Here is a 144,179-nt window from a genome sequence, read left to right on the forward strand (position 1 = left end):
TTATGAGAAAAGAATATGCACTTGGGAACCATATAGGCTGAGCTAACTTAATGCTGTGGTGGATAAACAAAACATATTTGAATAGTTCCTAGTATAATGTTCAGTTTTTAAAAAAGTACTCAATTAACCTTAATTCCTTTTTCTGCTTCTTTTCTTTTGAAGTGTCACTTTTTTGCCCTTAATTGTGCTCTGTATTTTAGATGTCTTCCAATTGTCAAAAGTCTTATCTATCCTTCTTACCCAACTCACCTTTCACCTTCTTAACTAAGCCTCCTAATATCACTATTAAAGAATTTGAATTTTTTAGTTCTTTGAGAGTAGTAACAATATCTTCTGTCAGAGTTTCTAAAAGAGTAAGTGGCTTGAACACAATGAAAAAGTAAATTCCTTTGAATGAACTATTTGAAACTGGAATGTGAATTTGGGTGTGAGGTCAAGAATACTGGCATGCATAAGGATCCAACTTGTGCTGCGTAGAAATCAAATAGGCTGTATCAAAAGTAAACCAAGATGCAGCTGGAAGCCATTATCCTAAGCAAATTAATACAGGAATAGAAAACCAAATACCACATGCTCTCACTGATAAGTGGGAGCTAAGTATTGAGTACACATGGACATAAAGATGGGGATGATAGAAACTGGGACTACAGGGGAGAGATAAAAAGGGGAAATGGGCTGGAAAACTACTTATTAGCTAATTGAGTACTATGCTCACTACCAGTGTACCGGGATCATCTGTATTCCAAATTTCAGCATCACAAAACATTCCCATGTAACAAACCTGCACATATACCCTTAATCTAAAATAAAAGTTGAATTTTTTTTTATTTTACTTTAAGTTGTGGAATACACGTGTAGAATGTGGAGGCTTGTTACATAGGTATACATGTGTCATGGTGGTTTGCTGCACCTATTGATCTGTACTTTAAGTTCCCTCCCCTCGTCCCCCCACCCCCCAACAGGCCCTGGTGTTTGTTGTTCTCCTCCCTGTGTCCATGTGTTCTCATTGTTCAAATTCCACTTAAGCAAGCATGCAGTGTTTGCTTTTCTCTTCCTGTGTTAGTTTGCTGAGGATGATGGCTTCCAACTTCATCCATATCCTGGCAAAGAGCATATTCTCACTCCTTTTTATGGCTTCATAGTATTCCATGGTATACTATGGAATGTACCACATTTTCTTTATCCAGTCTATCACTGATGGGCATTTGAGTTTTTTTTTTTTTTAAAGTAAACCAAGGTTCTAATATTGGGGGGCAAGCACATAATAAAAGCACAAACTTTTAACTATTAAGTGGGAGTCTCAACATGAACCTTTAGCCTTAGAGAGCAAAACCAGTGCAGGGAAATTTTCTTAAACATGAATAGCACATTGTTCATATACTATGACTCTGTTTTTTCTACTAAACCTTTCTATTGCTCTGCAGCTAGAAGGTACTTATTTAGACTTTATGTAAATAATATTATTTCTACCTACTGAACTCTTGCTAGAATGGCCTGCTAGCATTTGTAGTTCTATATTCACATAATTATGGTACTTGTACATTCCAGTTTGCATGACAAATAAATTCTACAGTTTTCTTAGCAGGGACTTCTATGATAAGGGGGGAAAATGCCTAAGGATGTGATTGAAATAACTACATTGCAGAAATAACTAAAAATAAGACCACCAAAACTATGAACATTGATTCTATACAGGAAATAAATTATTCTGGAACAAAAATAAATTTTCAGAAATATGTACAATGAATATCAGGGTAATAATAAATACCAGAAAAATCAAAATGCAATTATGTAAAATGTTATTTTGGCACTGAAAGATTAAGTAACAGCTATATTATGAGAAGGATTGGATTTGCAAAGAGTGAAATGTAGGGAAGATTTCAAAAGTAGTAGGATATTCAAAGGTTAACAATTGTTGCATGTAGGAGTAAGGGAGATGAATAAATTAAAATCATTTCAAGTATCCATGCAACCACTGAAATGATTCATTTTATTATTTGTCAATTTACAAGAATGTTGGTTGTAAAATACACAAGCAAGCCAAAAATTAAAAAATGTCAAATTTTTGAAAGCATGTAGACCCATTGTTAACAGTGTTTTGAGATTTTCTGTGTTTGTTTTTCTTTGTTTGGTTTGGTTTTAGGCAGTTATAACCATTTGATAGTTTCAGGTTCCTTTCAACAAAAAGATAAGCATAAATGGGACCTTTTTTCAACTTTTCTTTATGGTGCAATAATTATTTTATTGTCCATTTTTCACAATTTGCAAACAAGATTAGAGTACAATAAATAACTTGGAACATATATGACTATATATATATATATGTCTGTATATATTTGCAAAGTATACCTATAGTTTTAGAAATAAAATTACTGAAATAAAAGGTAAAAACATTTTACATATTTATATATTTCACAAAATTTCTCTAAAAATTATTAGAATATAGAATACTAGAGTATTATACACCTACTAGAGCAGTGGCCTTCTGCTCATATTTTCAATAACGCAATCAATATTTTTTAAATGTTGATTTTAAGTGTTGTTAAAACGTTCCAATGGAAGCACTTTTTCCTCTCTCTCCAGTACAGCAAAAGTGAAAGGATTATTTCTATAACAAGGCCAACAAGAGAGAAGACATACATGCAAATGTAAATCCCAACTAAGAAAACAGCTCAAACTCTCACAGAAGGTTTATAGTGAAAAACGTAGTCCACATAATAATTAAAATAATATTCTGTTATGCATAAATTCTTTGTAGGTTTTCTCCAACTAGTCCAAAGATGAACTTTTCCTCACTTTAGAGAAAAATTGTGCTGAATCAGAAAATAATTTCCAACTCAAATATTAGTCTTATTAAAAATATAACAAATTATCTGATGTCTGTGATAGTAAAAATTAAGACTGTCTTCTGAGTATAGACTAAGTTTTTTTGTGCCTTTCTTAATATGTTTAAATTTAGAATCCACTGACTACTGTACATTAATTTGCCAATTTAAACTTTCCAGTTTTTTCAAACAAAATATCATATTATATGATATCAGGATTGAAGTAAGGACTCTAGGGATGTTGTATTTTCTTTAAATTTAATATAAAGGAGTGAACTAGAAATATAATTATATTCAACTTACAAAATTAAATTTAAGACCACCGCTTACCTGAGTCCTTCAAACACTCATTTAATCGATATGTGTTTTTAACGCTAACAGTTACATGCTTACTCAGAGAGCTTAATTAAGAAATACAATGATGAAATTAGCAAAGGTACTAAAAGAGGCCATCTGGACATTTAGTCTTTCAGCCCATAGACTATCTGTATTTATTTTATGTTTTTAAAATTCATCTAGGAACAATTTAGAGAACCAATATAGCAATGCCAGATGTACTTTGCAAGATGATTAGGAAGCAGATGGTTTTATGATCACATTTGTGTTTTAAAAGGTGTTATTCTATTATATAAGGTTCACATTCACAACACATGCTTCTTGTTTAATATCGTGGATGGTGTCATCCCATCAGAGCTTCTCACACATTTCTCTTCCTTGCATCTGTTCAGTAAGTATGCAGACTGATTCTCTTAGCAAGGTGTATAAATTATCTCATACATTGTTGGAAGAATGGTATATTACGCAGTCCTAATTTTCTTATTGACATGATAACATCAGTAAAACTTATACTATAGGCAACCGTGGAAAATCAACACAGATGCCTAAAAGCCAACTTGAGTTGTGTCCAGTTAGATTTGATGTGACACTTCACTTTTACTTAACTAAGCTCAAAGGTACAACATACTCTGAAAGTAAGTCTGTATTAAGAGACTATAACTGTGATTTTTCTTGGCTTACTCAATTACTAATAAAAATATTAGGCTTTAGTTAACCATGATAGAGAATAAATGTGATTATAGTAACAGACGTGCCCTAGTGAAGAAAGCAATTAAGCATTATGCCTTTTGCTCATGCAGTAAATTTTGATTTTCTCACTTTTTTAAGATATAGTTAAATGTAAGAAAAGCATTTCAGAAAAAGCTTGCATTGGCTATAAACTCAGTCTGTGTCCTGACATCCTGTCACTGTTCCCTGCCTGACTTGTGTAAGTAGCCTAATTTTGGATCTGAATGATCCAGTGGGAATGATCCTATTACCTAAACTGACTAGATTAGTGCTACTGTGAGAAGATAATCTCATTCATTCAATTAGCATTTATTTACCACCTGCTAAATGGTCCTAGGCTACTCACTGGGAATGCAGATATATGTAGATCATTGCACATGCCCTCAAGGGGATCATAGTCCAATGGTAAAGTAGGCATGCAAGTAATCATATGTATATGTACATATTCAGAAACATGTATTTCAGAGAGGATAACATATTGCACATGCATATTCTATAATTACACAAGTATTATATACAATAATTGTTTTAATATAATAATCATATTTAAAATATACAAATAATCATATATCAGAGAGATTACTATTATTGTAATATTGTATTATTGTAATAATATTACAATAATAGTAATTATATTATTATTTATAAAAACTTCAGTTAATGACATTCATTCTGAAGTATTAAAGGGGAAGTTTATGGACATCTGAGATGTCCTAAAATGTACCTTTAAAATGTACCTAAAATAAGATGGATTAATGGTGGAGAGATAGATAGATGATAGATAGATAGATAGATAGATAGATAGATAGATAGATAGATAGATAGGTACACAGATAGATAAATAGATAATGTTGTAAAGCAAATATAGTAAAATGTTAATGATAGAATCCAGGTCGTGGGTTACACGTATTTACTCTCAACTTTTCGGTATGTTTGAAAATTTTTTTCATAATAAAATGCTAGAAAGGAAAAGAAAGTAGGATGGCTGAGAGTGATCAGATGTTTGAGAGTTAAAATATGGTAAATGGAATCAAGAAAAAGTTTGCTGAATGTATTAGTCCATTTTCACGCTGCTGATAAAGACATACTTAAGACTGGGAAGAAACAGAGGTTTAATGGACTTACAGTTCCACATGGGGGAGGCATCACAATCATGGCAGAAGGCAAGTCATGTCTTACATGGATGGCAGCAGGCAAAGAGAGAGAGTTTGTGCAAAGAAACTCCCATTTTTAAAACCATGAGATTTCATGAGACCCATTCACTGTCATGAGACTAGCATGGGAAAGACCCACCCCCATAATTCAAACATCTCCCACTGTGTCCCTCCCACAACACATGGGAATTACCGGATTTACAAGATGAGATTTTGGTGGGGACACAGAGCCAAATAATATCACTTGCTTTGGCAAAGTCTCTTAGCTCCTTTAGCGCATTTGCCCTTGCCTCATGGTATTCTAAATTCCTTCTTTTATCTGGTCCTGCACTCTATTTATACAGTTTGTCGAAGCAAGAAGATTAACATTTCCGTGTGTATTCTAGGACTTCTGAATTCTGCTTTGACCAGAGGCCTTTTTTTTTTTTCTTTCCGTGTGTGTGCATGTGTGTGGGTGTGTGTGTGTTTAATACTTTCTGTAGCCTTTATCTGTGTTCTTTGATTTTTGGCCTTTTGACTAGGGAAGGGAAGACACTCTCAGCGTCCAGGTGTAAGTGCTACATGGGATGTGAAAAGGAGGCAGACATTCTTTTTATTTTTATGTAAATGTGATGCTTCATAATATTATCTCACCAAACTGCATTGAGTGTTTTTGAGTAGATAGGTAATTGTCTGGAAAGAAAAGTGACAAGTTGGTAGGCAAATCAGCAGAAACTTTTTAAAAAGATGGTTACTATTACCTTTCTGTACAGGAGGCTAACCTGTAGTCTATACTCTGGACAGGAGAATATATTTTTAGTTGTCCCAGTTTTTTAAAAAAATCAGTAATTCTCTTAATATATCACATAAGGAGAACAGGTAGTAGAAAAAACTATCAATCATAGTTAGAGAATTATCAGTCTAGAATAATATATAATAAAATAGAGAACTTGAGAGTCCTGCAATCAATATTTCAATGGATTAAAAAAATGAAACCAACTGGAAGTAAAATATAGAAGGCGACAATAGAGTTTAGTGGCCCAGGAGAAAATTCAATGTGTGCTGAATCCTCAAGGACGTATTGGTGTTTCATTGTACTAGATTTGGTCTCAAACAGAATAAGCAGAAATGGAAAGTAGGAAATATCTTGAATTACCCTTGACTAATATTTCTTTTTGATTAATTAGAAGATAATGATGGTAAGTAGTAATTTGCCATTTCCTCACATTGGGAATTGGACAGAGAAAGCATATCTTCAATTTGTCAAAAAAAAAAAAAATCAGAAGTAAATTTATGAAACCTTTGGGGTAGGGAGTGCTGCTGTCCCTTTTGTCTTGTGGAATTGAGGTAGTCGATGTAGAGATCTATCTACCACCCTAGTTTTACAGGTGATGATCCTGAAGTTCAAGATGACGTGACTCTCCCAGGGCCACAGCAGTAATAAATTTTCATATTGGCACTAGACACAGAAGCATTCTGATTCATAGTCTGTGGCTCTTAAATCTCTAAAAATTTTCTTGGCAGCATCTAGCTATTCATCAAATTTTAGCCTCCTCAGTCTTGGAAAGGTATCAGCACGTCAATGTAGAATTATTTTCAGATCTTTGTAACATTGAGTCAAAAAACCAGTTTAACTCAGAGTCCCTTTAAAATTATCTAAATTCAGCATTTTTATGAGGATTCATTTAATCCATTGCTCAGCATGCTTTTGTGTACATACTGACGTAGCTTTTTATTCATCTTAGTGACTATTAATAGTAGTTTTGAATATTAAGAAAATCTGACTTTGCTATTTTTTATTAATAATATTCTCAATTTAACCAAGTACTCAATATCAGCATGCACAAAATGCACGTCCCTGTTAATAGCATAGATATTCAGCTAGATGCTGGGAATAAGATGGTGAGCAAAATCAGACACGGTTCCAACTAATACTGGGCTTAGAGTTTAGTGGGGAGACAGACATTTAACAAGCACAGTAGTGGTCACATAATTTTAAAAATTACAGAAAATAACATGCCCAATAAAAGCACATGATAAAGACCTTCAACAAATATGTATTGAATGAATTATTGGACACTGACCACATATGGGAAATGGTAGACTGATTTGAAGTGAGATGGTAATTTTAAGATGCATCAAATTGTTAAGGGCTTTGAAAGGCAGGATAGGACTTTAGACCTTGTACAATAAAATGTATGGATAAAGAGAGTCATTGAAGCTTATAAAAGAAAAAACAAAATGATCCTCTTATGTTTTGGGAAGAAAGGTTTTGATATGAGTGAGAGAATGGCATTGTAGGGTGTAAAACAAGAAACAAGCAGATCAGTTTGCTGGCAATTTTAACAGTTTAGGTAAGAGATAATGAGAGACTGAACAAAGGTAGTGAGATAGAGAATGAGGAATGAATTTAAAAGACATTTCATGGATACTTATGACAGAAACTGGTGACAAATAATCCTTTGAGGTGTCAGGGATAAGATAAATGAGATATTAAAATTCATCCAATGTTTCTGGTTTAAATGACTAAGATTACATCAGTAAATAAGACAGAACGAAGAATAAGTTTTGTAAATAAAGTTGAGGAAGAAAAACAGCCACTCCTGATATTGGAGAACTGATCTACAACTCACAGTCAGGCTTCAGTGTCGTTACAAGTTGGTTTGATGCTCAAAACTAGGCCATAGTGTTCTGCTCTTGAACATAAACAGTCTCACAGAATATCAACATCAAATGAGGTTACTCTGAGACCATGACTAAGTGAAACTAAAAAAATGGTCATTGCTCAACCACAAAATACCAAATATTCCTTTCCCCAAATAAAATGTGACTGTTTTTATAAACCAATTTCAATTTTATCTTCACTGTAGTCAGCCCTCCTCTATACATAAGATTTATTGAGATATTCATGGATTTTCCTTCTGCTTTCTGAAAGCACCCAATTTAGATCTAACTCCTGCTTCATCAGATCCTCTCCAAAATTACTCAAGCAAACCCATAATTCTATAAATGCTTTCAAACACCTTCTTACCGAGACCCTGTGTTTCCCTATAGTGTGCATTCTCCCTCATTGAAACAAGTAATAAATCTAACTCATTTAACTACAGCTGTGCTTCTGGTGGTCTTTGGCTGAAGGTCATTGCATGGCAATAGGCCTAATATTAGACAATGTCATCTTGAAGTGTTTCTTGGGATATAAGATACTACTGGAAATACAGTTGCTATGTTGTGTCATTCATTTTCTTTTGGTTCATTAAGTTCTTAGAGATACACTTTTCTGAGGAAAATCATTCTGGAGGAACCTAAAAAGGGACCAAAAAATTCAGAATTGCTTAAGAATCTACTATCAGTGTCTTCTGATAAATTCTGTGTATCCAAAAAGAAAGCAACCATGTAAAAGGTTAACTTAGATAAAAGTAATGTAAATGTCTTTGTGTGTATTAACATGCTATAAAAGGTACCATTCAAGGCAAAAAATAAATAGGAGGAGAAGAGGTAATTTTTATAAAAAAATGGAGCAGTGAGGCCTGCTTTTTGTTAAAAAGATTTTCTAAGGTTTGTCATAAATATTGCCATTTGTGCAATTACAGTATGACATTATATGGTAACTGGTCATACATAACAATCTACTGCATAAATAGAATGACTTGGATTAATCCGGTATGTTTTGTAGCATATATACAGTTAAAACCCAGCATGAAAGGTTAAATAGGAAATATTGCCCAATATTGCTTACAAGTAAAATGCTCCATTGTGATGAGATTATTTGGTTTAATATCATATTACTCTCTGATACCTTTTAAACTTTTTGGGAACAGGTATAATTTGTAGAAGAATCTTGATTCAGTTTAAGTGTAGGTTTTTAAAACTATTAATGTCCTTTTTATATTTTTATAAAAATGTACAAGGAAATTACTTTTGAAGAAAATGAGCTTCTATTTAAATGTTGAAATATTTGTATGCTGTGAGTTTAAGAAGCCTTTAATTACCTGTAAGTTTTAGAGAACCATCTGCTTTCCATGATTGTAAAAAAGAAAAAACTATGAAAACATCATTTTAAAGGCTCCCTACAGATTATATTGATTGTCAAGTATATTTAATAAAGTATTAATCAAATGCAAAAAGTAGAGACATTCCTACATATTGGTGTGTCACAGCATTCCCTAATAACATTATTGTCTTTGTTTTTAAGCCCAGACTTCTGCAGATATTATCCTGTCCCACAGCCCAGCCCTTAGTATTTCGTTGCACTATACAGTTGGTTGTTACAGACATAAACATAGATCAGGGGTTTTCAACCTTAGCACTATTGACATTTGGGCTGGATAATTTTTTGTCGAATCAATAGTGTCCATGTGGCTAGGTCAGGTATGAAAAAGTCTGATGTGAAGCAACCACTACCTGATGAGGCTTATAGCTTAGACAGTGATACATGTTGGGAGGCAAGAGAGGAAGCAGTAACTGACTCAGCCAACACAGTCAAGTCTTGTCAATCAATGGCAAAGGGCTGGGATGATGATCTCATACTAAAGCGCTCTGAAACCCAGCTTAGTGCCTAAGAGGTCACTGGTGACATTAACAAGTAGACTTTCAGTAGAGTGGTAACAAGTAGTTACCAAAGTTCAGTGAGCACACTGAGGAATCTCTGTAAAATAATGAAGCAGAGATATCATGCTTGACTATGAATTGGGCAAAATAACAGAGCTTCTCTCTCTTACTCTTCTTCTTACTAGAGAAACAGCATTTGATTTCTTCAAGCAGAGGCTAGGTGACCTGCTAATTTTACCTCTCCAGGCTATATATCTTGCCTCTCTCTTGGTCTTGATGGAGAAGTGGCCCAACAAATTTGCTACAAATCCTTTATTCCCTGATGGACAGATTAAAAATGTTTTCTCTGAACAGGCTTACATTGTAAACCTTAAGTAAAACTATTTAGAGTTGAATTTCCAAATAAACAAGTTATTTGGGAATAATATACAAGGATTAAAATTGCAATTCAACGCACACAATCCAGAGTAGCTTTAGATGTGTCTGAAAAACGAAAAGAAAGGCTGGAATTTTATTGAGAAAAAGAGAAAAGGTATGTACATTGTTTTGAAAGAAAGTTCATTGGCACTGGCAGTGTTGAGCTGAATGAGCATAGGAACTTCTGAGCTCTGAGTAGTAAGTGGCAGCAGTTACTACAAAAGATGTAATCTTCAAGTGATGTTTTTTTCTGTTGAATTGCAAAAATACTTCCTGGAACAGGGACTTGGGTGTCTTTCCTCATGGCTTCCCAATTCCATTTTAGTTGGGTATGACATGAATGTCTCCATTTTGAATAAACAACTTTCACAATATCATTCACTTTACTCTCGTTCAAACTTCTATCTTTATGTTTAAGTATAATGCAGCAAAATTTCCTTTAGAGATTATTCAATAATTTACAGATCCATAAATTTCCAGGTATTCTGAAACCTACTTCTATCAGTCTACTAAGATTCATGTATTTTGTGTTTTGCCTTAAAACACCTTACTTCAGTTTTTCAAATGTTTAATAACTTAAGAAAACTATCATTTTTTAGGAGGGATGTGTGTAGAAAATATATTTAAGAAATTAAAAAGGTTTTAATTTCTAGGCATAACAATGTTTTTGGAGACTTTAGGGGTTTATGAAAGATCATTTGGAAGCTTTATTCTATTTGTGAAATAGTGTGTCTTCTACTACCTTACTTTTATCTAACTAATTTCCTCCAGTGGAAACTTTTTCTTCCTATTATTCAGCTTCCTATTAAAGTGCCTTCCTTCCTTGAAAATGAAACTCAAATTCCACCTCTTGTAGTAAGCATTCTCGTCAAACTGCTTACTCACTGCCCTATTATACTCCAATAGTGCCTCACACTCTTACTACAGTACTTAATGTAGTCTATCTTGGTATTAGAATCAATTGAGTTAGTACTCTAAGTCCACGGTGGACATGGACAATGTCTTCATCATTTTTGTATCTCCTATTGAACCTAGTACAATGCTTTGTAAAACAGATACTCAAAAATGTTTATTAAAATGAATCAAAGCCAATCACGATGTTGAAAAGAATCTGAACTGGGTTTTAATAAGGTTTTCTGAACTTTAAATTATTACAGGCTTTGTTACAATAATCTTGAGCCTATCTTGGGCTAATTGGCAAATAATTAAAAGAAGTAAATTGTATATGTGAAGGAAAGTATAGTTTATAAATTGTATTACCTCATTAATTATTGATATTAATAAGTAATTAGATGAATGGGAATTAATGACATGGTGGCTACCAACTATTAATGTAATTTATACATTCATATCATAGAGCTGTTATAAAACCGCTACCAGTGATTTTATGTCAAAAGACTTGGACTGTCTCCTTATTACCTCTATGACCTTAGGTATATTTTTATTCATAAAATATGAATCCCTCACATGTACCATGCCTATCTCACAAAGTTACTGTTAAGATCAAATGAAATAATAAAAATAACAGTAAGTTATTTAGAGGTAAATATTCATCAAGAACTCTATACTGTGCTTTCATTTAAATATCACAACAATCCTGTGAGATAGATTTTCACTCCTATTTTCACAAATAAAGAAGCCTTGGCACAGAGCGCTTACATAGTTTCCCCAAGATCATATAGTTATTAAGAGGTAGAATTAGAATTTAATATCAGATAGTCTGATTCCAGAGCCAAAGTTCTTAGCCCAAATGTTAAATTGCTAAGTAAGTATTAGCTCTATCACTTTGAATTTTATAAAACTTGGAGTCATGACATTAACTACTTACTGAAAATTTTTAAGATATAAAATTTCTAGAATAAAACTTTCTTAGATTTCCTAGAGACATAAAGTAACAAATCTAATCAAAATGCTCCATAAAAATTAAAATGCAATTTATGCCAGAAATATATTAGAAGGTTGATTTAGTAAAGCTGTTAACTTAGTGACTTGTCAATTATCTGCCTCTTATACAGTAGCTGGTTACACTCTTTAGTTTGTCATATATTTTTTAAAAACAGAATCTTAAATGAATCCATTAGTGTTTCACTTAGACACTTTATTGTTTAGTGACTTAAAATCAAAATTTGAAATCTTAAGGTGTTAATCCTAACCATTAAATAAATATAAGACCTGGTATATCCATCTATTTTCTTTCTAATTCAGAAAATGCTATGCATACCATATTTAGATTGCTTTCCTCAACATCTGCAATTTGGATTACAATGTGCAATTTGGAGAACAACACTGCCACCCAGGGGATAGAGGATTGAAAGTGCAAAGTCAAAATAAAATTTGAGAGCAGTGGTACTGGATTGTGGATGAAACACTCAGTTGTGTTGCAATCTGTTGTGAGGTGAATTACTAACAATAGTTCAAATCCCAAAGATTGTAAACAACATGGTATAAAAAAGATAAGATTCTAAATAATAACTTCTCTTTTTTCTATTCATTTAAGTAAAAGAGAAAAATATAGAGTTACATCTACTTTCTTAATAATGGCCCATAACTTTCTAACAGCTGCGATACAATTAGAACACATATGGGGAAAATGCCTTAAAAAGAAAAACAACATATCAAAGCAATTAAGGCCCCTAGTAAAATAGAAAAAAAAAACCTGGATTTGATTAAATTATTCACCATGAAAAACATCAAATATCATTCTAAGTTGTGAAATTTTAAAGCTCTTCCTATTAAAGTCAGGAAAAAGTAAAGGGTACTCACTATCACTGTTATTACTTACACGGTTATTACATTTGTTTGGAAATTCTAATAAATATAATCATTCAAAACAAAATAATTGCTATAAATACTGAAAGAGGTAATTATCTTTCTAATAATATGACTACAAACTTAAAAATCCTTCTCACTTCCAAAAAAATACTTGAAAAAGTGACTGGAAAACATATACAAAAAAAATCATGATTTATAGTTTGTATCTATATTGGTAACCAGCTAAAGTATATGGAAATGAGAGAATATATTCCTTTCACAATTGCAACAACAACTATGAGACTACATTTTAAATTTTATTTGGTTTAAAAGTTAATAACACATGGTACAAAATTTATAAGGTACAAAAGGAAACATGGTAGAAAGATTTTACCTGTTTATCCAGCTCCTCACTTCCCCTGTAAAGAACAAAGATACTACACAAACAATTGTGGTTTATGTGTGTATGTGTATACATATCTTTCTTTCTAAAACACACAAACAATAGCATACTATTGTGTAGTGATACTTGATTTATTCATTGCACAATATATCATGAAAAGCCTTTCATTCCAATAAAGAGCTGATTATTCTTTTTAATGGATTATTAATCAGTTACATATTGATGGACAAGTTCCCTCCAATCTTCTATTATTACAAACACTTATATACTGAATAGCTTTTTACATGCATCAGTAATTTGTACCAGTGTAATGTTACCATATTTTTCTAGAAGTGTAATTGCTAGTCCAAGGGTAAACATATTTATTTAACAGTTTTATTGAGCTTTAATTGACACACAGCTGCATATATATAAAGTATACATTTGATAACTTTTGACATGTGTATCTACTGTGATAGCATCACGAAAATCAAGATAATGAACATATCAATTACCCTCCAAAACTTCCTCATGACCATTTTAATTTTTTTTCTGGCATCTTTCTATCCCTCCTCTCTCACTTCAGCAGGCAACCATTGATCTATTTTTGTAACTATACATTAGTTTGCATTTCCTAGAATTTTATATAAAAGAACTAATATAGTATGTACTCTTTTTGTCTTGATTCTGCCACTCAGCATAATTATTTTGAAATTCATCCATGTTGTAGTGTGTGTCATTGCTTTCTTTTACTGGATGATGTTAGTGTGTGTGCGTGTGTGTGTGTATGTGTGTGTGGGTATTTTATTCATTTGCCTGTCGAATAAAGTTTTGTATTGTTTTTATCATTTGGCTATTAAAAGTATAACTTCTCTGAATATTTAAGCACAAGACTCTGTATGGACACGTAGTTCCATTTCTCTATTAATCTAGATGAGAAGGCCTAGATCATATACTAGAAACTTCTTTTAAAACTCTGTCTATAAATTGTACTACGTTACATTCCCACTAATGATGTTTGAGAGTTCCAGGTACTCCGCATCCTACTTGGTATAATCAGACTTTTTATTTTAGCCATTCTAGTAGGTAGGTAATGAAATCACATTGTGGTTTTAATTCGCATTTCCCTGATGTCTAATGATGCTGAACATATTTTCATGTGCTTATTTGCTATTCGCATATCTTTCAAGAGTGAAATATCTGTTCAAATCTTCTGCCTGTTTTCTTAACTTTTGTTTTTGGAGAGCTCTTTACATAGTCAAGGTTAAAGTCCTTTATAAAATACGTAATTTTCAAAACTTTTCTCTCCATGTGTGGTTTCTCTTTTGACTATCCTCCCAGTGTCTTTTGAAGAGTAGAAGTTCTGTTGTTGATTCAGTCCAATTTTTAAATGTATTTTTATGTGGATTCTGCTTTTTGTCTAATATCCTGGAAATTTTTGCCTAACCCAAGGTCACAATATTTTTTTCAATTGAAAATATTTTTTTCTTAATTTTTTGTATTGTTAATTTTTATGGATACATAGTAGGTGTATATATTTATGGGGTACATGAGATATCTTGATGCAGGTATACAATGTGTAATAATCACATCAGGGTAAATGGGGTATTCATCACCTCCAGTATTTATTTCTCTGTTTTATGAATGTTCCAATAATACTCTTTTAGTTAGTTTTAAATGCACAATAAATTATTCTTGACTGTAGTCATATACTAGATCATATTCATTCTATATACCTATATTTTTGTACCCATTAACCACCCCACTTCCCCCATCCACTACACTTCTCAGCCTCTGGTAACCATCATTCTATTCTCTATCTTCCTGAGTTCAATTGTTTTAATTTTTAGCTCCCACAAATAAGTGAGGACATGTGAAGTTTGTTTTTTTCTATGCCTGGCTTATTTCACTTAACATCATGTCCTACAGTTCCTTCCATGTTACTGCAAATAACAGGATCTCATTTTTATGACTGAATGTATTTCATTGCATGTATGCATCACAATTTCTTTATCCATTTATCTGTTGATGAACATTAGGTTGATTCCAAATCTTGGCTATTATGAATAGTGCTGCAATAAATATGGAAGTGCAGGCATCTCTCTGATAGTCTGATTTCCTTCATTTTGGGTATATACCTAGCAGTGGAATTGCTGTAACATATGGTAGTTCTATTGTTAGTTTTTTGAGGAATCTCCACATTGTTCTCCATAGTGGATGTACTAATTTACATTCCCACCAATAGTGTAACAGAGGTTTCCTTTTCTTCACATTCTCACTAGCATTTGTTATTGTCTGTCTTCTGGATAAAAGTCATTGTAACTGGAATGAGAAGACATCTCATTGTAGTTTTCATTTGCTTTTCTCTGACGATCAAGATATTGAGAATCTTCTTATACCTGTTTGCCATTTTTATGTCTTTGAGAAATATCTATTAGATATTTTGCTCATTTTTAAATCAGATTATTAGATTTTTTTCTACTAAGTTGTCAGGACTCCTTATATAGTCTGGTTATTAACCCTTTGTCAGATGAATAGTTCCCAAATATTTTCTCCCATTCTGTGAGTTTTCTCTTCACTATGTTGATTGTTTCCTTTGTTGTGTGGAAGCGTTTTAACTTGACGTGATCCCATTTGTCCACTTTTGCTTTGGTTGACTGTGCTTGTAGACTATTACTCAATAAATCTTCATTCAGACCAATGTCCTGGAGAGCTTCCCCAAAGTTTTCTTTAAATAGCTTTATAGATTCAGGTCTTAGATTTAAGTCTTTAATCCATTTTTATTTGATTTTTATATATGGTGAGAGATGAGGGTCTAGTTTCATTCTTCTGCATATGAATATCCTGTTTCCTAGCAGCACTTATTCAAGAAAATGTCCTTTTCCCAATGCATGTGCTTGGCACCTTTGTAAAAATTGAGTTCACTGTAAATGTGTGGATTTACTTCTGGGTTCTCTACTCTGTTCCATTGGTCTGTGTGTCTGTTTCTGTGCCAGTACCATGTTATTTTGGTTTCTATCACTCTGTAGAATAATTTGAAGCCAGATAATATGATTCCTCCAGTTTTAGTCTTTTTGCTTAGGCTAGCTATGGCTATTCTGGGTCTTTTGTGGTTCCGTATAAATTTTAGGATATTTTGTCTATATCGGTGAAAAACGTCATTGATATTTTGGTAGGATTGCATTGGATCTGTAGGTTGCTTTGGGTAGTAAGGACATTTAAAAAATATTGATACTTCCAATTCATAAACATGGAATATCTTTCCATTTTTGTGTGTGTCCTCTTCAATTTCTTGCATCATAGTTTTTCTTGCATTGTAGTTTTCATTGTAGAGATCTGAGATCTTTCACTTCTTTAAGTTTATACCTAGGTAATTAATTTTATTTGTAGCTATTATACGTGGGATTACTTTCTTGATTTTTCACATGGTTCACTGAACACAGAAATGCTACTGATTTTTGTATACTGATTTTGCATCCTGCAACTTTAATCAATTTATCAGTTCTAATCGCTTTTTGGTGGAGATGTTGTTTTTCCAAATATAAGATCATATAATCTGCAAAACCAGGATAATTTTACTTCCTTTCCAATTTAGATGTTCTTTATTTCCTTCTCTTGTCTGATTGCTCTGGCTAAGACTTTCAGTACTATGTTTAATAACAGTGGTTAAAGTGAGCATCCTTGTCTTGTTCTAGATCTTAGCAGAAAATCTTTCAGGTTTTCACCAATCATTATGATATTGGCTGTTTCTGTCACGTGGCTTTTATTATGTTCAGATATGTTCTTTGTATACTCTGTTAAGTTTTTATTGTGAAGGAATGCTAAACTTATCAAATGTTTCCTCAGCATCGGTTAAAATTATCATATTTTTGTCATTTATTCTGTTGATATGATGTGTCATATCAATTGATTTGCATATGATGAACCATCCTTGCATCCCTGGGATAAATCTCACTTTGTCATGATGAATGATTTTTTAATGTGTTGTTGAATTCAGTTTGCTAGTATTTTGTTGAGAATTTTTGCATCAATGTTGATAGAGATATTCTGTAGTTTGCTTTTCTAGATGTGTCTTTAGCTTTGGTATTAGGGTAATACTGGCTTCATAGAATGATTTTGGAAGTATTCTCTTCTTTGTTTTTCAGGATAATTTGAGTAGGGCTGTTCTTAGTTCTTCTTTAAGTGCACAGTAAAATTCAGCAGTGAAGCCATCAAGCCCCAGGCTTTTCTTTGCTGGAAAACTTTTTATTAAGGCTTCTATCTTATCACTTGTTATTGGTTTATTCAGGTTTTGGATTTCTTCATGGTTCAATCTTGGTACATTGTATGTGTCTAGGAATTTATCCTTTCTTCTAAGTTTTCCAATTTGTTAGCATGTAGTTGCTTACAGTACAAAGTTTTTGTCCTATGATTTCTTGAAGTTCTATAGGTTTTACATTTGGATATAAACTCAACCATTTTGAGTTGTTTTTCTAGATGGTGTTACATGTGGGTGAAAGTGGTGTGTGTGCACGTGTGTGTGTTCCATATAGATATCCAATTATTCAGGCACAATTTGTTAAGAAAACTAACTTTTCCTCACAGAATTGCCTTTGAAACTCTCAAAAATCATGTGTTCATACATGTGTGAGTAAGCTTTTCAATTTTATTGTTTGCTAAACATCCATGGTTAGTTGTAATCTATAATAGTATGACTAAAACTTAAGAAAAGTGCAAAATGAGAATAATGGTAGTAATCCAGCTTGTTAGATAAGAAAGAGATTACTTTGATGTAGTCATGGAAGAATTCTCAAGGAAAGTGGGTGTTGCGAACTGAATTGTTTCCCCCGCCCTTCAAATTCATATGTTGAAGACCTAACCCTGAGTATGATGCTATTCAGAGATAAAATCTTTAGGGATGTAATAAGTTTAAATAAGGCCATAATGCTAGGACTCCAATAGGATTGGTGCCACTATAAGAAGAGGAAAACACCAGAAAGCTCTCTCTCCACATGTGTACAGCAGAAAGGTCACATGGGGTTGTGGCCACAAAAAGGTGGCTATTTGCAAGCAAAGAAGAGAACTTGTACCAGAAACTAATCCTGATGGTACTTTGATCTTGGACTTCAAGCATCCTAAATAAATCTGTGTTGTGTAAGCTATCCAGATTGTGGTATTTTATTTTGGCACCCCAAACTGACTAACACAGTGGGATCTAAGAAACTCTTGAGGAACCTGACATTGAAAAACTTGAGTCTCTATGGAATGTGTTTGTGGACCCTTAGTTCCACTAATTGGAACACTGTAATAAAAAGAAAAAAAGGTCTCAAACTAGTTACTTTTAATTATAATAGCTTTGTCATTTCATACATCTGACAGCATTGAATTGATCCAGGTCAGCCCTCCATGAATAAAACAGTGAGACAGTTTGCTTCTTAGAGAAACTTTCAACCTAATTAACACAAATACATTATTATTACTGGAGAAACTGGGCATTGCTTAATGAAAGCCAGTTAGTAGAACTACCTTTGTTATCAAACAAAATAATTTTTGAGACTGTAGGAAGTCTCAAAAAAGAGGCAGGAAGATTGAGTTGGAGGTGATATACCTGGAACAAATGATTTCACATTAATATTGTGAAAATGGAACAATACTAATCTCTTTAAAAACAAGAGTATCTAAGGTTGTTGAGAGCTTTTAATATAAAAGAATAACCAGTACACAAATTATTTCAAATTAAAGTAGACTGTCATAAATAGTATAGTATGCCCCACTGGTAGACTATCATAAATACTATAAATATGACCCACTGGTGAGCAAAATTAAACTTATCTCTGGGGCTGTGGAAATAATTCTTAAAAGAGATGGATGGAATTTGACCTGGTCTTGAGAAGTAGCACTTGAGAAAGCAGATGCAGCAGAGGAAGCCTCATAGCTAATGGAGACAGCATGGGCTAAGGAGGAAAACAACTAAGCAAGTGCTGATCCTGAGGAGACTGGTGGTTTAAGAACTGAGATTTTAGGGATCAAAAGAAGTGGTCAAGAGAAAAGGCTGCAAAGCTTTTTAGAGTTACAGGAAAATTTTGTATTAATAATACATTTTCTGAAGCATTATGGGATCATAACTCCTTTCTCCCAAATTTAAAGACAGATTTTCCATAAAGCTCTCTATTTTTCTTGATTATTTGACATTCCTCCCTATGTATTTATATGCAAAGTACACTACTCACCTGGAGATGAAAAAGCTCCTACACTGCAGGAGTTCAGCTTTAATGACAGAAAGTAGACAAAGTAAACAATTACAATTCAGTGTACGATTTAGTAATGGCAAAACTACCTTCATGTAACACTGGTCAAACAAGAAGTCAGCTGTTAAATCCATTTGTGTCCAAATAATGCACCAAACTAAAAGAATACCTATTTCATTTACCAAGTCAGAGCTATTCTAAGTGGAGTTCAGTTTTATGAGTTAACAGCATGGGGTCTGGACAAGGCTGGTTTCTTGGGCAAAGGCTTAGAAGTGGGCCTTGGTTAACTGTGCTTTGGGAACATCTTAAAACTATTAGTAATTTCATTTTGGAATTTGAGTTTTGTAAGTGAAGTCCAGCGGGATAATGGAACATGTGCCAAGGCCTTGTTGTCTCAGGTCATGTGTGGTCCTATCTCCCACAGCCTCCCCAGGTGGACTCTCTGGTTTCCTGCTCTCTTGTCTCCACCCAGCAACTGCTGCCACCTTGTTCCAGTGCATACACCCCTACCTGAGTCTTGGGGCAGGGGTCTCAGGCACCTTTGAGGGTCTGCCCTAACAACCTAATGTCTCTGTGCTTTAGGGAGCATCTCATTAAATAATAAATTTTAAAACACCATGAAGAGTCAAGAGACACTATAGAAGAAACTGGTTATTTTATTTGTTTTGTTTTGCGACGAAGTTTCACTCTTGTTGCCCAGTCTGGAATGGTCTTGGCTCACTGGGACCTCCGCCTCCCGAGTTCAAGTGATTATCCTGCCTCAGCCTCCCAAGTAGCTGGGATCACAAGCATGCGTCACCACGCTCAGTTAATTTTGCATTTTTAGTAGAGACGGGGTTTTGTTTCTGGAATTGGTTCCTTCCGGTGGGTTCTTGGTCTCACCAACTTCAAGAATGAAGCCGCGGACCCTCGCAGTGAGTGTTACAGTTCTTAAAGATGGTGTGTCCGGAGTTTGTTTCTTCAGATGTTCAGATGTGTCCGGAGTTTCTTCCTTCTGGTGGGTTGGTGGTCTTGCTGACTTCAGGAGTGAAGCCACAGACCTTTGCAGTGAGTGTTACAGCTCTTAAAGGTGGCACATCCCGAGTTGTTCATTCCTCCCGGTGGGTTCGTGGTCTCGCTGGCTTTCATGAGTGAAGCTGCAGACCTTCCCCGTAAATGTTAACAGCTCATAAAGGCAGTGCGGACCCAAAGAGTGACCAGCAGCAAGATTTATTGTGAAGAGCAAAACAACAAAGCTTCACCAGAACAGGTTACCCCACTGGTGGCTGGGGTGGCCTGCTTTTATTCCCTTATTTGGCACCACCCACATCCTGCTGATTGGTCCATTTTACAGAGTGCTGATTGGTGTTTACAATCCGTTAGCTAGACACAGAGTGCTGACTGGTGCATTCACAATCCTTTAGCTAGACACAAAAGTTCTCCAAGTCCCCACCCAATTAGCTAGACACAGAGGGCTGATTGGTGTGTTTACAATCCTTTAGCTAGACACAAAAGTTCTCCAAGTCCCCACCCAATTAGCTAGACACAGAGCACTGATTGGTGTGTTTACAAACCTTTAGCTAGACAGAGTGCTGACTGGTGTGTTCACAAACCTTTGGCTAGACCCAGAGCACTGATTGGTGCATTTACAATCCTTTAGCTAGACAGAAAAGTTCTCCAAGTCCTCAACCGACCCAGAAGCTCAGCTAGCTTCACCTCTCAGTTTCTCCATGTTAGTCAGGCTGGTCTCCAATTCCCGACCTCAGGTGATCCGCCCGCCTCGGCCTCCCAAAGTGCTGCGATTACAGGCATGAGCCACTGTCCCCTGCTGGAAGAAACGTTTTTCCTGTATTTTAAATGAAGGGGCCTGGATTTTCATTTTGCACTGCACCCCACATATTATGTAGCTGGACTTGAAGTCCTATAGCAGTGGACAGTACCAGGCAAGTGACTCTGGGCAAGGCACTGGGTGCCTCTGAAGTCACTTTACACATCTGTAAAATAATTGTTCAGAGCAGAGTTGGGTGGCTCACTCCTGTAGTACTAGCTATTTGGAAGGCTGAGGTGACAGGATGGCTTGCATCCAGGAGTTTGAGGCTGCAGTGAGCTATAAATGTGCCACTGCACACCAGCCTGGATGACAGACAGACCAGGTCTCTAACAAAATAATAATAATTATAATAGAATAATAATATCTATCTTGTTGGATTTCTGTGGAGATTTTGAGCTAATTTATGTAAAGCTCTTGGATCAGCATTTGACACATTTTAATGGTCAATACTAGAAAGTGTTGACAATTATACATTACCTAATTCAAACACATTCCCTTACGTGTCCTATGCCCGCCGGCTAATATTTCTAAACAGCCATTCCCACAGGCAGTACCAAATGTGTATCCTGGTTTTTCTTCAAACGTTCATTCCTTAAATTTAAACCCTTCTATAGTGTGCAGGAAAAAATGTTCGCACCTCAGCTATAATGTGAGGTTGGAACAAAAAGCTGTGAGGATTTAAAAAGGCGTGTTTGTTAGAAAAGCAAAACATATTCACAAACACTAGATTTAAAAAAATGGAAGCAAAAAATCGTTCATTCAAGTGCTTGACCATTTCACAAGAGCTCTTTCACAGCCGCTCAGCGCCCCCCTCGCCATTACGAGAGAAAAACCAAGGCCGGTACAATGCGGGCGCAGTGTACTAAGGGGACACACACATACAGTGTACTAAGGGGACACACACACACACATACACACACACCCCCCCACATCTTGAAAACCTGTACGTTCCACCGCTACCAGCCCGCCTCTGGTTTCCATAGGAACGCGCAATTCCGTTGCGTCGCCCTTTGCGCCGGAAGTTGCTCTATATCAGTTCCGGTTTTCCCCTCCAAGCGTCAACGTTTCCTTTTCCCAGGCGGCAGCTAGAGCAGACGGCGGATGAATTGTGGACAGAAGAGGCTTCCGTTGAGGGGCGTGGCGACGCAGCCGCAGTCTGGGAGACTCAGTTCACGTGCAGGCAGCGGCGGATCATATTCCGTAATCTACCATGGCTCAGCCGGGAACTCTGAACCTCAATAACGAGGTGAGCGCCGAGGAACCTATGGGGCTGACATTGAGGGTCCTCAAAACCAGGTCTTTTGAGACGCGTGGTCGGAGGCGGGCAAAGAGGGTGCGGCTGGAGGAACTTTCGTGGTGGGCCCAGGGGAGTTTCCCACAACTTGGAGTTTGGCAACCGGTAATTTCCCTTTTCGGTCTCTAGGTGACTAAAGTGACAGACATGTGTCAGGCCCCACGAATTTATGTGTATGGGACTTTGGGAAGACCCTTTAGCCTGGATATTCAACATTTTCGTCTGTAAAGCGGAACTCAAGATAGTTCGTCCCAGGGTTGTGAGATTAACTGAGATACGTGAAGTATTTGCAAGTGCCTGACCCTTAAACTTTCAGTACACATTACCTGCTCCTTATTGCCTGTCGAAAATGAAAGAGAGAAATTAAGAGCTGTAGCTTCTAAGAAATTGCTGATCTTGAATGAGACTGTATGCTCAGTACTTCGTTTCCTCTTCCAGTTAGTGTCTTACTCCTTTGCTTCGATTTACAGCGGAACTTCAATAAAGAACTGTTCATACTTGCTATCCCCAATTCTTTTTTCTGCTTCTTCAGTCCATTCTCATCAGACATTTGTTCTCACCACCGTCTCTTCCCTAATGTGCTAAGGTCAACAAAATACTATTCCTACCACTTACCCGCCTCTGGTTTCTGCTTCTATTCAACAAAGTAATGTCATCCGAAGTCTTAAAGTAAGCTGGAAACGTAAGGATCGAGTAAGGAACTCACAGTGACATACAGAAAGGAAATTCTTTATCCCGTGTATGAGCAGGTCACTGTTTAGAGTACACATAGTAATGTAAGAGATATTTCATATTTTCTAGTAACAAGGCGGGAAAATGAAGTGGGTAATATTTGTACTTGGTCTTTAAGGATCTTCCCCAGGAATCACTTAATCAGTGACTCAGGAAAGGGGAAGAAGTCATTCCAGGCAGAGAAACTGGTATAAGCAGGAAAGGGTTAGTAGCAGAAGAAACCGTGGGTAATATAGGGATAGGTAACTTCACTGATGGGAACTTGTGAGATGAAGAAGGAAATAAAACTGAAATATATTCCCTACTGCCAGATTCACGAGTCTGGATTTCAGTTGAAAGTGGAGTACAAGATATGCTGAAGAGGGAAGCTGCAAGCAGTTACTATTTACTCATAAACATACATTAAGCTTATGCTTTCTGCCAGAAAGCATTTGGTGGGCTATTTTCCATTAGGTTACCTGTGATGTATGAAAGATCGGAGTAATGTCCTTGGGATTTCAACCCCAGGGAGCTTCATATCAAATTTTGTAATGACTTTGATGATGGAAATGACAGGGGATAAGCCATTTAAGACTGTTTTTCCACTTAGCTAACTTCTGTTCTTCTTCAAAACAGTTAAAATTTGACCTTTAGGAAACCTTCATTAACTCACCTCGGTCTGGGTTAGGTGTCTATTCTTTGTGCAGCCAGATTGCTTTCTCCTCTGGAAACACTTATGTAACTGTTTCTGTCTTCCTGTGTTTATGTGTCTGTCACGTGTAACACATATGTTTACTAGGTAATTAAATGAATTTATGAAAGCAGGAACTATACACATCCATCACTGAAGTCTAGTGTGTTCTAATGTGAAGGGGATAAAAAGATCAGAAAAAAAGTGGAGATGATGGAGGATATTATAATTTAAAATTAGTGGGGGGAAAAACCACAAAAGGAAAGATAGTTATAGATTTATCTACATTAAAAAATTGAATAACATACCAAAGAAAAGAAAAAGGACAACCAACTAGAAAAAAAAATATGCAGCAAATATGACAAAGGACTAATGCCTTTAATAGGAAATACCTCATAGAAATTAAAAGAAACCATCTCAGAAAATAGGCAGAAGTGAATTAACAACTTCTTAAGGAGGAAGTGTATCTGAAAAATAATTTGAATTTGCTTTCAATCTTTTCACTTCTTTTCCATCACCACTAGAATCCTAGTACAGCTGCTGTACTAGCTTCCCAGCTACTTACATGGACTCTTCTCAAACTTTAATCTTTTATATATATATATATATATATACACACTTTAGGTTCTGGGGTACATGTGCAGAACATGCAGGTTTGTTACATAGGTATACATGCGCCATGGTGGTTTACTGCACCCATCAACCTGTCATCTACATTAGATATTTATCCTAATGCTATTCCTTCCCCTCCCCCCCCCCCGCCCACTGCCACAGGCCCTGTTGTGTGATGTTCCCTTCCCTGTGTCCATGTGTTCTCATTGTTCAACTCCAACTTATGAGTGAGAACATGCGGTGTTTGGTTTTCTTTTCTTGTGTTGCTTTGCAGAGAATGATGGTTTCCAGCTTCATCCATGTCCCTGCAAAGGACATGAACTCATACTTTTTTATGGCTGCATTGTATTCCATGGTGTGTATGTGCCACATTTTCATTATCCAGTCTATCATTGATAGCCATTTGGGTTGGTTCAAAGTCTTTGCTATTGTAAACAGTGGCACAAAAAACATATGTGCACACGTGCCTTTATAGCAGAATGATTTATAATCCTTTGGGTATATAGCCAGTAATGGGATGCTGGGTCAAATGGTGTTTCTATTGCTAGATCCTTGAGGAATCACCACACTGCCTTCCACTATGGTTGAACTAATTTACACTTCCACCAACAGTGTAAAAGTGTTCCTATTTCTTCACATCCTCTCCAGCATCTGTTGTTTCCTGACTTTTCAATGATTGCCATTCTAACTGGCATGAGATGGTATCTCATTGTGGTTTGGATTTGCATTTCTCTAATGACCAGTGATGATGAGCATTTTTTCATATATTCGTCGACTGCGCAAATGACTTCTTTTGAGAAATGTCTGTTCATATCCTTTGTCCACTTTTTGATGGGGTTGTTTTTTTCTTGTAAATTTGTTTAAGTTCTTTGTAGATTCTGGATATTAGCCCTTTGTCAAAGGGGTAGATTGCAAGAATTTTCTCCCATTCTGTAGGTTGCCTGTTCACTCTGATGGTAATTTCTTTTGCTGTGCAGAAGCTCTTTAGTTTAATTAGATCCCATTTGTCATTTTTGGCTTTTGTTGCCATTGCTTTTGGTGTTTTAGTCATGAAGTCTTTGTCCATGCCTGTGTCCTGAATGGTATTGCCTAGGTTTTCTTCTAGGGTTTTTATGGTTTTAGGTCTGACGTTTAAATCTTTAATCCATTTTGAGTTAATTTTTGTAGAAGGTGTAAGGAAGGGGTCCAGTTTCAGTTTTCTGCATATGGCTAGCCAGTTTTCCCAACAACATTTATTAAATAGGGAATCCTTTCCCCATTGCTTGTTTTTGTCAGGTTTGTCAAAGATCAGATGTTTGTAGATGTGTGGTATTGTTTCTGAGGCCTCTGTTCTGTTCCATTGGTGTATATATCTGTTTTGGTACCAGTACCATGCTGTTTTGATTACTGTAGCTTTGTATTATAGTTTGATGTCAGGTAGCACGATGCCTCCAGCTTTGTCCCTTTTGCTTAGGACTGCCTTGGCTATGCAGGCTCTTTTTTGATTCCATATGAAATTTAAATTAGTTTTTTCCAATTCTGTGAAGAAAGTCCATGGTAGCTTGATGGGAATAGCATTGAATCTATAATTACTTTGGGCAGTATGGCCGTTTTCACAATATTGATTCTTCTTATGAGCATGGAATGTTTTTCCATTTGTGTGTGTCCTCTCTTATTTCCCTGAGCAGTGGTTTGTAGTTCTTGAAGAGGTCCTTCACATCCCTTTAAGTTGTATTTATAGATATTTTTTTCTCTTTGTAGCAATTATGAATGGGAGTTCACTCATGATTTGGCTCCCCATTTGTTATTGGTGTATAGGAATGCTTGTGATTTTTGCACATTGATTTTGTATCCTGAGACTTTGCTGAAGTTGCTTATAAGCGTAAGGAGATTTTGGGCTGAGATGATGGGGTTTTCTAAATATACAATCATGTCATCTGCAAACAGGGACAATTTGACTTCCTTTCTTCCTATGTGAATACCCTTTATTTCTTTCTCTTGCCTGATTGCCCTGGCCAGAACTTCCAATACTATGTTGTAAAGAGATTAAGATTAAAGTTTGTTGTTATTCTTGCGAAGTAAAGTAAAAATGTATCTTTACTCTTCTAAAAAATAAACCATCACTTTTTACTCTATCTTGATGATTATTTGTTGCATATTCTTGGTACTTAGAAGAGAGAATTTTTAATTGCTTTTTATAGCAGCTTCCCTAATCTCCAGCACAGTACCTTGTCTATAGGTAAATTTAAGAAGTAAATATATATTGGGCAGATGAAAGCATGGATAGCATAACTGTCAACTAATGTTCAAATGAGAGGGAAAATCTCCTAAATGCTGACTTTTTTCTCCCTTTCCATTAGAACTAGAGGAGAAATGCACAATTGAAAACCAGTGCCGTAGAATTTAGTGAGTAAAGAATTTGCAAAACTAGAGCTAGATTTTCTCAAGTCATCTGTTTTCTAAAATTTAGACAGCAGTGATATGTAAAAATCAGAATTAGGAGGTGTAGCAATCTGATAGAGTGCTTTAATTTCATAGGAAGGCCAAATCCTATGTATACAACTGACATTATTTTATTCTTTTTTTCTTTTTTTTTTTTTTTTTGGGTTGGAGTCTCCCTCTGTTCCCCTGGCTGGAGTGCAGTGGCGCAGTCTCGGCTCACTGCAAGTTCCGCCTCCCAGGTTCACACCATTCTCCTGCCTCAGCCTCCCGAATAGATGGGACTACAGGTGCCTGCCATCACTCCTGGCTAATATATATATATATATATATATATATATATATATATTTTGTATTTTTAGTAGAGACGGGATTTCACCGTGTTAGCCAAGATGGCCTCAATCTTCTGACCTCGGCCTCGCAAAGTGCTGGGACTACAGGCATGAGCCACCGCACCTGGCCTATTTTATTCATTGATAGCAAATTACCAGTAAGCCCATTAGAAAATTGGTTTTCATTTCTTGTAAGACAGTAAAGGTAGAAACTAAAGTGCCAAAGAACAAAATGAGTTTCCTCCACATATTGTAAAACATAAGAATGTCCGGAACCATGTTTGTATGTGCTTATGAAGTTACAAAACTCCGATGTCATGATTAGGTGCAGAGTATTTTTTAACAATTTTTTTCTGAAATATTAAATTAGGGCCTATCTGTAAGAAAAGAACCAATTTGTGTTTAGTTATTAAACTATTCTGGAAAGTTTTGCTAGGTGGCAGCATGTGCCCAATAATGGTTAAATTGTAGATAATCACTAAGCACTCGATATTTTTAAAAATTTTTGCTCATCAGAAATAAAAAGTAAAATCAACAATAAGTTATCATCCATATGACATAATTAGGATCCTTTTTATAAAACAATAATTTTGGCCAGGTGCAGTGCCTCACTCTGTAATCCCAGCACTTTGGGAGGCTGAGGCTGGCGGATCACTTGAGCTCACGAGTTTGAGACCAGCCTGGGTGACGTGGTGAAAACTCGTCTCTACAAAAAATACAGAAAAATTAACCAAACATCGTAGTACATACTTGTAGTCCCAGCTACTTGGGAGGCTGATGTGGGAAGATGGCTTGAGCTCGGGATGGGGCGGAAGTTGCGATGAGCCGAGATCACACAACTGTTCTCCAGCCTGGGCAATAGAGCCAGACCTTGTCTCGAAAAAAGACAAGAAACCCAATAGTTTTGTTAACTATGAATTACTTCAAACGTATGGAAAATAATGTAATGAATCTTATAATCTGCTTCCTCTGTTTAGGAAATGTCAGTGTTTTGCTATATCTTAATGTTTAATTCCACCAATCTTCTTTTCTACCTCAGCTGTAATTACTCCTCTTGGTGTGTGTTTTTCTCTTGATATTTTTCACAATTTTTGTAACATAAGTATCTATACCCAGTGTATAGTATTGTGTTGTGTACTTTTAAACTGTATATTGTTTTACAAATTATAAATTATAGTAGTCTCCCCTTATCCATGGGGGTTATGTTCAAAGACCCCCAGTGTATGCTTAAAACCTCAGATAGTACCAGACTGTCTTCATTATTATTATTATTTTCTGTACTGTAATGGGCAGGTAACAGATACAGCAGGAATACACTGGATGTATGATTTACATCCCGTGTGGGATGGAGTAGTACAGTGAGAGATTTCATCATGCTGCTCAGAGTGGTACACAATTTAAAATTTATGAGTTATTTATATTTGGAATTTTGGCTAACCGCAGGTAATTGAAACTGCTGACGACAAAATTGTTGGTAAGGGGGGACTTCTGTATTTTATTCACCAAATGTTACTTTTCAAGTTTTATCCATGTAATACCTACAGATCTTTTGCATTGATTTAGAATACTACATTGCTATATGCTTTATTTATATACATTATCTTCTCTCTCATGCTACATTTTGTTAAAGTGCTGCCATGAATAATCTTGTGTATAGCCTTTTCCTGTTGTTGAGAAGGTGTCTTCGGAATATATTCCTAGAAGTAGGACTTTTGTTAAAGCACAGCAAGGTTTCCTCCAAAGAAGTAAACCAGTTTGCATTTCTACCAGCAGTGTATTTGTCTGTTTCCTCACAACCTCATACACAGAATGTGTTGTCATAGTTCTTTTGTATTTCCTAACCTGATAAGTAATTAATGAATAACAGAAGTTTTAACGTGTTCTTAGAAACACAGATATAGTTAGATTTTTCTGAACACTGCAAGTTCCCCTGGAAGAATACTAGCTCTTGGAATAACTATTTTCTAATAACTATAGATTTTTATTACAGGCTAACTCAAAAGCATGGTAAAGTTGGTGAATTATCAGAGGCTAACTAGTTGGCCAGCTAACACATAGCCAGCCAAAAGTCAATTCAGGTAGCATTTAATTTTGTCTTTGGACCAAAGTCTGCTGTCTGCTTTGTATATCAGAAACTTCCTATCATTGTCACCACAGAAATAGAGCTCATTCTCTAAAAAGCAAATTCATATTAAACATAAATGTATAAGAGATTCTGTGAATGAGAAAGGTAGCTTATTTTTAAAAATCTGATATACATAGTAATGCTCACATTGTAAAATACATTCTTTTCCTGTATACGCTGACCATCAGCTGCTTGGTATGTAGAAATGCAGAAAAGGGTTTTAGTTGCATGATTCATGTTGAGCTATGATGCATCTGTTCCCATAATTGAGTTATTCCAGAACAGATTAGATTTCTCAAGTCTCTGAGCTGGGGAACCCTTTCTTTGGAATTTCCTTGAGTTGGACACTGCCAACTTTTGCCTCTCTGTGGTTTCCTTTCCTGTGTTTATGTTGACTCTTCTGAGTCATCTCACATGGTCTTTTCCCAAATAGCTATATTAGACTTCCATTGTATTTATAGTATTTTTATATTGTCTATGCAAGAGATGCCCTATGTTTAGATTTTGCCAGGTTACCTTTAAAGGCCTCTGTATGCCTAATTTATAGGTGGTACTTCACTGTCAGTACATATATATTCACTGTGTATGTAAGTCTTAACTCTTTTTCTTTAGATCTTATAGATTGTCTTAAATGCGTTCTCTTGCTGTTTGGAAGCCCCTTGGCTTGGCTTCGTTAGTCTTGTTGGTGATGGCTTCAGATCTTCACTTCAATTTCTGTCTTCATACCCCTTCTACTTCTCTTTCATTTGCTTTCTTCTGTGTCAGCATATTTTATTTACATTTCTAAGCCTCTGTTTTCTCTGTGCTCACACTATTGCTCTGTTCTTTCCCTCCTAAACAATAATCATACTGTTTTTACAATTCTAACAATGATAGTTCTTGCTTTTGGTTAGAGTTTTGCCAAAGTGTACTGCCATTAAGCAGTGCACTTGGACTTCTGGCAGTATTGGTGTATTAGGTCTGTTCATTGCCTTCTGAGTTGTCTGTCAACCAACTTTATAACTCCTGGGTGACAAATGAATTGGCAGCCTTTTAAATCCTAACTTAAAGGCTATATTTGTCATCAGTTTTGCAAAAATCTAAGTGTTTGGGGAAACCTAAGTCTTAAATATATGAGGTATTCTTTTTGGTTTTAGAGTTCCCTTATCCATTAATACAAATATAGTATTTCTTAAATTAGAATTTTAAAATTGGAGACAAGCTTTCTTATGATTGGACTGCAACCAAGGACCAACTCTGCCCTCTGCAGTTTATTAGTTAAGTTTGGTTAACAGTGGTTAGCAAATGGTATATTATCATCTCATGCACCTGCAAAGTTAAGCAATTAGAAACATTTGTTAATATATTTTAATGTGTAGTTCATCACTTGCTATTAGTTTATTTTTTATGGATAACTTTTACAAATGTATCATGACACCATATAATTCTGTTTATGCAATGTGGCAGTTCTTTTTTTTTTTCCTTAAACCTTGTCTATGTGCCTTTTCATTTATGCAAAGTATGTTTTTTTTCTAAATGGGTCTAATTTTGAAACAAATTCCTAAGAGGTTAACTTATCTAGGGGGAAAGAAGCCTGATTACTGTGCATTTTTAAAATATATTATGCATTTGAAACAGTGAATAGACTGTGTATTGTTATATTTCTGTTCATTTATTTAACCAATATTTATTGGACATATACTGTGTGCCATGCACTATGTTAGGTGTTGAGATGCAGTGTTGGATAAAACCAGATACTTGACCTTCACAGAATTTATAACCTACTGGGGAAAGACACATTAAAAATAATCAGATTAAAAGTAAAGTAAAAGTTACCAAGTAAAGGTACTTGTGACCCTCTCAGGGAGGCCAGAAGAGACTCTTCATAGAAATGACAGTTGGTCCAAAATCAGGATGAATAGATGTTAACAAGCTGACATGGGAAGAAAGAACATTCTGACCAGTGGAAATGGTAGGTGTAAAGGCTTTGTAGTAGAAGTGAGCATGGTGAGGACAGGGGACTGAAAGGCCAGTGTGGTTCTTCTGAGAACAATTGGAGACCGTTAAAAAGAGTTACGTAAAGGTGTGACATTGGATATATACTTTAAAAAATTTTATTCTGATGGCATTGTGGATAACTGATTGGAGAGAGGCAAGAATAGGTGCGGAGAAACCAGTTAACAGTATCTCAGCCACGATTGTGAAAAGGTCAAGGTAGGGGAAAAAGTGGTACAATTTGAAAGATAGTTAGGATTTAAGATTAATAGGACTTGGAGATTCATTGTGAAGGATTAAGAGAGCTACCTCTAATGACCCTTAGGTTTATAACTAAAATAATTGTTCCATTCCCTGAAATATGAAACTCCCCTCCCCAACAAAAGAAGGGAAGGGTCTTATTGGAGGTGAAGAACATGAGTTTAAGTGTGAATTTGAGGTGATTTTGAGCACACTCAGAAAGAAATGTCAAGCAGAAAGTTGCACATTTGGGCTTGAAGCTAAAAGGAGTGATCTCAGCTCAAGGTAAAATTTTTGACTCCTCTTTGTTTAGGTGACAAATATGCACACATAACATCTCCCAGAGCTAAACAATGTATTGTGAAAAGAAACACTGGCTTGGGACTGCCCCTTCAACTCTTAACATTTTATGAGTGGGTAGAGGTGGATGAATTTTCAAAGAAGATCAAAATAGAGTGAGTAGAAAGGAAAGAAGAAAACTGTCTTGGAAAACCAAGGGAAGAATGTTTGAAGAAAGAGAAAGTGGTCAAAAATGTCGAATTTCCATTGGATTTCAGGGGCTTTTTTGGAAATCATTGATGCCCTTAGTGACATCTTTTAGTAGACTTCATGAGGATGAAAATCAAACTGGATTTGTGTGGCATGCAGAAATAGAGATACTGAGTTTGGATGTCTCTTTCTAAAAGCTTAATTCTCCACATAACTAAAGAGGGGGTGGTCCTAGTGAACTATGTAATGAGGATGTTTATTTAGTCTCTAATGAAAATGACTCAAGCATGTTTAAAAATCAGTGAGAAACAAATGTGTTAAAAGGAAGAGAATGACAATGCTATGGTAAAGGGATAATCCGTAGTAGAGGTTCTAGGAAGGCAGAAGAGAATGGGCTCTAAAAGACAGTTAAAAGATTAACTTCAGATATGTGTAGTGGTATATCTTGTATTGTAACTTTATTTGTAAAGGAAGATGGGTCATGGAAGTACATTTGCATTCATGGTAGTAGAAAAATGATGGTCCCCAACTGATAATTATTTTCTCCATGCGATTGAAAGAAAGAAGGGAGGATGGAGACTAGAGGATTCAGGACAGTAGGCAAAAGTTTAAAACAGGCATTGTAGAGTGAATTGAACAGAAAAATATAGGATGGCTAGAAAGAATGGGGGTCCACTTGAGGTTAATTATGATGAATTTATAGTAGACAGAATGTTACAAGTATTTGCTATTGGCATACAACAATGAAGAACTCAGAGTGTTTTTTTCATTCAAGACTATGGTTTCTTAACCAGAGGGATAGGAGTTTAAGAAATTGGCAAGTGTTTATCATGTATCTAAACTGCGTAAAAAGAGGAACATGTAAAGGATTGGTGGTCCTAATGAAGTCAAAGATGGTTGTGGTGGGTGGAGTTGAGCAAGCAAGCTGATAGAGGTTGTGATCACAGTGTGGAATATTTGAATTAATGGTTTTAGAAATTGAATATTATGAATGAAGACAAGGTTGACAGTGTAGCCATGGAAGTGGATGGCTGAGATAGAATAGATTAGGTCTTTAGAAAATAAGTAAAGAAGTGAAGATATAATTATCAAATGGGCTATTCAACTGGACATGTAAGTTACACAGAATGATGGCAGAACTTAGGGTATAAAGAAGTTGTAAGTTGGTTGCTAATATCTTCAGTGAATAAGGGAGTGAATGATGTGAAGGGTAAGAGAAGATATTATTAATTAAATGGAAGAGCCTTAAAGACACAGAATGATGTTGATAATGTTATTTTGGCAAGAAGAATTTGAGGAATTTTGTGTGCCAGGCACTCTTGCAGGACAAAGAAAACACTATATAAATATTACAAGACTCCTATTTTCTAGGAGCTTGCTGTCTATAGAAAAAGACAGCCACGTGAGCCATTAGTAACAATGCAGTGAGGTAGATGCTTTAATGACAGAATCTGTATAGTGGGGGCCGCAGGGATGGAGTGGTTATCTCTAACTGAGGAAGTCATTGAAGGTTTCACTGGAAGGACTATATCGGAACTGAATTCTATGTAGTCCCTAAAGTGAAGAAGGGGAAGAAGGACATTCCAGGAGTAATTTTTAAGATGTATGCCTCCTAACTGTGATAGACAAAACATAAACTCCGTGATTACATGCCATTGCACTGAAAGCTATTATGATGTGTATTTTTTTTTATAACTAGAATTTCCATTTCTTGGTCTATAGCTCTGTTTTTTGTTCTTAGAGTTAAACATTGTTCTCTAGTAGGTTGATTTAAAGTATGTATTTGTATATGTGTGGCGGGGGGAGCATTTATGTTGACATGCACATATGCTTGCACACAATGCCCTTGTGTTTGTGGAGCTGCTTTTAAAATTATACTTGAAATAATTTATTACTAAAAATAATGAAAGGTTTGTTTTTATAAATAAATAAAATAAATTGCTAATTAAAATAGTCATTCAACAAATTAAATTCCTACCCTTATGAGTGAGGCTTTGTTTTAAATGGTGAGAATACAAAGATGAATATGACAGGTTCCGATTTCAGGGAACTCACTGTTTATTGTGTTCCAAGCCCAGCAAGATATAAGTGTAACATTAAAATACTTATCTCGGGTAATACCATGACTTTTTAAAAAATTATAACTTGTTTTTCTTAAGCCCTTAGACACATTTTTAGACTGCTGATTTATTTCTTCACTATTTATGGAAGAGGTTTGATTACATCAAGCTATGAATATAGTTAGACAAAAAAGGTAAAGTGGTAGACTAAGTCTACAATATTAAGACTCAGAATAAAGTGTGTTTGTTCCTGAAGTAAGTGTGTTTCTTCTAATTATGACTTTATTCTTCAAAGGTTGTGAAGATGAGAAAAGAAGTGAAGAGAATTCGAGTTTTGGTTATCCGAAAACTTGTCAGGAGTGTTGGCAGACTGAAGTCAAAAAAGTTAGTCATTTAAAGTCATGAACTTGTGACTAAAAAAATGTCAAAAGTTGTTTTTATTTGATGCTTTAAAATGTTTAGGGTGGGATATAGAGAAGTAATCAAATATCTTACTCATACAGCATTTTTGTTTCATATGTGGAGATGATGTGAGATAGAATGTGCTGTGTCAGCATGCCCTTCTATGGTTTGGACATCATTGCTCAAGATACAGGATGAATTTTTCTGCTGCTTTTGCAAAACTCTCTTTTGGTCTTTTCAGAATAAAATTCCCTTGGGCTTATCTGTTTTATGTTATTAGAAGTTATTTTAAGATGCTGATACAGCTTAACAAATCTAGTAATACCTTAACAATCAGTTTTGAAGATTTTATATCACATTTTTTCTTGAATTGCTAAGCAATTTGAAATCTTCAGTACCTTGTGAAAGTGTTTATTAGAACATTGTGTTCCATGTAATTTTTTGGAAAAATACAATATTTTGTATTTTCAGTATCACTAGTGTTAGTGAAAAAGTATTTTATTTATAGTTCTTCTTATAATGTAAGCATGAATACTTAGCCTTCAAATATGTTTTGTTCCTGATTAATTTCCTGCTCTTTCATAAATATGTCAGAATATAGCCCTTCTTTATTTTTTTCTTAAATTCCAGAGAGCAAATTTTCATTAGATAAAATTGTAGCCAAATTCTAATTGTAACTTATGAAATTTATATTACGTTAAATATACTATTGATTGATTTAAAAAGTGTTGTTAAGGAACTAGAGAAGGCAAACTGTCAGCAATGATAGTCATTAATACAATGCCAAGACAGTACTTATTTTTGCCAGTTACTGACATATGGGTTTGTTTAGTAAATTGAGGTTTCCTTTGGGAGTGGGGAAAATGGGCAGTGTAGGATAGTGGCATGTTTGTTGTTTAGAGATTTATTACACTTTTCTAAAAAGAAATGAAGTGATTATCCATTACAGTATGAGTCTAAAAATTAATGCTTTGCCTGGCTACATATTGTAATGTATTTTTTGCAGGGGTACTGAAGATGCACTGTTAAAAAACCAAAGACGGGCGCAACGATTGCTTGAAGAGATCCATGCCATGAAGGTAAGGACTTCTGTGGGTGTGAATGTGCGTATGTTTCTGAGTATCCTGTTATCCTGCGTTTTGTTTGTGTGTGGTATTGCTTACTTGAATATGCTTGAGAGTTGCCTAAGATATCTTGTATCAGTCTATTTGGTGAAAATGTAGTACATTTAGAAAATTGTAATGTTTAACCTTGCATTTTTCTATGTTTTTGACTGAATTTGTTAAAGTGCTAGGCTAATTTGAGTCAAAATTGTGCCAAACTAAAGTCATCTATGTTTAATAATGCCTCATGCCTCAGGTTTTTAATTTTTACTGTAACTTTAACATGAAGCCAGTTCGAGAATTAAAGTCTTCACGCTATTTGGGAATGTGGATGGTGATATTGGTGGCTGACATCATGCTTTCCTTGTTGCCAACTCAATAAATTTTATGTATTGGTATCTGCATTTTATTCAGTTCTGTAGTAACTTCAAGTAAAATTAGTGTTAGGCCAACATGATCCCATATTTTTGTTTTTTTTCAGTCAGACTCTTCACTAGCATAATTTTTAGGTCTTCTCGCTGCTCTTACTTTGAGGAAACTTTCATTTACCAAATGACATGACATTAAATGTCTGGGAGACTGTTTTACTGTAGAACTTAAAAACAACATTTGGTCCCAGCAATTTTCTTAATTGCAGGGTCATTTTGCATGCATGTTTGCCTATTATATTTTGGTATAACTTTCAAGTTTTGAATTAGGTAAAAGAGAAAGAAAACTCTCTAACAATATTTTAATTGAGTTAGGTTATCAAAGCTTCTCACCCTTTCTTCCTTTTAAAGGGATACTAAAGTGTTTAATAGGACAAAGTTATCCCAGTTAATCTGAATAAAAACATCTAGGAAACGACTCTTTGATATGAAGTATATTTGTTTCTTGTGTTCTTCCCTCCCTTCACTACACACTCTTGTAAAATTCATGGAATCCATCTGATAAAACTTTTCTTTCTCAAAGTTATAATCCCCTTTGTATCTAGTCATTCAAGAAGAAAAAGTATTCTGTATTTGACTGTCAGTGATGATTTGTGTCTCTGTGGTTTGCAGATTATTTAGTCTTTTTCATATACCTTTTTTTAATGATAGTCCTATGAGAAATAAAATTTTTAGAGATTTTGCCTTGAGAATAGCAATAAAATAGGAAGTTACAATTTATCTCTTTCACTTTCTCTTAACCAAGGTTCTTACTAAATTACATTGCCTACCTAAATTTTTCCCTGTAATTTCTTCTGAATAGTCATTTTTGTAGTCTTAAATTATTCAGAGGCTTTGAGCTACTATATAATTGCTGATTTTATTTTACCATGGAAAGCATGTTGTGTGTGTGTGTGTATGCATGTATATATATACACATACACACACAATGTATAGTTGGCTACTCTGACTTTAACTTCTTTTGTAATGCTGTTTAAAAACTGGAATAAACTGGAATTTAAATATTTATATATATATGTAAAATATATATATGCACACACTACATTCTTTCCATGGTTTATTATATATAATAACTTGTATGCAGTGTACGAAGAGTTTGAGAACAAAAGATACTCAATCTTTAGAATACTTCCCTGTTGTAAATTTCAGTGATACATTTGGTTAAGTTAATTAGAAAGAAAAGTTGTCCTTTTTGATCTAAATGTAAAGCCTGTTTTCTTTTTTTTGTTTGTTTTGAATCTCATCAGCAAAGGGAAATCTGATTCAGTGATAAAGTTTGTAGTTTACAAGATTACCACATCACTACCGTGGTTTGGTTTGGTTTGGTTTGGTTTGGTTTGGTTTGTGTTCTATTTTTCACTGTGATTATGCAATGGAATGGTTGCATCATAGAAAGCCAGATTCATAGCCTATGTATTCCTTGAATTCATAAAATTCATAGTATGTATATGTCTTGAATTTGTAGCAGGAATTAGGGCATACTGGGTTGGCTACTGTGACTTCAACTTCTTTTGTAATGCTTTTTAAAAACTGGAATAAATTTAAATATAAAGTGAATACTAGAAAGACTATATATTTGCTGTTCTTAGATGTCAAATTTTATTCCTTATTTATGGTTCCTTTACAAATTTTTTTGTCTTTTCTAAACAAAGCAAATACATACAGCATTTTTCTTAATTAATAGGTCATTTGTAATTGTCTTAGGAAGTGGTTATTACCTACTTGAGAGTATCAAATAAATGGTGACAAAACAAACTCTCAGTCTTAATTAAATTTGGAGAAAAGACCTCTGCTTATTTATTTTTCCAGAGAAATTTTTTCCTTGGCTCAGATACTGCTTCATTTTTATAGTCTTATTGATGACATACTGTCCTATTCTTGCTTTCTATAATAATAGGGTATTTTGTTGCAGGATGACTTCTTTGTGAAGAAATCCTAAGTATTTTTAGAAATCAGAGTTTGCTTTTTCTGCCCAACCAAGAAAAAAATTGACTTGATCTTTATCCTTTAAAATCATAGGTTCTAATTTTATAGACTATGGTGTATGAAACCCAAGTCTTTGCTGCCTTTTCTAATAGTGTCTATACTTTTAACGTTGATATTAGTAGAAATATTGGCTTCTAAAACAGTTTCTTTTTCTTTGAAAGTTAGTTAAATTAGCTATCAACATTTAAAGATCAATAAGTTACTTAGCTGGAAAAGGAAATGGTAAAATTCAAACATATACTGAAATTACTCAAAATGTGCAACAAATCTCTTACTCGATGATGAAAGTAACAACTAGCTTTTACTGAGCATTTACTATGCGCCAGGCAGTATATGATGTGTTTTATATTTACTGTCTCACTAGGTAGATACCATTTTTATCCCTGTCTTACAGAATAGGAAACTCAAGCTTAGAGAAATTAAGCAACTTATAACTGATTATAAAGCTAATTATGTTATCCACTGTAGTATACTCCTTCAGTAAGATGAGAACATCCTGTAATATAGCTAGACACTTTCCTAGATATTGGAGGAGATAATTTAATAAACATGAAACTTGCCATCTAGGAAAAAAAAGACCCAAAGATGTGCAACATGTCTTCAGATCCTTTAATTCCTCACAGGTAAATATACACAGTAGCCTATATCTGTATTTCTTTTTTTTTTTTATTTGAGACGGAGTCTGTCTCTGTTGCCCAGGCTGGAGTGTGGTGTCCCCATCTCTGCTCACTGCAACCTCCGCCTTCTGGGTTCAAATGATTCTCCTGCTACAGCCTCCTGAGTAGCTGGGACTACAGGTGCCTGCCACCATGCCTGGCTAACTTGTATTTTTAGTAGAGACAAGGTTTTGCCATGTTGACCAGGCCGGTCTCAAACGCCTGACCTCGGGTGATCCGCCTGCATCAGCCTCCCAAAGTGCTGGGATTACAGGCGTGAGCAACCACTCCTGGCCTATCTGTATTCTTTTTTAACCTCTTCCTCTCTAAGGCTGTTACTTCTTCCTATCCTGAATATTCTTAATATGAGAATTTATGTGTTCTTCTTTGAGACCTTGTTCTGCCTGCTACCTCTTCTCCTCTAGTTTAAAACTCTCTCCTTTTGTTTTATTCTTCCCCTAGTTTTATATTCTGAAATCTATTATTAAAACCAACCTTTGAGCTTGTAATCAGTAGTTAGGATCACTTTGTCTCAGGCTTCTGCACAGCTTGATCCTAAGTGGTTGTCATTAGGAGATCACAAATAAAAAAAAATAGTATAGGTTATAATCTGTAAAGGCATAAAAGTTAAGTGAAATGATATATCATCAAAATAATATAATTATCATATCATTTGAACCTCATCACAACTCTAGGGAGAATCCCATTTCAGAGGACATGTTCAGAAGTATTCTAGGCTGCGTATACCCCTTAGATTGGAGGTTTATCGTTGTATGTATTCATATACTCTTTAGAATTTTGTGATGTTTCTGGTTATATATGCTTTTTAAAAAGTTATTGAGTTTTTTTCTATAGTTTCACATACTGTGGTTTTGGTAAATTTTTTTCCTATGAATGCCTAAACAAGTTCCTTCATAGGGTAAAAGATACCTTATTGAAGCCTGTAAGTACACTGTACTGTGCTAATTAGCTATGTCAACTTGACATTTTGTTCGTTTATTCTATGAAAGTAATCATATTAAAAGTATCATTAATCTTATACTATAATTATTTCTGACAATTTTATTTATGAGCTAATATGTTATCAAATCAGACTCAATGTGTTAGAGCTCTTACCTAGAATCAGCTTTACTAATAATTGTAAAGATGCAAATAGTCAAAGGGGACAGGTGAAGCAAGGAGAGAGATCTGGGACTCTATGTAATTCCATAGGCCCTTCCTTTCCACATCAGACGTGTACTTTCTAGCGCAGAGTCTCCAAATGAGGAAGTCTGGTTATTACCTCATATCAGAGAGCATTTACATTTGGAAACTTCTCCATGTAATATCCTCAGGTTATATAGCTTACATGATATTCTCCAGTGTGCCAGGCTTCATAAACCCGTAAATTCTGGGTTTGTTTGTTTTAAGCATCCTTAACAAGGGACAGCCTACTAAGATCATTCTTCAGATAAGGACCCTCCTCCTAACAAAAACTCATTATCCTATCTACCAGAGGGACTGCTTACCATCATGTTAACACGAAGACTAAACTGCGTCACTTCCCTTTCCTAGAGTTTCCTCCTGTTAAAGGAAATGAATAGATCCCAAGATAGCTACTTTAATTCTCCCCTCCCTGATATGTAATAATCTTCCTTTTAGCTTTTCTTTTGTGTTTCATGATGTATAATACTGTATTTATACTTTAACTTCCAACTTTTTGGAAAATACTTCAAACCTATAGAAAATTGTAATACTGCAATATGATAATAATAGTGCATTGTATCACATGCATTTTTGTACCTTTACTATCAGTGCTGAATTTTCTGGCACTTGATTTAAGTGCCATATGCCAGATTTCTCCATTGTAAAGGTATCTTTTCGGTTTGCTGTTACTAAGTAATCTGTGAAATGATACTGTGAGACTGTGTGAATATCCTGTAGTCTTTCACCCAGTGATTAATGTTCTATGGCAACATCTGTTAAAATATTTTTATTGTTTCTATTTCTCTTCTGCAATAATTTATTTCTCTGATAATATTTTCATTCTTTGAGAGGAATTTTTTTTGAACACCATCAAGGATGGTGATAATAGCTATTTTTGTTTATGGAGAAGAAAAATGTTCTTTTTCCTTTCCTGTTCATATGCTGGGTAATTTTGGACTGTACCCTGGCCATTATGAAGTTGCAGAGATTCTGGATTTGGTTATTTTTCTCGAATAAGTGGCTGTTTTAATGAATTTTCTTGGCTAGATTTTAACTTTAAACTATGTTTCTTAGACAGCAGTTCCAGTTTCAGATTAGATCTTTTGTCTTTCAGCAAGATGCTTTAAATCTACTACTTATCTGAACGCTTAAGATATTTAGAGATTTTTTCTCTCTCTCCCTTCTGGGCTTACCCTGCTCTCTCAGCAGATAAAGTATCCTGGATTCATTTTTTCAGGGGTAGCTCTGCCACTGTTTCTAAATCCTGCTGATTGCAGTTGGCCTTAGGCTAAACCTTGAAGAAATGGTAACTACTTGTGCTGTACAGCTTTCCATCTTCTTTCCTCCAAGTAAGCTTGGTGGACCGTCCATTAGAGTCTGTCTGTTTCCATTTACTTTCTAATATCTTCAGATAGGCAGATAGGGCTTTTGGGTAGCATGTCCAGGTGTTACGGTTGTTTTCAGGATTGGGGGTATGGGGATGATTAATCATGTTATCTTATTCTGAGGGCCTCAAGACACACTACAGTTTTGATTTTAGGAAGATGAAGAAGAATAAGTAAAAGAGACTGAAAAAGTGTAGCCAGTGAAGGAGAAAAAGAACCAAGAGTATTGAAGAAACTCTTTCAAGAAGGGAATGATGAATTAGGTGTTTTTGAAATGAGCACATTTAAAAACACGTTCAAATCATAATAGACTTCCTGCCTCTGGTGTCGCCTTCAGATCATGTTCTGCACTCTAACCAGTGACCTTTCTAAAATGCATATCTAATTGGACTTCTTCCCTGCATGATATACAAGACCCTTTGTGGTCTGTACTCTAGCTACCCTTCTGTTGCTTCTCTATCTTCCACTTACCCTGTACCTTTTTTTTTTACCAGCTAAACTGAATCCCAAACTTAGCAGTTTCATGCCCCATTGCCTACATCTGAGTTTTTAAACATAGCACATCTCTCCCACCTGAACAAACACTTCCTCTTCCTTCAACACCAAATTCTTATGTTATTAGCTCTAGGAAACTTTCCCTGGCACTTCTGGAACTCTAACCCCAGAAGAATTACTTACCTACTCTGTACAGGCCCTTTTACTTCGTGTATTTGTGCTATCATATGGTATAGCAGTCTGCTTTCATGCCATTCCTGCTGCTTAGAGAGAACTTCTTAAGAAAATGGGTTATTTTACTCAATTAATTGTTCCTAACACCTAGTAATGTGTCTGATACATAGTGAATGCTGCTTGACCAGCTGACGGAGTGATTTCTACTGCAAATTTTTTTTTTTTTTACATGTTGGCACGTTTACAATGTTGAGGTTGTTCTGAGTCTCTAAAGATAAATGGAATACTATGGAACTGTTATTAAGAAAAATCTGTAATCAGAGGCTTTTCTTTTTGCTTGTTAAGTATCAGAAACAGGAGGCAAAAGGTTCTTCATTTTATACAGTCACCTTAGCCAATACCCTAAGACCATATAACTTCCAATTTAATTGTTTAAAAGGTAGAACTTTTGTTTCTAAAAGGAGAGCAAGAAAGATGTCCTGGTTTGTTAGCCTTCTGTACTTAACTGTGACCTTTGAAATTATAAACAGGAAATCATAGCACTATTTTAGAAGATCGGTATATAATGCTCTCCTCACACTCATGAAACAGCATTCAGTAACAGATCATCATACTGAAATCCCAGTTTGCTTTCTGACATGTGGTTTCTACAGCTTTAAGTTACTATTTTGTATAGGTCATATTCCTGAAATTCTTACTGTTGCATTTTTAATATATAGGGGTCATGATTTTCATTGTAGACCATGTTTATGTAAAGTCTGTGATTGCCTTAAAATATTCTTGTCTTCTAAATAAGAACATATGTGAAAAATAACAGTAGTATATATCGTCTGTTTTTGAACTTGCTTGCTTCTGTTTGAACACAAAGAACAAGTTGCAGGCCTTTGTTGGCAAAAGAGATGAAAATGCTATTACTATTTACTGAGTCATAGTATACAACTAAGTTTTAAATAAGGAACTGATTCTGGAATTCTTTACCTAGATAAGCCTACTTCAGAGGCTACTGAGTGTATAAACAAGATTCAGCAGTATGAAGGAAGAAAGCAGTATAATATGGCTTTTTAAAAAAATATTTCCCATTTATTTTTGTTTTGTTTTGATTGGATTTTTTGTTTTGTAATTCTGGAAATTTGAACCTAAACCTTAGCCAAACATTTCCTAATAACTGTGAAAGTATCCAAAGCATTTTTAAATTATTAATTCAAAAATTTTGGACAACCAATACTACTATCATGATTCCAGTCTGAAATAATATGGTGCTTGAGAAAAGAGTTAAATATTACAACATATTTTGTTGGAAACACATAATAGGAGACAAAGCGCCCTAGAGAAAAGCAGCAATAGGATCAGTAAGTAACTGGTCTTACAAAATGGGATGTTCTTTTTGTTTTTTTAACTAGATATCACCTCAATTTGGGGTTAAATGGAGACAAATTATATGCAAACAGTAAGCTTTTCTTCACAAGGCCATCCATTTTGTTAGAAGGAAATGTCCAGAATGAAAAAGGTTGTTCAACTTATTTCTTAGAATACAGAAGTGTTCTATGTAGAATCTTCAGCCTGATGTAATTGCTGGGTGTCATTTTCTCTGTCTGCCTCTTTGAACCTGATAGAAGTGAGTCATTTTATATGCCAAGAATAATTTTGATGTTTTTATTTGGTATAAAAAATGTGATCATGTTTAATCACTTACATTAAACAAGCTGTTTTGCCTGATTTTCTAAAAAGTATTTTACTGTGAGAGATAGGACTGTATGGTAAAACAGAAGTTTTGGGAGCTTCATTTGACTACATTATTTGCTAATGTTTATGTTGAATTAATATTTTTTGATAAGATGCAGATCATTCTACAATTGAATTATACAAGTTGTTTAAGCTTTTGTTGACTGACACAATTATTTTTATATATTGATGAAAATAATTTATAGGTGAAAAATGCATTAAGCTTAGTTTTTAGAATATGAAGATTCAACTTTTGACATGAAATTCAACTTGGAATTAAAGTGAGACAGTACTATTTGTAGACATTTAGTAATTCTTTAACTGGCTGCCAGCAAAAACCTGACACTAGTAAAATTTCTTAGTAGTAAACTTACTTTGTTTTATTATATTGTTCTCCTGTTCAAGACCCTAAATTAGCTTCCTATTGTCTGCCAGACGGGATCTAATTTTTCATGAGTATTAAGAGCATTTTCATCAGTTGACCCCTGTCATCATGCACAACTGTATTAACCTCATTTCTATGTACATACTACAGTCAACATTATATTCCCTATACATTACGCATTCTTGTTTTTTAAGTTTCTACAGTTTTGCCTGATAACAAGGCAGGATTTTCCACCACATCACACATACTTCTGCAAAATCAGACTATCATTTTCACAGCTTTCACCAACCTCTAAAGTAGTGATTTTATTGGGAAAGATGGAGGATGTATGCATAAGGCTTCATGCCTTAGGGCATATGTCATAATGGATGGGGGTTTTGTGTGATTGGAGAAAGCTCCTCTAGTAATTTGGTTATATTTTTATTGTTCCCACCAACTGCGCTAAACAGAAATTACCCCACTTACTTAAAATTACCCTGCTTACTTCATCCTCATACACACAGTGCTTCGGTAATCAGTTTTTAGAAATCTATTATTAACACATCTTTCTTTTTGTTACTATGACAGGTTATTGGCATGTTATTTCAAACGTGAAACTGTTTGGATTGCCTTTTTACACAGTGTTCTGCACATAGAAGGCTTTCTGTGAAGTTTCTGTGACATGTTTCAAATATAAATGGGCACATCTATAAAAAGATGTGTAAGAGGTTATAGCAGTATATAATTTTTGTTTCACTTATTTGCTGTGGTGAGTAAATAAAATATACAACATCAACATTCCTAGCCATGGTACACTTTAATTTTTAAGAATTTGAATTTCTATAGTCTTTTAATCCATATAAATGGCATAAATGAAATGTTATTTAAGATGACCATTGCCTTCAACACGATTATGAAAAGTTACACTAAAACTTTTCATAATGACAGAGGGATCCAGAACAGAGATATTTTCCAGACCAGCTATACCACACAATCCGTTATCATTGTACAGATTGCATTGTGACTTTAGACCAGAAGCTAAAGTGGCTGTCTTTATTTCAGTTAGCACTGTAGGATTCAAAAAACAAAAGTTTTACTTAATATTTTTTAGTCTGGTACTTTGCCAGAAAAGTTCAAATACTTACTTATAATCTCATCTCAGAACCATCCTCATGACCAAAACATTTTATTTTGGCTCAACAAAAATATATTATGTCTATACTTTGTGTGCGCCATGTTTGGCTAGTTTACAAAAATATAGAAATTAATATGGTGCCTGCCTTTGAGAAGCTTAAAGTCTAATTAGAAAAATGGAGAGAGCTTCACTGTGATGTGTTGAAAGATGCTGATAGACGTATTTGAGGAGGGACACTTAGCACTGCTTGAAGATTCAAGGAAGTCTTTCTGTAACAGGAAGCTGAGTCTTAAAACTTGAGTGAAACTTTAGAAATTGTGGGGTGAAAAACTTAAATTTGTATTGCTTCATTATTTTGTTTTGGTATTGGGTTTTGTTTTTCTTTTTTACATTGTAAAGGAAGTATCTGTAGAATCAAGAAATACAAAGCTTTTAGATTATTAGTTTCTATTCATGAAGTCTGTGTAAGGGAAGATAGTGATTTAAACTCATCTCAACATGATCAAGAGTAAAGATTAACTGCTGTATTTTTTTAATCTAGGTAATAGAAAATAATAAACCTGAATGAAGGACATAGTTATTAAATACACTCTGCCATGGTTCCTGCACAGTGGCAGTGTTTACTGACCTGTCTGGTTTATGTTATATCTAATACTGTGATAACTGAGATATTTAGTGTAACAATTTATAATACCTAACAAGTAAAAATAACTTCAGTATCCATTCTTTCAACAAGCACTTATTGAGCATTTACCAAATGCGGTGTGCTTTTCTAGACACTTATGGTATACCTGAGAAGAGTAGACAAAGGTTTCCGATCTTTTGTAATTTATTTTTGTGGGGAGTTGGGGGATTATGGTAGACAACATAATAAATAAGTTAATTGTGTAGCATGTTAGTAGATTATATACTGTGGAAGAAATAGAGCAGAGTGGGAAGGATTAGGAATGATGATGTGAAGTAGACACTTGGTTATGTAAGTCTGGAGTTCAGAGAAATTATCTTGGCTACAGATGGAGATTTTGGGGAGATGTCCACATATATATGATATTTAAAATAATGAAACTGGATGAAATCACTGAGGTATTATTAGATAATAGTAAAAGGAAGAGTACCAAGGACAGAGTCCTGGTCCATTCTTAAGTTAGAGAGAAGAGAAAGAACTAGCAAAGGAGACAAAGAAAAATTAACCAAGAATATGGGTCTGACGTAAGTCAAATGAAGATAGAGTATCAAGAAGAAAGGAAGAATTAACAAAAATTGATAGGCCAAGAAAGGGACAGTGCTGCTGATATGTTGAGTAAGAGGAGTACTGAGACTTATTCATTAGATTTAGCAGCTTGGAGATCATCACGGGCTTAAAATAATGGGATTGATGTAACTGGGATAAAAGCCAATGAAGTGAGTTGGAGAGAAAATAAAGAGCATTTGGAGATGGCAAGTGTTGACAAGTGTTATAATTAGGGTGATCATATAACCAGATTTCCCTGGGATTGTCTTGGTGTTCATTCACCATGTGCCTTATTTTATTCTCAAATGGGCTGTAGTCTGAACAACAAATATATGATCAGTGTGGTTGTGATTCATTGCTGTCAGTATGCTTTTTGACACCCAAATTTAGCCAGTGGTAGCCCCTTTAAGCCAGCCTACGTAACTTGTTTGAGACCCTAATTTGAACTCCTTTTGTCCTTTTCCGGCATAAGAAATTATCACAGGGTTTATACTTTTTCTGCCTCATATCTGTAATCAGCCATTTCTCTAAGAAGTCCTGCTTCATTGTTAGTGGTATTTAAAAACCAAAACTCAACACATGGATAGTTTTTGATTGGAAGGAAAGGGAGTGAGAAAGTTAGGTAGCCAGTTAGAAGGCATTCTAAAGACAAAATTTTAAAAAGCAAAAATATTACAAAGATATTGAGGTAGAAAATTTAGTCAGGTGATTCTATGTAGAATTGAATGTTAAGCATGGAAGTGTGTTATAAAATTAGAGCAGTTAGATCAGAAAGATACATTGAGACCAAGTACTGAAAAGATTTAAATACCAAACTGAAAGTTTGACTTCATTCTGTATTCCGGATGGTGATGTAATGGCCCTTGGAGTTACTCATCCTGGAGTCTGGAAGAACAATTAGGCTATTATAATCCACACAATCCATAAAGAAGTCTTGAACCTAGGAGTGGGATAATGGTAATACAATGGAGGGAACAGATACAACTGACAGTACCAAAGAGAAAGCAGAAACGGTGATAGGAGCATAACAGAAGCATATAGTAAAGGGACTCCCAATATCTCATGACACTGAGTTGTCTAATCCTAGCGGCAGAAGATTGAGATGCAATTTGTTTCCATAGAGAACAAAGGAATAGGTGTAAGAAGAAGGTAGTGATATTTTATTTGGGAAAAAAAGTCTATTGGCAATATGATGATAGAGTATAACTTTATTGAAGTTTCATCTAGAACTGTATGTAAAAAGCAGAACAGTATTTAGGAAATAAAGTTTTTGTTGTCACTGAAAGGTAGTCATAATGAAATTCTCAACTATAGAAAAGTATGAAGATTTTGATGTCTCTCACTCTCTCACAAGTTATTTCAGATTCTTTATTTCAGAGAAATGACTCATTTTCAAATAGACCAAAAATCTAGAACTCAGACTTTTCTTGGCACCTTCTAATTTTTTGTATTGGGGATTAATCCCTTATAACCTAAATATACTATTCCAATTTTGATCACACTTTGGAAAATACAAATGTGTTTTGTATTTTATTAAGTTAAAAGCCTGACTCTGATAAGATTCTCTTGAAATTAAAAATGTCAACATGATTATTGCCTCCAAGTTGCTTTTTGTATTTACCCAATCTCCTTTCCCACAGCACAATACAGAATAGTTTGGTTACAAATGTTTACTTTCCCTACTTAACCAGAGGCAACACTACACTGCTTATACGGTTATGAGTCACTATATTAGATTGTTCAAACAAAGTCCCTGGAAAGAAGAAAGACAAGGTTGTAGCCAAATAACCAAAATTGGGATTACCTAATTTTGACTTAGTTTGATATTTTATGTAAAAGCAAAAAGTGACATCTAGCACTGTGTGGAATAAGAGAACTAGAATAATTCTGATGGATCTGGTTATTAGGGGATGATGTCTTTAATGTTGAAAACATGAATAATATTAGTTTAACATAATTACGAAGGAATTAAAACAATTTTTAATTGATCATCACTGACAACAGAATATAGCCGAAAAGCAGAAGAGTATTTGCAGTTATATTCAATTTAGAGAAAAATCTAAATTCAAGAGAACTATATTTATCTGAAAAAAAAAAAAAAGACATTGGAATTTGTTTGTTTGCTTGTTTGTTTGAGACGGAGTATAGCTCTGTCGCCAGGCTGGGTTGCAGTTGCATGATCTCGGCTCACTGCAACCTCCGCCTCCCGGGTTCAAGCGATTCTCCTGCCTCAGTCTCCTGAGTAGCTGGGATTACAGGCACCTGCTGCCACACCCAGCTAATTTTTGTATTTTTTTTTTTTTTTTAGTAGAGACAGGGTTTCACCACATTGTCCACGATGGTCTCGATCTCCTGACCTCATGATCCGCCCACCTCGGCCTCCCAAAGTGCTGGGGTTACAGGTGTGAGCCACTGCACCCTGCCTGGAATTAGTTTTAGATGAAGGAAAGCTAAGTGATGCTGTCTGGTTAATCATCTTACTTAGCATTAACAATATGCACTAGGAAGAACATGGTGTAACAGTATCATATAAGCACAAACTAGTTTCTTTCACAATTTTAAGTGCTGTTAACCAGGATTAAGTGTGGTGCGTGAGGGACTACGTGATCTTTAAACACTGAGTACATATAAAATGTCCTTGGAATAGGTATATAACTTCTGTCTAAAATGTCTATTACTGGGTCTGGAAATGGATCTTAGTTTTCCATTTGGCATGAAACCTTTCCTCAGAAAGAACAAGGTTGTATCTGGGATCTGCCTGGCTTGTTACCTAATGTAGTTTCTCAACCATTCACAATTATAAATCTGTATATTTCAGTGAGTCTTTAAGTAGTGGTTTACCTTCTCCCATTATAAGTAAAACCAGAGTAATGTAGAAATGAGCAGTAAGTACTCTTCTTTGCAACACTCTAGTAGTCCTCTTGGCTGATTTTTTTTTTTCCCCTAGTAGTTGCTCTCTTTCAACTTTGTTTCTCTAAAGAAAAAGCCTAGATTGGCAACTGAAAATTTTTTGGCAAATCTTGGATTTGACTTTTTGCTAATAAGAGACTTAACTGATTTTTTTTTTCTCACTAAGAAATAGACTTAAAACGGAGCTGCCATTCAACCCAGGAATACCACTACTGGGTGTATACCCAAAAAAAGTAAGTCATTCTACCAAAGACACATGGACACCTATGTTCACAGCTGCACTACTTACAATAGCAAAGACATGGAATCAGTGCAGGTGCCCATCAGTGGTAGATTGAATAAAGAAAATGGTCCATATATACTATGGAATACTGTGCAGCCATTAAAAAAAAAAAAAAAAGGGAAATTGTGTCCTTTGCAGCAACATGAATGGAGCTGCAGGCTGTATTCTTAAGCAAATTAACAGAGGAAGAGAAAAGCAAATACTGCATGTTCTCACTTATAAGTGGGAGCTAATCATTGAGTACCCATTGGCTTAAATATGGGAACAATAGACACTGTGGACTACACAGTGGGGAGAAAGCTGGGTTTAAAAACTACCAATGGGGTAGTGTCCTCACTCCCAGCACGAACGGGATCTGCACTCCAAACCTCAGCATCACACAATATTCCCATGTAACAAATCTGTACATGTACCCTTATATCTAAAATGAAAGTTGGGGAAAAAAGGAAATAGACATTTAAAATGTTTCTACACTGGTCCAGTTCTGTTCAACATGTGTCATTGTGCTTGAGTCTGACAGTCAAAGCGAATAAGACACCATTCTTACCCTTGAAGAACTTACACTCTAGGCTCTTCATTCCATTTTTATGTCAAGAATATGGAGAACAAAGGTTATTATAAGCATAAGTTGTTTGTTTTATGTATGTCCTCAATGCATTTTTTTTTTTTTTGACTACATGTCTTATTGCCCAACCATGTTCTCACTTGAAGCAGAATTGTTCTCAGCAAGCTGGTTAGAATATACGTACACTTCTGAATAGTTAGCCAGAAAGCTGTAGTGATTCTTTAGTGCCTAAGCCTCTACATACCATTTGTCTTTCAGAGTTTGCTACTTTTTTGCCAAATTAGGGCTTACTTGCTTTCCAGTGCACGTGTAGAAAACAATTTATAATGAAGAGAGTTGATGTATTGTCAGGTAAGGGACCCCAGCCTCAAATCCAGGGACGTTGTCCATCTTCCCAGGCATTCTTTGTAAATAATTAATTACTTCAGATCTTGAAAACTCAATTCTTCATGTCTCCTCCAGTTTTAATTACTGATCTTCTAGATTCTACTGAGTTTTGCTATGACTGGCTTCCATAATCAATTTGATAAGTAATTTATATGTTCTTAAAACATAAGTATTTTGTGACCAAATTATAATGTATTATTGACACTGTTAAATTCAGTCCTACAGTGATAAAAAAAAAAAGTTTTTTAAAATTCTCCCTTAAAAAATGGATATTCTGAGTTAAAATATATGTAAATCTAGGTTTCAGAGCAGTTAGAGAAATAATTTGCTAGTCCTCACAATTTAGTATGAACTTCCCAAGCAGACTTCACAGCAGACTCTTAGGAGGATTCAGAAAAGCTATGTGTGAAATTTTCTCTAATCTTTTAGTAGGAACACTAATATTTAAGGTGCTATCTGTGCAATTGTAATAGTACATCAAAAGGAGTCTTACTCTGAAAGTCAGTACCTGATTTCTTCTGAATAAGAATAACTTCATAATATATCATTTATTGCAGTTTTGTGTGTCTTAAAAAAGTCTTAGTTTCTCATTGTTTACTTAAAAGAGTACCTGACAATTCCAGTTATAGCACAGCTTTCCTATCCATCCATATTTGCTAAACACAATTTTTACATTTTATGTGAACCATGTTTTAGGAGATAGTATTCCCTTTTAATGACACAAAGAGCTGTATTTAAAACTAAGGTAATAAACGAGTTGATCCAAAATACTGAAGTATAAATGGTATAAGACAAAAAGTTTAAGCCATCCAAATACATCTATATTTTGCTTAGTTTTAAGGTAAATATTTAATTATTATTTATGGCATATAGTGTTTGTCCAAATAATACGGTATAATGAATTATTTTGTAATACAAAGATTGGTAGGAGATAGAAAATACCTTAATTTCCTAGTGCCTCTGTATCAAATTATGACAAATTTAGTGGCATAAAACAACACAAATGTATTGTCGTACAGTGCTGAAGGTTAGAAGTCCTAACGGTAACAGGGCTGTATTATTTCTGTAGGCTTTCAGTGGGGCTATATTCTCTTTGTAGTCTCTAGGGGAGAAATTTTCCTGCCTTTTCAGCTTCTATAGGCCACCTGCATTCCCTGACTCATGGCGTCTTTCTCCATCTTCAAGGCAAGCAGCATAGCATCTTCTCTTCCCTCTCTCTCTTCCCCCTCCACCTCCCCCATTTCCCACACTTATGTTTTTGTTTGTTTGTTTGTTTTCTCTGCATCTCCTTCTCTTTGACCTTTCTGCTACCCTCTTGTAAGGAAGATTGTGATTACATTTGACTTACCTGGATAATCCAGGATAATAACCCCATCTTAAAAATTCTTAATTACATCAGCAAAGTCCTTTCTGCCATGTGAAATAATGTATTCATAGGCTCTGGGGATTAGGACATGGACGTCTTCCAGGAGCTATTCAGCCTAGCACACGGTGTGTAATTAATCACTACTTAGGTTCTAAAAGTAGAGGTTATTGTAATCATGCTTTGTGTTTGTGTATCATGCTACTAGAGCTACAAATGGTTTTCCCTTTCTCAGTCAAATAATATCTTTTCCACTTATTAGCCCATTTTAGGGGTATTGTATTCCTAAACGACTCCCTGTAGTTTTTATTACATGGATTTTTTAATGTCTTAAGTTTAATATCTACCATGTATCTGGGGCTTTGGGTTTCTGGGGAAAAAAAAGTAAAACAGTGAATGAGCTTTTTAAAAATTTTGATACTCTGGCTCCTGCTATTGCTATGAGTAATAAACTGCCATTTGTCTCTGACCCAGAGCCTTGTGTCTTCTACCAACATCTGTCATACAGTATGTATTTGACTAACTTGTTAGCTTTCAAATCTTGACATTGGGTATTGCTAATAATTACTCCAACAAATTAACAGCCTTAGTGGCAAACGTATTTCTTTAAATATACCCAACCTGAGTAAATTCCTATCAACTTCACTTTCTGTATGTCTTTTAAATATATTTTGTTTATTTTGAACCTTCACATCATTCTGCCTGAAATATTTCTGAAAGACCACAAAAGTTGCCAAAATTACTCGCTTGGGTTGCTCAGTGCCTCACATTTATTAAAAAACATATGTATATATTCCCTTCTGCTGAAAGGGTTATAATAACACTTAGCTCATATAAATCATGCTTCATTTTAAAACCTGTGTTTCTCATACCTAGAAGATTCTGATGGTCTTGGTTAAAGGATCATATGACATCACCACAAACTGTGAAATATAAACTCGTTTTTTGTTAGTTTTTCGTGAATGCTTTTAAACATGGTAGAGATTTTTTAAATTTATCATAGAGGCAGTAGACCAGAAAGATGATGATCTAATAAAGATACTAGTTAAGATCAGTCTTTCTACCACCTAGTTATAGGACCTTGGACAAATCACATGATTTGAGTCTTACTTTTCACTTGTTAAATGAGGAATTGACAGAGGTAATTTCGGTTACTTTTAGTTGAGTAATTTAATTCACTTACTATCATTATTTTTATTTACCAATGCAGTTGTTTTAAGGCTAATAACCACTTTAAATGCTTTTCGTAAATTTTGGTACGTAGTATTTTCTTGTTGTTACAAAGTCTGACGTATCTGTTTATATTTCCCCTTTCTCAAGACTTGTTTAGTTGAGGTGGTTTTATTTATTTATTGTTTTAATTCCAGATGGAAAGGCCTTTTAAAATTTTTCCTTTGTTGATTAGTTGATTTTCTTTCATTTCTACTTTTTCATTGTGATCAGATAATGTTGCTTATAGTATTTTACTTGATGGAGCTTACTGTTGCTATACTTTCTTTGACTTAATGATAATTTTTATCAATATTCCATGTGTACTTGAGAAGAAGATACAATTGTTTTTAAGATCTTGTAATTTTATTTCCCTATTTTCTTTCTTGACTGGAAGTTGTGTGTCAGAGTCTTGAGCTAATAAATAGTATTTCTATTTCCTTTATTTCGTGAAGTTTCTGCTTTATGTAATAGTTGTGTTTTATTTGACGCATAGTCATAAATGTTATCTTCTGTCTTAATTTTGTTTTCTTTGCCTCAGCTTTGTCTGAAACACAGTCTCAGCACCTGCTTTCTAATTTTTCCTGTTTGCCTGCTATATCTTTGAGCCTTTTTAAATACTGTGTTCTTTGTCTTTATTATATACAGTATAGAGTTAGGTTTTGCTTTGTGATTCAGTTTGACAATATTTTTCTTCTAATAGGTACATTATACTAATTCACATTCCGTTATATTCCTGATGTTTCCTTTCAACTCTGTCATATTTTATATTCTAATTACTGAATATTCTATGTTGTATTTACCGTTTATTTCTCTACTTAATGTGTCTTCTTTGTCAAAGATTTTTTAAAAATTATTTTGGTATTTAGAAAAGTCTGTATTTTCTTTCCATGGATGACGTATTTATATCTCATATTGCCTATACTTTTCCATTTTCTTATGTATCTTTTATTTTCTACTCTGTTCATTTTGAACAGTATCCTTCAACTCCTGTTTACCCGACCTAGATGGTAGTCAGTAATCTTATTCTTTCCCCATCTCCTCTACTTTTTCTAGTTGTAGTTTTTCTTGCTTAATCAAAACATATAAAGCCTACCTACTGTTCTTTCTCCTATACCCCCACACTTATTTTAGTCATAGCTCTACAAATAGATACAGTACTCAACATCAATTATTTTATCAAAGTTATCTTTTGCTGGCTTCTAGAAGATTCCTCAGAAGAGGCACATATATATAATATTTCCTGAATTCTTGCAGTTCAAAACTGTTTTTCTATACATTAGATATTTGAAGAGCTGCTTGACTGGGTATAAAATCCTAAGGTTAGAGTTGTTTGTATGGAGTTCCTTGAAAATACTGCATCTTACTTGCCTTGTATGTTGTTCTCAGAAAGATTTGCTCTTAAAGTCATTTTGCTGTGGCTATTTTAGTAGCATGATAATATCTTACTGTGGTGGGAGTTAATTCGTTTCTCAAAATTAAGATGTTATTTAATATTAAGTTTCTTAAGACATAGAAAGGAACTTAATAATAGTGATTAATTTAAAGATAGATACGTAACTAAAATTTGTTTTATTCTTTCACAGGAATTGAAACCTGATATAGTAACTAAATCTGCTCTTGGTGATGATATCAACTTTGAAAAAATCTGCAAAAAGGTATATCTGCAGTGGATTATATTTGTCTTATGAAGTTTCTCATTTATATTTCTTACTTTGTTCTTGAAGAGAAAACTTACCAAGAAGCCATGCTATTAGTTTGTAATTACTTTTCCTAAATGAACTCCATTACTGCCACCAAAAAAAAATTTTTATGCTAATTTATAAATTTTGTTTTGCTGTAATATCATACCTTCGAGGTCCTTAAAGGTATGTTGAACTTAATATGACATTTCATACATTATATAAAAATCAGTCTGTTGATCATACTACTTAGAACTAAGATTCTTTATTATTTTTCCAAGTATTTTTTATGAATATCTCATTTAATCTGTACATTTGCCCTTTGAAAGATGTTTTTTCACCCTCTTTATACAAATGAGGAAACTGGAACCCAAAAAGAATTAAATGAGGTAATTAAGAACACACCACTCTTAGGTGATATCATCATTATATTTTTCTACATCTTCCGCTCTTTGGATTTTCCACTCCTGCTTCTTCCTTAGTAATTCCCTTTTATAATTTGTACCCACGTTGTTCCACTTGAGAACAGATTTTGTATTGATTGATTTTTCTATATTGTGTTTGTTTTTACTTTCATTGATTTTTGTTCCACTCTATATTCTTTCCATCTTCTTGATTTATGTTTTTTTTTTCTGGTTTCTTAAAGTGGAAGCTTAAATTACTGGTTTTAGACCTTTTCTGATAAAAGCATTTAATACTATTCATTTATCTGTAAGCAATACTTTAGCTGCATTTCATAAATTTTAATAGGCTGTTTTGTTGTCTTAGTTTAAAATGTTTTAAATTTCCCTTGAACCCTCTTTGACTCATGGTTTAATTTGAAATGTGTTGCCTAATTTCCGAACGGGTTTTCCGGTATCTTTTTGCTATTTTTTGTTTATTTAGTTCTTTTATGATCCGTGAACATACATTTTGTGATTTCTATTCCTTTGAATGTTGTACTTTTGTTATAGTCCAGAGTATAGCATATCTTGGTAAATATTTCATGTGCACTTGAAGACAGCATATATTCTGTTGGGGTATCTGTAAATGTTAAGTCAAATTGGCTGATGGTATTCAGATTATCCATATTTTTGCTGTTTCTTTCTGCCTACTTTGTTAAGAGGTGTGTTGGAACCTCCAACTATGAATATCAGTTTGCCTATTTGATCTTTCAATCTTGTCACTCTTTGCCTTAAGCATTTTGAAACGTGTGTTAGGTATGTAAACTTTTAGGATTTATGCTCTTGGGGCACTGATCCTTTATCATTACGTAATGGCCCTCCTTAACCCTGATAATGTTTATTGTGCTAAAGTCCATCTTGTCCGAAGTTTATATCACTGCTTTAGCTTTCTTTTGGTTAGTGTTTACATTCAGTATCTTTCTCCGTCATTTTACTTTTAAGCTGCATATGTCTGTGTACTTAAGGTGATTTTTTTTTAAATCAATAGCATATGTTTGGATCATGCTTTTTATCCAATCTGATAATCTCTCTTTTAAGTGGTATCTTTAGGCCATATCTCTTCAATGTGATTATTGATGTGGTTGGATTAAAATCTACCAGTTAGCAGTTGTTTTCTATTTGCTTCATATCTTTTTGCTTTGTTTTTCTTCTTTTTTTGATCTCCTGTTAGTTAATTGAGCATCTTATCTCTTCCGTTGACCTATTTATTACATGTACATTTTTATTATTGTTTTTTAGTGTTCACTCTACAGTTTATAATATACACTTTAATTAACCAAAATCTGCTTTCACATAATTTTATGCTGCTTTATATGCAGTATAATGATCTAAGAACAGTAAATGCCAATTACTTTATGCCTTCTATTGTGCCATTGTTGTTAAACATTTTACATATGCTATAAGCATATAATAGATTTTCCTATTTTTGCTTTGAACATTTGAACCATTCAGTTTAGAAATAATTAAACATAAGAGTAAATCATTTTTTTACTTTCATTTATTCAGTTTTGATTGCTCTTTATTTCCTTGTTTAAATCCAGGTTTTCTGCTGGTGTATTTGTTTTTCCTGAAGACTCAAAATATCTTGAAGAGTAGGTCTAGTTTCTACAATTTTTTGGCAAGAAAGTTTCTGTTTGTCCTTTATTTTAAAAAATATTTTTACTAAGTATAGAATTCTGTGTTGATAGTTCTTGTCTTTCTGCACTTTGTCATCTAGCTTCTTTAATTTTGTACATGTCTGCCATAATTCTTATCTTTGATCCTCTGTATATAATGCCCCACCTCGTCTCACTCCAAACTGAGTATAAGATGTTCAGTCTAACTGGTTCAATGTGAATTTGCTATTTGTCCATCCTTTTTTTTTTTTTTTTTGGCTCTTTCTGGTTCTCTAACTCTCCAGATAGGAACCAGAAATTCACAAGTCTCAACATCTGAATTTTAGAAGAAAAGAAACCAGAAATCTAAATTTTGCATTAATTTTTATGATAAATTATAAGACTACCAAATTTTGGGTTGTCTAGAGTGTAACCTTGAGCTGTCTGTTCCCAGAGGATACATTATCATTCTTTCTGCCTTCAGGGGACTTGAATAGAAAAAATTGACATACACTGACTCTGGATGTCATGTTTTTCATCAATAAAATACTTCAGTGAGATCACCATTAAAGGTCCCTCCTCCAAGCTCTTAAGTTTTTCTCTTATTTTAAACCTCCATAAAGTTTTGCTTTTGTGAATCACTATTCTCAAAAAGTGATGGGATAATTCAAATGTAATAAATCAGAGCATACTTTATAATATACTATGATAATTATATAAAAGTTTCTAATCATAACTACTTGAGTAAAATGAATAAAAGTTTGTGTAATGTTAAGATCTCTCAAACTGTTGGAAATTTTGCTATAACAGGTTGGTATCTAAATACTCATTCAGTGGATGTTTATGTGCAAATCAGCATGCTAGATGATTTAGGGCCATGATTTCAAAACTTTTATTTCTCTCAGAACCTTTTGTTAAAAATTTTACCCCACACTAAGTGTTGTATATTAAATACATGAAAACAGCTGCTGTAGGGATTGGGGCTGGCAGTTAAGAAGCCAAGTCATCCTTTGGTATCTTAAAAACATTGCTAAGGACACTACAAGAAAAGATAAGAGATAATCTTAACCACAGAGTTTATTTCTAAAGGAGAGTTTATACTTGTAACTAACTATAAGATGTGTGTAAGAAAAAGATTTGAAAATACTCATTCTTATATTACAGATTGATTTGTCTTTAAATTTGAATTATTTATTAAATACAACATATATTCAGTGCTATAGTTTTCACTAAAGTGTGTTAGATACAATCACATTTAATTTTTAATATTTGCAACTCTAGTGGAGGAGTTTTGATCGGGAGAGAATTACAACCCCATTGTATAAAGTAGAAACTAGAGCTCATGGAGATTAGTTTGTCCAGATCAGTACAATCAGCTGGTTAACTGAACAAGAACGTAAATCTGTGTCTTCTGAAGGTTTCATTAACATAACAAGCTTTTGATCTGGATTTCATTCTAATTCATTCTTCTGTATAATCTGATGTTTCATCATTAATTATGACAAATACTGGATTTTCCTATGTTTACTTTTCTTCAGGATTGCTGTGGAATCCATGTAATGGGCTTACTCTTTGAATTTTTAAATATAGTACAACTTCAGAAACTAAATTCTTACCAAAGACTTTTGTTTGAGGTCCTGATTAGATTTAGATTTAGCATTATGTATTGTGAAAGGATATTTGGAACAGATACTGCATAGTTTTTACTTTTCTTCCTCTCCATCATACCTAAGGAAGAATCATCAATCCACTGGCATCATTAATAGTTCATGGCAGTAATTATTAATAGTACTCATAGAGATGTAAGAAATTGTTGAATATTAGAGTCTCAAAGTGTTGAGAATATTTTTCAGGGAAAATCCAAAGATTAAAAAGTTATTTGAACTGTATGATGTTAAGGTTTTTTCCCAGCCTTAAGAAAAAAAGCACTGATGCTACATTTATGTAGCATCATTTCTCTACAATTAATTGATATTAGTCATTTTAAATTTTAAGGCATTTTATGGCAAGAAAAGCTGTCCTTGTCAGAAAAGCAACACAAAAGTTATGAGTGCAATTTTGCAGTATTTTTATTCCGTGTAATTCATTCATAAAGAGAAGAAAGGCTTAGCATGGCGGCTCAGCCTGTAGTCCCAGTGCTTTGCTCCCAAAGGAGGCCAAAACAGGTGGATCACTTAAGCCCAGGAGTTCAGGACTAGCCTGGGCAACTTGGTGAAACCCCATCTCTACAAAAAAAAATCCAAAAAATAAGCTGGGCGTGGTGACACACAACTGTAGTCTTAACTACTCAGGAGGCTACATTGGGAGAATCACATGAGCCTGGGAGGTCGAGGCTGTAGTGAGCTGTGGTCATGCCACTGTACTCCAGCATGGGTGAAAGAGTGAGACTGTGTCTCAGAAAAAAAAAAAAGAGAGAGAGAAGAAAAATGTTAACCCTAAAATGGTTTTAAATTTGTGCTCAGGTCTTACTGAGACAAAATAATGACATGTTGAACAGAATAGTGCTAATTAAATAAAAATATGGCACAATATATTTGTTTTTAATTTTGTTGAGATGTCAAAATATATAATAATTTTTTTTTGCCATATATGTCTTTAGCATACTGATTTCCTTTCCTTTGGATATATACTCATACCCAGTAATGGGATTGCTGAATCTTATGGTAGTTCTATTTTTTATTTTGTTTTAGAACCTCCATACTGTTCCTCATAATGGTGGTATTAATTTACATTGCCATCCAACAATGTACAAGGGTTCCCTTTTCTCCACATTCTCTCCATCACTTGTTATCTTCAGGCTTTTTTGTAATGGCCATTCTTATGGGTTAGAGGTGATATCTCATTATGGTTTTAATTTGCATTTCCTTAATGATTAGTGATATTGAACATTTTTATGTATCTATTGGCCATTTGAATGTGTCCTTTTGGGAAATGTTTGTTTAGGTCCTTTGCCCATTTTTAATTGAGTTATTTACTTGCTAGTGAGTTTCTTTTTGTTTGTTTATTTTTATTTTTATGTTTTATTTGAGACAGGGTCTCGCTGTGTCACCCACACTGGAGTGCAGTGGCAGGATCTCAGCTCACTGCCACCTCCACCTCCCGAATTCAAGCGATCCTCCCACCTCAGCCTCCCAAGGTGGGAGGTGCCAGCCTAGAGGCTGGTGTTCTAGTGCTGGTGTAGCAAGTGTAGCTGGGATTACAGTCATGCGCCACCACACCCGGCTAATTTGCTAGTGAGTTTCTTGGGTTCCTTTAGTATTGTGGATATTAGACTCTTACCAGATATATAGTTTGCGTATATTTTATGTTTTCATAGCAGTTTTATAATTTCCAGCCTTACATTTTAGCCTTTAATCCATTTTGAGTTGAGGTTTGTGTATGGTGTGACATAGTGGTCTAATTTTTTTTTTTTTTTCATGTGGATATCCAGTTGTCCTAATACTGTTTATTGAAGAGACTGTCTTTTCCTTATTGTATGTTCTTGGAAGCTTTGACGAAAATCAGTTGGCCGTAAATGCGTGGATTTATTTCTGGTGTCTCTATTCTGTTCTTTTGGTCAGTATCATTGGTGTTTCTGTGGTTATCAGTTGTAATATTTCCTCTTTCGTTTTTCATTTTATTTATTTGAGTCTTCTCATTTTTTTAGTCTAGCTATATAGGTTTGTAGTTTTATATCTTCAGGAAACCATCTCTGGTTTTGTTGATCACTCTTGTTTTTCTCATGTCTCTTTCATCTGTTTCTGCTCTAATCTTTATTATTTATTTTCTTCTGCTCACTTGGGTTTAGTTTGTTCTTATTTTTCTAATTCTTTGAAGTGTAACTTTAAGTTATTTATTTGAGATCTTTTTGATGTAGGCATTTATTGTTATGAACTTCTCTCTTAGAACTGTTTTTGCTGTGTCCCGTAAGTTTTGGTATGTTGTGTTTGCATTTTCATTTGTCTCAAGATACTTTTTAATTTTCCCTTCAATTTCTTCTTTGACTTATTAGTTGTACAGGAACATGTTATTTAATTTTCATGTACGAGTGAATTTTTCAAAAATTCCTTCTGTTACTGATTTTTAGTTTTATATCATTGTGGTCAGAAAAGATACCTGGTATGTTTTCTGTTTTCTTAAATGTGTTGGGCCTAATTTTGTGGCCCAGCATATCATCTGTTTGGGAGAATGTTCCTTGTGTTCTTGAGAAGAAGTTTTCTGTTGCTGTTGGATGAAATGTTCTGTAGATGTCTATTAGGTCTGTACAGTCTAAGGTGTACTATTCGCCTGATGTTTCCTTATTGATTTTCTGCCTCGATGACCTGTGCATTGCTGAAAGTGGAGTATTGAAATCCTCTGTTATTATTGTATTACAATCGGTCTCTCCCTTCAGCTCTGTTAATATTTGCTTTATATATTTGGGTCCTGATACGGGGTGCTTATATATTTACAACTGTTATATCTGTCTGATGAATTGACCTCTTTGTTTATATAATGACCCTTGTCTCATCATACAGTTTTTGATTTTGTCTTTTTTAACTAAGTATAATTACTCCTACTCTTTGCATGGAATATCCTTGCTTCGTTTCTTCACTTTTAGTCTATGTGTCCTTACAGATAAAGTAAGTCTCTTATAGGCAGCATATAGTTGGGTCTTATTTTTTGTTTGTTTGTTTTTTGTTTTTTAAATTCATTCAGCCACTATGTGTTATGATTGGAGAATTTAATCTTTTGACATTCAAAGTAATTATTTCTGCATATGGATTTACTACTGCCATTTTGCTAATTGTTTTCTGGCTGTTTTGTAGCTCCTTTGTTCCTTTCTTTCTCTCTTGCTGTGTTTCTCATTTAGTGATTTTCACTAGTGGCTACTTTGATCATATTTTAAAACTCTATACTTTTATTCCTCCTTCCGCTGCGTTTTGGTGTTATAATTTACATGTGTATTCTTTAACAAACTATTGTAGCTAACAATATTTTAATAGTTTTGTCCTCTCATCTTTATATTAAAGATACAAGTGATTTGCACACCCCCATTTAGAGTATTAGTAGATTCTAAATTTGACTATGTACTTATTTTAGCAGTGAGTTTTATCATATATTTTAGTGTTAAAAGTAGTGTTCTTTTCTTTCAACTCAAAAAACTCCCGTTATCATTTCTTCTTGTAAGACAGGTCTGGTGGTAATGAGCTCTCTCAGCTTTCGTCTGAGAAAGTTTTTATTTCTCTTCTTTTCTGAAAGACAACTTTGCCAAGTACAGTATTCTTCACTGGCAGTTTTTTTTTTTGTTTGTTTGTTTGTTTTTCCATCAACACTTTGAATAAATCATCCCACTCTCTCCTGGCTTATCAGGTAGGCCTTTACTGAGAAATTTGCTGCTAGTCTTATTTCAACTCTCTTACATGTTATTTGCTTCTTTTCTCTTGCTACTTTCAAGATGCTCTCTTTGTCCTTGATTTTTGACCATTTGATTATGTGCCTGAGTGTAGTCTTCTTTGGATTGAATCTGATTGGAGACCTTTGACCGTCCTGTACCTAGATATTTATGTCTTTCCTCACATTTGAAATTTTTTCTGATGTTATTTCTTTATGTAAGCATTCTACCCCTTTGTTTTTCTCTTCCCCTTCACAAACTCCTGTAATTCAAACATTTGTTCTTTTGATGCTGTTCCATAAATCTCATAAATTTAATTCATTCATTTTCATTCTTTTTTTCTAATTTCTCCTCTGACTATATATTTTCACATAACCTATCTTCAGGTTCACAGATTCTTCTGTTTGATCAGTTCTGCTGTTGATGTTCTCCATTAAATTTTTATTTCAGTGTATTTTTCACCTCCAGAATTTAAATTTTTCAAATAGTAATTTTAGTCATTCTGTTAATTTTCTCATTTTGGTATTTTATTGTTTTCTTTATATTACTTATTTGTTTCTGTATATATTTTGAAGTTCTGTAAGCTTTCTGAAAATAATTATTTGAATTCTTTGTCATTCTGTTCTAGATCTTCATTTATTTGGGGTCAGCTACTAGGATATTATTCTGTTATTTTTGTAGTGTTGTATCTCTTAGGTTTTTTCTGTCTCTTGTTGCCTTATGTTGATTTTTGCCTATTTACAGAAGTAGGGACTTATTCTAGTATTTGCATACTCGCTTTGTCTGGGAGAACCCTTCTCCAGTCAGCACATCCAGAGATTTTGGGCAGGGTGTCTGGTGTGATTTGAGGGCAGGTTTGCTGCTGGATCCTTGGGCAAGCCGGCCTGGTGACCAGGTCACCATGTGGGCTGGCCTGGCATCTGGGTTCATGTGATAGGGCCTGAAGACTGGATCAATAAGGGCTGGGCTGAAGACATAGTCTACACGGGTGGTCTTGGGGCCTCAGTCCTTGGCATTCAGCCTGGAACTGTGAATGCTGAGGTGGACCTGGACCCTGGGTCTACTGGAGTAGGCCTGGACTCTGGATCCTCTGGAGCCTGGAACCATGGGGGCTGGCTGGGTATCAAGGCCAGCATGGAGCATAGGTCCACAGGGCTAGTCTAAACTTAATATTGCTGGTGCTGGCGTGGTGCCTGGAATCACTGGGACTGGTCTGGATCCTGGGGCCATGGGGACCAGCCTGGATCCTCTGTCTGTTGGTGCCAGCCTTAGAAGCTAATGTGCAAGTGCTGGTTTAGAGTCTAGGTCGACAAAAGCTGGCCTGTATCCTACATCCTCGGGGCAGGCCTGGGACCTGTGTAGACAGGAGTGGTCCTGCACCCTGGGTCTGTGTTGGCTGGTCCAGTGGGAGTCTTCTGGGACAGACCTGGACCCTGGGTCTGCTGGAGAATGGGGCATCAGAGGCCAACCTGGAGAGTGGGGCCTTGGGACTCAGCCTGGCACTGGGCAGGTCTGGAGCCTCTGTCTGCACGTGCCTGCCTGGTGTTTGTGTCCAAGGGTGCCAACCTGGTCATGGGGCAGGTCTGAAACCTGGGGCCACAGGGGCAGACTTAGTGCTGCATAGGTCTGTATCCTCAGTCACAGGGCCTGGCCTGGTGCTTGGGTGGGCTTGAAGCCTGGAGTTACAAGAACCACCTCGGTACTGAGGTCAGTATATATCCTGAAGTGACTGAGGCAGACCTGGACCCTGGGGTTTGTAGGATCCTGCCTGGTGCCAAGGCAGGCGTGGAGGCTTTGTCTGAATGTACCAGCCTGGAGCCTGGGATCTGACAGGTCTGACAGAGGGTGACCTAAATGCTGAGACCACAAGTGCTAGCCTGATACTGGGCTGCCCTGAAACCTAGGGCTGGCCCAAAGCCTGGGACTGTGGGGATCATCCTCTGCTGAGGGCAGTTCTGAACCTGGGGCCACTGATATTGGCCTGTCTTGGGACAACCGAGAGACACAATTTGCTGTGTAGGCCTAGAGCCTGGGACTGCGGCATTCAACCTAGCACTGGGGTGAGCCTGGAGTCTCAGTCGTTGGTTACCAGCGTGGAGTCTGGGCCGGTGACGGCCTTCCTGGTGCTGGTTTTACTGGAGTAGGTTGTGTTTTGGGTTCCCAGGCAAAGTATAGTGCTCACCTCTCCCTCCCATCACCACATGGAAAGTATTTCTCACCATGGTTTGCTGCCTGGGGTTGGGGAAGGGGTGATTTGAGTAGTGTAAAACTGTTCTTCCTACTGTTTCCAATGTCTTTTTGTTGTTGTTGTTGTTTTTCTTTTTTTCTTATTTCTGTGCTATACCTAGGTGCTGTAATCTCTCATCTGTTTTCGTTAGCTCTTATAAAGGTATTTTTTTGTGTAGATAGTCATTCAAATTGATGTTTCTGTGTAGGTATGAGCCCTAGAAAGTCCTGTTCTGCCATCTTACTGACATCCATCCCTATGAACATTGTTACACATTTCTTTTGGGGAATATACCTGAAAGTGGAGTTACTTGGTTATGGAACATGGCATATTTCAGAAACTAGGACCAAAAATAAAATATTATAACAAAATATGCTCCTTTCACCTTTATTTTCTTATTGCTTATGAAATGACATGAGTTTTGGGAGCTCTGGCCAGGAACCAAGATAAACACCAAATATATATTTCTTTATTCTATAACAGTATCACACGTATGTTCAATTTAGGAGATACGCTGGTTTTCCAAAGTAAATGTACTAATGTATACTCCCACCTTCAGTATATGAGAGTTCTAGTTAAGATTGTATTGCTAGTCTTTTTCATTTTAGATATCCTAGTGCATGTATAATACCTAAATTTAATTTGCATTTTTCCATTGACATGTCATCATTTTGTTTGGTCATATGCATATCCACTTTTGTATAGTGCCTGGTTTTATCTTTTTTTAAATATTTAATTGGTTTGTTTTCTTAATGATTTATACGAGTTCTTCAGATATTTTGGAGTGAACTCTTTGTCAGGTTGGAAATAGCTGCCTTTATTATTTGGCTTCCTTTTACTTTGTTAATAGTGTCTTTTGATGTATACAGTTTCCTCATTTTAATTAGTCTCTTCCATTATAATAATATTTTCTCTTTCCCCCTTTTCATGTTTTCTGCCTACTTTTATTTGGCATTTTCTTACTATATTTTATATCTATGATCTTTTAAGTTCTTTTTGAAACTGAGAGGTGGAAAATAAACAGATGAAGATGTGATATTTTAAAACTCACAGGAAGTATTCCATTCTTCAGATGGGTGGAAGGATAGATTCATGCATAGTTCTTGGTAAGTTTTCTGAGTAGGGTGGCCAGAAATGGTTAAAATGACTGTCCTGTGTATGTGCATCTTTTTATAGTATGTAGATGAGCATGGTCCTGAAAGGATTACCTTACCGATTTCTTGCCTATCTACTATTCTTGCGAGCAAGTCGAGTTGAGGAAAGTGGTTCATGTTCTGCGATAATGGCAAGGATAATTCCCATAATCTCTCAAGGGAAAATATTCTGGGCCAGGTTTGTCTTTGGAATTTTTGCTTTCTATATGTCCTGAATCTTTTCCATTTTTCTTTTAGAAACTAGTGCCATAGTGGAACATCCCATCCTGGTCTGTTCAGTTGTTCTATGCTTCTTTTCTGGCACTCAACTCCATCCTCCCCTTTAACCTTCCCTTCCCAGTAACTCTGCCACCAGTACCAAACTGTAAGATCCAAAGACCCATAAAATAGTGGTAAGTATAAGCACTGTTTGATTCAGTTGTGTCACATCACTACTGAAAATTCGTTTTATTTTTTTCATTTCTACACTTTTAATTTTCTCAAGCATTCATTTCCTTCTGTCATATTATTAACTCCCTATGGCTTTCCAGTGTTAAAAGGGCAAGTTACAGAGAGGTTCATTTTTGGCCTCTGCTTGCCTAGAATTTGTTATAATTACATGGAGTTCTGCATAGTTTTCCTTTTTGTTCTTGTTGTTTTGTCCTATTTTTATGTGTTTGTTCTTCCTTAGTTGACTATAGGACATATACGTATGGTGCTCTGGGACTAAATACCTTTAGAAATTGATCCACTCCTGGAAATAGGAACCAAGGAAGAGTGTAATTGGTATTTAATGTAAGTTTTAACTGAAGATAAACATCACTATCACTTAAAAAGCAGACCCAGTGGCTTAGGAGAAGTAGAACAGTGATTATATCCTCTCCCTTTTCATGCAGAAAAGAAATAATAGCTGCAGATACCCCTACTACAAAGCTATTACTTCCTCCAGTTGATTAATGAATGATTAGCTTGAATGATTAAATGACTGGCTTTTTTTTTTTTTTTTTTTTTTTTTTTTGAGACGGAGTCTCGCTTTGTCGCCCAGGCTGGAGTGCAGTGGCCGGATCTCAGCTCACTGCAAGCTCCGCCTCCCAGGTTTTACGCCATTCTCCTGCCTCAGCCTCCCGAGTAGCTGGGACTACAGGCGCCCGCCACCTCGCCCGGCTAGTTTTTTGTATTTTTTTTTTTTAGTAGAGACGGGGTTTCACCATATTAGCCAGGATGGTCTCGATTTCCTGACCTCGTGATCCGCCCGTCTCGGCCTCCCGAAGTGCTGGGATTACAGGCTTGAGCCACCGCGCCCGGCCATGACTGGCTTTATCACTTACGCTTATGTTCATTCCCTCACAGTAATGTTCACATATAACATTTTGTGTGTATGTATATGTGTGTATCAAATTCCCATAAAACTTTATTTAATTTTCACGAAAAATCTATTTATATATGACCAGTTTTCAGTGTTTTTATTAAATGTCTTCAAACGCAGGAACACACAGTAGACAGAATATTGGAGAGTATTTTTTTCATCACCACCTAAATATCCATGTTTAGTTAGCCACATTACTCGTGATCCAGCCAAATGGACTGTTTGCTATTATTTTTCTAAATGTTTTTGATAAATACAAATATTAATATGTGGGTTTATATCATCAGATAAAAATCTATAATTGAAATTAAGTCCATCTGATATTCAGAGTACTGCTACTAGCATTCTACCTCCACCAGTTTATTTATAGTCAGTTTGTTTTAGGTAGTATTTCACAGAAGAGATCTTTTTCATTTTGGGGTTGTTTACATTCTGAGATACATCCAAATACTTTTCTGTTTATAATAAATACCCATATACCCAAATAAAAAATTTCCATTAAAAGGTAAGGTGTTTTCCCTTTTTTATTTAATGTATTTGAAATGGAAGAAACTGGAGGTATGTTTCTGAAAACCACAGTTTCCGAAGAATTTTCCATGGCAAACATTACATCAGTTTTAAATAAGGAAAGCTGTGGTTTCCTTCATACCTCCTGATATTGGGAAGACTTTTTCATGCAGGTGTAAAAACTGTTTTTTCATTGAGATTACTTAGTAGCCTTTTAAGTTTCAAAATAAATTTATTTAAGATACATCAGTGTATTTCTATTCCCTTTATAAATCTCCATTTTCTATCTCATCTATGAAGCCTATCACATTCTGCCTTGTATTAGTTGTTTGTGCATTTGTCTTAGCCTTTTAAATTAGAGCAACATTGTGAGCTTCAAAAGACGATCTCTGTGTCCTCATGTGAAAGATAGTGTCTTCACATAATAGTAAGCGTTTAGTAAATACAAAGAGGGAAGAAGTTAAGTGAGGAAGGAAGATGGGCAAGAGAGAAATGAGGAGGGAAAGAGTCTGTTCTACTCATTCTTGTGAGTTTCTGCACTTAACCCAGTGCAATAAGCAAGAAATGCAAATATTATCCCAGTGCAATAAGCAAGATGCATATATTATCTCAGTGCAACAGAGACCCAAAACCCTGCCAAAGTAATAAACCTGAGCCCATCTGTTTCATCAACTTTTTGTTTTAATGCTTATATTTCATTTCTTTTCAAAAACACATGAAGGGAGCTTTACGCAATTTATAGTGTAAAAAACATTTGGAGTTGGGTCATGAAACGTGAAAGTTATCTCAGAGTTGAAAAGAAAATTTGTTGAGAATACTAGACTGAATTCCGAAAACAGATTTTGAGTTCTAGCTTGTTCCTAATTGGGTAGGTAATCTTGAAATCAAGCCTAGAAGGTTAGTCTCATTGATTGATAAAATCTTTGGTCCATTTCTCCTTTAGATCTTGTTGAAATTTGAATTTTAAAAGTTAAATGTGGGATTTTCTAAGAATAAAATTCTTAAGAATAAAATTAAAGATTTAAAATGTAAAGCTAAAAATATTAAATTTGACTTTCTCTTAGGAAGAATAAAAATACTTAAATAATTGCCATAATTTACTAAATTGGTATGTCAAAGACTTTCTTTAAAACCAGTATTTTTAAGTACATGTGTAATTTTATTAGTCTTTTAAGAATGGAAAACTAAGTTTAGTATTTATAAAACATATAACTAATGTGTATGTTATTAAGATTTTCATTTGCACTTTTTTTTCTTTTTTTTTTTTTTTTTTTGAGACGGAGTCTCCTCTGTCACCCAGGCTGGAGTGCAGTGGCCGGATCTCAGCTCACTGCAAGCTCCGCCTCCCGGGTTCCGGCCATTCTCCTGCCTCAGCCTCCCGAGTAGCTGGGACTACAGGCGCCCGCCACCTCGCCCGGCTAGTTTTTTTTTTTTTTTTGTATTTTTTAGTAGAGACGGGGTTTCACCGTATTAGCCAGGATGGTCTCGATCTCCTGATCTCGTGATCCGCCCGTCTCGGCCTCCCAAAGTGCTGGGATTACAGGCTTGAGCCACCGCGCCCGGCCAGAATATTTTTTCTACTCCCATAATTGCAAGCAACTGACATTTGCAAATTACATGTCATCAAGATGAAATACAAATTAGTTAAAAATAGCTGGCAACTAAATATAAGGAATATTGAAGGACCAGATATATACGAAGGAGATATATGTCTCTCCTACAATACACTCTGATGTTTAGGAATGCCTTGATTAAATAATTTTTAATTCAGTGAAAGCCTCAATTCTAATTATTATGATTTCTTATAGTGTTATAATAACAGTATTCTAATTAGTACTTGAGCATAACTTGTGCCTTTTTCTTTGAGACTGACAATTCAGATACACTTCTAGGGAGTGATTGTTAATATCCTCATTATAAGTTGTGAACTCACACTCTGCAAAGATTCTTGTTTAGCAAAAGTTAGAGGTTTCTAGGAGTTTCTGCATTTCAACTAGTGTTACCTTCTCCCTAGCTTTGTGACCTTAGGTTACTTACCACCTCTGACTCTTGTTGCTTCTCATTTCTGTAATAAAGAGCTCTTCCAGATCAAACGTCCTGATGTTGCATTTTAGTCCCTCTTCAGAGTTGTTATGGCATCTGATAAAAATGACAAAGCTCATCTTCCCAGTGTTTAGATTTTTTTTGCCTCAAAACTTCACTGTGTCATGCACTCACTATGTCTGTATTGTAATTTTTAAATATGTTTTGTTAAGTATTATTAACTCTAACATTTTACCTATTTCAATATAACAAGTAGTTCATTCTCTAAGATGTTTGGCCATGGTATTGGATAGGCAACTTTATCAAAATTTCATTTATAAAAATTAGAAGCACTGAGTACATTTTGAACTGTATATACACCATAAGATTATGGTACAGAGTAGGTACAGCACATACTTCACAGACATTTTTGTTAAAAAATTCTCAATAAAATAAACAAGAACTTGAGAAACCGTTTATTTTCAACCCATTGTTCTTAAACAGAATGGTATTTCTACCCGTGAAGCGATGTTTCTCTTAGCCATTGTTGAGGACATGGATACTTCCACATAGTATAAACTGGATTTTGTATTTATGGTTATTCAGAACTTTCCCAGAGGCAAAAAGTGTATTCTCTGGTATGGTGCGATTATAGGAAATCAAATGCCCACATGTCATCCTTTTCATGAATAAGCCACATTCTCATCAAATATTAGCCGAAGCATAAAGCATCAGAATATGTTTTATATTTTCCTTAAAAATAACTACCCTTATCAACAAAGTCCTTATTAATAGAAAAATATATTTGGTGTAGAGGTTATTTTCATAATCTAAAACTCAGAAGTCATGAAAGTTTGACTCATGAAAATTTTAAATTTCTCACCCAGAAAATTGTCCAAAAAAAAAGATTTTAAAAAATACTAACATTGCAAATACGTGTGAAAGGACACAGCTAATTTTCTAAATCTATGAAGATTACTTATGATGAACAAACCAGCAGAAAAAGAACAAAGCAAGATTTATGAACAGATGTTTGTAGAAAAGTACATACTAGTGGTCTACTAACATAATGAATAAAAAATAATGTTATAATGACTTACTGTTTTTAGTTTACATTACAGAGTTTTTAGATTACAGAAAACAAAAAGTCTGCTAACATTCTGCATGGGAAAACCACATAGAAAAACATACTTTAATATATTGCTAATGGAAGTGAAATTTGGTAGAGCTCACTTGTATGTGGAATCTAAAAACGTCAAACTCGTGGAAATAGAGAGTAGAATGGTCGTTACCAGAGGCTGGGGGCAGGAGTAGTACAAACTGGAAAAGGGAGAATTGGTCAACAGATAGAAGGTTACAGTTAGAAAGAAGAACCAAATTTTGGTGCTCTGTCGCACAGCAAGGTGACTACACTTAAGAATATATTTCAAAATAGCCCAAAGAGAGGATTTTAAATGTTCTCATCACAAAGAAATGATAAATGTTTAAAGTGATAGATATGCTGATTACTCTGATGTGATCATTCTACAATGTATACATGTGTCAATATCACTTTGTACCCCATAAGTACAGAAAATTATTGTCAATTAAAATAAAACAACATATCCTAGAGTTTTATAGCAATATTTATATATTTATAACATTTTATCAGCTGATAGCATTAACTATTATTCTTCAAAAACACAAATTGCATATAATTACAGAACGTAAAGCTGTAGTATACATAATTCTACATAACTACTCATTTTATATCCCTACATACCCTGTAGACCCAGACTTTTATGTTCTCCTTTGGCTCACTGCTGTTATATGTGGCTGCAGAGCTGCAATTTGACAACTACAATGTGAGTGACTATCCTGGGATTATGCAACACTGTGGCCTTTTTCGAATCAGTCTCATTTTTTATTAACTTGATATTCTTCCACAAATAAGTGCTCCACAAAGATTGCAACATAAAAACACAGTTATAGAAGAAGACATTAGAAAAAAAAAAATCTAAAAAAATCTTCATTGATGAGATTTGTACATAATTATAGAATTGTAAATCTTTTTCTAGAGTCTTTCAGAAAAAAATGAAATTCCCTGAAATCAGATTACTAAATCAGAGTTAGCCTGGGATATCTTCCAGGGCAGAGAAACAGCTTTGCTAAATAAAATTAATGATAAAATGATTCTTAGCAAAATAGCATTTACCCCCAGAGTCAACACTAGATATGCAAGTGTTACCACTGCTCTTCTAAAACTTGTTATAACTAAGATGGGAAGGTATAACTAACTCTGGAAAGAAATACCCAGTTCTGCAAAGATTTCAGTAAGTTGTCAAAGCAGGGATTTGGAAACAGCAGTATACTACACAATTTTTTCTTTCTTCCTGATTTTTTAGTTCTGCCCCACCAAGGATTGTATTTGCCTGTAATTTAGAGCAGGCATCATACTTTTTCTATAAAGAACCTGAAATGAATGCCTTTGTAAGACACACAGCTTCTGTCACAACTACTTTGCTTTGCCATTGTGTCATTAGTGTAGACATAGGCAGTATACATATGAATGTGATTGACTTTGTTCCCATAAAACTTTATTAAATAAAAGAAGTTCCAGCGGCAGGCTGGAACAGCCCCCATGGGCCAGTTTGCCAATTCCTGGTTTTGAAAATCGAATACTTCTACAAGAATTTTTTTATAAAAATGGCAGTACTCTGTTATTCCTTTCCTGCTTCAATTGCAGTTAGTTCATACAGAGTTTACCCCTACAGCAACATGTTTATGTACTGTATTAGCTTTTTCATTTTAAGCACTAGCTGTTAACTTTATGTTGTGGTAGGTAAGGATTTAGATCTCTTTTCTCCCTCAGGCTCTAAGTCATATATCCCCTCCATCCTCCTCATATACTTATCTCCTGATATCCCTCCTTATCCCCTCCATCCTCCTTATATACTTGAATCAGATTAGATGAACATTTAGTGATTATGTTATTGTTACTGTGAGTCATGTACTGAGTTATTATTACTTTTCTTTTTCTGCATAATATTTCTGTTTTCTACCATTTGTGATAGGTTTATTTTGTTAGTTTTCTGTCTTATCTCTAGTGTAACACCAGTCTCTCCATCTGCTATTGACATGTCCTCTCCAGATATTCAACACACCAAGTATCCCTAACCTAAGTCTCTTGTCACCATCATACTGGAAAATTCCTTTTGCCTGATCTTCTGTTTCTTGTCTCCTATGCCATTCTTATTACTTGTATCCTTCCTCGTTTTAGGGGAGCCAGTAGCTTCTTGGGCAGAAGTGTACACGGGATATAAATTTTTTTGAAATAACTTTGCATGTGTGGAAGTATTTTTCTTCTTCCCTAGGTTGGAAATTCTTTTCCTTCATAATTTTAGAAGCATTAGCTGCTCTATAGTTTGAGTTCAAGAATTAAAGTCTGAAACCATTGTGATCTTGTACATCTTTCCTTTTTAGTTTATTATTTGGTGACTTGTTTTACTATCTGAAATCTTCTAGGTCCCAATATACTGATGTGACTATTTTCATATATTGTTTTCAGTCTTCTTAGCCTGAAAATCATGTTTTCCATTGGGGTTTCTATATTCTAGCTTTTAATGCTCAAGCAAGCATGTTTGACCTATGCCTTCAGCAGCCCAGGTTGTCACTAAGTGACTCAAGATACTAGCAATAGGCTTCCTTCCTAAATTCTCTTCTGTCTGTCTTTCCTGTATCAGGAAAATCAAAAGCAGGTTGAAGAAACGGGTTCACTTTGTGCTGTACTTAAATGAATGGTCCATAAGTAGACGACATTTCTTGGAAAAGGTTGAACAGAAGCTGTGTCTAATAGTCGGAATAGAGGTGTATCAGTTTCCTAAGGCTGCCATAAGAAAGTATCACAAATTGAGTGGTTTAAAACTACGTAAATTGGCCAGATGCGGTGGCTCACGCCTGTAATCCCAGCACTTTGGGAGGCTGAGGCGGGCGGATCACAAGGTCAGGAGTCCAACACCAGCCTGGCCAACGTGGTGAAACCCCATCTCTACTAAAAATACAAAAATTAGCCGAGCGTGTTGGTGGGTGCCTGTAATCCCAGCTACTTGGGAGTTGGGATATAAAGAGACAGGAGAATAGCTTGAACCTGGGAGGCGGAGGTTGCAGTGTGCCGAGATCATGCTACTGCAACTCCAGCCTGGGCAACAGAGTGAGACTCCCTCTCAACAACAACAACAAAAAAAGGTAAATTTATTTTCTCACAGTTGATGAGGGTGAAAGCTTGAAATTAAGGTGTCAGTGAGGCCTCACTTTGTCTGAAAGCTCCAGAGGGGAAACCTTCCTGCTTCTTTCAGCTACTGGTGGCTGATGCCAGGATAACTCCAATCTTTGCCTTAGTGTTCACGTAGTCTTTACTGTGTCTCTCTGTGCCCCTATATCTAAATATTCTTCTCCTTATAAGGAAACCAGACATACTGGGCTTAGGACCACCCTGAGCCACTGTGATTCCATCATAATTTAATCTGCAAAGACTTTGTTTCCAAATAAGCTCACATTCTGAGTTTCCTGGTGGATGTGAATTTTGAGGGGACACTATTCAACCTAGTACACAAGATAATTAAATAGCAGGTGGTCCTGGCACAGGATTTGCACCAGGTGTAATTTAAATATTCTTTGAGTGACATTACTCAGATGAATCCTCCAAACAGAATAGCTTGCATACTGCCATCATCTTGTTTTTATTTCGGTATTCGTACATTTATAATTCTGGGTTGGAAACACCTTATATTTGACTATTCACAATGAAGGGTAAATTTAGGATAAAGACATTTGAAACTGGTTGTTTTACTTTCACACACTAGTGAAATTTATTCACTAGCTTTATTAATATATATTGGGTGCCTACCACTCACTATTCTAGGCATTGAATCTTTAGCAATGAGGCAAACAAAGTCTCTGCCTCATAGATATGAAAACATCTACACTGCCATGCAGTGGTAAGTGATGTGAAGTAAATAGTGATGGGAAGTGTTGTGCTAGTTGAGATGACATTTAAGCAGAGACCTGAATACAGTGAGATGATCACCCGTGTATATATTTGGGAGTAGAGTATTCCAGGTAGAGAAGAGATTGCAATGGTATGGCCTAAGCATCAGAAGGCAATAAAGCTTAAAGAAGAACAGATATGGAAATAGCATGATTTGATTACATTTTTAAAATCCGCCATGGCTGCTATGTGGAAAACTGACTGTTTAGAGAGCAGATTGCAAAGGAGCGTGCCCAGGTATAAGTTTAATTATGTCGGTCCAGGTGAGAGGTGTTGGTGATTTAGTCAAAGGTAGTAAGAATAGAAATGATGAGAAGCGACTGGTTTTGGATATATTTTACATTTGGAACCACAGAGTGTCTTGTGAGTTTTGAGGGAAAGAGAAATATTGGGAAAGAATCCTTACAGTTTTAGGCCTGAGCAACCAGAAAAATGGAAATTACATACAATCAGATGGAAAAGCTACAGGAGAAGCAGATTAGCGAGGAAAAAACAGAATTCCGTTTTGACAATGTGAAATAGATGTCAAGTTAGGTGGTTTGATGTATCAGCTTAGAGCTCAGTTGGAGCTGGAGGTCGAAATTTAGATTTGTCAGCCTTCATATGGCATCTCAAGTCATTAGCCGGCATTGTGATTTTTCCAAATGTATAAATATATTAATATTGTATATAATGTCCCCATTCAGTCATCATCAAATATTTATAACGTGTTTTCTATGATCAAGTTATTGTTCTAGGCCCTGAGAACGTGTCAGTGATAGTAGACATTTAAAATAGAAATATGGAGCATTAGATAATTTCTGGGTCTCTGTTAAATGGGACTTCAAGTATTACAGTAGTCTCACCCAGTTTAGCACTAATATGTTATTTGATTCTTTGATATTTAGTCATCTTAATTAGATCATTTAAGCTCTTTGATAGTAAAAACTATGTTTTTTTTTTTTAATGTTACACATGGTGCTTATCACAATTCTGGGAACATTAAGTATCCAAAGAATATTTATTAATGAGTAAGTGATAATTTTAATTATTCAAAGGCAGTAATATTTTTGTCAGGATGATCTTTGTCTTTAGCATGGCTCAATTATACAGATAACTTATCTAAGGAGACTATTAACTAGTTCTATTCTCAACTCTAATTTTAAAGACTATGATAGATTTTATTTTATTCACTTTCAATGGTGTCATTTTTATTTTATTTCCATACATTTATTATATTTTTAAATTTGCAGCCAGATTCTACTGCAACTGAAAGAGCAATTGCCAGACTAGCAGTACATCCTCTTCTGAAGAAAAAGATAGATGTGCTAAAAGGTATGAATTAAATGACTTTTAAGCCATGTACTTAATGCCTTTGTAGACTTTGGATAATGGTGATTCACTTATTTTAACTCTTGAGGTTCTGTTATAAATGTAAGTTTCTTTCAAATATTTACCAATGTGGAAGGTGTCTGAAAATACAGAAAGTGTGATCTCTGAAGAAAAACCAAATCTGTATTGTTTAATAAATTCTAATATATGAACATATGATATGTAATATATATCTTTCTATATATAATATATACAAGATAAAGTTGAATAGTTTTTTAAAAATATTTACATAACTCATTACTTTTGGTTTTCCCACTTAGGAACATAATTTTTTATATATTTATTATAAAATATATATATATTTTTTTTTTTTTTTTTTTTTTTTTTGAGACGGAGTCTCGCTGTGTCTCCCAGGCTGGAGTGCAGTGGCGTGATCTCAGCTCACTGCAAGCTCCGCCTCCCGGGTTCACGCCATTCTCCCGCCTCAGCCTCCCAAGTAGCTGAGACTACAGGCGCCCGCCACCACGCCCGGCTAGTTTTTTTTGTATTTTTAGTAGAGACGGGGTTTCACCATGTTAGCCAGGATAGTCTCGATCTCCTGACCTCGTGATCCACCCGCCTCGGCCTCCCAAAGTGCTGGGATTACAGGCTTGAGCCACCGCGCCCGGCCTATAAAATATATTTATAAAATGAAATGTTTTTGTCACATGATACTGATTTTTATGTCTGAAAGCACAATTTATAATACTCAATGCATTATTATATAAATTAAAGTTGCCATTTCCTTTTATTTGTATAATGTGATGTTTTTACTGTTCTTCATAACTCCAACACATGAAGAAAAGATTTTCTTTTCATTTTCACGATTTAAAATGAATACATCTGAGCATATCATATGTTTGGTTTTTAAGAAGTCAAAAGATTTCTTTGTGAATTCAGACCCATTATATGTATTTAATATCAATTCCAACTGCCCTGTTAAATCTTTTCAAATAATTTTTTTAAATATTGTTCTAAAACAGTCATGTTTTATGTGTTTCAGTGCTAAAATGAGTCATGCACTATTTCTCTTGCAGCTGCTGTCCAAGCCTTTAAAGAAGCAAGACAAAATGTTGCTGAAGTTGAGTCATCAAAGAATGCTTCAGAGGACAATCATTCTAAGAATACTTTGTATTCAAATGATAATGGAAGTAATTTACAGCATGAAGGAACTATTATCAGTGAGCAAAAAGTCAAAGAAACCAAAATACTGGCGAAGAAACCAACACACAATTCAAAGGAAAAAGTAGCCAAGATGGAACATGGACCTAAAGCAGTGACTATTCCAAATTCTCCATCAAAGCCTTCAGAAAAGGATTCTGTAGTTTCCCTTGAGTCCCACAAGACACCTGCTGACCCAAAGCTGAAAACACTAAGTCAAACTAAAAAAAACAAAGGATCTGATAGCTCACTCTCTAGTAACAGTGATGGCGGAGAAGAAGTATGTGAAGAGGAAAAGGAGTATTTTGATGATAGCACAGAAGAAAGGTTTTACAAGCAGTCTTCCATGTCTGAAGATAGTGATAGTGGTGACGACTTCTTCATTGGGAAAGTCAGACAAACAAGAAAGAAGGAAAGTAGTTGTCATTCTTCAGTTAAGGAACAAAAACCACTCGAAAAAGTGTTTCTTAAAGAAGATACAGGTGAAACTCATGGGGATACAAGAAATGACAAAACCAAGCCAAGTACAGAAACCAGAAAGTTAGAATCAGTGTTTTTCTACTCTTTATCTGGATCTAAAGGCTCTAGAAGGTAAGATTCTTTTTCTGTTCTGAAATAATCATTAGTTCTTTTTTAAAAAGCTAGAAATATCTATGTGTCCCTATATGAAGAGACTATAATTCTAGTTTGTACAACCCATCCTGTTTTTAGACATGGCCCTCTCCAAGGTTATAGTGGGATATTAGGTACAGATAACATATGGCAATGCCACATTTGTCCAGTTTCATCAGAAAATGAGATGTTATAGCCAAATAATATGCCAGCTGATTTAAATTTTATACCTTCATTTATCAAATCTTTGAAACTTTGAAATCGTTTTTGATGAAAAACTTTTGAAAATGTTTCACATGTCTTTTTAAACAGAACTTTCTGAAAAGAATATGGTGTATTTTCTTGATGACCCAGGACCATTATTGTAAACATCAGTCATTTTACTGTCTAGTACCGTTTCAGTATGTAAGGCTGCTTGCCCTTAAACTGAGTTTCTCCAGACTGCTTTTTATGTGGTGATGTTGCTATCTCCATCTCTGTTGCTCACCACTTTTCATAGTTGTTCTGTTATAAATCAGTAAGTTTACCCTTATTTGTAATTCCAATTTGATAAAGGATATCTTCACATTTTAGAGTAAAGGTTATGTTTAGCTGATTTCTTCAGTAACAGCTATAAACTGTTTTTGCATATATTTACAAGTCAGGGATAGTTTTTAATGAAATAGAAAAATGTGATGTAAAAATTTTTCAAAAATGTCACAGTATGTATTGCAAAGACATAAAAACACGTGGAGTGTTGAAATAATTAAAATATTTACTTCTGTTTTCCAAACTTGCCTCAAAAGGCTACATTTTTTTCTCATTTGAAAATGGCATACCACTATCCCTTTACTACAAAATATAAATCTTTTTTCTTTTTTTTTTTTTTTTTTTTTTGAGACAGAGTCTTACTCTGTCACCCAGGCTGGAGTGCAGTGGAGTAATCTTGGCTAACTGTAACCTCTACCTCCCAGGTTCAAGTGATTCTCCTGCCTCAGCCTCCCGAGTAGCTGGGATTGTAGGAACATGGTGCCACACTTGACTAATTTTTTTTTTTAAGTAGAGATGGGTTTCACCATATTGGCCAGGCTAGTATAGAACTCCTGAGCTTGTGAGCAACTGTGTCCCGCCAAAATGTAAATCTTAATTTTTGATGTATGAGAGTCATTCTTTCTGTGAGAAGACTTTAGAAATTCTTTATCTAGATAATCCCCAAGAGTAAAGGCAAGGTAACCAAGACAAGACATTTTCCATTACAAACAAAATTCTCTTTAAAGGTGGTGAGGGAAGTAGGTCCTCACATGTCTGTAGTAACATTGGATTCTAACAAACCTTTATTTGATACACAACCTGGGACTTTCATAATTATCTATTGTTTGCTGGTGTGACTAAGGAGTATAGTAGCCTTTTGAATTAGTTTTATCATCAATTTTGTTATGTTATTTTCTTAAGATCAGAGGATTTATCTTCAAAAAGTCATAATGGTGTTTTTCTTCTTTTAGAAATTACAAAGAACAGGCTCCAAAAACAAGATCACTAGGTATGTATTCACACTTGCCTAACCTTCATATGCAGTTAAGCTATGTTTTACCAAAGTAAAAGAATGAAAAATTGTTGTTGCTTAGTATAGTCTGAATGAATTATGTACCCACAGAAATATTAACAGAGCATCTTATAATTATCAATATAATTTTTTGTTGTTGGTTTTCTTTTTTTCTATGTCCTGCCAGAGGGAAAAATATAGATAAAATTTATCAGGAAATATTATGTCTATTTAACTTATCTCAAATTAAATCAACACATTTTTAAGTAAATTATGTAAGTTATATCTTAATTATTAGTGATCCTAAACACTAATGCCATGCCATTAAATATTGAATAACAAGTATATTACTTTCTTAGGCAAGAGTATAATCAGAATATTTTCAGATTAATTCATAACAAATCTAAGTTTAATGTATTTGGGGAGAGTGACTTTTCACACAATCCTAGACTTTCACTAACTGAACATAGCAAAAATTCATTTCTCATTCACATCACAGTCCACTGTGATGAATTAGCAGAGAGGCTGTGTTCCACATAGTCATTCAAGGATCAGGCTTCTTCCATCTTTTGGCGTTTTCCTCCTCCAGGTTCCAAATATTCTCCATTTGCCAATAGAAGGGAATGAAGTACATGGAGAATTTTGCAGATTTTTGTGAGCCAGGCCTGAAAGTAGCAGAAACCAGTTTCGCTCACATATCATTAGCCAGAATTCAGTCACATGACCCCATCTAGCCACAAAGGAGCTAAAAAATGCAGTCGTACTATATATCTAGGGGAAAAGAGAAAGTGGAATTTTGTGAACACATAACTTTTTCTGCCAGTGACCATACTTTCTCTCACCAGATGCCCATTTTGTTTGTCCTCCTACACAGAGCACATTTACCTCCTTCCCAAGGAAGCCAACCCAAAGTCACATCCAGTCACTGCATCTAGCTCAAAGTTCAGGATCACTGGTCATGCAGTACTTTCCATCAAATGTCATGGATGAGATTCCTCAAAGTTTGGTGACCTTTGTACTGAAAAGAAATTCATACCATGATATACCACGTATCGAGTAGCAGAACAGGGACCAAGTAATGAAAATAAAAACTCTTAATTGCTTAAGGGAGAAATGGAAGCCACACAACAGGTCTACTACCTGAAATTCTGCTGAGCAAAGATTATGAAGGCTCTGAGAGGAACTTCCTTATCCATTGTTTTTCATGGTCCCTGTCTAGGAAGGGTCTTTGTTTCATGGCCACATCTGAGGTGGGTATTTAACATCTCTTTGGAGTTTGCCCCAAGTCACTGGTACAAATATAAAGTGATGAAGATTGTACAAAGTTCCGCAGAGGTTTTTTCCATCCCAGGCTTGTGATTTCTTTCAGTATACACTTCCTCAAAAACTCAGTGGATTTCTGACCTGTGTTTCCTTCAGTCCATCTGTGGGCTAGTTACTGTACTGAAGATTCTTTCTCAGAGCTAGTTCTCAAACTTGTCTTATTTATGTTTGTTTGTTTGTGTTTTGTTTTGTTTTTCCCACTTCCCACTCTCATTCAGCATCTACTGCACTGAGAATTATCAGGTTTGGATGGGAAAGCCATACATTTAGTCTTATCTCTGCTCTAGGGCTGAGTTGCTGTGGGCCTTTTATTGCTTAAAACTTTTCTTAGACTTGCAGGTTACTGTTTGGGAGTCAAAAGCTTTTCTAAACCTTAAGTTCCCAAATATCTAGATTCTTTCTGTTCTCTCTGTTCTCTTTTGTGTAGTGCATTGTCAAGGACAGCCAGTAACACACTGATCTTTTTATTCTTTCCAACTGGTTACCTTTGTACAGCAAACTCCCTAGGCTTGTGGCCTGCTTGCCAAGTTATCACGGACAACAGTTTTATCTATTTCTTTGGCACATAGGTTTCTTACTTCTCATTGTCAGTTATCTGTTTCCTTGCTACCCACCACTGAACTGCTAAGCCAATACCAAATTTTTATGTTATTGTAATGGTACTTCAGAGTACCGATTTTAGTATTATTCATGGTAGACTACCTGCTATAACAAGTAACTACTAAATCTCAGTGGTTTGTCATCCATCAGTCTGTCTGCTCCTTGGAGTTTTATTCTATCTTGTGCCTCTTGCTGCCTGTGGATCCTAGGAGTTCTCTTCATTCATCAGCGATAGAGAAGTAATGGAAGATGGAATGTGAGGTTTTTATGGTCCAGGCCTTTTACTCACATTTTATTGGCCATCACTCAATTAGCCATATGACCTCACCTAACTGCAGCAGGAATGGAAAATATTCTGATTGTATGCCTAAAAGGAAGATAATACAGGATTTGGCAGAAACATGTCAGTATGCCCCATTTATACCATATATTCACAAACATAGGATAACTGTAAATATAAGACATACCTACATTTTCACAATGAGAATATCCAAATAAAGGGTTTTTCGTGCTTAGCTTGTATGCTTAAAATATTTACCAGTTTATTTACATATACAACTGTATGTAATATATAAAATAATACTTTCATTTAGAAATACTGCCTTATTCAAATCTCAGTTTTTATGAAACAGGTTCTTTTTAAACTTTTCATCACTACAGCCACTCTTTGAATATTATAACAGATTTCTAGAGCGCATGTGATTTGTATAAGATAAGGTTGTTTTGATTTCTGTCTAGATAATGTTTTGTAAATATTATCCCAAACTATGCACTGGTTTATATAACATTATTACATTTGTTTTCTTAAAGAAGTCTTTAAAAGACTTCTGACAGGCCGGGCGCAGTGGCTCATGCCTGTAATCCCAGCACTTGAGGAGGCTGAGGCGGGTGGATCGTCTGAGGTCAGGAGTTTGAGATGAGCCTGACCAATATGTCTCTACTAAAAATACAAAAATTAGCCAGGCGTAGTGGCACACGCCTGTAATCCCAGCTACTCAGGAGGCTGAGGCAGGAGAATTGCTTGAACCTGGGAAGCGGAGGTTGCAGTGAGCCAAGATCACGCCACTGCACTCCAGCCTGGGTAACACAGCAAGACTCCATCTTTAAAAAAAAAAAAAACAAAAAAAAGGCTTCTGACAATGATTTCTAACTTGCAGTGGAGAAATTACGTAGTCATAGGACTGATTAGTAAGTCTATATTAAGTTTCTTGTCTCTCTTTTCTTTCTGATTCTGTCTTCTAAGTTCTGTAAGCACCTAAAATGTGCATTGATTCTTGTCTTTTCATGCTAGTATATCTTCCTCAAATAAGACTTGATTCAAAATCATATAAAGTGATAAGATACTATATGGACTAGAATACAAGTTGCCACCTTCATACCTGGAAACTAACGTTACAACTAAAAAAGAACTTTGTCTTATATTCTTCAGTAGACTTAGTAATTTACCTTGTAATAACCATTTTTGGTTCAATAACAGACGGAAGTGGAATCAATTTATAGCCCTTTAAAAATAGGTAAGCACTATCAGTATTGTCAGTCCCAGTGGAGTGTCTTAGCTAAGATGTGAATTTTCTGGCTACATCTGCTTCATGTACACAGATATCATAAGCTAATGATGTTCCTTTGAAAATACAAGATGTCCTTCTTTTTTGCCTTCTATGCTAGTGCAACAGGGTGATTCTTTTCTTAATGTTGTTATAAATAAGACAGCACAGCATAAATTAAGAGGCACTCAATAAACATCTACTTATAAGGGTTAGAAAACATGTGTGTCAAAATTGACTACTCGTATGTAAATTTTCAACTTCAAACTATTCCCTGTTGGACTTCAGTTTTAAATTGTGAAATATTCCATTAAGAAAACAAAATTTCTTTTTTTAATATTGGTTTGAAAAAGATAAAATTTACTTCTCCTTTATGCTCTTTAGGTATATAGTTAGTTACTATTATTTTTGCTTTCTCCTCCTAGATTTTCCACAGAATGAGCCTCAGATCAAGAATCAGTTTAATAAGAAGCTACCAAGAAGACTTGAAAATACAAAACAGCAATTGCAGCTGTCTCTTCATCCTTCATGGGAAGCAAGCAGAAGGCGAAAAGAACAGCAATCTAATATTGCTGTGTTTCAAGGGAAAAAAATTACATTTGATGATTGATTAGTGCCTCTTTCTGCGAACTTTTTCATCTTAAAAAAATAATAATAATATTTTTTTTAAGACAGGGTCTCACTCTGTTGCCCAGGCTAGAGTGCAATAGTGCAATCACAGCTCACTGCAGCCTCGAACTCCTGGGCTCAAGTGATCTGCCTCCCAAAGGGCTGGTACTGCAGGTGCATGCATTACCATGCCCTGCTTTCTCACCCCAGGCCCTGCAGCTATTACTTAAACTCGTATTTGAATAAATCTCTTGGGGGGAATTATAGAATGTTTGTTTTTGTATTTCTTTTTTTTTTTTTAAGTAAATTCAAGTTATGTTTATGTAAGCCTTTCACAAATCCAATATGTACTTAAATTGATTTTTAATATCCCTCAGACTGTTTCCCTTATGAAGTAATTTGGGGATTTTAGTAATCTCATATTTTCTCTTTAGTGCTTATCATGTAATGTGCTTCACTGGTTCAGCTCTGTTGTTTCCTTAAAAAGTCAATGTATATTTAAAATAATAATGGAAACATAGGAAATCATAGCTATTTAAACCAGATCACCCTTGTTAAAAATCATTCTTGTTAGCAAACTAAAATAGTAACTTATGGATGTACAGATAAATAAATACTGATTTTATTATTGTTTTACGTACTTGTGATCATGTACTTTTTGATTCTAAAATAGTTGTCTAGGACAATTTTGGGATTCTTAATTATGTTTTAGTTACTTAAGAAAATTGTTTAAATGTAGCAATACAACCAATAATTGGTTTTATGTTTCACTGCATATAAATATTTCCATTAAATCAAGAATGTATATTATCTAGTTTTGACTATATATTCTGATTTTAAAATTTTTGAGGAATCATAGATTCTAATTTTTAAGAACAAATTCTGAAGGCGATTGGATTAAAAGAGCATTTCCACTGATAGCTAAGCAAAGAAGTTGTAAGATGACTCACTGAGGAAAGGACTGCTTTATACATTACAGTACTGTTATTTAAAAGGAAAACAGAATTTTTTAAATCCTTTCAAATGTTTCACTTTTGCTATGCTGGGAAAAATTTTGAAGTTCTTGGTAAACTGAATAATGCTAATCCATGTTTCCTGCACATTAGTTCCTTTAATGGCAGGGAAGGCCATCTGGTTAACCTGTATTCACAAACTCTCAAGAGTTTCTACTTATTTCAAGAACTTAAGAATTTAGATAACTAAGCTGGGCGTGGTGACTTATGCCTATAATCCCAGCACTTTGGGGGGCGAAGGCAGGTAGATCGCTAGAGGCAAGGAGTTCAAGACCAGCCTGGCCAACATGGTGAAACACTGTCTCTACTAAAAATACAAAAAAATTATCCAGGCGTGGTGGCCAGCACCTGTAATTCCAACTACGCAGAAGGCTGAGGCATGAGAATTGCTTGAACCTGGGAGAGGTGAACGTTGCAGTGAGCTGAGATCACACCACTGCACTCCAGCCTGGGTGACAGAGTAAGACTGTCTCAAAAAAAAAAAAAAAAACTTAGATAAATAGAATAATGGAATTCAAGAGATTATGCAGAGAAAATTATTTTTGCTGTGTCAAATGCAAACATTGCTTTTGTACTTCTTTCTTTTAAATTTTATTTTGACATAATTTCAGACTGACAAAAAAGTAAAAGGAAAATGTCTCTGTACCTACCCAGAGTTTGCCAGACTGTGAAGTTGGGGTCACTATCCTCCACACTGCTAAGTCTGTCCATGAATTTTTACCTCAACTGGAAGGAGTTAGTTAGAGTCCAAGTAAAAAGTTAAGAGGGAAGAGTTTTGTTAGCTGTTAGCTATTAGATTTTGTTATAAGTTCTGTTGGACTTTGTTCTGGGATGCAGTGAAGTTACTTAGAATCAGATTGGTCATTTCGAGGTTTGTGCTTTGTTAGAATGGATCTACAAGAGCCATTAGTCTAGGGTATTGGTTCTCAACTTGGAGTGATTTTCCCCCCAGGGAATATTTGTCTACATCATCTGGAGATATTTTGAATAGTCAAGGGTGGGGAGTGGGAGGGGGCTACATCTAGCAAATATAGGCCTGGGATACTGCTAAGTTGTCCATAATATATACACACACACACACGCAAAGAATTTTAGAGCCCCAAATGTTAAGAGTGCTAAGGTTGACAAACCCTAGTTTAGGGTTCATCTGACTCCACTACGAGACATTACCATTTTAGGAACTCTACCTGATACTGTGTCTATCAGGAAATCTTTCTGCAATGGCTGGTCAGAACACAAACTATACCTGGGCTTGTGTAAGGCTTAGTTCCACTTACTCCTTTCTAGTGTTTGGTTTTTTTCCTGGCCTTAGTATATTCTTTGTACACCTCACGCAGGTTGATCTTCTACTAAAGACTTGAAAGAACCCTTCTACAGATCTTTGGAGCACTTTTTCTCTTTCTGTGTATTTCCTTCCTCTAGTATTTTGGCCTCACAAATTCTAACCACACTGACTTTTCTGAACTCTGAAGTCTGTCTCTAATTTCAGTAAGGCCACTTAGCTCTTTTGGGGTTCTCTCTGCACTGTAGTTTGGAAACTTCATGCAGTAAGCTGGTATACTTGTAGCACTCAAACTCATTTGTTTTTCTTCTGTCAGGTATAGTTATCCTTTGCCACCTCTTCTCCATTGTCTGAAAACTGTTTGGTGTACTTTGTGCAGTTTCCTAGTTGTTTAATATAGAAGGGCAAATCCAGTCCCTGTTATTCTATAACGGTCAAAAATTGAAGTCCCTCTTAATTTTAATGCTCAAATTCTACTTAATTTGGCCAATGGGAGCCTCCACAAGCTGTCTACTGTGTCCTTTTAACATGTAAGTTCTTTGTATAATCGTGAGAAAATTGATTACCATTATCGAGCATATATTTACATATTTGAAAGTTCAACCCTAAAATACATACACAAGTTAGTTTCAGAATTGCTAAGTCATAGCTCTGCAAAACAGAAGCCTACTAGCCAAAGGGTTCAATATTTATTTAGAGTTCTTTAAAAGTGACATGGGGTAATAACAGCTAAAATGGTGGAATAAGAACATCCAAATTTTTTTCTCTCTATGAAAGCAATAAGAAAACTCTCCAAACTATCAGAATCAACCTTTTCAGAACTCTAGAATTAACCAAAGGCTTGCAGCAATCCAAGAAGTATTTACTAAAGAAAAAATACCTAAATCTTGAACCTTGAATCTAAATCTTGATGAGAACAGAGATCACTGTGAAGCTTTGCCCTATTCTAATCTCTGCTTCCGAGATTCATGGTAGCTGTGAAAACCAACAGCCCATGATCATAGTGCAAACCAGCAGCCTGGCAGCCACTGGAGGGAGTTCAGAACAGGGTTAGAGTTTCTTCAGACACATTCCCTAAGAACTGTCATTATTTGACCTGATCGATGGTTCACTGGAAGACTTAACTTGCAATGCCATATTTGTTTCATCTGAGTTACAGCTTGCCCAATGAGAGAAGCTTTTTCCCAGAGATTGTTTTTCAAAAACAATTAGAGGCATTTTATTTTTTTTAAACATCAAGACTACCTTAGGCAGTGAGTAACAGTTGGGGTAAACAGTAACTTAACCAAAAAGTAAGTTAAAATAGCATCTTTAATGTCTTTTTTTTTTTTTTTTTTTTTTTTTTTTTTTTGAGTAAGTCTGAAGTCTGGGCTTCCTCAGGGAATTTCTATTGTTTTTTTTTTCTATTACTCTTTTTAACCAAAATAACCACACTACTAAGCTTAATGAATCAGAGATTTCAATGACCATACACAACAAAGAATATAGACCTTACACACAAATAGTTAGAAAGGTTAAACAACTAAAAGATAGGGACTTTGATAAGTTATGACTTATTTTTTGAAATCAAGGAGATTATGTACATGCATAAAACTGTGTACGTATTCAGAAGAAAGCTGAGAAGGCCCTAAACTCCCACCAGTGGCTGACCTTGAGGCACTGCATAAGTAGGTGAAGACTGAGGAGAAGCTGTTAACTGTGGCTAAGTATTAAAGGTGTGCCCCAACACACAGAGTCCCCAATACAAAGAAAAGTATTGATTTCAGGCATTGAAGGAAATCTGTCCAATTATTAACACACTACTAAGCATGTGAATCAGATATTTCATACACAACAAAGAATATAGACTTTACACATATATAGTTCAGAAAGGTCACTAAACGGCAAAATACAGCAACAACAGCAAAACCTGGTGAGGGAAGGGAATCTGATTTATAGAGTTGTAACATTATGTTATTTAAAATGTCCAATTTTCAACAAAAAATTATGAGACATGCACAAAAAACAAGCAAGAACGGTCCATGCATTGATGGGGTGATAAAAAGCAATAGAAATTCCCTGAGGAAGCCCAGACTTCAGACTTACTCAAAAAAGACATTGAAGACACTATTTTAAATGTGTTCAAAGAGCCAAGGTAAACTGCCTAAAGAGCTAAAAGGAAGTCTGAGAACAACATCTTGCCAAATAGAGAATATCAATAATGAGATAGAAATTATGAAGAAAAGCCAAAAAGGAATGAACAGATTCTCAGAGACCTGTGGGACACTATCAGATGTACCAACATAGGCATGATGAAAGTCTCATGTCACCCAGAATTTTCCATAGCCATACATGCCCAAGAGAATTGAAAACATGTTCAGATAAAAACTTGAATGTGAATGTTAATAGTGGCATAATAGCTAAAAAAAGAAACAACCCAAACATCCATCATCTGATGATGAGTAAACAGTGTGGTTTATACATAGAGTGGACTGTGATTCGGGCATAAAAAGGAATGAAGTATTGATACAGACTACAACGTGAACGGATGAGCCTTAAGAATATCACGCTAACAAAGAAGCCAAACACACAATATGGTTCCACTTATATGCAATGTCCAAAATAAGTAAATCCATAGAGACTGAAAATAGATTAGTGATTGCTAGGAGCTGGGAGAGGGAAGAATAGTGAGTGCATGCTAATGAGTCTGACATTTATTTTTAGAAAGATGAATGTATTCTGGAATTAGCGCTGATTATACAACCTTGTGAATATACAAGATCCACTGAACTGCACTTTAAAAGGGTGAATATTGTGTTAATTTTATCTCAATTTAAAAAATAATATAAAGTTCCCTGGGTGAATACTGGTTTCCCTCCTCACTTCAGTATATGTAGTACTTCATTTGAAATGTAGTGAAGTTTATATGGTTCTGACAGTATTTTATTTTAATGATTTTTTCCTCCATCCTTGCTAGTTTTTTGTTGCTGCTGTTGTTGTTGTTTTTTGCTTTATGTGAAACGGCAACACTGTTCCTGAAGTCAGAGCTACACAAAATACTATAATCAGAGGAGTGGAAACTCTCTCCTTTCCCATTGTTTGTTCTTTCCACCCCATTCCCGCCCATCCCCTGTAGACAGTAAGTCTCATTAATCCCTGGTAAATGCTTCCTGTGTTCCTGTTTGCACAGATGAACAAATATATGTCTATTTTCTTACCTCATGTTATTTCTTATGCAAAAATTAGCAGTCTCTAGATGATTACGTGAACTTTGCCTTTTTCATTTAAAATATATCCTGGCAATCACTGCAGATTTGTTCATAGAGATCTTCCTCATTTAAAAAAATTGTCTTATAGTACTCCACTGGGTAAATGTATAAGGACTTACTAAACCACTCTTCTATCTATGGCTATATGGATTATTTTCATATTTTGCAATTACAAACAATGTTGCAAAGGAAATATATGAAAAAACTGTGTATTTCATGTTGTTGCAGGTCTACAGGGTAAATTTCTGGAAGTGGGAATGTTGTGTCAGAATGTAAACACATATGTGGTTTTGTTGAAAATTGCTAAGACTCCCTCCATGAAGGTTGTACCAATGTGTATGCCCACTGCAGTCAGTGTATGACAGAGGCCTATTTTCCCATGACCTCTTTGTGATAGTAAGATAGGTGAGAAATGTTACCTCTGTGTAATTTGGCTATGTATTACTCACTCTTTAGCAGGATAGTTGAATACTTTTTAATGTTTAAGGACCACTTTTGTATCAATTTTTTGAATTTTTTATATTTTTTTGCCCATTTTTCCACTGGTGAGGGTTTTTTTTTTCTTTTTCCCCCTAATTTTTAAGATTTATTTATTATATATTAGGGATAGTAGCCCTTTACCTATTTTATGTATTGCAAATATTTTTACCAATTTGTCAATTATCTTTATTTTATGTTGTTTTTCTATCATGTTATTTTTTTCTGCCATTTATTTCTGCCATGTAATCAGACGCATGAGTTTCTCTTTTTATATCCTTTTATTCCATTTTTACAAATGGATTGAGAAAAATAGTTCAAAAATCTTTCCTTACAATAGTTTGCTTGCTTTGCTTGCTGCTTCATCCAATATCAGTATTGTATCAGTATTGTGCTCCTGCTTTCTTTCTTTTTTCTTTTTTTTTTTTTGAGATTAAAGTCTCACTGGAGTGCAGTGGTGCCATCTTGGCTCACTGCAACCTCCACCTCTCAGGTTCAAGCAGTTCTTCCTGCCTCAGCCTCCCCATTAGCTGGAATTACAGGCGCCTGTCACCATGACTGTTTTTTTATTGTTTTAGTAGAGATGGTGTTTCACCATGTTGGCCAGGCTGGTCTCAAAATCTAACCTCAGGTGATCCACCCACCTCAGCCTCCCAAAGCGCTGGGATTACAGGTGTGAGCCCCCACGCCCGGCCAGTGCTTCTGCTTTTTTGTTTCCATTTGCCTGGAAGACCTCAGATATTCTTTTAGTCTTTTTTGGCTCACTGCAGCCTCTGTCTCCCGGGTTCCAGCAATTCTCCTACCTCAGCCTCCTGGGTAGCTGGGATTACAGGCACACACCACCATGCCCAGCTAATTTTTATATTTTTAGTAGAGACGGGATTTCACCATGTGGGCCAGGCTGGTCTCGAACTCCTGACCTCAGGTCATCCACCCGCCTCAGTCTCCCATGGTGCTGGGATTACAGGTGTGAGCCACCGCGCCCAGCCTATTTTTAGCCTTTCTAAATAATTGTTTTAGGTGTTTCTCTTGAATAGAGTGTATAGTTGGTTCTTTATGAACCAAAATGAAGATCTTTTCCATTTAATAATTGAAGTAAGCCCTTTCACATGTGTTAAAGTGAATGTTTGCTATCAACCCTGCCAGATTATTTTATGCTGTAATTGTTACATTTATTACATTTAGTGTGTTTCTCATTATAATATGTTTACTGTGTTCTCCTTTAAAAACAAAATCTTAAATTTGGTATTTAGGAAGGTTTATGTTTCTGTTATCCTTTTGCTTATACTTTTTTTAATGCCCTTAGCGGCGCCCCCCACCCTCCATTTTTTATTTGGAATCTATATTGTCCATCTTTAATAACATTCTTTAACTTTCACTTATTGCTTAAATACCAGTTATTGAGTTTCTCCTACTTTCCTCTTTTCATCTACCTTCTCTTTCCATTTTTAGTTGCATCTTTTTTTTTTTTTTTTTTTTTTTTTTTGAGACAGAGCCTCTCTCTGTCTCCCAGACTGGAGTGCAGTGGCGCGATCTTGGCTCACTGCAAGCTCCGCCTCCCGGGTTTACGCCATTCTCCTGCCTCAGCCTCCCGAGTAGCTGGGACTACAGGCGCCCGCCGCCACGCCCGGCTAATTTTTTGCATTTTTAGTAGAGACGGAGTTTCACCGTGTTAGCCAGGATGGTCTCGATCTCCTGACCTCGTGATTCGCCTGCCTCAGCCTCCCAAAGTGCTGGGATTACAGGCCTGAACCACCGCGCCCGGCCTAATTTTTTATTCTTCAGAACATACAGCATGTAACAAATAGCATTATCATATAACCTATTATTATTCTACCCCGTTCTCACCTTAATTTTTTTCTTAGATTTGCAATTAAGTATATTTTAATGCTAAATTGCTGAAGTTCCTCTAGTCATTTTTTTGTTTGAATAAAGTTTATTTTCTAGCAGATTTCTTAAAAAAAAAAAAAAAAAAAGACTCATGGAAAGAATTTTTTGAGCTCTTGATGTTTAAGTTTTTCTGTCGTTTTGATACTTAATGAACCATGGCTAAATCTTGGGATTGTAACTCTCAGTGATCCTGCCACTCTTCCTTGTGACAGCAAAACTCTTCAATGTATCTTTGATAAATCTTTTCCAGGAGTGTCTCTTGCCCCTTTCCCGATTAGGAGATCTATCTATTAGTCTGGGCGCAGGATAGCTTTCTGCCCCTTTCCAGGGATACAGGGTTTTTGTTGTTGTTGTCGTTGTTGTTGTTGTTTCTTTTACCCTTTCACAAGTCACAGTGAGTCTTCACCTGTCTTGAGTGACAGTATTTGATGTCCTTCCTTCCTTACAGTGTCTTAAGTTTTGTTTGTTTGTTTGTTTCCAGTAGGGAAAAAGGGTCCTAGTGGAGATTTGTATCTTTCCTATAGCAGCAGCCCCTCCTCTTTCAGGCCTACATCCTCAACAGTTTTATCTGCCCTGACTCCCATCTTTCTCCTGAGTGTCCAGTGTAGGCTCATATCCATGAGCCTAAGATTAGATGCAAATTCCCCTTATGTCAGCAGCTCTCAGAGCTTCATAGTCTCAAGTTAGCCCACGTTCAGCTGCAGCAATTCATCAGAAACTTTAATCAAATACTTCTTACCTTTATGGCAACCCCATTTTCCTTCTGTGCTCTGTCACAAGTGAGCCAGTGCTCTTAAATCTTGCTCCTAGGAGGTGCTTGTACTTCCCTAGATCTCTGGCTGCTTGGTTTTCCGACCACCTTATCTCTTTGTTGGATTCAAGAAAAGTTATGATTTTGTAATTTTTTCTGTTAGAATTTTTTAGAGTGGAAATAATGATCATTCTGGCTTACTATATTCTATGCCCCAGTTTCATTTTTATGGTATCTTTTGTGCTGTATAAGTGTTTTTATGTAACCAAATTTATCAATCACTTCAATTTGCCATCTGTGTTTTATCTTATTTAAGAGATCCTACCCTTGTTGGACAATGCAATGTGCCATAAGCCTTGAGCCTCCCTGAAGGTGCTCGCTAAGTATACCAAGAGGGCAAAGCCCTGTTCACCTTTTACCTGGGTAATTTTTCAGGATTTTATTTGCACTGAGCAAGCTTGAGGAATGAGTAACATCTCCTACAGGACAAAAATCAGTCAAGTTCAATACTCCTCTCCTACAGTGAATCTATAGGTATCAAACAGTGTTCCTTTGTGTTTCCTCCATAGGACTTGGGAGAATACAAGTATACAGGAAGGGGTTAATTCAACTGGCCAGGGTTGCTCAAACTGCACATTCCCAAGGTATGCTTGTCTTCCAGACTGTTTCTTGGTCAGCTCCTGGGAGATGAGCTTTGAACTAACAATTCTTCCTGATAAGAGCATGTTTGTATGCATAAGGCCTTGGACCTTCTAATACCAGTTTGATCAGCTAGTTTATCTAAGTGATGGATGGTGAGTACTGATCTGTGCTCTGGGAGACTGGAGTCTGAGTAACTGAGGTCATCATTCAGGTGATTTATATCTATGTGACTGACCACCACCACCCCCTTTAAAAACCATAGACAGCAAGGATCAGGTGAGCATCCTAGTTGGCAACACTTTGCACAAGTTGTCACACATTGTGCTGCGAGAAATAAGTACATCCTGAGAAACGCCTGTTTTGGTGACTGGCTCTTGGACAGCTCCTGGGAGATGACCTCTGAGACTTTTGCAAACGTGGTACCGATTTGATCAAAGAGTTTATGTTAACAATGCGATTTATGGTGAACATTTCTTTCTCTGGGAGGTAGAGACGGAGAACCTGAGTTCAGTCCTATAAGTGATTTACGCCTATGTGATTGACCCTCTATGAAAACCTTCAGGACCAAGGCTCATGTGAGCTTCCCTGGTTGACACATTAGTACGTGTTTTCACACGTCATTTCTAGGAGTGTGTCCATATGACCCAGCTGGGAGAGGACACCTGGAAGCTTGCCCCTGTTTCGTCCTAGATTTTGCCCCATGTACCTTTTCCGTTTGCTGATTATAATTTATACCGTTTAATCTGTGATCAACTATGACTATGAGTATAGCAGCATTTTCTGACTCCTATGAGTCTTCTTTTTTTTTTTTTTTAAGAGATGGAGTTTCACTCGTGTTGCCCAGGCTGGAGTGGCAATGGCGTGATCTCAGCTCACTGCAACCTCTGCCTCCCTCCCAGGTTCAGGCGATTCTCCTGCCTCAGCCTCCTGAGTAGCTGGGATTACAGGCATGCACCACCATACCTGGCTAATTTTGTATTTTTAGTAGAAATGGGGTTTCTCTGTGTTGGTCAGCCTGGTCTCAAACTCCCGACCTCAGGTGATCTGCCCGCCTCGGCCTCCCAAAATGCTGGGATTACAGGTGTGAACCACTGCGCCCAGCCTCCTGTGAGTCTTTCTAGTGAATCATTGAGCCTCAGGGGGGTCTTAGGGACCCCCAACCCAACGGGGAAACGGACACAAGCATCATGCTCACACTGTGCCTATTGTTTTTGCCATGACTAATAAAATTATTTGTCTCTAATCCAGGAAATCACATGTCTTCTGCCAGCATCCCTAAAATCGTTGCAGGCTAACTTAGTAGCTTGCAGATAGGGTAAACTCCCATTCCCCATAGAATTCTTGCCATCTTCAACTTATTCTGTGTTTTCCTCTAGTATTTTTATAGGTATATGTTTAAATGTAGCTCTTCTCTTTTTATTTTTAGAGTCTCACTTTGTCGCTCCGTTGAAGGGCAGTGGTATAATCATAGCTCACTGCAGCCTTGGACTCCTGGGCACAAGGAATCCTCCTAAGTAGCCAGGATTACAGCCACATGCTAACACACCTGGCTATCTAGTTTTTATTTTGCATTCTTTATTTTTTTTTGGTAGAGATGGAGCCTCACCACGTTGCCCAGGCTGATCTCAAACACTTGGCCTCAAGTGATCCTTCCACTTTTGATTTCCCAAGGTACGGGGATTATAGGCATGAGCCACAGTGCTTGGCCTGAATGTAGCTCTTAATCCATCAGGATTTACCCCCATGTGTTCTGGCAGAGATTTGCAAACTGCTTGATCAAACCAATTAGTATACAGCTAATCTACATTTTCCAAACTCTCTTGAAGTTAGGTTTGGGTCATGTGACTTAGGAATTGCTTAATCCTTAAGTGGAACATGAGTGAAGACTATGTGAGCCATCTCCAGGTGTGGCCCATACAATCTCATATTTCCCACTCATTTTTTATGTCTCAGATGGAGGCCTGCCTTTCTAAGATGAAGGGATAGTTATCACAACCATCAACCTAAATAACTAAGAACCTCCTCCACTTAAGCCATTTGGACTTAAGTGATCATCAAATAAACATCCGTTTTGTTAAACCAATGAGAGTTTGGAATTTTTTGTTATAGTACAAGTAGCACTATTCTGATACAGAAATTGGTGCTAGAAAAATGATATTCCTATGGGGGTGGTGGATAGGGAAGAAGCCCAAAAGTCCAAATTACAGGGTCTGGCACAGGGTCAGGAGGAAAATGACTACCCAGGGCTAAAAAACTGGAGATTCATGTCATGCAGTGATAAAACAATTATTAAAATGGTCATCTGCAATTTTTTTGGAAGGTGGGCCACGTGGTTCCTAACCCTGTAGCTCTAGGAAAAAAGACTGGAAAATGGAAGGTTATTAGTGAGTGTTGGGTTGTGGGAATCATTTGCTGGTTTGCAAGCAAAACAAAAATGAAAAGCAAAGGACGGAAAATCACTGCTTCCAGTCCCAAGTGATAAGAGATTGTGTACAAACATCCGCTGAGACTCCTGGCTCCAGCACAGACCTGAGTAAGGGTATGCAATTTCTTTACAAACATGATAGCCTTTAAGGCATAAGGACAAAGGAAAGAAAATGCAAGGCAGGCTTGAAAACTTTATTTAGGAAAGAACTTTAAGACATGCTACCAATGTATGTAATAGAATAAACACCCTCCTCTCAAACACTAGAGTCATTTGCCTATTTTTGTTCCCAAAGTAATTGTGAGACTGGACTCCATCAGCCTTTGAATGTTCTACCATTAAACATACTCTGGGACTCCCAAACTTGTTCAGGGAAGAGGTGGGATGCAAAAACCATAAAAACCCCCAAGGAGGGTACACTCTCCATCATTTATTTCAAATGTGGCATATGGTAATCACGAAAAAAAAAAAAAGAAAATCTCCAAGAGGATGGCTCTAGTGCTTTGAAAAACAATGAACAAGTACTTCCTTCCAGATAGCAAAATTAAAATCAAGGAAATGCCCTCACTCCTGGATCAGAGGACTTCAAAATGTTTGCTAGTGAGATATCATAACTATAACAGAACTGTGTGCCCTCTGCATCTCTCACATTCCCTAATGGGAATGGCAGCTTCTATTATAAATTTGTCCTTGCTCACCCTAATATGTTGGGCCTGGTGGCAGGGGAGAAATTTCTATAACTGGTGTTTAAGAAGATGTATCCAGAATTGATGGAAAGAACCATGGCTTCATTCAGAGATCTTGGACTTTGAGCTAGTTACAATAACTGGATGGAACTTTGAATTGCCTCTGTTGAGGAAGGAGGGAGTATATTCTAGGTGTGGTAGGATATTCGGTAACCAGAAGGACATAGTAGGTTAAAAACTGGCTAAGTGTTCACTGAATCTATTTCTTCTTTCCTTAGGCACCAGGGCAAATAATATTTCCCGGCCTCCATAAAGTTAGGCAAATTCTGGCCAGTGGAACATAAGTAAAATGATTACATGATTTTGACAAAACTTTCCAGGTAATCTTCTGCACTTCTTCCATTATTTCCCAGCTAGGCGTTGACATACTGGGCAATTTTCAAGATTGAATTTTCAAGATGGTGAAGTTTCTATTTGCCAGGTTCTCTGAATAATTGCATGGAGCAGAAAATGAATGAGTATTGAAGTGACTGAGATTTAGGGAATTTATCTGTTACTGTAGTTAGGATTATCCTAACATGTATTTGATATATGGTTGGGATCTTACTATTCTATTTTGTCCAAAATGAATCATGTTCTAATGCTATGTTTGAGTAATTGGGTTATCCTTATTTGAAATGTCACCATATAATCATGTGAATGTTCCTGGACACTCTTTTTGCTTATCTCTTTATCTGATCCAGTATTACATTTTAAACTATTATAACTTTATATTTACCAGATAACCAGTAGCTTGGTTTATCCACAAATCTTTCCTTCCAAATTTTCTTAGCTATTCTTATACCTTTTCTTTACAAATAATTTTTTAATCAATTTGTGAAATTTTATTTTTTAAATTATGTTGGGTCATTACTTTTATTACTTTTAGAAATTATTTGTAACCTGGGAAGTATTTGTATTTCAAACATCTCTCTTTGTTACTCTCTAATTAGTTGCATAAAATCATGGATTTGCCTCTGTGAATTGGGCCCATACTATAGAATTGTAGAACAAATTTTATGTACAGGAACATGTTCAGTAGCCTAAGTATGATATCATCCTTCAAAAATTAAGTAGCCTTAAGCTGAATACTGGAATGTTGTTTGTACTTTGAACATGTGTTTCTCTTCAAGGGAAAACTTGTTTTGAAAGAAAGTCATTCTCCATGTTGTTTTCAGGATAAAATTAAAAGGGTGTTTTTCAGTAAAGACAGCCAAAGCTTAGAGGGTCAATAAAGGGAGGAGGGTATTTGTGTTTATTTTTCAACTGACCATGGAATGAATACTCAATGCTTAGCTTTGCTCTCTATCTGAACAGAAGTTCACAGCCTTCACATACACCAACAAGCAAGCAATTTAGCTCATATTCGAAATAGATGTGGATTAGTTGATATCATAGGTATACCAGCTGTGATAAAGGAGAGGTTGTCAGGCCCTATAAAATTTTTAAAGATTTACAAGCACTAAAATTACACAATTAATATACCTAAAGTCAATGTTCTTGAGTGCTTGAATTTATGTTCTGCACTTTAATCCTGCAAGCCTCCCTCCATCAATTTTTCAGATCTCTGTTCAAAGGTCATCTTGTTAGAACTTCTCTGACTTCACTTAGAAAGTATCAACAGGTTATTTCCCCCTTTGCTTTTTCTTCTGTGGCAATCATCACCTGACATATATGTTTATATAGTTTTCAGCCTCCCCCATCTAGAATATAAGATTTGTGGGTTTAGGGACTTATTTTCTTTTTCTCCATGTCCCAATTTTGAACAGTGGTTGATACATAGTAAGTGCTCAGTTAAATATTTGCTTTTTCTAAAATATGTATAAGTTTTTCAGTTTATCAATGACTCACATGGTTGAATAGCTGTAGTCACCAGTTAGGAGGCCTTAGAATCATCTAAATGGGAGATAGGGTGGCTTGGGCTTGAGTAGTAGCAGTGGAGAATGAGAATGGGAGGGAGAGTGATGGCTATTTGATTATAGATAAAGGAATGAATCAATCCCCTAAGGAAAGTATGGTAGAGTAATTGAAATAAGAAACAGTATGATTACTGGGCAGTATATGGGGCCCATTTGAACTTTACCGTCATTGATTTAAAGTGAAAGCAATCAGTATAGGCATTTGTATTTTTATTTCTGTGATATGTGGTTTCTTTTAACCATATCTATTGTGGGCTCTTGATCGTTTTCATTATTGGTTTGTGGGAGCGCGTCATATGTTAAAGGAATTAGCCCTTTGCCTACCATGACTTGCAAAGAATTTTCATTTTGTCATTTGCCTTTTAGCTTTAATTTTTTTCCAAACAGAATATTTTATTTTATTCATGTTATAAATGTGATCTGATCTTTTACATTCTAATTGACTGTTGGTGGTATGTGTGAAGATTATGAACTGCTATATACTGATAATTTTCTCAGCCACCTTACAAAACTCTCACTATTTTTAATAGTTTGTTGTTTCTCCTGTATTTTTCCAGGTTCAGAATTGTATCATCTAAATACATTAATAGTTTTACTTATCCCTTTCTAATTTTCACAACTCTTTCTCTTGCCTAATTAGAATTGCTAGTACCTCCAGTAAAACATACAACAATAGCAATGATAATGGCCCACCTTGTTTATTTCTGACTTTAATGAGAATAATTCTAGTGTTTGCTTTTAGCATGAAATTCACTTTTAAATTTAGATAGATATGGTGTTAAGATCTATTCCTCTTACTGAAATGTTTTTTTTTTTTTTCAGTTCAAGAATAGGCATTGAGCTTTATCAGCTACCTTTTAAACATTTGTGAAAATGAAGATATGATTTTTTGTTGTTCTTTAAACATTTCCTGGAATAACTCTGAAAGAGCATTTGTGCCTGGTGCATTTTGACAACTCTATTTTTTCTATATTAAGTTATCTGTTTCTATTTTAATCTGAACTCAATTTAAATTTTTCTTTAAAAGTAACAATTTTGTCCCTGTTTTATATGTTATTTGCAGAGCTAAACAATGTAACCTCTTGATTTTTTAAATTTATTTTTTATTTTTTGAGACAGGGGCTCACTGTGTCACCGAGGTGAGTGCTATAGCACTATCATGGCTCACTGCTGCCTTGAGCTCCATGGCTCAAGCGATCCTCCTACCTCAGCCTCCTAAGTAGCTGTGACTACAGATACATGCCACTACACCTGGCTTTCTAGAGACAACATCTTGCTATGTTGCCCAGGCTAGTCTTAAACTCCTGACCTCAAGTGGTCCTCCTGCCTTGGCTTCCCGAAGTGCTGGGATTACAGGCATGAACCACCTCTTGACTTTTAAAATAACTTCTGCTAGTTTGAACTACTTTGCCCTTTTTCTTATTTTGCATATTTGTGTTTTATACTTCTTTTCTAGATTAGTTAGTTAACAATTTTCCTAAGGAAGGTATACAGTTTTTCTTTGTGTGCTCTTTTAGCCATATCCCATAGGTTCCAATGCATCGTGATTTTTAGGATACTGTTTTTCTCTTTTCTACCTTTTCAAAATTTCATTTCAACTGTTTTCTCAATTTTGCTTCTCTGTTACTTTAGAATTTCTTTTGGTATTAACATTTAAAGTTAAAAGTATGTATTTTCTTAAAATCTAAGTGAATCTCAGTTACTCTACAGGCCTACCAAATAATATATAGGCCTCAGAAGTCTTTTGCCGCTCTTTTATCTTGCATGCGTTTGTGTCAAATATTTTAATTACTAGATATTATTGCTTAAAACAGTCAATGTTCATGTAGATTTACCCACGTTTACCAGTTTCTGTGTTCATCAATTTTTCTTTGTCTCCATCCTTCTTTCTAATATTATATTTCTACTTTCTTAAGTACGTATTTTTCAGCGTTGTATAGTCTCAATCTTAAATAATAGTCTAATAGGGTAATAATAATTATTTTCTTCCATTACTATGAAAATATCTTACTGTTTTCTTTTCTTTTTTCAAGATTGAGTCTCCCTTTATAGCCCAAGCTAGAGTGCAGTGGCGTGATTTTGGCTCACTGCAACCTCTGCTTCCTGGGTTCAAGCGATTCTCCTGCCTCAGCCTCCTGAGTAGCTTGGGATCGCAAGCATGCACTGCCACACCCGGCTAAGTTTTGTATTTTTAGTAAAGACACGGTTTCACTCTGTTGGCCAGACTGGTCTCAAACTCCTGACCTCAAGTGATCCGCCCACCTCAGCCTCCCAAAGTGCTAGGATTACAGGCGTGAGCCTCCATCTGTAATCTGTTTACAGTCTGTCACTGTAAACAGTCTGTCCCAGTCTGTCACTGTTTTCTGACTTTCTTTTGTTTCTGTTAAGTCAGCTCTTGGTCACATTGTCATTTTATAGGCAACTTTCTTGTGTGTCACTGATTCTTTTACAATATGAAACAATTGTATTTCTTTACAGAGGCTCTCTTTACAGTTGTAATTTTGTATACTAGTAATACTCTATGGCTTTAGAACAAGGGTCAGCAAACTTTTTTTGTAACAGATGAGGTTGTAAATATTCTAGACTTTACAGGCCATAAGGTCTCTGTGGCAGCTACTCAACTCTGGTATTGTAGCACAAAAGCAGCTATGGATAATATAGAAACAAATTATTCATTAATTTTTTTCTTTAACTTTTAAGTTTTAGGGGTGGATGTGCAGGTTTGTTATACAGGTAATCTCCTCATCACAGGAGGTTAGTGTACAGATAGTTTTGTCTCCCTGGTAATGAGCATGGTACCTTACAGGTCGTTTTTCTGATCCTCTCCCTCCACCTACCCTCTACCCTTAAGTAGGACCCAGTGTCTGCTGTTCCTCTCCTAGTATCCACGTGTTCTCATTGTTTAGCTCCCACTTGCAGGTGAGAACGTGCAGTATTTGATTTTCTGTTCCTGTGTTAGTTTGCTTAGGATAATGGCCTCCAGCTCTATCCACATTGCTGCAAAGGACATGATCTCATTTTCTTTTTAATGGCATCACAGTATTCTATGGGGCATATGTACCACATTTTCTTTATCCAGTCTAACATTGATGATCATTTAGACTGATTCTATGTCTTTGCTATTGTGAATAAGGCTGCAGCGAACATACATGTGCATGAGTCTTTAAGGTAGAACAATTAATATTCCTTTGGATATATACCCAATAATGAGATTGCTGAGTCGAATAATAATTATCTTTCAAGTTCTTTGAGGAATTGTCACAGCTACTTTCCACAATGGCTGAACTAATTTACACTTCAACCAGCAGTGTATAAGTGTTCCCTTTTTTCCACAACCTTGCCAGCATCTATTTTTTTTTTTTTTTTTTTTAGTTTTTAATAATAGCCATTCTCACTGGTGTGAGATGCTATCACATTGTGGTTTTGATTGACATTTCTCAAATGATTAGTGATGTTGAGCATTTTTTCATACACTTGTTGCTGCATTTATTTCTTCTTTTGAAAAGTGTCTGTTCAAGTCTCTTACCCATTTTCTAATGGAGGTTTTTTTTTTTCTTTTCCTTGTAACTTTGTTTAAGTTCCTTATGGATTCTGGATATTAGATCTTTGTTGGATGCATAGTTTATAAATATTTTCTCCCATTCCATAGGTTTTCTCTTTATTCTGTTGATAGTTTCTTTTGCTGTGCAAAAGCTCTTTAATTTAACTAGGTCCCACTTGTCAATTTTTGTTTTTCTTGTAATTGCTTTCAGTGTCTTCGTCATGAACCCTTTGCCAAGTCCTATGTTCAGAGTGGTATTTCCTGGGTTGTCTTTCAGGGTTTTTATAGTTTTAGTTTTTACATTTAGGTCTTTAATCCATTTTGAGTTGATTTTTGTATCTGGTGTAAGGTAGGGGTCCAATTTCAATCTTCTGCATATGGCTAGCCTATTATCCCAGCACCATTTATTGAACAGAGAGTCCTATCTGCATTGCTTGTTTCTTTCAACTTTGTCAAAGACCAGGTGGTTGTACATGTGTGACACTATTTCTCAACTCTATTCTGTTCTGGTCTTTGTGTCTGTTTTTGCACCAGTACCATGCTGTTTTGGTTACTGTAGATCTGTAGTATAGTTTGAAGTCAGGTAGTGTGATGCCTCCAGCTTTGTTCTTTTTAAGATTGCCTTGGCTATTTGGGCTCTTTTTTGGTTTCATATGAATTTTAAAATAGATTTTTCTAATCCTGCAAAAAATGTCATTGGTAGTTTCGTAAGAATAGCATTGAATCTGTAAATTGCTTCAGGCAGTATGGCCGTTTTAACAATATTGATTCTTTCTATCCATGAGCATGGAATGTTTTTCCACTTGTGTCATCTCTGATTTCATTGAGCAATGTTTTATAATTCTCATTGTAGAGATCTTTCACCTCAATAGTTAACTATATTCCTGGTATTTTATTCTTTTTGTGGTAATTGTGATTTGGATTGTGTTCCTGATTTGGCTCTTGGCTTGTATGTCGCTGGTGTATAGGAATGCTACTGATTTTTATACATTGATTTTGTATATTGAAACTTTCCTTATCATATTGAGGGGCTTTAGGGCAGAGATGACAGGGTTTTCTAGATATAGAATCATGTCATCTGCAAACAGAAATATTTTAACTTTCTCTCTTCCTATTTGGAGAACTTTTATTTCTTATTCTTGCCTGATTGCACTGGCTACAGCTTCCAATACTATGTTGAATAGGAGTGGTGAGAGAGGACATCCTTGTCTTTGCCTGCTTTCAAGGGGAATGCTTCCAGCTTTTGCCCATTTAGTATGATGTTGGCTGTGGGTTTGTCATAGATGGCTCTTATTATTTAAAAATATGTTCCTTCGATGCCTAGTTTATTGAGGGTTTTTAACATGAAGGAATGTTGAATTTAGTTGAAAGTCTTTTCTGCATCCATTTAGATAATCACGTGGTTATTATTTGTAGTTCTGCTTATGTGATTAATCACATTTATTGATTTGCATATGTTGAACCAATCTTGCATCCCAGGGATGAAACCCACTTCACTGTGCTGGATTAGCTTTTTGCTGTGCTGCTGGATTCAGTTTGCTAGTATTTTCTTGAGGATTTTTCCATCTATGTTCATTAAGGATATTGGCCTGAAGTTTTCTTTCTTTGTTGTTTCTCTGCCACATTTTGATATCAGGATGATCTTGGCCTCATATAATGAGCTAGAGAGGAGTTCCTCATGCTCAATTTTTTGGAATAGTTTCAGCAGGAATGCACCAGCTCTTCTTTTTACATCTGGTAGAATTTGGTTGTGGATCCATCTGGTCCTGGGATTTATTTGGTTGGTTGGTTTTTATTACTGATTTAATTTCAGAAATTATTATGAGTCTATTCAGGGATTCAGCTTCTCCTGATACAATTTCAGGAGGTTGTATGTGTCCAGGAATTTATCCATTTCTTCTAAGTTTTCTAGTTTGGGTGTATAGAGGTGCTCATAGTAGTCTCTGTTGGGTTTTATTTGTTTGTTTTTGTTTGTTTGTATTTCTGTGGGGTCAGTGGTAAAGTCCTCTGTTGTTTCTAATTGTGTTTATTTTAATCTTCTCTTTTTTCTTTATTAGTCTAACCAGTGGTCTATTTCTCTTATTAATTTTGTCAAAGAACCGAAACCTGGATTCATTGATCTTTTTGTATGATTTTTTAATGTCTCAATTTCCTTCAGCTCACCTCTGATTTTGGTTATTTCTTGTCTTACGTTAGCTTTGGAATTGGCATACTCTTGTTTCTCTAGTTCTTCAAGTTGTAATGTTAGGTTGTTAATTTGAGATCTTTCTTACTTTTTGATGTGGGCATTTAGAACTATAAACTTCCCTGTTAATGCTGTCTTAGCTGTGTCCTAGAGACTCTAGTATGTTGTATCTTTGTTCAAATCAGCTTCTAAGAATTTCTTGATTGCTGCCTTAATTTCATTGTTTCCCCAAACATTATTCAGGAGCAGGCTATTTAATTTCCAGGTAATCGTTTGATTTTGAGTGGTTTTCTTAGTATTGATTCCTATTTTTATTGCACTGTTATTCTAAGAGTGTGTTTACTATGATTCTAGTTTTTTAAAAAAATATTTGCTGAGTATTGTGTTTTATGTTTGATTGGTTGATTTCAGAATGAGAAGAATGTGCCATTTAGCAATGAGAAGAATGTATATTCTGTTGTTTTGGACAGAGTTCTGTCTGTTAGGTCCGTTTGGTCAAGTGTTAATTTCAGGCCCTGAATATCTTTGTTATTTTTCTGCCTCGATAATCTGTCCAATACTGTCAGTGGAGTGTTGAAGTCTCCCACTACTATTATGTGGGAATCTAAGTCTTCGTAGAGGTCTCTAAGAACTTGCTTTATGAGTCTAGGTGGTCCTGTTTTGGCTCCCTGTATATTTAGGATAGTTAGGTCTTCTTGTTGAATTGAACTCTTTATCATTATGCAATGACCTTCTTTATCTTTTTTTTTTTTTTTTTTTAAGCATTGTTGATTTAAAGTCTGTTTTGTCTGAAATTAGGATTGCAACTCCTGCTTTTTTCTGTTTTCCATTTACTTGGTAGATTTTTTTTCCGTCCGTTTGTTTTGAGCCTATGGATATCATTGCATGTGAGATTGGTTTCTTGAAAACCCTTCTTGGGTCTTGCTTCATTATCTAGCTTGCCACTCCATGCCTTTTAATTGGGGCATTTAGCACGTTTACGTTCAAGGTGAATATTGATATGTGTGGATTTGATCCTGTCATCATGTTGTTAGCTGGTTATTATGCAGACTTTTTGTGTGGTTGTTTTCTAGTGTCACTGGTCTGTATACTTCAGTGTGATTTTGTAGTAGCTGGTAACAATCCTTTCCATGTGGAGCACTCCTTTCCATGTGGAGCACTCCTTTTATAAGCTCTTGTAAGGCAGGTCTGGTGATAATGAATTCCCTCAGCATTTGGTTGTCTGAAAAGGATCTTATTTCTCCTCCACTCGTGAAACCTAGTTTGGCCACATATGAAATTCTTGGTTGGAAATTTTTTTCTTTAAGAATGCTGAATTAGACTACCAATCTCTTCTGACTTGTAGGGTTTCTGCTGAAAGGTCCACTGTTAGCTTGATGGGGTTCCCTTTATAGATGACCTGCCTCTTCTCTCTAGTTGGCTTTAACATTTTTTCTTTCATTTGGACCTTGTAGAATCAGATTATAATGGTGTCTTGGAGATGGTCTTGTGTAATCTCTCACAGAAGTTCTCTGCATTTCCTGGATTTGAATGTTTACCTCTCTAGTGAGGTGGGGGAAGTTTTCATGCATGATATTCTGAAATATGTTTTTCAGGTTGCTTGCATTCTCCCCATCTCTTTCAGGGATGCCAATGAGTTGTCGATTATGTGTCTTTACAAAATCCTATAGTTCTTGGAGGTTTTGCTTTTTACTTTTTTATTCTTTTTTCTTTATTTCTGTCTGACTGAATTATTTCAGAGTGCCAGTCTTCGAGCCCTGAGATTCCTCCCTTAGCTTGGTCTATTCTGCTGTTAACACTTGTGTTTGCATTATGCAATTCTTGTAGTGTGTTTTTCAGCTCTATCAGGTCAGTTTAGTTCTTTTTACAGTGGCAATTTCATCTGTCAGACACTCCTGTATCATTTTACTGTGATTCTTAGCTTCCTTGGATTGAGTTTCGATGTTCTCCTCAATCTTGATGATCTTCATTACTATCCATATTCTGAATTCAATTTCTGCCATTTCGTAATTTCGTGTCAGTGAAGAAACTTGCTGGGCAAATAGCGCACTCATTTGGAGGAAAGAGACTTTTTGAGTGACCAGAGGTCTTGTGCTGGTTATTTCTCATTTGTGTGGGCTCGTTTCTTTAGTCTTTGAAGTTACTGTCCTTTAGATGGATTTTTTGCTTTTCTTTTTTCTTCAATTCCCTTGGGGATTTGATTATGGTATAAGGTGGGTTTGGCTGACTCGCTTTGATTCTAGTCAGCTCCTGGATCTTGGAGGAGCCCCCTCTAATTACTGTCTCCATACACATGTTTCTTTTGCTGGGTGTCCTGGTCCATGGGGCTGCCTCAGGCAGGGGCCACTATTGGCAGACAAGCCATGTCCTTGCCCAGTCAGCCCTCATCTGTTGTCCATGTGCTTCCTCGGAAAACACAGGGTTGCACCTGGTCACAGAGTTCTGGTGGAAGCCAGACCATTGGGTTGGAAGCTTTAGCAGGTGTGTCCTGTTTGGCTATAGGAGGCGGGGGTGGATGGAGTTGTCTGCCTTGCCCTCTGGATGTTTGCAGGGTAAGAAGAGGCTTCACCCCTTGGCAAACTCACGCAGAAGTAGGACTTCTGAGACAGAAGCTTTAGCAGGTGTTGCCTGCCTGGCTTCCAGTGCTGGGAGTCAGTGGGTTCCTGTGCCCTGCCATTGGGGTGTCTCCCAGGACAACAGGAAGCTGCCCCCTCCAGCTGAGTTCATGCATAAGTGGGGCCACTGGGCCAGAGGCTCTAGCAGGTATTGCCTACCTGGCTATCAGTGGTAGGGCTGGGTGGGCTGACCTGCCCTGCCATGTGGGCGCTTCCTGGGACAACAGGAGGCTGCACCCACCAGCTGAATTCACACAGAAGTGTGGCTGCTGGACTGGAAGCTCTAGCAGGTGTTGCCCACCTGACTACCAGTGGTGGGGACAGGTGGAGTGTCATGCACCCTGCTGTCCAAATGTTTCCAGGACAACAGGAAACTATACCCTCCAGATGAGTTCACACAAGAAGCAGGACCCCTGGGCCAGAAACTCTAGCAAGCATTGTCTTCCTGGCTATCGGTGGCAGGAGTAGGTGGAGTCACATGCCCTGCCACCCAAGTGTTTTCTGGTACATCGGGAAGCTGTACCCTCCAGCTGAGTTCACACAAAAACAGTGCCACTGGGCTGGAAGCTCTAGCAAGCATTGCCCACTTCACTACCAGTGGCAGGGTAGGTGGAGTGGCCAGCCAAGTTCAGGCTGAATCAGAACTGCTGGGCCAGAAGCTGGCAGCAAGCCCCATCCAGCAGTGTGAAATGGAGCAATCTTTCTGCTCTCAGGCACCACAACTGCAGCCTTTGGTGGGACTGTTGCACTGATGCTGGTCTGCTCCAGGGCCCAAGCTTGTAGAGGTCCCTTTGGACTTGATTGTTGCCCCCACAAAACATCTGAGTGGCTCCCTGCCTCAGTCTAGAAGTGTGTTAGGGGTGTCTGGGAGGTCCAGGGGGATTCTCCTGTTCCATCTTGCACAGTTCCTGTGGAGAACATGAATTCTCCTAGGGGCTCTCATTCTCTCACCTTTTCCATGTTGGAGAGGTACTCCCGACTCTGAGCTAAGTCCAGACAGTCTGGTGCCCAGCTTCGCTCCTCTCTGCTGTTTGTGTTCCCCTGCTGCCTTCCTGGGTCCCCAGTGTGGTTTCTCAGATCATCAGCCTGCAGGGTCCATGTTCACTAGCCCTTTGTTTCCTGTCCATGAGTGTGGCATACATGAGCTGTTTCTAGTTTGCCATCTTGGCTTGAAACACACTGTAACTGTGTTTCAATGAACTTTATCTACAAAATCAGGCGGTATGCCAGATTTGGCCCATGGTTCCTATTTATTGACACCTGCTGTAGATGGTACCTTTTACTGCCTTTTCTGAGTAATGATTAATTAATATATTTCTCTCTCAGTTTCCTTTCCTCCACTACTATTAGTTGGCAGCATTATCTTCCTTAGATTTTTATTTTGTAAACTATAAAATGGATGTATTTATTTGCTTTAAATTGCATATTTTGACCCCAGCTATAAAAATATGAAGAAATGGAACACACCTTTTCATTTTTTCCCCTCAAATTTCTTTGTTATGACATTTCTACCTTATGAAGGCTTATGACATTTACATTCTGTAACAGCACCCCCATCGTTGTGGGTCAGGTGGCTTATTGAAGATCACAGAGCCAGTAAGTGATGAAGCTAGGATATGAACTTGAGTAAACTTTGCTGTTGACAACTGTTATTGTCTTAGCCTGTTCAGGCTGCTGTAACAAAATACCATAGATTGAGTGGCTTGTAAATGACATACCCTTTCTTTTTCACAGTTCTGGAGGCTGGGAAGTACAAGATTAAGTTTCTGGCAGATTTAGTGTCTGGTAAGGGCCCATTCCTCACTCATGATGCCTTCTTGCTGAGTCCTCACATGGTGAAAGGGGCAAACAGGCTCCCTTGGACCTCATTTTTAAAGGCACTTATCCCACGGATGAGCACTCCTCCCTTGTCATCTAATCACCTCCCAATGATCTATTAATATCATCACCTTGGGAGTTAGGATTTCAGCGTATAAGCTTGAGGAGAGAAACACATTCAGACTGTATAGCAGCCACACTTTTCTGAAGCTAGGAAAATCCCAATACTAAAACCTAACAAAGATTGTGGGGGTGGGAGGAGCCCAATCATTTATAAATGTAGATGTGAACATGACAAATGAATAATACAGCAAACCAAATTCTATACAATTTTAGAAGTTGTCCAGCATTATTGTGTTAGTTAAATTTTAGAAAGTAAATTTGATTAAATATATCATTCTAGTAAAACCAATAAAAGATATTTTTTCATCCCAATAAAAAACCAAGACATATTTAGTAAAATCAGTTTATTTCTAAGAAAAGCATTATAAATCTAGGGAAAGAAGGGTGATTTCTCAACATGAAAATTGTGTCTTAGACAAATAGTGAATATTGTATTTAATGGCAACATGTTGGAAATTAAAAACACAAGGAGGATGGTTGCTATTACCATTTTCACTTAATGGTGGTGTGAAAGTTGAAACCAGTGAAAGGAAGAAATAAAATTAACATTGAAGCTACCTCTCTTTATTTGTAGGGGAACTTCCCACTAATCTTACTTGTTTCCTGTTTGGTCAAGGAGTAAGAGTTTTGTTTTGTATATGCCTTCATTTTTATTTAAGGTATCTGAATTCCCTAACCACTTTCTTCAGGACTCAAACTGCCCAAGATTGTTGAATAACAGGTTTCTCATAGGTGAAAAAATTAGAGAACTTTTCACTCTGTTCCCCAAACCTCTGAAAGTTCTTGTCCATTTTCTTTCTGTCCATTCTCCCTCTCTCATTTGACTGCCCATTCTATCTTCTCTCTTTGTCCCAGTTTTAGTTTTAGAGGCAGAAAAAATAGCCCTACAAGTATGTCATAAGAACTTGTCTGGCAATTTAGGGCTGATCTTCTTTGAATCTTTGTTCTTGAGTGGTTATGAACTTAGGGTAGAACAATGACCAGCTGAATATAAATAAGGAAGAAAAGAGGATGGGAAACAACTAGAAATCAATCAAATAAATACTAAAACGTAGCCCAGCTACATTTGCAAGTAGGATTTTACGGTTAGAGCAATTTGGCAAGCACTCAGTAAATATCAGCCACTAATTCTTGAGAAACTCATCTGGCTGCCAATAAACATTCCTAACCATCATCAATCTTTTAGTCATTTACATAGAATTAAAATTTTAGGGAGAAAGCACTAATCCAATTTATCTAGCTTTGAACCTGGAGCTATTTATTGCTTGGTGTGGAACATCATGATTAACAATTCCATGTGTGGGATGTGTCTTCCCAAAAGGAAATTAAGGTGCCAATTTTGTTTAAAAAGTAAGAAGACAAGTTGTTAGCCAAGAAACACTTTGTCTTGTTAGACTTGTAGCTGTCCCTTACAAGTTGAATAAGAGAAGATGCCTCTATGTGAATCTACAAAAAGTAATCCAGCACCTTCACAGACAGAAAGGTAAAGTCCCTCTGTATCCACAGGGCATGTACTTTACTCCTGGGGAAATAAGAGGTCTAAGGGAAATAGTTGTCTAGAATGGCCAGAGGAAAGAATACATGAAAAACAATGGGATATGAAACCAGTGAAGAGGGCAATTGGGACCAGATAAAGGAAGGCCTTTAATATCAGTTAGGGTGCTTGAAATTTAGTTACAGGAAATTGAGAAACCAAATTTAAAATTGAAAAATCTGAGGAAGAAGAATGTTATGTAAAGCATGTAATATAACCACCTTGCCAAATGTCCTTAACTTTCTTGTCTTTCCAGTAACTAACCTCTTTGAAAATGTTCTAGGTCAAAGTTTTCCCATGATATTTCAAGTCAACAGATCATTTGTATAAGGTTAAAATTACACTTGACCATAATGGGAGAAAAATACACATGCACATGACAAAAACAGCTCCAAAAACAATGTTTTGGCTTTTCTCATGAAAGAGCACAGCACCTTGAATATCTTTCATGAGATTCCAAAACTATCTCAAATTACTATCAGAAGAAAAGGAAAGGTTTATTATCAAGTTTTCAGATTATTATTTAATGAAGCTCATTAATGAAAGAAACAAATAGTCCAGCTCAAATGAAAAAAAACATATATGTCATTTGGATTGCTCTCAGTTCTTTGTATGTGTGTATGTGTGTGTGTGTTTGTGTGTGTGTGTAGAAATGAGGATCTCACTATTTTGCCCAGGCTGGTCTCAAACTCCTGTCCTCAAGTGATCCTCCCTCCTCAGTCTCCCAAAGTGTTGAGATTGCTGGTGTGTGCCACCACTCCTGGCCTGTTCTCAGTTCTTAAAAAAAAAGAAATACTGATTTTGATAATGAATCTAGCGATGTTCACTAATGGCTGCTAAAATGATTAAGTGAAACTCTGATGGGGAATTTTTTAGTAGATGGATCAGACTGACAACATTGAACCCACTGATCATTCTTAACATCACAAAAAGATAGCCAGAGACATTATGGGCTTCCTCATGTGATATAATTATGAGGGCACAACACCATACCACCAAGTCTCATTGCTTCCTAAAATCAAACCTAACCTACATCTGGTTAAGCCTCTAAACATGACTTTTTAAACTAGTAAACACAGAGAATAGAAGAATGTGTTAAATGACATCACAGGATATAACAGCCAAATCCAGAATGTGGAGAATTCTATAAGACATAATGCCTATTTTTTTCCCCACACATTATTAGCAAGACAAGGAAAAAATCATAAAAGGAAAACATCCGTTTATATGTTTTAAAGACACTTAATATACATAAAAACCAAATTCAGTGTGTAGAACTTGTTTGAGCCTGATTCAAGCAAACCAACTTTTTAAAAAAAGAAAACAATTTTGAGACAATTAGTGAAATTTAAATACTAACCAGAAATTCGATGATATCAAGGAACTATGACTTTTTTTGGGTGAGATAAGGATATGGTGATTCTGTTAGAAAGATTCCTATTCTTTTAGAAATACTGACTGAGGAATTTAGATGAAATTACATGACATCTTGGATTTGCTTTAAAATAACAGAATGAGCATGGGGCTTTAGAAGTAGTGGATAAAGGAATAATCAGTTGATAACTACTGATAATAACTGCTGATGCTGAGTGATGTGTACATGAAGTTTCAACAGATTATTATAATGTTTATATGTTTGATAATTTCCATTAGAAAATAATGCATGCTATCCAGAGAAAATTCATAATATGCAAAAAAAAAATGAAGGAAAAAATAAAATCTTTCATTATCCAAGGTTTCAAACTTAACCACTACTAAACTTTCGTTGCATTGTCTGTGAGTCTCTTTTTTTATATAAATGCATTCAAAACACACATATAGAAAAATGTAAACCAATACTACTATTTTTATATTACAGCAGAGCGTTTTCTCCTACCCCCAAATTTAAAACAGAGTCTATAGAGGCTGCACCATAATTCTTTCGGTAGGATTGTAAGTAAACAGTTATTTACATGGGTTATTTCTAATGATTAAACTGTTTTGATTATGCTTCATAAATCTTTATCTGTGTAGAGATAAAGATTATCTGTGTATTTGATTATATTATAAAATTTTATGTATCTATAAAAAAAGTTTTTTTGAGACAAGATCTTGCTTTGTCACCCAGGCTGGAGTGCAGTGGTACAATCACAGTTCACTGCAGCCTCCAACTCCTGGATTCAAGCAATCCTCCTACCTCAGCCTCCTGAGCAACTGGGACTACAGGCATGCACCACTACTCCTGGCTAGTTTTTAAATTTTTTGTAGAGACAGAGTCTTTTCAAAATTGCCCAGGCTGGTCTCGAACTCTCAACTCAAGCAATTCTCCCTCCTCAGCTTCCCAAAGTGCTAAGATTACAGGTATGAGCCACCATGTCTGCTGGCCTTGATTATATTCTTAAGAGAAGTTCCTTGAATTGTAATTATTGCCCAAGAGGAATTCTTTAAGGTTCGTGATATATATTGTCAAATTATTTACATAACAAATGATGTCCATTTAACCTCAAGCAGTTTATCAAAGCGTTATTCTCTCACTGCCTTGATAGCATTATAGGGGAATATTATTTAAATCATGATTTATTTGCAACGTTCAGTCTTCCTATAGAATGACGTAGTACACTTCCCTATTTGTTCAACAAATATTTGGGGTTTTCTTCACGAGCACCATTCAAGATTATTTATAGTTATAAACAAAATATTTTGAAAAGTACATTTTTAATTGGCTATTACTGGCTTAAGAAAATTTTTGTATCTTTTACCTAATTAGTTTTTTGGATTTATATACATTCTAAGATATTTGATTGATTTCCTTGGGTTTTCTTTGGAATTGTCATAACTTGGGCAATGGCTTAGCTTCTTGAAGCCTCCCAGTCATCTGTAGAATGAAGAAAATGATAGATCCTACTTCATAGCTGTGAGAAGACAATGAGATAGTGTGTGTGTGTGTTTGTGTGTGTGTATGTGTATAAAGGCCTATGTCTAGAACCTAGTAACAATTCATTAAATATTTAATATCTATCGTTATATATCTGGGCTCTCTCACAAAAGCTAACACACTTCCCCTTAACTAGCTTCTAAAGATATTGTCCATTGTTATTTTATATGGGACTACATTGTAAAAACTCGGCCTTTCATGTTTATAGGGGCATTTGATTTCATATTTTTTAGGTAAGCCCCAAAACAGTGGTAAATTTGTGATTCTGTGAACTGATGGTGTTTGTGAAGCACTGGTAGCATGGTACCCCAGTGAAATGAGCATTATTTATTTATGCTAACCAACTAAAATTATTTCAGTGAAACCAGGATGAAGATCTAAAACATACTGATGGGCAAAATCCAATTCTTAGATTTTTCTGGAAAATTCAAATGAGACCAACATTGAGGTTAAAGCACTCCCACTGGCCTCGTGTTACCAGGTCATTGACATAGAAAGAATGCCAGAGGGTCCCCTGTAGTTAAATTGTGAAACCCTATACATGAGGACAGAGAAAAGAAGAATATGTAGTTTTTTTCCAAGTCTCTTTTACTCAGAAGTATTCCCCCAGAGAAAATGGTAGGGGATGGGGCAACAAGGCTTTGTGAGACTCACTCCTGACAAGCCTTCTCAAACTCTGAAAGAATAACAGGGTAACTCCCTGTGGACTAAAAGGCATCTCTGGTCAGTCTAGACCTTGGAGAAAGTTATTTTCTTGAGGTTGGAGGTCTGTTATTTCCCAGAGAGCAGGTTGCCTAAATTAGTGAGGAAACTGTACCATGTATGTGTTTTTTATCCCATCCCTCTGACCTCATCCCCTTACATCTCTGATCTGCAATGCAAATTTAATGCAGTCACAGATATTCTCGGACTCAGGTTTAGGAACGTCTGGGATGAGTTGTCACTCCTGCACACATCTCCCACTTTACCCCAGCAAAAAACTACATGTAAATTTTTCTATACCCCTAATTAAAAGGAGTGGTGAGAGTAGTAAGAGATAATATTGGGAGAGGGATGGATATAGCTGACTACTTGTTTCTCTCATTCAAGCTTCCTATGACCCCTGCAGTTCTTGAAGAACATGGATATTTTGCTGCACTATTCTCTGAAGTTTTTCCTTCCCCTCTACCTGGCCATTGGACTGCACTCATTCTATAGTGTCTGTAAATGTGTTAAGAGTACACTATAACCAACAGAAGTAAAGAGTACAATGTACGCTAATGTGCTCCTTCCAGAGGGAGACTCGCACTAATGGTCAAAGACAAAGAACAGGATACAGGGATGGTGAAGGTGGTCAGTGGGAAAGAGTAGCAGTTGTAGAAGCAAAAGTTTGAAAGAATAGTTCTTTCTTGCTCTTATTCTTTTTCTGTTTGCCTTGACCCTCCTTTTTGGAACTCCAGTGTGACTTGTTGAATAATAAGGAACTTGGATCTTCTCTCAATTGTAAGAATGGGTTTTCCTCCTAAAATGCCCTACTAAGACTTCATGAAACACAGAAGATGAGGTGGGAATGAGCAGGCTAGTTAGACCTGCCAATGGAGGCAAGTAACATGGAAGTGGAGAAGATGGTGGCATTAGTTCTTTCTGGAGAGAAAGTCAGGCCTTAGATACTATGAGTAAGGGGGTTCTCAACAGAAATCAGGTAGGTGAGCAGCCTGGAAGAAAAGAGTTTGAGTTGGATGATGTAGATGTTGATTTTATTAATCTTTTTTCTGGACATAAACATGACGGCTTGATGGTCCTGGTAATTTTCTCATTGGCAATATCCATAATAACTCACCCCCGTCTGGGGCATCATTTTCCTTTTCTCCACCCTCCCATCATACCCACACATACGCCAAAATGCAGTCATGTGATTTGGATTGAAGCATCCTCTTACTTGGCCTCACCTTTTTGACTTCAGTGATTAATAAAATAAGGGCAATTGACTCGATTTTTATCAGCTATAGTATCTACAACAATTGGATCAAGGATTGGTAAATGACACAAACTGAGCCTATGAAATTCCTTCCCCTGAGCTTTTCAAATTGGAGCACAGGTTCACGCCACTTTTTTCTGGTCAATAAGCTGTGTACACATGTACCCCGGTCTGCAGGCAACCAGGGTTGCATCTTCATGAAACCTCAATTAAACCAAGAAAATAAAGTTGATTCACAAAGAAACAGAGCATGGGCAGCAAGAATGTGATCTTGCTGGTGTTTGATTTCCTGGTTCCATCTGCTCCTACAGCAAACTCCACCCTTGTCCTTTGGTTACATGAACCCAAAATTCCTCTTTTGACCAGGCAAGCTTAAGATATATGCCTGTCAGCAGAAACTAGAATCCTAACACAAATGTGAAGTGATCGCAGCTACCAGGTTGTTTTTTATTCAAGAATCTTAGCCCCAGCACTAACCCAACTATAAATCAGTTTAAAAGGTTTTTTTCTAATACCATCATTCTAAAAAATAATGTCAAAAATAATAATTGAAAATTCTTGACTCCAATATTAGCTGTATGGCAAGGGTTTAGCTCATCAGTTTGCAAATGACTAGCTGGTAATATTGGCTCCAAATTGTCAGACTCAAGATTCGTGCATTAAGTCACTAAAGACATATATAATGAAGACCCAATATTATTTGATTCATTTTTTAAAAACGAATGATCTCTTATCAGGCTCTATCATTAAATTTGTCTTTAGCCCCTACTTAATACAATTGTGTCAGGAGCTCTGGTTTGATTTGGTATATAAATTGAGAACTGGCGATATTGTTTCTAACAGTGACACAGGCATATTCTTGGTAATTGTTTTAATGGTTCTCTTTTTGGTTGTATAGCTCTATTTGTTTTCTCTCTCCAAAGTTTGTGGCTACTTCGCATAATTAAGAAACAAGCAAGTTATTGGTAGCAAATTATAAATATATGAATACATCCTTCCAAGCCATTTATTTCCAATCCCATTTTTCTCTGCCCACAATGGGAAGTACAAAACTTTAATTGAAAATTAAGTCATGCAGTTATGCATAATATACTTTTAAGTATACAAACTGAATGAACCATGAAGAAAATGATTGTTTCACTCTAGTGTTATAAACAACTAAGATTTGTGAGGGAAGAGATTTTAATAAGCGCTACCTAAAAGCATTCAAGTTATCTAACAAATAGGAAAAACCTATATTTTTTTCTAAAATAGAACATGATTTAGAGAGTTAAATAATCCTTTCTACTGAAAAGGTCTTATTTAACCATGTTCTGTAGTTTTTAGAAAGTGAGGCAGGCAGTAAATTAGTGAGTTTTGGATATCCAGTATCCTTGTGTCCTATAGCTCAAATGCTGCCACATTTATTTTAAATACTTTGCAAATGATCTCATTTCTACAAATTTAAAATTACTTAAGTTGGTGTATCCCAGAGTTTTCCAACAAAAATTGTATACTAGGATAGTGAGAGCTATTTTAAAAAAAGACTTGTGACAAAACAAATTTAAGAAACACTAGATAACGAAGTGGTTTCTTTGCCGCAGGATTTCTCAGATACTTATATATGCTAAAAAGTATTGTGAATCTCCCAAAATATGGGAAAGATAACATTTCCCATACTTACTTAATATTGGATCCTTTTTGAGTATCTTGTGAAACTGGAACTCTTTAGTATATGTTTTAGGAAATCAATATTCTCCTAATTCTATGTAAATATTATTTACTCTTCAAATTAAAAAGAAGTATGGGAAAAGGCCTCTGATTTTAAGCTACAAATTGCTATGATTAGTGATTTATTCAACCTGTGTGTTAATCCTCTAGTAACATCTGTGGTAAGGAGTAGAAATATTAACAAATGAGTCACATAAAGACAGACAAGTTTTCAGACAAAAAGGAAAGATCTACACACTGCTATCTTTGGTTACTGAGCTAATTAACGAACACTGCTTGAAACACTGTACACTGATGAGACAAAGGAAATCATCTTTGCAATGATGATGCTTTGCCTTGAGCAGGAGATAGAAACAGGAAATTTGTGGTTTTAAGTATCACTGTTATTCTGCAACTCGAATCTGCAAATTGCCAGCCACAAGTCTACATCTGTTTTACCTGCAAGACTCCTTAAGGATGAATTGCTTTTGTGGGTTAATTTTGTGAGTTGTTCCCCAAAAACACTTGCCCAAAGTTTGGGCCTGTTTGCCCTCTCATGTTGCGAGATTTCTGGCTAATCTGATGCAGGTTTAAATACGAATTACTATGACAGCAACGTATCTCTTTACGTAAATAGTTTATAGCTAGAGTTAGATGTATTCCCTAAACAAATATGTACATATGTGTGTGTTTACATCTATAGTCAGATATATTTCTTGTAAACCCTAATTAAAGCAGTGTGATTGTTCTTGCAATGCCTGCTGTGTGTCCTTATAAGTAGCTGGTAATGGTGATAAAAGTTTATGTATGACCACAGTGTCTACACAAAACATCAGCTAAATTTTTATCCATCATAGACAAATTTCCAGTCATGTGATCTTATTAAACAACTTGTGAATACAAAAGGCAATTAAGAAAAACTACCAACCATATCCATGGCTTATAACATTTTAACCTAAAATGAACTTCAGATGATTTATTTATATAACAACAAATGACTACTATAGACACTTGAAATCATTTATTCAAGGCATTTTTATAAAATCTTGCAATCATAGTATAGATGTATAATAAAAGAATATGAGAATGCAAAGAAGAATATCAAGCCAATGTCTGAGCATTTAAAATAAGAGTTCTTCAAAAAAGTTACAAATGTCTTACAAATAACATTCCTGAAAACTTTGGGGGAATCTAAAACTTCATTAAAAACATAACACCAAATGACATGTTACTTAGTTTATAGCAAGCAGTTTTATATTAATTAAATGTTTATATACCATCAGCTAAGATTTAATGCATCTTACATTCAGATTTAAATAATTCAGCACCATCTCAGGTTAGAGGATAAATGAAATGTTTAGTGTTTAAAAGTGGCCCAGGAATTTTGGTAGCTAGGAATGAGACTTAACTCACTGATTCAATATATTGATTGTGAATATGAGTTCAAAAGAAAAAATATATATAGAAAAAAGGGTACTTTTTAGTTAGCAGTTAATACACTGACTGGTATCAAAACACATTATTTTATAAACAAAGTATCTCCTTACCAGGAATTCAGTATTTTCATGCAATCTGCTAAAGATTAACTCTCAGTGCCAGGAAAATTTTAGTGAATTGCATTTCTTCTAGCATCTGAATATTCTGAAAAAAGTTACTACAGATAATGCCTAGTGAGTAATTGGATGATAGAAATTGTAAATAAAGTTATTCTATAAAAATATACAGATTTTCTGGAAATAGGCAAGTTGTATACTCATATATGTTATGCTACTGTTGGAAGACTGAGTGCTAGCCTCAGAGGTCAAGACATCTTTAACCCAGACTGTGGTCTGAATCATTATGAGATTACTAATATGGCATATTGTAAACTGACTCATAAACTCCGAAATTATGTTCCTATTTAGTCCGTTTCTTTCTTTTTTTTTTTTTTTTTTTTTTTTTTTTAGTGTAAAAGCCAATCTCCTGTCAGTACTCAGCATTCTTTTTATCATTGCCAGTTCCTATTTTTTAAAATGTATTTAGAGTTTGGTAAGACTGGACTGTGTTCTTTATTTTATTAATTGATAACCTCCATCAACTAATCATTATCTTTGAGTTTTGGCAGTTATTCAGAGAAGAGATTCAAAATTCAAAATAATTCAAAGAAGTTCAAAAATACTGAGTGTTAAATCAGTACTTGTGAGTTACTTGGGTGTGTTTAGAGGTGCCAGGAGGGGAATGAAAGTTCACATAAGGAATAAAGTAGTATTTTTAGCTTCCTAATTGAAAAAAAAAATTGTAATTAACCAAGTAGTAGGTGTTATATTTCAAAGGCAGACATTTCAGGGATTGAACACATTTTTAATTATTAGAAATACACACATGCATATAGTTAACCTTTAATTTATTTTTAAAAATAAATTATGGCCATGAAAAACAATAGTGCTTAAAATTGAAATTTTATAGACATGTAATTTTATTTCCTAAAAATAAAATAAGATGAACCTTCTGGGTAATAATGGGATTTTTAATACTTATTGAGGTTATAGACAGTCTTTTTTATGTCTCAATGCATAGCATGTGAGTACATGGCATATTAGGCCTTCAAATGATGATGAATGGATAGACAGATAAAAGGCCCAATGAATGATTGTGAATATGTCTTCTCCTATATATCCATGATGATATTGCCTAGTTTTTAATACAAGCTTAAGGATCAATAAAATGATAGATCCGAAATCTGTAGATGCCAGTCTGGCTCAGTATTAATACTGACAGTAGTTTTTTTTTGTTTTTTAAGAAAGCAAGTATATTAAAATATCTCTATTAGAAAAGATTACATTTTGAAAGGATCATTCTACAATCTTGGAACTAAAAAGCAATTTAAGGCAAAGAGGTACATCAAAGAAGCTATTCCATAGCTCAGTTACTAGCTCAACAAAAGCTCTGTCTGTATTGTCTACTGGTAAGCGTGTGCCCTGGTGGATAAGGATCATATGTACCGCTATATCCGCCAGCTGATGACTGTCCATCTCTAGCCCCTCTAACCATGCTATGCACCCAGTGAGTGCAGAATGATTACTAGTAATTGATGTTGACTTTACAATTCTATGATATGTAATACAGGATGCCAATGCACTTTTAAAATTCCACCTAACGTGTTCTGGCACTGGAAAGTCTTACTTGAGATTTTAATACTGGTTAATGTAGGAAAAATTCTGCTTAAGCACCACTAACTTAAAAGTGTAATTTCATTTTCTTGAATTTAGGAAAAAGCGAAAATCTCAAAATTCTATTATGGCACATGGTTTCACAGTTTAAAATGCAATCACACCTGTCTCATTACGCAGCATGATCCTCGGTTTTGCAGAAAGTATATTTTTCCTTTGTTCACCAACCCCTCAAGTATGTAATACTATGAGCTTTGCTAATTTAGACTATATCTCAGACACACACATGTGTGTGACTGATTCCTGAATAAGCCTGAATAGAACACAGGATGATGTTCCTGTGTTCTAGATAATATAAAATTTTTAGCAATCCTCTCTTTAATAGCTGAACATCTTTTTAAAATCTAGAAAAGTTGAAAAATCCTAAAATGTTTTTCAATTTTTTTTAAGTTATTTGAGAGACAGTTGTGGTTTGGGGGGGACTTGTTTGTATGATTTTACGTCAGCAAGAAAATTGTATCTTTGGCAAATATTTTAATATGTTTAAATGCATATTATGTCTGGATGTATCACATCAGTCATCAAAATGACTTCCCAGTTTCATGGCTGCCTTACATATAGCAGTCCCAAGAATGGTGATATTAAGAATCCCACTTACAACCTCTCTGCCCATGGGAAAGATGAAATGATAGAGGGCAGCCTCAAGAAATATCAGACAGGAATTGGGCAGCTCCCTTACTTATTTGTTCCAAAATAAAAGTTGACTCAAGTCAAAATGAAATTGTGCATTTGAAAGAAAGAAAGTTATCTACTTATTTTTAAAATGTAAACATAATTTTTATATAGGGATGTAACTATCTGAATACATGTATTGCCATGTCTCTGCTATATAGTAATATTTCTTGACACCAATGGTAATGTGTTTGTTTCTTTCTCAGCACCAGATGTGTCCATATGTATTTAAACAGTAGGAGCATTGTTTCTAAATTCATCTATGCTATGACATATATAAACCCATTATTATTATGTTTCACTAAAGTTCCAGCACGTTAGAAAAGTTTCACTTCAAAGTCATTTTGGCTCATTCACTTAAATAATACTGACCCTTTTGCACTATAATTTCAAAAGGAACATGAGAAATTTGGATTTCTTTGAAAGAGTCAAATATGTAATTACAGAATTGAAACACTGATAATTCACAAAGTGATGTAAATAATAAACATTAAAAATTTCCCAAGTAATGATGACTTAAGTGTTCAAAATCCAGTTATGTGCTTTGTTATTGAAAACAGTCCAAACAAAATTTCTTTTGTTGTTTTCTGTTCTCTTTTTCAAAATACATGAATCCTACTGAAGTTAATCTATTTTTTCCCACTTCAGAACACCAGGCACTGATTTATCCATTGGGAGTTTTGCCTTGCTTTCTAATACCTAGATTAAGAAAACAAAATAAGACAAATTATTAACCTTATAATATAATGAATGAGTACAATAGACAAATTTAAAGTCAACCTTTTAAAAACTTTATGCAACAGTTTCCCTCCATCTAAGCAGCAATCATGTTGTGAAATTATGCAGTAGCATATCATTTTAATAATGGTTTGAAGATAGTGACTATGTCAACAGCAGAGATACCCAATGCCTACACTCTTCACATTTAGCGGCAAGAAACCAGTTCTGAAACACTCAAGAGTACAGCAGGACTTCTGGCACCAGCAGCCCTGACCAGGGGAATTCACTCCATGGAACAAGGGTGGCACATCCACCAAGAAGCAGAGTCAAGGCCTCTGCTCCATCTTGAATTAGTCCTTCTCCAGCATGACTTTGGATATAGAATAATACATTAATAGGCAGAAACTGGACCAAAAGATCAATCAAATATTACTGTATTTAAATGCGATCATAGATCTTCATGTAAGGAAGTAAAAATGCACTTATGCCAAATCATAAGCTATCAATTTCCAAACAGTAAATTCTGTGATGAGAAAAAAAAAAAAAAAACTTACACAGTATTTTATAACTGAAAGGAGCCTCAGAGTCACCTTGTCCATACATTTTGTTTCAATGAGGAAAATGAAGGAGAGAGGGTACATTAACAGCACACACTTATTTACTGGGTGGCTTTTACACATCAACAGAATGCTCTTAAATATCTGGCAGGAAAAGAAATCAGTGAACTGATAAATGATATGTCTTCAGAGTGACACTCACTGCTGTTTACACAGCCACCAGAATGACCTGAGGGCCTTAGGCAAGTTACACTTCCTGCTCAAAAAGCTTCAGCCTCCCACTGCCTCCAGAATAAATTTTAGCCTGCTCTTCAGGGCTGTCTTCCATCTGGCCCCAACTTACTTTTCCATCCTTTTTCTCCAACTCCTAACTCCACGAAATTTATGCTTTAGCCAAACTAGAAGACTTGTTTTTCCAAACATGCCCTGCAGTTTCCTCCTGCCATGCAAGTTGCCTGTGATGCTGACTTGCCCTGGGCTTCCTTTCCTTAATGCTCCCCAGTGCATCCCTCAGACTTCAAGGCCCAATTCAAATGTATCCTAAAGTCACTCCTGAAACTCAGCCCAAAGACACCTCTCCTCTCTCTGAACTCTGATTCCTAGGAAGGAAGGCCTGATGTGAAAGTCAGAATATAAGAAGCGAGCATTATTATCCTGAAGGTGTGGGGTTTTTTCTCAAATATTCTATACTTTCCCCAATATTTCCACTCAGAATAAGTATGATATTTTATTATGATCACTAATTATGAATAATTTCACTTTTTCATTTTTTCATCTTATCTATATTGGTTATAAACATTCCAACTTCAACCACTCTTGAAGTTTGTTACACTCAGTAATAACTAGTGGGAAAAAAAAAACAACTCTATATGAATGACCACATCAGGAATCCCTCTTGTACAATCATATTGCTGGAGCAATACAACAATTTTTATTTCTTCTAAATACCTGGCAATATCCAATTCAACAGAATCTACTGATTAAAAGCAAGAGACATTCTATGGAACAGACCACTCCAGACCTATTTCTAGTGGGAAGTCAGTAAGACATACTTGGGAGTTACCAAACTTATAACAAAGGTCCTTCTGATCCCATCACATTTTATTTTAAACTTTTCATATTGTTATCTCTATTACAGTTATATGTGTAATTCTCTCACTTCCCCTACTCCAAATGCCTTTACTCAAATTATTTGAGAAAGAAATTCATTAAGCAGTGAGTGAGAGGCTGCAAGGTGGCAGACTGTACCTGACAACGGGATATAACAGTGGACAAGAGACTAGATCCCAGCCATCACTGACTGGAGCAGGAGACAGACATTAAACAAAGAAATTCCTAAGTAATTAACTGAAAATAGTGTAATAAGGCTACAGCAGTATAGAGATTAGTAGTCCTATTTATGTTTGCATTATTCAGTAATATCTGGTTCAGGGCATCAACAAACAGTACAAAAATGAGAGTGCAAATGAATAAATAAATGGATAATGGATGAATAAATTAAGGAATTATAAAAATTAAGAAAAATTAACTAATCTGTTTATTTAAGTGCAAATTATTTTAGCTTAAATTATACAGGTGTTCTGGCGGTGGGGGGCAGGGGTTAGTTATACTATAACCAACTCCACACAATATGGGCCATAAAACCTGCCAGGTTTTCTGTGCTGTGGGCATGTTCACAAGAATGTATGTGACTATTTTTTCAGTGCTATTCTTTTGCTATCATAGGCTTCATCTATCTCTAATGCTGTGACAACACTTGTAAAGCACAGTCTCTGCTTCTTTATGTATAAAGTCCTGGGTTTTGTATCAGGCAGAAATTTCTATTAATTATGAGTTTCTAGTAGAGCTGTGCTATACCTGTCTGTATGATCCAGTGGCACTGGTGGTTCCCCAGTGACAAAGCAAAGCTGTTGAGTGTTGAGTATCATTCCAATGGAAATAGTATTCTCATTGTTGGGAAGCCATAACTCAAGTGGCATATGTAATTATAATCTAGCATCCAGCAACACTTGGGGAGGTAGTGCTTAAGGAGATGGGGCAGGACACACAGGCACGCAGGCAAACCTACCCAACTTTCTTTCATTATTTTCATCAAAGCACCTCCCTGTGAATAGATATCTTTCAAGATTCCATTCAAAGAAGAGTCTCAGGAGAAGGAATATTATGAAGAAACCTCCACATACCTCAATCTTTTGCAGAGTATTTTCCTAGTATCCATGGTTCTAGAACTCAAATATATGACATCTTAATTTGTACAGACCAGGGGGGTTGATCTCTTCAGTTGCTTACTTTATGGCGGTGGTTTTCAAAATGTACTTTGAAGAATCCTAGCAATTCTTTCAGGGACTGTGAGGAAGGGGCAGGAAGCAACTACTGGGGCTTCTACAAGCTCACCCACTCTACATACTGAGTAATTTGATGTATTGGGCCTTCACAAATGCCTTCTGGGTAAACACTGTGGTCTGTTTATGTCTTCTCCTGAAAAGTAAGCTTCTCCTGAAAACTAAAAACCTTAGTACATTCTCCTTTGCCTTCCATTATTAAAAAAAAAAAAAAGAAAAAAGAAAATCAGACTGCATACCATTTTCTGCCTTTGGTCTGCTTACAAGAAAGCTGCTGTAGTAGTAGAAACAGATACATTCCATGTATAATGTTTGAGCATGAACAAAAATTATTTGTGACAATTACTTAGCTAAGCAAATAACACTTACGGTGAAATTGTGCAGCCTGAGGCATACGCATGATGTCCTGTGTAGCGAATGTCACAGCGCACAACGTTGTTGGTATAGTCAGATTCAGGAACCAGGTAGCTGGGGTTTACACTGACCTGGACAATACAAACAGCATTTGTGTTAGAGTTCCTCAGTATTTTTTTTTCCATAGGGCTACAATAAGGAAATTGTTAATGAGGGACTTAGGTAAATCAAGCAGGGAAGGGATTTTTAACTTAAGTGGTTAAACTCTGGAGATATTATGGAAGGACACTGCGTATTTCCCCCTGAAGTTCTTTAAAATAAGACAGATTAGATTAGATTAGATTAGATTAGATTAGATTAGATTGTTTAGAAATAGTTTGAGGATATATAACTGCTTCCAATACCATGATTATTTAACATTTGAATCTAGAAAGGAAGGCCTATTGATCTGCAATATAAATACATGATGTATTTTCAAAGGTCTTCACCTTTAGGATATAGTTTCCAGGTTTTACATCTGTAATATCAATCCACTGGCAGTCTATGTCTGCACCGTAGGTATCGTAACAGCCAGGACTCAATCCCTAAAATAAACAACATACAAAATTTTACATGATGGTATATGGTCGGGCTATGCTAAATAATATGCTATTATTTGCAAATTAAATTTTGAGTTAGTACTTACAAAAGTCTGACATAAAACTATACTTATATTTCATCTCCCTTGAGAAGTATTTATTACTCAGCCTTATAGCACCTCCAGCTAAAAAAGATATAGGACTAATATAAGTAGTAGTACATCTCACTTCTTAAAAGTGTCATATATCACCAGAGATAAATGCAATCTGAAGGAACAAAATAGTTCTCTACCAAAATTCTAGAATTTTAACAGTTCAAGAATAAAGGGCACATAATAATTAACTTAGCTCAAATGTCCTCTTCTCAGTGAAATCCTCCTCAATTTCCCCTTTTGGAAATTACCTTCTTGTACTTTGAACAGCCATGATACTTTTATTGTGGGTAGCTTTTATAGTATTTATCCCTTTTTGCTCTGCATTATAATCATGCTATGTAAGAATATAGCTAACCAGAGGTTGCAAGTTCCCTAAGGGTGGAGTCTATGTTGCATCTTTGAATAACTAACATTTATTAAATAGTATGTGGCAGGAACAATTGTAAACATTTTAATATATATATGTGTGTGTGTGTGTGTGGATATATACACACACACACACACACATATGAAAATTCAATTTTCACAACTACATGAGGTGCTATTACTATCTCCATTTTATAGATGAGAAAACTGAGGCACACTAAGATCAAATAACTCACCGAAGGGTATCCAGCTAGTAAGTGGCTAAGCTGGTTTTGAGTTTAGATAATCAAGGTCCAGAGTCCCTGTTCTTAACTACCACACTATACTCTTTCTCATACAGTCACTGAAACATGACATATTTTGTTGAAGGGGTAAATGCATGACGAAACTGATGAATGCCACATCACTCCACTTGCTAAAACATTCACGTCAATAAGTAAATGAGTGCCTTCTATAGGCTGGGAGGAGAAAAATACAACAAATACAATCCTTGCTTTTAAGAATGTTATAATCTGGAGAAGTTTCCTCAGATTGGAGTCTGTAGGTATATTCTTGATTCCATTAGTTCTTCACAAAATGTTTTAACTTGTATTTTCATTCTAACAATAATTTAAATTTAAAAGTACGTGCTAGATTCACTTTAACTCAATACTGTCACTCAATTCTAGCAACCAATATTGCTTTACTGTTTAAGATCACTTTGGTCACCCAAGAGAGAGTAAAATCACCTTGGCATGCTCTGCCAATGCTGGTTTAGCTATAGCTTGTTTTAGGAAGAGCAGGGGAGAATTGTGCTGTCATACAGCACACAATAGCACAGACAGGTCAAACTCAGAAGGGTCAGTGTTGCAGCAGTGAGACTCATATTCTATTGTTATCGTCTAGATTCCTACCTTGATCCATACATCACTTAACAGTATGTTGAGTAGTCAATATAAAATGAAGAATTTTTGGTCTGATTCCAGCATACAATTCTGATTCTAGCATATAATACATACTCAATAAGTGTTAGCTATTACTTCTACTACTACCACAATGTTCATGACATTGTAAAGGATTCATTGGATTAGATATTCATTTAAGATGGGTTTAAACAATGCTTCAATGCTTATCTTGCCTCCAAATAGACAAAAGACCTTTAAAAATGCCAAAATTGGCACTCTAGAATTCATCAGCTGGCAGAATTTAAGTATAAGCTTTGCTTATTTGCACAGGCAAACCAAAACTAGAGTTACTAAGGCAATCAGGCATTTCATGTAGGCAAAGTCAAAATATAAAAACAGATTAAATGTAGAATGTTAGCTGAGACTCACTAAATCAGCAATTTGAGTTTTAGCAATACATGCTATTTGTTACATTAAATTAATAAGTGAATGCAGCTGTTTTAGTTTTGTATATATTTAATATGTAAATTTTTATCTCAGAATGCAGGAGTTATTAATATATACAAGTATAAATCTAAAGAAGTTATACCTAGTTTTATGCTTGAATACATTTAAGCAGCATTCAGTAAAACTAATCTAAGTCATCACTGGGTGATTGAGAGATTATTTTTTCCTTTAAATGAAGCCATGTGAAAGAGAAATTGGTCTAATGAAAAAAAATCAAATATATAAATCACTCAATGCAAGATTTGGTGAATAACGGTTAAAAAGAACATATATGGAAGATGATTAACAAGAAAGCTACCATATAAAATGAAATGGGGTTACCCCAAAGAAGGGGGGGACGAGAAGTGCTATAATGTCTACAATCCCAGCTTCAAATATTTCAGAGTGAGCTGTCCAAATCCCAGCTTCAAATATTTCAGAGTGAGCTGTCCAGAGTGCCTCTCTTTATAAATGGGGCGAATAAACTCTAGGTCCCTTGCACAGGACTTGCAGATCACTGAAAAGGGAATCTCTATACACACACATGAATAATGTGTGGGTAAGTTACATTTCTTCTTTCTTAAATAAATACTGTCCCGAGGCATGTAGAAGTTAACCTTTCCCCCTCCAATTGCTATGATGTTCTAAGCTCAGAGAAAAAAGCAATGGTAACATTTAGGTCACCAAACAGCTTCCTGCCACAGCCCTGGAATTTGCTTCCCAAGATGCCAACTGCTGATCCCTTTCTACCCTGAGTTATGTACATTCACTACCCTTTGCCAAGATCTGGGCGGGAGTCAAATTATAATGTCCTTTTACAAATTAGGGTTTCATATGGAAATACTGACATAGCTTTTAACTGACACGCATTTTCCTATGATAAAACACACAAACTGCTTAGTTCAGCACTACTTTAGAAAAATCCATCCCAACAACATCTGACATCAATTATACTGTAGATTTAAATATATACGTGTGGAGAAAGAAATGGTGTCCTTCTGCTCTAATTTGCATTATTAAAAGAGACAACTTTTTAAAGTGCTTTCAAAGAAATGTATTTCTCCTTCATTTGCTAACCCCAATCACTATTCTATTTCCAGCATAAAACAGAAGGAAGGAATGGTTTCACAGGTGAAAAAAACAGAGATATCTGGTTTTTTTTGTTTGTTTGTTTGTTTGTTTTTTACAGTTATTTACTAAGCCAGTTAAGGAATACAGAATGGGTGCATATGTTGTTGACTATTCAGACTTTTTCAGAGAGTAATTTTCTGTTCTTCATTGTGGAACATAACAAGGACCCACACTGACCTGTGATCATGAATAGGGGCTATATGCATAATGGGAAATATTTCAAAAGTAATTTGGATCATCAAGCCGTCATTTTCCTTTTCCCAATTATTTTCCATCTTGACAACGTGGACCTCAAATTGAATGCTTTACAAAAGAGTGGTGAGAGGAAAGAAAATGCTAGACTCATGGGGTATATCATCTTCAGTTTTCTTTGAGAAAGGTCTCTGTATCCTTTTGATAAAAATGTGTGTTCTTTATGAAATGCTATTTAATGCTAACTAATGGTAGATGACCTGTTTCTCTCTGAGGCTTGAGGTTCCAGATTTCAGGGTGCCAACATACCTGTGTGTGTGCAGTACATGCAAATCGCCTGTGGTAGCCATAGTCACAGGATGTGTCTTCAAGACAGAAACTTGCTTTGTGGCCTTCAGCCACTCTCCTCTGGGTGTTGGCATCAAGCAGGTCATAGTGGCTAAACTCATCCATACTGTGGTAATGTCTAACGTCCCACAAAACAAAAAGATGGTGGTCAGTTACATACAGAGAAAGCAATGAAGATATTAAATGACTTCCCCCATGGCTTCACAAATTTGTTTTCACATTAAAATTGAGACCAAATTTATCTTCTAAAAGAGAGATTCATGCTAGGGTTTCCCCCCCTACCGCCCCCCAGGACATAAATCTATCAAAATTGCAAGGTTTAACTTTGCTACTAGGACAAAAGACTTAGTTCATTATTTTGCTCTCTTATTGCACCCTGTTTTGTCTTTGAATATTACAGAGAAATGGACAATAAATTATCTGTTCTGAAGTGAAACTTGCCATGTGTTCTCTAGTGTATTCCTCTTGGCTGCCACTGCTGATGTTTCATTCCAAATAGCAGCACATTACTTTTTCAAGGTTTCTATGAGATTTTTAAAAAAATTGAGTTCTCACATATTTAAAATCATTAGTGAAACGCAAAGGAGAAATCATGGCATGTTTTATCCACCATTATTATTTAAGTAGTATACACTTTTATTTAGAAGTAAAGTATTCCTATTTTATCAGGAAATTGGGTGACTTATATCTACTTTTGTCATTTCATTAAACAGAAGGTGCTGAGCTGTTCATCTTCCCACATAAGGAAAAACAACGAGGACTGGCTTGGATTTCAGGAAGTAAGTTTAAGGCTACACATCAGGATTTCCTGACAATTAACATCCAGGCAAGTTACTAAGGCAAATGATAGAATTACCTTATGTAAAACTCCTTAAATTTAGGATAGAACAGGCAACCACCTTGGGTTTGATACAGGTCTTTTTGAGCTTAGGGAGTGTATCATCTACATCTTTCTTTGAGAATGGTTTCTGAATCCTTGTGATAAAAAACGTGTGGTCTTTATGAAAGGCTATTTAATGCTAACTAACTGTAGATGATCTTGGCTGTAATGGACTTGTAAAGAAATTCTATCTGTAATGCATTGGAGTAAATTTTATTGAAGTCAATTGCTGTATCCTATCAACAGCTTTAATAAGCTGGGCCTCAGATTTTCTATTTCAAAAGATAACAGGATCCTGTAGTAGATGGGTTATGTCAAATTACATAGAGAAAAAATCAAAATATAAATAATAGCAATTTTCTCCTTTTAGGTAAGAAATAAGACTTGCATTTGTGATGTCAAAAATCACCCGAAAATTGAAAAGCAACTCAAAAGTACTCAGGAGGCCCATTTACTTACTGGTGACAACTGTGCCATTCCCAGGAATATCTTGGTCGGCTGGGTAAGAAATCTGATGTCCCTTGGTTTTTCACTCTTTGGGGAAATCTGAGCAGCACCCTGTGATCATAATCTCTGACATCTGCCCTGTATGCCGTACTGTGATTTTGAAAAAAGAAAAATTATTATATTCATAGAATATTAACTAAAGACAAAACTACAAATAAAACCTCCATTATATAGTAGTGACAATCCTCCTTCCCCAGCTAGACTATCAGTTCCAAGAGGCCAGGGCATTTAGTTTATTTGGTTCATTGCTGAAAAGCTCCTAGAACAGTCTTGGAGCAGTCAGAGCTCAATGAATATTTGGTGAATAAGTGAATGAATAACAACTATGGAAATCCACAGATTTTAACAGTAAAAACATAATAAATAAGCATTAAAAATCTAAATGTCAGAAGTAAACTTTATGTCTAGAATCAATTCAAGTTTGATCATATGAACGAGTGAAACTGAAGTGGAAATAATCCCCCAATAAAAAATAATTCACAGATATTACGAACTTCAAATTTAGCAAAACTTTCAAAATAGTTAATAAGTTGCAAACTGAGGAAATAACTCTAGAAGAGCATACCCAGATTTAAATTAATAATTTTGTAACTTCACTACCCCAAAACAATGGCAGTACTGTAAAAACATCATAGGGAGTTCAATGGTGTGAGTGATGCAAGACTCAGGAATGAAAATGAGCTTGGATGTCTTCACTTCCTTTAGCCTGACAATTGTAAAGGGTCAAAGTAGAAGAAATGTACAAATAAACATTACTGTGTTCCTACTAATATATTTAGTGTGGCTATATGTTCAGATGGTATTGATGACCTTATTTTACACTTTACATTTTTGATTAAATTTTTATTAAAACATATTTTGCTCCCTCTGCTGTTTCCTAGCAGTAAACTCAGAGAACCCCAATCTCAGAGTTACTATTTTATTTTAGAATAGTGGAAGAACAAAGCTCTTGCTCATGATCTTATTCTGGCTGAAGTAATACCGAAACAACCAAGTTCATCGTGGTCTCAAACAAAAGAGGAAAACTTAGTCTTTACCAATGAGGCTACGATGGCAAATTTGCCCCCATTCTTTTAAGGGGGTATTAACACACCCTTCATTACAATCAATGTTTTGAATTACTGTATAGTTGTTTTATGAAAAGTGATTGGAAACAATCGACTCCCAAGTTTAAGTATCTTGGAAAAAGAGCATGAGACTTCAGTCTCCAGGATAAGGGTTTGCGCCACCTCTCTGATTCGTGCTGCAGTTTGAGACAGAACCCACAGAAATCTTCAAAATATTAACTCTCCGTCCAGGTCAGCATGCCCAGGAGGTCACGTCCCACTTCCCAGCTCTTGTCCCACTTCCTAACACTTGTCTGCGCGGAACAGTAGCAGTCAGAAGCAGGCACCAGAGCGCCCCCTGAAGGAAGACCGGGGAGCGGGGCCTCAGACATCTCAGCCCGTACCTGGCCAGGCAGTTTTCCTCCGCGGCGCATCTCAGGTTGTACATGGACATCTTCTGCACGTACGTGGACGCCTGGATGTAGTAGGGGTCGGCCACCAGGTCTGGGAGACCTAAACGTCAGCAGGCGACGGGCGCAGCAGTGAAACAACCCGGCGCCCCCCGCTCCAACTCCCTACCCCTCTAGGTCCCTTACTCCTCACCCTTCTCCCACCGGGACTGCAGAGTGGAGCAGGGGGCAGCAAGAGAACTGGGGACTCCCGGGGCTGCAAAGCAATGTGAAAAGGAAGCAGGAGGGGCCAGACGCGCGGTTTGCACTAGATTCCAGGGCTGCCACTGCAGGCGCGTTGGGGGAGGGATTGGATCTGCGAGGACCGGGGCCCGCCGCGCCCAGGCAGCCACGTCGAGAAGCCACATAGCTGGGGACCAGGTGCACGGGTGGTTCCAGCGGACTTGGGGGTACTTACCGTACTGGAAGTAGCCAGTGCCGTATCCGGGCCGGTACCTGCCCCCAGGTCTGGGCCTTTCATAAGTATCGTAGTAGTTGTAATAAGGGTTGTCGTCAGAGTACTTGTAGGGGTTGTACGGGTCGTCGCCCACCATGCCGTCCACGCGGCTGGGCAGCTGCAGGTTACTGAGCTCAGGGACATCTCCCGGCGCGGTCTGGTTCTCCGCGCGCGGGGCGCCAGCTTCGCGGGCTCCAGATGTCGAGTAGCCAGCTTGGAACCAGTGGCGGGCGGTGGGCCTGGGGCGGCCGGCGGTGACTCCAGATGAGCCGGCCGTCCGCGCCCGCGCCGCGGCGGTGCGGTTGTCGCGGATCAGCAGGATCGGAGTGCGGGGCTGCTGGGCGGAGGCGCTGGCGGCACCGGGGACGGCGGCGCCCGGGTCCCGGCGGCGCTGAGGCTGGTACTGTGAGCCCAGGCTCAGCAAGCTGAACACCTGCCCGTTGTTCTCCCATTGGATCTGCTGGCGCCAGGCTCCCGGAGCCGCCGGCGGCTCGCGCGGGGGCTGCTGTTGGCCGGCGGCGGGCGGGGCGCAGCGCACGAGCGCGCAGAGCTGCAAAGGCCCGAGCAGGAACACTGTCCAGGCGAAGCGCATCACTCCTTTTGCCAGATTGACCCCGCTCGAGGAGGACGTGGCTCAGAGAAAATAAAAACAGGGCTCAAATCACGTGAGGGAGGGAGAAATCTTCAACCAAGGAGCCGAGCGGAGCACGGGTATCTCAGTCTCCACCAAGCAATGCCAAGGGTGGGATTCAGACCCTTCCCCAGTCAAGACGGCTGCTCTCGGACGTGGCACCCTTCCCTTTCCCCTTTCTCAGTCCTGGAAGGCAACGGGGAGCGGCGCGGCAGTCCCGGAGAGCGGGCAGTGTCTGGAGTGAAGGAAGGAGGAGTGATTTTAAACTTTCTGGCACGTTTGCAAAGTTACACAAGCCGTTCTGGCCCGGCCGCCCCTCAGCTATTTGTTCACGTAATGCGATTGGAAACGTGCAAGGCGGACAGCTCCTCGCCTCTGCCCCTCCCTTTCTCCCCTCCCTGCCCTCCTCCCCCCAGACACGTTGCACAGGGAGCGTTAAGGGGAAAGAACAAAACGGAACACACATCCTGAGACACACTGGCTTAATCTGGGGCGAACATGCAGGAATTTCAAAAAACTCAGACAGGCGAAGGCAGCCAGGCCATGGGGCGACGCCAAAATATGCACGAAGAAAAATGCTATTAGGTCACCAGCCCTTGAGAGGCGGGAAGTCGGGAGGTTGGGAGGGTGCTGGGGGCGAGAGGGGGGCGGGGGAGGATTGTGACTAAAGTTTATCCATAGAAGAGTTAACCAGACACATTTCCCAACGCACACTCACTTGCTTTTATGGGAAGCGCCCTCAGCAAATAAACCCCAGGATATCAAATTTTGTTTTTCTGTGTGTAGGTAATATGAGAAATGGGTTACAAATTTATTTCCTACAGTGAATATTTTAATAACCAAAAGTGAAATTTTACAGGGAACAAAGCCAGCTAACGCTGCAGCAATGAATAAACCTGTCTCTTTTTCAAAATGCCGGCCTGATTTGTACTTTGAGTGGAAGTGGAGAGCAATCGTTCATCTCCACAGTGTCTATAAGGAAGATTTACTAAAGACTAGAACAAGTCTGCACGAGAAAGCACTCAGAAGGCATCTTCACATATGCATTTTATAAGACATCTTTCTCCTTCATCTTATTTATAAAGAGGTTTGACTTTGGTTTAAAAAAAAATTAAATCATCTCTGTTAAATACTGAAAGTCAGTAAAACATCGCTTGCTGTTTGATTTATCTTCCAATCTAAACAAGGGAGTTGCTGAAGAAACAGCCTTAGAGTTCAGATTTTGGTAAAGAGAAGGAAGTAGGAGTGGTCAGAAGAGAATATAGGTAGGGAGGGGATAAATTATGTTGACTGGAAAGAGATACATAATGGACCAGTTATTCATATACCACTCAGGGTTTGGGCAGTGCTAGAAACCTCGCAACAAAAAAAAAAAATGGTTACTAAATGGTCTGATTTAACACTACTACTCAAAACCAGATTTTGGTTACCATTTTATTGGTCTCATCATTGGGCTGTTGTCCAGACATACTTCAATATTCATATACCTCTGTTAGTCTCTGTCTCTCCGTATTTAATCACTGCATTTTGGTGATGTGGTGGAACTCTGCTGATTTGACTGCCTCACATCCATTTCCCTTTTCTTTCTAGTGAGAACAACTGGATTTTCCTTTGAGGGGCTTCCCGCCCATCCCACTCAGTTGCAGAGTGGAAGGACTGAGCATTTATGAGACTTACCCACTTCAAGAAGAGGTCATGAGATCCAAGTTTGGCTAATCAAGCCATCTCTCTAGATGGTTTAATTTTATCTGGGAACTGAATCTCGAGCAGAAGGACAGTGTCAAAAATGTTGCTCCTCAAACTACTAAAGAAAAGTGCCCAGGCGGGGAGCAGTGGCTCATGCCTGTAATCCTAGCACTTTGGGAGGCCGAGGCAGGCGGATCATTATCATTGGAGGTCAGGAGTTCAAGACCAGGCTGGCCAACATGGCAAAACTCCGTCTCTACTAAAAATACAAACAAACAAAAAATTAGCCAGGCGTGGTGGTGCATGTCTGTAATCCCAGCTACTCTGGAGGCTGAGGTGGGAGAATTGCTTGAGCTTGGGAGGCAGAGGTTACAGTGAGCGGAGATCCGCCACTGTACTCCAACTTGGGCAACAGAGTAAGACTCCATCTAAAAAACAAACAAACAAACAAAAAAGTGCCCATTATGTCTTGCTACATTAATCCCCACCCTACCCCGCCCCCCAAGCTACTTTAGGTGAGTACATTCTGAGACCTGGTTCTTCAGCATTTCCTTCTTTCTTTCTTCCTCCCCACCCCCCCATACATTCCTTTGTGACTGAACATGGTCAGAGTCAATTTCTGTTGTTTTCCACCTAAGAACCCTGACTGACACTGAACAGGGTGTGGCTGCTTCTGTCAGCTAATTGGTTCACATGATTCTCAGTTCAGGGTGATGGGTTTGGTTCAATTTGAGTCAAGTTAGATTTCCCCCACCCATGACTGCACAGCATCCTTGGTCACAGGGAAATATCACATGGAAGCTTGCCAATGGGTTTGCAAATCTATTACTTACATGATAATTTGCACTTGAAGGTGAACATTCAAGTGCAATTCCCATTGATGGCAAGTCAACAGTGACATCTCACTCGCCCTATAAGGGTCAGAGACACCCCTAGCTGTCATTTTACAGACTTGCTGCAGTGCTTAAAATTAAACTACTCAACTCCTCCAAACCCACTAAGAAAGATGGAGTGAAAAAGAAGAAACAGGTGTATAGATTATAATTTCGATGGACAGGCCAAATTACAGGAGAAGCAGGAAGCGAAAGAGTGTAATTATCCCTCATCTGAAAAAGGCTATACATGTGCCCATGAACAGCTTATTCCCCAGACGAGAGAAGCCTGAAACTGCTATTACTTGACCACAGGTTCCTGAGGGAAGACCTCTGCTATGCCAGACATAGTGTCAGAATGGCAGACCAAAGCAGCACCCCTAATGGGAGGGTAGAAAGTTTACATTGGATCCCAGATAAAATGCCCTTGTTTCCAATCCTAGTGCTCTAATTAAAAAAAAAAAAAAAAAAAAAAAAAAAAAAAAAAAAAGGCTGTATATCTTTGGAGAGTTTACTCTCTCGGGCTTTTGTTATATTTAAGATTCAAAGATTAACCAAATTCTTTCTAAAATATGTTTCCTAGTTTTAAAATCTCTGATTTTTGTGAAAATTCAGGTTATTCCAGTTGCTTTCAATTCATTAATTATAATGTGTTCATTATGATTATTAATATTTAATCGAATAATTTTTTAGTTGGGCTTTAAAACATTGGATGTTAGAATCTGCAGACTGCAATTTTCTCATTCTACATATTTTCCATTAGTGAAATTCAATATATATTTATTTGTTTTACAAACATTTCTTGAACACATATATGTTCTGAAGTGTAGTATACCATAATAGTGACTTGCACACATGAGCACTAAAAATTTAGAGCTGAACGAAGTTGATTCTTTTTCCAAATTTGTTCCAACAGACTTTAAAATTCTTATCAGAGTGTGAATAACTGACTAGAGCAGTAATGACGTGCAATATTTATTATTTAAAACATGTCCACACTACCAAAAGAGAAAAACACACTGCCCTTTGTCACACATGCTAATGAAAAGTTTAGTTGATTTTCACTCTCCTTCATTTCCTCTAAAATCTCTCTGGCTTAGGACTCTGCCAGCTGAAAAACAGACATGTGGCTACCACATTTGGGGACAACACAGTATTTGCAAGCCCTGCGGGAGATGAACTAGCCACACACTGTGTTCCCTGTTCAATAGCAAAACTATTATTCACAAAATTGGAGAAACCATAGTTCCTTTCCACTCAAAACGGTGATGATAATGATGATGACAATAATAATAATAAACCACAGTTACATCAAGATACAAACAGCTTTTTTGCTTTGATAAGATCCACAGCTGATTGGACTTTTGACCATGAGATTTTCTTCTTGTGAACAATTCTGCAGTATGTGCCATAAGAGAAAAAAAGGAGTGTTGCTAATTATTTTTTTGGGTTTCTTGTCCATCAATATCAAATCTTTAAACTGCAATGTCTGGCCCATTGGTCGAGAAGTGAAAGTTGTTGTAATGCCATGTTCCTGGTATTTGTTAAATGCATTTATTTTTGTGGGACATTTCATATAAATGGAAAACAGAAAGCCAAAACCATAAAGCAGGGCCTCTGAACTGCAAAAGCCAGAACAGTAATGCCACAGTCAAAGCAATCAGGTTCAAGTGTAAATTCTTTTGTTTGGGGCTCAAGAAGCTCATACGAATCTTGTTTTTTGGTAAAGACTAATAGTTGTATGTGCTTTGGTTCCATGTGGTTTGAAAACAAAACAGCATAGATAATAAAATTTAAAAAGTGGAAAGTTGGAGGTGTGTAAGGGGAAAATGATTGAGAAAACAGAATACCATCTAACACAAAGGAGAATACACTCTGAGTGTTGAATTAGGACATTGAGGATACTTAAAAAGTAATTAAGAAATGTAACAGAGTGAAACATAGAACTAGAAATCTTTTACTTGGAGTGAAATGGAGAAGAGAAGTAAGTCAGCCTTAAAGTTAACAGTGTGCTTGTGTTCCCTTCTACTACTCATCCTTGCCTTCTGCCACATACCACTTCCAGGTATTCACCCAAATATAAAAAGTAGACAGTTGGGTACACACTTGACTGTGTGTCAAGACCGAACTGAAAAAAAAAAATGTATAAACAAACTGAGTAGAAGAATTCCAGAAATAATAACTTTTAAATATATCTGGCTTGGTTACCCATTCCTTTGGGCCACCTAAGGAATGGAAAAGCAAATTTTAACTCTAAGGAATAGAAAAGTATTTCATTCTGGTGTCCTTAATGCATGTTCATATGTGATGAAGTAAAGAATGTTAGTTACTGAAACAGAATGGGAAAATGAGAACAGGTGATATGATAGGAGAATGGGTCTTTGAAGTACCAGGAATCAGAGTTCAGAGTAATTTAATTCTATTAACAATAAAAATAAGGGTTCAGCTAATTGGCAAAATTGCTTACAAGTAAAGTCCACATGATTTAATTGGTTCTGATGGACAGTCCAATGGCAAAATGGCAACGTTCTTCATGCTGTGGGGTGTGTAGGGTCATTTTTGTTATTAATTGATAGAATGAGGTGTGCTCCTAGTTCTACCTCTGGACTTATTTTCTGCTCCTAAGCTCTTGCTGGATTCAGTTTCACTGTCCCAATACCCTAAAAGTCATTTAAAATAACCTAGGCATAATCCTCCAAAATCGTGGGGTATAAGTCCTGACTTATATTCTTCTTCTGCCTATCGCATGCAGCAATTGCAATCTTGCTATTAGACAATCATTCCTGTGCTTTAACTTAACTCAATGTGCATTGCCTTCTCTTAAGGCCTAGGGAAAACAAGATGACGAATGACTAACATCGTAATGGGAATTATCTGAGATTTAATTGTTTTGTCCCTCTCTCCTATAAAATGATAGATCTCAGAATATTTGATGGTGTTATGTGTGTTTGGAGTGAAGGCAGAATGGAAGGAAAATGTTGATGAGGCTGTGGAAGTGAAAACTTGTTTCACAATTATGCTTGAGGTCAACTTTGAGAATCGGTTTTTTTTCTTTCTGTTATGATTAGAATGCTACTCTTGATTATATAGCACCTTAATCAAACAATGAATTTTTTTTTATTTTTTGAGGCAGAGTTTCACTCTTGTCTCCCAGGCTGGAGTGCAGTGGTGCAATCTCAGCTTACTGCAACCTCCACCTCTCAGGTTCAAGTGATTCTCCTGCCTCAGTCTCCCCAGTAGCCGGGATTACAGGTGCGCAACACCACGCCCAGCTAATTTTTTTATTTTTATTTTTAATAAAGACAGGGTTTCGCCATGTTGGCCAGGCTGGTCTTGAACTCCTGACCTCAAATGATCAGCACGCCTCAGTCTCCCAAAGTGCTTGTTGGGATTACAGGCTTGAGCCACTGCGCCCGGCCTGAAATTTTTTTATATAATGGCTCTTGAAGCCGTGAGTCTTTTAAACAGGCTCAGTTAGTTATAATTAGTCCTGCAACTATATTGCAGTAAACATGGGTTTCTCTGGCTTTTATTTATTTTCTAATATTTCAACTATTTTATGGATCACAGTTATCTCTTTCAGAAGGCACAGAGAAAAAAACTTAAGCCCTGTGTCATGAAGTCTGTGGGAACTGTGTCTCCCATAGGTCACATAATGGCACTGGACCCTTTGACCACTATTCTAGGCTACTTATGTGAATAAGACAGGCTTGTCTGCCAGTGAGATATCTTTTATACTTTATTCTCAATGGTCTATATAAGTTTTTGAAATGGTTAACATAAGAGCCTATAGTACAATGGCATATTGAAAAATAATAAATGCATTGATTAAAAGAAAATATTAAGTGAAAACATCAAAATGAATTTATATAGCTTTAAATGATCTGTGGTTAAGGAGTCTCCAATGCCTGAATCATTGAGTTGAATACACAGGGTCTTTTCCAATTTGCTAAATAGAAGCCTAGTCAAGGGAAGAAATAATTTAAAGAATAAGCAAAAACAAGTAATTATAAAAACTCCCCCAGTTTCATCTCCCTCTCTAACAGGACAATACCTGTCCTCTCATTACTAATAATAATTTCTGTTTCTTACCATTTACTATGCTCCTGGAACTATACAACGTGCTTGAATGTATTATCTCACTTTTATGTTCACAATAACCCTATCAGATGGTTATTAATATTTTCATTTTATAGATAAGGAACATATCTATAAAGCTTAGAGAGATAAAGCATTATGCTCAGTTAAAACTTGGCAGAGCTGGATCTTGAACCCAGGACTAGCCTGTTATAAGCACCATATTAAACTGTTATGTGAAGCAGAAAGAAGGTAAGTAGTTGTTTCTTTCATTTTCTTTTCTTTGTTTAATTACTGGAAAAAATAAGCTGAGTGACTCATTAAAGTTTACATTACAAGGAGATTGTGGCCAGGCCAATTAAATAATTAGACTAGCAATGACTGTCATTCTAGTGCCTACGGGGAAATGGCTGTGGGATACGTGTGACATACAAGTTAGCTGGGAAGGTGACAAGTAGTAGAAAGAACGTTGACAATGGAGACAGACAGTCCTTGGATAACTCTCACCTCTACTATTTACTAACAATAAGTACTTGGATGAATTATTTAACTATTATGAGACTTGGGTTTCAGCACCAAAAATAAAGATAATAAAATCTATCTTAGGGTTGTGAGAATGAAATGTTTGTAAGTGCATGTCAGAGCATCTAGCTTATATTTGGCAATGAATAAATGGTAGTAATTACTACTTGGTACTTGGACGTCAGTATTTAAAAGTTGACAAAGACAATTGTATACAATTATGCAAAAAGGCATTTTCTATAAACAAGGAAAAAGGAACATTCTTTACTTCTTAAAGTGCCTATTTTGCTACTTTGAGGCAGGCAGGTTTTTTTAAAAAAAATCAGTAAGAAATTATTGAGATATGATTTATACAAAATAAAACGCACAACCTTCAAGTGTGCAGTTCGATAAATTTTTTAAAATGTATATGCCATTGTAGCCAGTACCACAAGCGAGATACAGAATCTTTCCATAATTTTACAAAGTCTTCTTGAGCCCACTCTACCCTTGCCCCAGGTAACCGCAGTTCTGATTTTTTTCACCTGGATGTTTTATTTGCTCTAAAACTTCAAGTTAGTAGGAATTTTACAGTAGCTCTTCTGTTGTGTCTATTCTTTTGCTCAGCATAATGTCTGTAAGATTTGTCCATGTTGCTACTCAATCTTGATGAGTAGTATTTCATGCTATGAACATATCATATTTGTTCAGTTTGCGGGGGGGAGAATTTTCCCCCAGATTGGGGCCTTTTTGAATAAAGCTGCGATGAATATTCATCTACAGATTATCCTATGGATGTATATTTTCATTTCCTTTTTGTAAATGGAGATAGAATTGCTGCATCTTTAGAGTAGGTACGTGTTTAATTTTACACAAAACTGTCAAATCTTTTTATAGTTAATTGTACTATTTTTGCATTCACACCAGCCACATATAAAGTTCTAGTTGTTTCACATCCTTATCAACCTCTGGTATTACAGTGTTTTCCACTTTAGCCATTGAGTGTGAAATGGTATTTCATTGCCATTTTAATTTGAATTTCTTTAATGACTAAAGATTTTAAGCATTTTTTTCATTTTCACATATTTATGGAATATCTGTTCAAATTTTTGCCCGATTTTTAATATTTTTTGTATTCTTATTGATATGTAAAAGTTTTTTATACATTCAGGATATCAGACTTATATAAGATAAATGTATTACAAATATTTTCTCTCAGTCTGTGGACTTAACTTTTCATTTTCTTAATGATGTCTTTTGCAGAATAGAGTTTGTAATTTTGATATATCCAGTATCAATTTGCTCTCTTTCACTATTAGTGTTCTTTGTATCCTAAGAAATCTTTTTTTAGCCCAAGGCCACAAAATTTTCTTCCATATTTTTCTCTAGAAGTTTTCTGATTTTAGCTTTATGTTTAGGTCTGTGATCCATTTCAAAATACTTTGTATATGGTATGAGGTAGGAGTTGAGGTTTATCTGTTTCCACATGAATATCCAGTTGATTCAGAACTATTTTTCGAAAGGTTTAGTATTTCTCTAAGGTGTTCCTTAATACCTTTGTCAAAAATCAATTTACTTCATATGTGTGGTAATATTTGTTCACATAACAAATATTGATATAACAAATCAGTGAAACAGAACTTTCTATTTTGTTTCACTGATCCATTTACCTATTCCTATACCAATACCATATTGTCTTGTTTATTGTAGCTTTCTAGTAAGTCTCGAAATCAGGTAGTGAAAGTCTTCCAACTTCATGCTTTTTTCCAAAAGTATTCTGTTTTAGATCCTTTGCATTTCTATATACATTTTAATTATAGCCTGTCAATTTCCATTTAAAAGACTGCTGGAATTCTGACTCAGGCCACGTTAAATCTGTATGTAAATTTGGAGACAATTTACATTTTAACAATATTAATATTCCAATCCATGAACATGGTATATTGCTCCTTTTATTCAGGTTTTCTTTAACTTCTCTTGGCAATATCTTATAGTATTTAGTCTAGAAAGCTTGCATGTCTTTTGCTATTTTTTTTCTAAGTATTTTATTTGTTTTAAAATTATCATAGAGGAAAATGTTTAAATTAAAGCTTATTGCTGTTTGTTTCTAGTTTATAGAAGGACAATTTATTTTATATATTGACTTTATATCCTCTTAAAAACTTTCTCTCATCAAAATTTAAGGAGGAGAATAATACAAGACCTCAAAAGAGAGCTGAAGGACACAATATAAGAGAACAAGATCAAGAGACACAAGGAATGATTCTGTATAAAAACTTCTGGAAAAAAGACAATTATAAAAACAGGGCCATAACAGTTAACCGCTGCTATGTAACATCTCAAAATTTAGTGCCTAAAACACATAATATTATTTCACAATCCTATAGGCTAGCTGAGTGGTTCTTCTGCTGTTATCACCTGGGCTCCCTTATATAGCTACATTCAGCTATAGCTTTGTTTCAGAATTATATGTGATATACATTTTTTTCTATCTGTGAGCAGAGCAATTTATTGGGGAAAATAATTTTGACCACAAAAATGCCCGTTGAATAGAACATGAATAACTTCTTTTACATCTCACAATATTAGAAATAACTAGACACTTCAAAAATATTCAGTTGCTATTTAATTTAAAAGATTAATACTTTTGCATCAATTATGGTGACTAATAAAAATTTAAAAGCAAAAAATATAGCATATTTTATTTGTTTTTTTAAATAAAGTTAACCTGTCATAAAATCAGTAACAGAGCTGCTTCATAGAAGACAGAAATATTTGTATATATGAAAGCATTATTCATTTAATAATAGATGAAAGGGATATAATTTTAAATAAAATATTATAGTGCATTCATACAAACATACAGCTCTGTGTGTGTGTGGGTTTTAAAACTCTTAATATGCAACATTACATGTCCAAACTGATTGCCTGCACCAAGATTTTTTCTTTGTTGTTCTTTATTTTGGTAACCATAACCCCAGCTGACTATTCCAGAAACCTGAGACTCATCGCTCAGCTTACTCTGTCTTTTACCCCAACATCCAATCCATTTTCAAATATGGTTCATTGCACCTCCTTTATATTTCTTGGACATTTCTGCTCCTCCTTATCTCCATTTCAAACGCCCCTATGCAAGTCACCAGCCATCGCTCCGTTAGACAATAACCTCCTAACCAATTTCCCCACATCCACTCATGTCCACCCACCCCTCAAATACTCCATATTGCACCCACGATGATCTTTTCATAAACACAAATCTGACCGTGCCACTTCTGTCATCAAAACAATTTAGGGAATCTCACTACCTTTGAGTAAAGTAAACAATCTATACTATGGTCTAATGCTCCCCACTCTTGACTACTTCTGCATTTTGAATACCACCAGCATCTTCATCTCCCTACACAGGCTCACCTCCTTTACACTACTACTAACTGCACATTCCAGACCAAACTGTCATGTTCTTTGAGGGCCTCAGGGCCTTTCCTTTGCTATTCCCTTTTCATGAACTACTTTTTCCTCTGCTCTTTATCTAGCCAACTTCATTTCACTCTTCAAGCCTCAGTTTAAATGTCATTGCTTCCTGGAGACAAAGTCAGCCCCTTCTCTTCACCCTTACATAGCATACTGCACTTCTTTGTAAATCCACCCTCACCTGTAATTATGTATTCAATGTCTGTCTTCTCAACTAAATTGTAATTTCCATAAGGATATAAATTTCATCAGTAACGTATTCATCCAAGCTGTATATTTCCATCTGTAGGAATGATGACTTCCTCTATGTATTCTGTGTAGACCAAGTACAATAACTGCTCTTAATACATGTTAATAAGTAGTAATCATAAAGACACTTTGTTCCAGCTCCGCATGGTTTCAACAAACATGCATTACACTCTCAGAATTTGTGTGCCAAATGAAAATTCACTTCAGCTCTCTCAGCATGGGAACTTAAGTATTTACTCATTTTGGAGAGACATAGGCATAATTTAACCAGAATAGCAGAGCATGTGCTTTAGAGAGGTCTTGGGCTGAAGCAATTGAAACCTTAATCTCATTAAAATGACAGTCTTGGCAGAAGTTAATGGGGAATCTTGCCCAATGCTTGACCACACCAATCTGGCTTTAGTCGGCCCTCACATTTACATGCACCAAAAATCTACATTTCTTAATTTTAAAGGGGTTAAAGTAACTTCATTGTAAACAAAACAGTTTTGTGGTACAGTAAATAGATTTAGGGCTATCCCATTGAAAATTTTCATTTGTAAATTGAATAATTAATGTAACTAAGCAGGTTTTTTTACATCTTGTTAGGACTCTGGTTTTTTTATGAAGTACCCTGTGTTGAGAATGGCGTTTAGGTATTTCCACAATGACTGCGTGGCAAATTGTGAATGAGATGAGAGGAAATACTTTAAGATGATCTAACACTAAATTCTAAGGTTTATGTGGCAGAATGCATGTGTGAGCATTGAGATAGGGTTCTTCAAAATGCCGTGACTCAGTTTGGGAGATAACAGGGCGCCAGCTAAAAGCAGTTCCAGCTGCAGTCCAAATTACTACAAATTACTACAGACCACTTTATTTATGTTAACACTCATACACACAATCAAATAGGCTTTTTATCCTATGTGTCTCCATTAAAGGTTTTTAGAAAAAGAAAAAAAAAAAAACCTACGACTAGCTATAGGAACAGCAACAAAAAACAGAAACAGAAATTACTGTTTTATTAACACATTTATGTTATGCTATAACCCTGTACTAATAATCAGTTATATAAACAAGTGATTAGTGAGAACAACACTGATACAATTCAATAATTTCCTTATTATTAATGGATATTATCAAGTTGATATTTCTGGAAGTAAATAATATATTTTCCTAATAATACTAAGTAACTACAAAATAAAATACTGCTATAGTATATTACACAATCATAATCATCTTTTTTAAAAAATATGTTTTTCATAATAGCCCCCATGTTAATTTCTGAGAGACTAGGCCATAACACTTTGTAAGAGAATAGTGATCTGTTTTAAAAATGCAATGTTTATTTCACATTAGCTAGAGATTGATACTGAGGATTATGTCTAAAGACATTTTGAATGAAGACATGCTTAAGTATGTACTCTCTATTTTGGTATTTTTCTTGGAGACTGAGTGAAGTTTCTAATT

At 36.0% G+C, this 144,179-nt stretch overlaps 2 protein-coding genes across 3 annotated transcripts; one reads left to right on the forward strand and one right to left on the reverse strand.

Annotated features, from left to right (window-relative positions):
• The first annotated feature begins 22,309 nt into the window (after positions 1-22,309).
• On the forward strand, positions 22,310-83,798 carry SRFBP1 (serum response factor binding protein 1). Of its 2 annotated transcripts, none has more exons than XM_005557602.5 (8): positions 22,310-22,557; positions 34,400-34,488; positions 35,513-35,585; positions 54,674-54,745; positions 75,674-75,755; positions 76,829-77,543; positions 79,046-79,083; positions 82,979-83,798. In XM_005557602.5, exons 1-8 carry the CDS (start codon positions 22,369-22,371, stop codon positions 83,161-83,163), a joined length of 1,443 nt encoding a protein of 480 aa, XP_005557659.3. In that variant the 5' UTR covers positions 22,310-22,368; the 3' UTR covers positions 83,164-83,798. The 2 variants fall into 2 exon arrangements, with proteins under 2 accessions (XP_005557659.3, XP_005557661.3); XM_005557604.5 differs by having other exon boundaries at positions 22,310-22,404.
• A 34,431-nt stretch (positions 83,799-118,229) lies between these two features.
• On the reverse strand, positions 118,230-132,111 carry LOX (lysyl oxidase). The gene is made up of 7 exons (XM_005557605.5): positions 131,205-132,111; positions 130,742-130,850; positions 129,244-129,381; positions 127,866-128,022; positions 124,253-124,348; positions 123,780-123,895; positions 118,230-120,490 (listed from the first exon to the last, which is right to left on the reverse strand). The coding sequence occupies exons 1-7, from the start codon at positions 131,833-131,835 to the stop codon at positions 120,484-120,486; spliced, it is 1,254 nt and encodes a 417-aa protein (XP_005557662.1). The 5' UTR covers positions 131,836-132,111; the 3' UTR covers positions 118,230-120,483.
• Between the last annotated feature and the right edge of the window lie 12,068 nt (positions 132,112-144,179).

Source organism: Macaca fascicularis, chromosome 6 (genome assembly GCF_037993035.2).
Source record: "Macaca fascicularis isolate 582-1 chromosome 6, T2T-MFA8v1.1".
In the NCBI taxonomy this organism is placed as follows: Eukaryota; Metazoa; Chordata; class Mammalia; order Primates; family Cercopithecidae; genus Macaca; species Macaca fascicularis.

Bases quoted from the DNA above. Each gene is read 5' to 3' on its own strand.
- LOX (XM_005557605.5), bottom strand. From the start codon at position 131,835: ATGCGCTTCGCCTGGACAGTGTTCCTGCTCGGGCCTTTGCAGCTCTGC. The intron at 129,382-130,741 runs GTACGGGCTGAG...TCAAAATCACAG, and splicing joins GAGGAAAACTGCCTGGCCAG to TACGGCATACAGGGCAGATG. The intron at 128,023-129,243 runs GTAAGTAAATGG...GTGGGACGTTAG, and splicing joins GAATGGCACAGTTGTCACCA to ACATTACCACAGTATGGATG.
- SRFBP1 (XM_005557602.5), top strand. From the start codon at position 22,369: ATGGCTCAGCCGGGAACTCTGAACCTCAATAACGAGGTGAGCGCCGAG. The intron at 22,558-34,399 runs GTAATTTCCCTT...TATTCTTCAAAG, and splicing joins AACTTGGAGTTTGGCAACCG to GTTGTGAAGATGAGAAAAGA. The intron at 75,756-76,828 runs GTATGAATTAAA...TTTCTCTTGCAG, and splicing joins AAAGATAGATGTGCTAAAAG to CTGCTGTCCAAGCCTTTAAA.